The following is a 144,179-nucleotide window of genomic DNA, read 5'->3' on the forward strand; positions in this document are numbered from 1 at the left end:
AATCTGTCCGATCTATTTGCAAGCTGGAAACATTCTATGTCACCGATGTCCCACTCATGGACACCTTTCACATTGCCCCCGTTCGCCATTTTGTCACAGAGGGCGCTTCAGTCACCATCTTCTGTACAGAGAATCGTGACTATGAATCAGGAGGGCCAACCGTTGACTTTATTTTAAGCACAAATGCACCTATGGAGCGAGTATCTTTTCCCAATGCTCAAACCTTGGTTCTATCGAACATACGTTTTAGTGACAATAAAACAATCATTGGTTGTGGGCTATACTTCCAAGGAAAACTTTATCGGATGAAATACTCAACAGTCTACGTCATAGAGCCAACGACAACGACAGTAGGTTCTAGTGACACAACTTCAATGTTGATTGCAAACGATATTGGAGCCAATTTCAGTGACATTACAGGTATGACACCTAACACCTCAGAAACAGGAATTACCCGGTTTGGCACTGACACTGACACTTCGTGGAATACAACAACTAAATCTACCACACCGCTAACTGGACAAGTGTCACCCACATTGAATCAAAGTATAGAAAACAGAACAACGGGTGATATGTTTACGTCATCAACAACATTTCCAAGTGAGCTAGGAGCTACTTTGACGACGGACGTCAGTCTATCTGTTTCTAACGGCTCCGAAACCTCGGATTATCCCTCTCCTGACACCAACGCTCCGACCGTTAAACCACGCCGCGAACCCAACGTTGGTCCAAACCGAACCTTCATCGGGCTTATCGTCGGCTGCTCAACCGCCGCTCTCCTCCTTATCATTGTCCTTATTGTTGTGGGGAAAACGCTTGCTAAGAAAACCATGGGACACCAAAGTTCTTGGTCGCCGAAACACAACGGCAAACGAACATACTGGGACTACAGGGACGAGAAAAAACATCTCAGAGTGAGCACTCTCAGTGGCAGCATCGTCGGTCAAGATGTAAGTTTGATTTAGATGAGGCAAGATTGGGAAAATTGTAAGAGATAATTGATATTTCATATACCGGATGGACATTAGTGTGGTCTACTTGTCCATCTAACAAGAAATCAACTTAAATACCATAAGTTATTTCCCATAGAAATCATGTTCTGGATAACGAATCAAATTATTACAATTTCGGCGCGTTTTATGGCGTGATAAACAAGGAAGCCGAAACTGTATTAGGTTTAATTTTTTTAAGGATTTGCGATCGAGATATTTTAACATTATCATCAATTCAAACATTCGGTGCTCATGTTTTAAAGACCGTCAACACTACTGGGCCAGAAGGGATTAGACCCCACAGCGAGGTCACTGACAGGTGGCTATCTCATTAACTCAGCTCTCAACTAACATAAGAACAAGAGAATCATGGGGACCAACAGGCACCGGTTGGGGAAGTTTTCTATATAGAGGGAGCAAGTAGCTACCAGTAGGACAGTGGGGCTTTAATAAGGGGAATTATCTGAATACATAAAAACGAATTAAGGACATTTCCAAACCAATCCTAAATTGTATGCAGAATTGAAAGGTCTGTAAGTGTTCATGTATTCAGAGGAAAATGGAAATGTTATTATTTGAATACATATTGTCATTCCTGATTCCAGACTATTTTTTTTTTTTATCTCCAAGCTGTATACTCTTGTTGATTACAATGAGTGAGTAACGGTATGGCCATGCCTATGAGTAAATAACGGTATGGCCATGCCAACTATGTATATATTATACGCATATTGAGAACAAACTACAATGTACTATTGTTTCAATAATCTGCAGATATATTCCTTTCCCTTTCCCTTGTCTTTTGTATCGGTTCATTTATCCCTGTAATCTCCCTTTCCCTTTTTTAGCGTGTATTTGTATTTTATAAACCGAACTTTATATGCCATGTGTAGTTTAAGGAACCTATCCACAACAAACTCTGCTTTTCCATAGGATCCGCCACTATATCTCTTAAGTTCAACTGAAGGACAATATTCTGAATAGTGTTTACCGGTATTGTATGTACATGTATATTATAATCATTTTCAATATGTTGTTAGACTCTTTGTAAAATCTATATAGCCTATCTATATACGGAAATCTTAATAATTTCAAATTTTCAAATAGAGCTAGATGCAATGATATTTAAACACAAGTTTTGGAGGACTGCCATTACTTCTTATCCTATACCAGCGGGGTGTTTCACAAAGATCCTAAGTTGAACTTATCTCTATTTTGTTGGACTTAACAGTTATGGAAAGCCGTTAGCATCTATGACAATATTTTGTAAAAGTTATTTTAAAAGGCATCAATGTTGATTCAAAACATTCGTATTTTCTATTATCAAGGACATTTGATTTTCTTGATGTGGAATTTATAAAAAGTCTAAAATATTTGTTGGCTCAGTCAGTTGAGCGTCCGCCTCACATACGGGAGGGTCGTGGGTTCGAACCCCGGCCGCGTCATACCAAAAGAAGTTAAAAAACGGAGTTGCTGCTACATTGTTTAGCGTTCAACAATAAGGGATAGAGCAACGTCGATCTGGCGCTGCTCAGTGGCTGCCGGGCTCACGATCAATTGGGCAAGACAGATTTCAATTTTCGGTATAATTTGATAAAATTTGGAGTGGACTTTAAAAGATTATTATTATTTTGAATATACTTTATTTTAAGGCTACAAATGGCCCTCCATAAGTTTTAAATCCAACTTAGAGTTAAGTTCGACTTAGGATCTTTGTGAAACACCCCCAGGTATCACGCCAATGGGCAACAGGTACATCAGAAACATCATAGCCGCAAGCAATGTAATACATGTTTATCTGATTTACGAACTAAAATGTATTGTATTCTTTACGGTATACAAACAAGGGGTGTAAGGCTGAAACACAAGAGAGAATTGATAGATTTTAGAAAACTATTGTGAACTATTTGGAAATGATGATTTATGAGTTATGTTAGAGTTTTTATGTTGGTTCTGATTGTGTATATTCATATATGTGTGTGTTTCTTTTTTTCTATTTTAAATTTGGCTGTTGTTCATGAATTGGTGATTACCATTTATTGTACGAGTATAAAGAGATAAAGTATGATTGTCCACATTTTATTTTAAAAGATCTGGACTATTGGGGTATGGTGATGTCATTTCCATCATATTCCATCCTTGTAAGAATATTAGAAGCCTATGCAAATCAAATACCAGAGAACAGTTAAAATGTAAATCCAAACGATTTCGTAACAGTCCAGTTCCCTACCTAATTGATTTGCTAAATTCACAGTAGTGATCATGCACTTTGTACACATTTGTATAACATGTAAACTTATCCCCATAGTTAGTGAGTAGAGGTAGAGGTGCTGTAGAATTATTTTATTTTATGTGAAATAGTATATGTAACTTTTTAACTAAGACGATTGTACAACCTTGATAATTGATTAATGAAAATGATAATATAATACGGTAAATCAAGATTACCATTGTTAACTTTTGTAATGATTGAAACATACTTACCACATATTTATTACAAGAAAAATCTCAAAATTACCATATTTCATGTCTCTCATCTAATTGCATACCTACCTATCAATTTACAATTTACGTTATCCATAACTCACCAATGTAAATGTAAAATGTAATTTATTAGTTTTTACAACCAGTATTCTATCTGTCGAAATTGTACTTTTTACCTTATTTTCGATATGTCTGATACACACTCTCATCCTCAGCATTATCTTTTATATATATATATATATATATATATATATCTCGCTTTGTCTCTCTTTCTCTCTCTCTCTCTCTCTCTCTCTCTCCCTTCTCTCTTTCTCTCCCTCTGTCTGTCTCTATCTCACACTTTTCCTGGATATCCGGTGCTGTCTACACTATTATCTCTTCTATATTTCCCTCCAGCCATATGATGATTGTGGAATAGAATTAAGCAACTGTTAGATGTTCAGCGAATTTTATGAATTTTATTAATTTGTATATGTACACTGATTTATTTAGAAAATTCATTCACTGCTATGTCTTAATACGTTTTATGTTTGTATAAATATTTATGTTTTTACAATGTACAAAGTTCTGCAATGCAACCATCTGGCTGCAAATTAATTTTTAATAAAACCATTACCATTACCATATGCTGTATATGTACACGAAATGTATTTGATATATCATATACAGTTTGAGAAATGTTCAAGTATTATATGTTATGAATAACCTAAGCGTTGGATATCCAGGGTAGTAATAATTGAGCGCCAGTAGTGGTAATGTTTAAGACATGAGCGCTTTACAAGACTCTACTATCATTACTAATATTTCTCACTGTAATTATTATTATTATTATTATTATTATTACTATTATTATTATTATTATTATTATTATTATTATTATTATAGTGTGGATGATATACCGACGTTGCTTAAAAATGCATTTGTATGACTCTTTTTCACGACTTGTATTTTGAAGAGTTTAAATCATGGGATAATTGCTTTAAAAAGTCAATTGTATATATTTCTTCGATAGACAAAGACCAATTGATATCATAATCATTTACAGGTTCGGATCGTTAGCGCGTTTCAAACTCGCAGTTTAATGTACATTTATATGTGTTACAGATCATTGGCATCTACTGACATTTTTTGCCCTGGTCAGTGCTACTATTTTCATATCGAAAGTATCATCTATCTCAATGTCTGGATTAGGGTTTTGTGAAATCAGTTACATTGTTGTATTGTACAAGAAAGATATCGACCTGGGTCCCCTTCTCATAAAGTGTTGCGATCAATCGCAACGATATAAATAAGAGAAAGGAGACTGTTGTTGTTGTTGGTAATAGTTTAATGGCGTTCATTCAGTATTGAATATATACGCCATATTATCTTCAATTTTATAAGAAATTCAGTTATACATAAGAAAACCGAGAATAAAGATTTGTAATGATATAATTAATTAATCAGTAACGCAATCTATTAGGAGTCTCTGGATGGTTTGCAACTTCGTGTTTCTGCTTTTTTTTTAAAGTTTAAGTTTTATACAGAAACATTTTCACAGTAATACCAAAGTAGATATCGAACGAAACTTGAACTGTGTGGAACATCTGGTGTTATTTAAACTGAGCATATGATTATATGAGTCATTCATTGCCTGTATCGAAATATTTGCGTAGTAGAGATTTCCCTATATAAGTTTTAACAAAACCAATGGACTTACGTCGTTGGTATAGAATAATTGCTTTTTGTATAACATTGACCATTATAAACTACACATTTTGGCCGTGAGTGTGCAAAGTACGTAGGGAATTTAGTACATGTGGTAACAATTCGTTAAAAATGTAATCCAAGTTTGGAAGGAGATGCATAAAGACAAACTAACCAATAATTAAACAACAAAACTGATCTCGAACAGGTTATTTAATTTCAGTGTTTGATTCTTTCTTTTAACATTTGTAGTTGTAGTTCTCGTCTAAAACATCCATACAGATATCATATTGTTATAATTGAAGAAAATTAATAGATTTTAATAAAACAAGATCTGAAAATATATTTTCAGAAGTGTTTTTTTTAATAATTTCCAATCACATGTATTTTTCTTAAATTTGCAGTAGCTTCTAATTATTTGTCTGCATAATCATATTAACTGTAAAACAGATTTTGTAGTCCCATTCGAATGTTTCTATTCTTTCTATTTTCATTTTTATGAATTAATCTGTTTCTTTTGCTAACCTTTCTTCAGTTTCAGGACTGAGATTATAATGGTTTCTGTCTGGATACAATACCGAAATACTCTTGATCATGTGATAATGCTTGATTTTCTATACATTTCTATCTTAGAATTCGTCTTTTGTTTATGTACAGTGGCATTATCATTATAACTCAATAAATAGTCTAACATGAACCGTAACATTTTCTGAGTTTCCATCACCGATGCAAAGAAAAGAGTCAACAAGTCACCTTTATAATGCAGTACTTATTTGTTGTTCTGTGAACGTTAATGTAATTCCTTTATTTGTAATTCCTTGTGCATTTAACACTTGTGTCTATTTTCATAATTTGACTGTAAGCCTAATGATCGGGTGCTAAAAAAAGCTTTGTTTGATATAGCATAAATGAAGTGATGTGATCCTTGGTTTTTCATTAAAAGCTCCAATACCAGAATTCCTGAGCAATTTTATAAAGCACATATTAGGAGAAGCCAGGTCTGTCAAGTTAAAATAATGTTGAGGATTTTTTCTTCACCACGATGTGCGATCATGGTATGTTGTATTCTAAGGTATAATGGTACATGATTTGCTCATGGTTCTCATGTATGTTATTACTCAACATTAATTCAACATTTTATGTTTTGCCAATATTAAAATTATTTTTATTTGCCGTGAAAAACAATGAAATCATTTTTAAATATATCGATATATTGGCACCAAGTTTAGTGGATATATGAATATGCACTATTCCCTTCGTCACAGACATGCGTCGTGCGTTCTCTGTCATATACACATGTACTAGTACACGAGTACGTTCGTAAGCATTAGTACATGTACATTGCTTCGGAATAAAGAGAATCACTATACAGGACGAATTAATCCGTGAAGCCAAGTACAATACAAGAAACAAGATATTTAATTTGGTCTTAGTTGCAAACAAGTTACATAGAAATTTGGTTTCCACTGGCGTTACAGTAATATTCAAGAAAAAACATAGTTACAAGAAATAAGTACACCATGTTTATAGAAATAGATGAAATAATAGATCAAATACATGCAAAAGGTAATGAAGCGACAAGAATGGTCATTGGTACTTCGAATCATGAGTTTCAAAATTAAGCCTTGGTCATTGGTATTTCAAATCATAATAGTTTCAGTATTAATTAATTTCCGACGCAGAAGTTTAACGTTTAACCTGTGATTTGAATTTATGAACAGAGTCGGGCACAAATGAATATCTGAATCGTGAAAGGCGGGTTGGGGGTTGGGCGAAGTCGGATACCAGAACGATTAAATGAATATTAAATGAATGAAGTGGATGGGTATTGTCTTTCGTGATTGCACAGACCTTATCAACAATTTGCTTAGTACAATGAGATTCGACAAAAGCTAATTCTACCCCAATTATGCGCTGTGCTATTTTACGTGGCCTTTCCAATTTCTCCTTGTCCTATTTTGAGAGATGGCCAAATGAACACAATAATATATATATTGTTATAGCTCTCTTATACACCGATTGTGTGTTATCCCTCCATGATAATTTGTCATTTAAGATAGTTCCAAGATATTTATAGTTTCCACCCTGTTCAATCGCCTCATTCATTCATATCAATTTACGAGCCAGACAGTAAGGTGCAATAGTGTTATTACTAAAGTCCAAGAAAAGCGACCGAGCATAGTTCTTTGGTGTTTCCAAATGCTCATATATTTCATGCAAATACACAAGAACGGCATCCTCCACACTCCTGTTCGGTCAGGCTATACGCAAATTGAAAAGGATCCATGAATTTTTTAGTTTGTTTCAACAAATATGTCAACATCAATCTCTCAAAACACTTCATAATATTCGATGTCAAAGCTACAGGGCGAAAATCATTTGGTTCTTTTGCCTTTGTAATTTTTGGAACTGGAACGATTGAAGATTTTTTCCAAGTATTGGGTATCAAACCAGAATCGAAAATCATCAAAAACAATTGCCCTAGAACTGGAGCCAATTGCTGGCTACACACTTTTAATGTCCTATTTGATACACCATCGGGTCCTGTTGCTTTGTTGATTTTTTACCCGATTACAGGGCCTATGACATCGAAATACAAGTGTATTCCTGTTGGTGTGCAGTCATGCATACATCTCATATTTTGATATGTAAACTTCTGAATTTGTTTCATAGATTTTTAAATATTTTTTGAAATTTTTGTTTTTCAAGCTTGCTAAGCTCCACCCCCAAAACCTCCAAATCTCATTCCTCCTGTGACATCATCTGCCAGTCATCAATGAGCTAACTTGAGAAAGTGGCATGTAACTTTGCCAAAGTTGACCACCTGTTACAATACCACAAACAATAGCAACATATAAGTTGCTATGTCAGATATGTCAGACTAAACTAATATTCTAGAATAGACGATGGTATGTGATTTCCACCAGTTCAAAATCTATAATTACATGCTTCCATACATAATATGTACAATACATCATCATTGTCTTTGTCTTCCTGGTGATGGCTAAATGTGACACATTTTGGGGTCTAAAATCTTCTTCATATCAATTTTAGGTCCTAAAAGGGCACTAGAAATGTCATAGATAAGAATAAAAGCAATAACCATGCACTTTTAAGACATATGCGTTCTGAAAACAGAACTCAACTATCCCTTTAATGTCCATGCGGCAAATGAAATATCCAATGTCTTTTACAATTTTTCCAATTTTGCCTCATCTAAATCAAAACTTCCATCCTGACCGACGATGCCGCCACTGAGAGTGCTCACCCTGAGATGTTTTCTCTCGTCCCTGTAGTCCCAGTAGGTTCGTTTGCCGTTATGTTTCGGCGACCAAGAACTTTGGTGTCCCATGGTTTTCTTAGCAAGCGTTTTTGCCACGACAATAAGGACAATGATAAGGAGAAGAGCAGCGGTTGAGCAGCCGACGACAAGCCCGATGAAGGTTCGACTTGGACCAGCGTTGAATTCGCGGTGTGGTGTAATGGTCGAAGCGTTGGTGTCAGGGGTGAGGTAATCCGAGGTGCCGGAAGCGTTAGAAACAGATAGACTGACGTCCGTCGTCACAGTAGCTCCTAGCTCACTTGGAAATGTTGTTGATGACGTAAACATATCACCTGTTGTTCTGTTTTCTATATTTTGATTCAATGTGGAAGACACTTGACCAGTAAACGGTGTAGTAGATTTAGTTGTCGTGTTCCACGAAGTGTCGGTGCCAAACGTTGTAATTTCCGTGTCTGTGGTGTCAGGTATCATATCTGTAACATCACTGAAGTTAGCTCCACTATCGTTTGCATTGAACATTGAAGTTGTGTCACTAGAACCTACTGTCGTTGTCGTTGGCTCTACAACGTAGACTGTTGAGTATTTCATCCGATAGAGTTTTCCTTGGAAGTACAGTCCACAACCAATAGTTGTTTTATTGTCACTAAAACTTATGTTTGATATAACTAAGGCGTGACCATTCGGAATAGATACTCGCTCCACAGGTACATCTGTGCTTAAAATAAAGTCAACGGTTGGCCCTCCTGATTCATAGTCACGATTCGTTGTACAGAAGATGGTGACTGAAGCGCCCTCTGTGACAAAATGGCGAACGGGGGCAATGTGAAAGGTGTCCATGAGTGGGACATCGGTGACATAGAATGTTTTCAGCTTGCAAATAGATCTGACAGATTGCCCGCATAGGTCGGAATTAAGGGTGAGGAAGTACGGACAGTATGCAAAGCACTCAAGAACAGCCCCGTGATACTCGGCAGCACTGACGGACACGGATGCAGTTAAGACGTCAACACCATCATGGACGTCTTTGGTACCTTCGATTGAAGCAGTAGACATTGACAACGTCTTCTGCCACTGTAGGAGCCATTGTGGGTTGCTCACTGGTGCCTCACAATACAGTTCGATCACCTCATCTGGCCCCGCGAGTATATCTTGTCCACCATTAGCCGAACAAACAGGGTAGCTGAAGTTGAATGGAATCAAAACATCGATCTTGACAGGTTCACTAATGTTCATCACATTGCTGCACCAATATCTCCCAGAGTCTCGTGCATTAACGGAAGAGATGTACAAAGTGTGGTTGAAAAATCCCTCGCTTACCTCCTCGACCATTATGACAAGGCGCTCATCATCAAACTCATCTAATACAACCATCGTGCCATTGTCATCACTCTGGAATTGCCATGTCATGTTGGTCAGGATGCCTAACGCAGTTCCTACAGTACAAAACAGCGTTAGATTCTCACCCCGACTCGGAGAAAGTTGATCGGCACCGGAAACAAGACAATCTCTGCATGTTGTCTGGGACGAGACGTACAGACCCTGCAAGAGACATTCGATGATTACAAAAAAACCTACAGCATAAAAAGTGATTGATGCATTCATAATCGCCATCTTCATAAGAAGCAAGGTGAATGATATTTCCAACGTAAGGGAACCACGAAAGGCTACCTACGGTGAGTCTTTAAGATGGACCTCGTCTCAATCGCATACAAACAGGGGATCCGTGAAAGGGGTGTACAATAAGGTATATATCCTGGTTCATTGATTTTTTATGTCGTGCTAGGAGGATAATTTCATTGTCAATTGTGGAAACATAATTTGCTTGGAACTAATTCTGACTAATCTGTCACTCCTTCGTGACAAAACGTTTCTCTCACAGACAGAAATATTCCTAGTTGACGATGTCGCAGTGGTCATTCCATATCTAAAGTAGATGATGAACACGGACAACATCCTTATACATGGATGAAATGACAGAAGTACCTCTGGCTACAATGGTCATTGATGGACTCCGTTTTGCCACTCTAATGGATCCACACAAGCCGAAATCATTGTCCATCAGCAAACAACTCCTAAAAATGTCCACATTACAAGTCCTGTCCATAACATGATGATAATGGAATGCGTTGATGATGTAGAATGGAGATGAAAGAGATGTAGAGACGGCCTGGTAACGACTAACAACTAAAGGATAATAAACTGTGTATCAAGGTGTTTCGCATCTGTTGAACACCCTTTAAAAAACAGAATACGATTCTGAATATACTTAGAGAGAACTGAACTGATTTAAAACTACAATGGCAGTACCTTCACATCTGTAACCTAGACTTTGTTTACCGATTGTGTAGAAATTCAACAAGATTGATTGAAATTGATTATATTTTGCTCGTAAAATCCCTGTGCGACAATGGAATCTAATAGTCTAACATGCCATCTGGACTCTATTGATTACCGTCAATTTCGGAGTCTGTGAGAAGCAACATGTGTTTGATACGGTCCACGGGATAATCAAATGTAATAACAGTTCAATTGAATTCAATTTTGGTTCTATTGCAATAAAAAGACATGGCAAAAATCCGAAGACTAACAATGTCATATTTACATTAAAATGCAAGAAAACATGAAACAAAACCTTACAAGTGTATATTGACATTAGATTTGACGATCTCTAAGAAAAGAATGTGACATTATACATTAAAAGATAATGTTAAATAGCAATTATTAAATTGAGTAAAACTGAATAATTAAGCCTATCATAGCTACATCTGAAAAAGAATGTAGAATAACTTTTAAAAGAGTAGATAAGGTTTAATTTTGAATGTACCTTATTTGTAAGTTCTCATAAAAACTAAACTATTGACAATTGTAGTTATCCGGCGATACTATTTGCAGCCCCATACTTCAAGACTAGTCTCTTTGTATATTGGACATGGGCAGTAGGAGATATTGTATTGAATTTTAAGAGTAATCTTGGGATTTGGAGAATGGATTAAAGTGTAATGTACAAATAAATTCTGATCCCATTGATTTCGGCTTATAATGAGTTAATTGGAACTTCCTTTATTAGGGGATAAAATTAATTCGGTAATTCTGTTTCCTCAAAGTCTAAAAAACAATAAAGGATCTAAACATGTGACAAAACGCAGTTTGGTGTCCTTTTCAGATATTTATAAAATATAATGGTTGGAATACCAAAATATCTGGAACATGTATGTTTGAGACACTTAGAAAAAAGGAGAAGTAAGATTCAACATGTTCCACTCAAGTAATATTTCGTTACCTAAACTGAGAGCAAAAACGTTGCTAAGGAAGCGGAATTTAATATCTATTATATTCACTGCTATTGGAAATACTTATGGCAATTACAGTTTATATGTTGTTGTTTTTTAAAATCACTTGGGAAGAAGGTGCTCATTGCTGTTGTGATTCTCATGCAGGCAGGCCGCAGATGGGGGTGTTTGCATTAAATTTATTCGCTAATTGACGCATTGCTGTTACTCCTCCCAAAATAATATGGTTGTTTATTCGACCACGTTCATACTGTGCGTTAGTTTATATCTTACAATTCGAAATTGCCTGTTTACCTTAAAAACTAAGAAATCGGGTCGAAGGGGGGAGGGGGGATGGGAGGTCACATGCTGGACCTTAACTGTGCATTCAAAATATGGCACCAGGTAACATCGTTTCAGGTGAAGTTTCCTGTAAAAAGTCCTCAAAACTATATTGTCAAATTGCTTTCTAATAGATACACATCTAATGTTGCAATTAGTTAATTGTGTATATTTGTAAGCTCGTACCTCTCTTTTCGCTCGAAGCTTTAGTCCGTGTAACAGTCAAGTGGAGTTGGCGCCTTTCAGGTACTCCTATTACAATGATGTGGTACTGCAGGATATTACTGTCAGTAGCTTAGTGCTTGCTTGCTTGCTTCGTGTATTTCAGTCACGTAAGTTTGCTACAAAATTGTTGATTTGGTGCCCTTGCGTATTTTCCAGTGCAATTTGTATCTACGAACTGGATTAACGTATCAAGGCCCCGTTTCACAAAACCTTTTTATTAATAAGAAGTGTCATATTTCTATAAAACATTTGCTCTCATCCATTCAAAGGAATGATTTCAGTAGCTTTATAACAGCTATTAGTATTGCAGATCTATTATTAGGGACTTTTAGATTTACACGACGAGAGCGTGGACTGCCGCGTGTGACATTGTGTTTAGGCACTGGGCCGTGCCCGGCAGTGCCTTAAAAGGACGTCACACCAGTATATCTTAAAAGGATGTCACACGTGGCGGTCCACGTTCTCGTCGTGTAAATCTAAAAGTCCCTACTGATAACAAGGTTTTGTAAAACAGGGCACTGAGCCATGCATCCATTCACTCTAAACAAGTAACAAAGAACACGACATTGTCCCCTCTGCAGAGAAGCGAAAACCTCGCTATACATGCAAGGTCCATGAACGAGACTAGTTCGTTTGTCATCGAAACTTTGCTTTTTGATTTTGTTTCGGAAAATATGACACCGGCTTTTCATCTATACTGAGTCGTCGTGGGTCAGCAAACACAAACAAACTGAACTACTGAACTGACCTTTCTACAATAGTAATAATTGGGCTTACGAAATACGCTCTATTCGTGCCGCATTAGTGAATATTGTAATAGAGTCACTATATTGGCTCAAATACAGTCATGTAGTTATCAAATCCAGCGAATATAATATCACCGGCAAGACATACAAGCAGAACGTTAGGGGAAGTACGAAAGGTAGGACATCGATTAAGATAATGTTTGTTTATATTTCAAATCCTATATGGGGTGAATATCATGCAAAGCAGTGTCGAGTTTTGTTAAATGGGCCTAACTTGGTTTTGGACGAAGCATAACATAGAATGTGAAAATTTCGAATGCAATATCGGCCACTCTAAAGAATAGATGGTGGGGGGGGGGGGGGTTGGAGGGTGGGAGGGGGAGGGGAGAGGAAGAGTACGACAGTTGAACAGCCTGTAGATATGGTTAATTGAGGAGAGAGAGAGATAAAGAGAGATGAGTGAAGAAAGACCAGGGAGTGGGGCTAATGGTGAAGGCTAGACACAGAAAGTTGTGGAATAACATGATCGCCAATATCAACAGAGAGAGAGAAACAAAAAGTGAGAGACAAAGAGTAAGAGAGATAGAGAGAAAGAGAGAGAGAGAGAGAGAGAAAGGGCTAGTCATATTTATATATTTATATATATATAGAGAGAGAGAGAAAAAAAGAGGATAGAGAGAGAAAGACAGAGAGAAAGGAGGATAGAGAGAGAGAGAGAGAGAAAGAAGGATAGAGAGAGAGAGAGAGAGATAGATCGAGAGAAATAAGGAGAGAGAGAAAAGGGGAGGGGTGACCTCTGCAGTGCTCTTTTGAAGTGGCTAGATTTTTTCATCGTAATGCATTAATTTGGTGGTAGGGAATCGTATTGGAAAGGATCAGTAGACACGGCCTGCCATTCCCCTTGTAGGCCAGTGGAGCCTGCGTTTCACACAACCGTCATATAAGTAAAAGTTTAAGTACATCCCATTGAAACATAGGCTAAATTAAGTACATGCATTTCAATCGATTGTCGGATATAAATATATAAAAGACCCTCATGAGTCATGCATTCTGAAAAAATGACATTTTAGTCATTTTGTGTGTGTAAAATATGGAAAATTACTTCTGCATTAAGTCGCAACGACAGTAGCGATTCAGCCAATTTGAAGTTCCCAGACGTAAACTGATTACTATTTTCTTTTTTTGTGTGTGTGATGTCATTCAGAACTCAGATTTTCTGATTTTTCTGTTTTCTTTATAGGCTGGATGTTCCTTTATTGTTACTTGCTGATTGTGTCCTTATTCATAACGCTCAGTGCATTGGATTTTCTTACCGCTGACTGATCAACAAAAAACGCGCTGTATACTTACAATGACCCAAGGTTGAATGTAGTTTGAAAGATCTCTCAAACAGCATTTTCTTTGTAGCGCTCTTCACTACCATGCCCGAGTTGTATGTTTGGCCCCACACACTAAATATACATTCAAAATGTTGATACGGTCTAACCTGCTTAAGTGACTACCCATCTACAAAGACCACTTTATGTGTTTCCCTTGGGCGGTTGCTATAGACAGGTTAGACTTTAAAGGCAATATGCCTTGTTTGGCAGATGCAGCAAACAGACGAGGGGGACGGGTTAAGTTGAGGGGATCGTAGTCCAATATTTGGACTCCATATGGATGACCTAAAAATTCCCTTTTCTTGTTGCCTTGTTTGCTTGCTTGTCAGGCGATTGCCAATTACTATTGCAATTTACAAGATTCGTGAAATGTTTTGTTGCAAAATTATTTCTCTGCTTATTTTGACAGGATTCAAGTTCGACTTTGCTTGCCAAAAGATGTGGAGTTAAAGTTGGTCCGATGCTGATAAGCGTATCTTCAGAGCAACTCACAATTTTACAGGTGGGGAAATGCCTGAGCCTCTACATAAGACTACATAAGACATACGAGCTGTAAAAGAAATGGCGTCAAATAATAGCAGACAATTTCTCGCCAATTTGACGCGCACGAAGAAGATACCGACGAATGGGGAGATACGTGAGTCTCAATTGCGGCAGAAGCTGAACACCTTCGACCTAACACTTCTCGGGATAGGCGGCATGGTTGGTCCAGGACTGTACGTCGTCGCTGGCGTAGTCGCCAAGGACACAGCCGGTCCTGCCATACTGGTGTCCTATCTTCTTGCAGGGGTTGTAGCCCTTCTTGCGGCCATGTGCTATGCAGAATTTGCGGGAAAGATCCATCGGACGGGTTCCGCTTATACGTTCACGTACGTTGCTCTTGGCGAGGTGTGGGCTTTCTTCATCGGCTGGAACTTGGTGCTCGAATACGTTGTAGGTTCTGCTTCGGTTGGTCGCGGAATGAGTGGATACGTGGACAACATGTGCGACAATGCCATTTCCAATTTCACCATCGAGCACATTATGGGTGGACAACTGTGGCAAGCTCCGAATATTGCTCAGTACCCTGACCTCCTCGCAGTTGCAATTGAAATTTTTACTGGTGTTTTTGTACTACTAGGTGTGTCCGTTTCATCGTGGGTGAATATCATTTTTCTCTCTATCAACATGCTGGTTGTACTACTCATCTTTGGTTTAGGGATCCGCTTAGCAGACTTCTCGAATTGGACAGATGGCGGTGGCTTTGCTCCATTTGGAATAGAAGGTATCATAGCGGGCGCTGCAACTGTCTTTTACTCCTTTGTAGGTTTTGATACGATAGCCATCTGTAACGAGGAGGCAACAAACCCAAAGCGAAGCATTCCCGTGTCCACTTTCATTGCTGTGATGGTCACCATCATCATGAACGTCATGGCTACGGCATCACTGACCTTGATGGTTCCATATAGCGACATCGATGTCAATGCGGCGTTTCCAAGTGCTCTGGCCCACCATGGCATCGTTTGGGCCAGATGGGCAGTGGCCTTTGGCGCCATAAGCGGTATGTTCACAGCCCTCTTAGGCGCAATGTTACCTATGTCTCGCTGTGTATACGCTATTGCCAATGACGGCCTTCTCTTTCCTTCCCTAGCCAGAATAAACGAAAGAACCGGAGCACCCGTCAATGCAACTGTCGTCCCATTATTGCTCACAATTCTGCTGACATTATTCTTCTCAATGGATCAGCTGGTTCACTTTCTCTCTGTCGGGACGTTAAGTTCATTTGCATTCGTTTCAGGTGCTCTAATAGTTATACGTTACCAACCTACCGATCTTGAGACCACAGCCTCAGAGCTTACACGGTATGGCGCAACAGCAGACGAATCTCGGGACGAAACTGAGAAAACTGCAGAGGACATTCCCGATGGTGATCAAGACGTATACTCACATGATGATAGACAAAGGCTTACCCATCGCCCTAATTCTCAGATGGGTCGTCAAACAAGCAACATCGCGGGGACCCTGAAGGAACGATACCGAAACGTTCCTATCATCAAGAACTTCGCCGGTGTCCCTCCGGGTCGTTGTGTCCTTATCAGCTTGGTCATCTCCGTGACCTTCCAGGTGTGTGCTCTTGCGATTGTACAGTGTGGCACCAAGAACCTCGCGGCTGGGGACTGGTGGGCAATACTTTTACTAGTGTTCTTCACGGTAGCTGCTCTTCTCTCTTTTCTTGTGATCCCGATGCATCACCAAGCAACAACGTCGGAGGATTATTTTAGTGTAAGTTTCGTGTGGAGCCCATGAATCACCCAAACATGGTCCTTATTTATGGGGGCAGTTAACTCAAATGGAATAATATCTATTGAAATGAAACATGGCATATCAAACCAGTTAGAACATACTCTTTTCATGATATGGGTTGTCTTTATAAACTAAATTATTCTAGGCACATTCCAGTGTTTTACTTATTTCATTAATTTTTAAGAGCGCCAGTTATCAACCTCTTTATTTGATACAGATTACTGTAATTTCTAAAACAAAAAAAGTAAACAAAATGTTTCCATAAATGAAATGAAAATGAGATATTCATTTTATGTCGGCTCTACCATATTTTGTCTATTTGGTCTCAGAGTTTTGTTTATATTAAATGGACCGGTTTACTAAAACATTCAATTGTTGTGCGTACTGTTAAAAGAAAGGTTATTCTTGTCAACCCGAAAGCTAGCTTGCCCGAGGCTCACCATACATAGCATAATATATATGCAGATTGGATTTCAAGTATTGAAGTTCATTCATGAATAACAGGTTAATAACATACCTAGTCGCTATGTACTCGAGAAAGAAACGTCCATACAAACTTGAATAATTATGTTAGTAAACCGGTTTCTCCATTGCGTTCATTCATACCAATAAGGAGTATCGGGGGGGGGGGGTATTTTCTACTGCTTTCCAATAACGTAGTCATAGATTTAAGTTTTCTCGTTACCGACTGCTAATCGTCAGGTTGTGAACGTTTATGTTGTAACGACGATGTTCTTTCATCGAAGATGGCATTTCAGAATAATTTAAGATGCTGATCAAATGGGTATTTTTCCCCTTTTCCAATATTTGTAATTTTTGTTATTTTGAATAAAGTATTAATCACAGACACATCAAACTTTGAAAAAGATTTTTTTAAATCGACAGTGGGATTTCAGAGTAAATTATGACGCTGTTCAAATAGGTATTTCCCCCTTTTCTAGTATGTTCCCATTATTGTTATTTTAAACAAGATGTTTATCCCAGACACATCAAACTTTGGTGAATTTTTGTTCTTCTCTTATTAAGTTTATATTTCTGACGAAAATATCAAGCTCCTCAAAATATTTACACCTCAATAATTTCTCATTGTTACGTTTTGCTTATCAGATCAAGTGTGTTCCATTGGTGCCATATGTAAGCATCGTGGCAGACATCTTTCTTCTTTTGCGTCTGAGCACCGGGGCGTGGGTGCGATATCTAGTTTGGTTAGCTATAGGTGAGTCAGCACACGAGTCATCTTTTGCGATTGCGTTAATATCGGGCAACGCCAGGAACGTCACGACGTGGCGGACATGTGCGCTATGAAAGAAGCCATTATTATTATTATAATAATTATTATCTGAGCAAGTCAGGCCTACAGGATCTATAACACATGTTGTAATTATACGCCATCCTATAATGAAAATCAAACCATCCTCAGCAATTAAATTTAGAGTATTATTTTAACTGTAAGCCAAACATGTTTGTGGAACAGTAATTGAATTTCATAGCTAACTCGCTAATTCCAATATGCATTTTAATGTCAAATTTCGAAAAGTCATACATTTAAGAAATCATGACAACTAGTTTTGCGAGAATATTTAGCAATTCGCAAATATACTTGTGGTTGACTGTTTTTTTCCACTGGGAAAACAATATTTGTCTAACTGCTTTTATTCTATTCTAAACGAAGTTCTTTCCCACGTAATAAATGTGCACACAATTCTAACGAAGGAACTTGTGAGGGTTGAACATGTTTAACTAACCCAAATGAAATTTCTCATGAATAATGAATATTTTTAAATCTGAAATTCCCATTTCTGTTTATCGAGATACCAAGGTAATCATAATTACAAATGACTTCAAAATGATTTCAATATTAAGTTCTTATTATGAAGCGCGTTATTATGATACATGTATAATGATATAACATCCCCTTTAGCTTCCAAAGGGTTGATAATACTTAAAGAATGATACAACCAGGCACCCATTTACTTCACCCGAGTGCAGTGTGGCAAATATAGATTGTTTTCTTACAAAAGGACTTTGGTGCAGTCACATGGATTCGGACCCCGTACCTTGTAATTCACCGCGTGGTGACTTATCTGTCAGACCACAACATCTCTTAATGAGTGTGTGGGTGAGTCTGTGTGCGAGTACAAATCAATAATGATAATTATATTGATAATAATGATAAGGATGATGATGATGATGATGATAATGATAATGATGATAATGACCATGATATTAATGACAATGATGATGATGGTGACGATGATGATGATAATAATGATAATTATTATTAACAATAATACTAATTGAACTATCAACATTAATAGTGGGTTCTTAAAAAGTGCTTATGCTTGTCTCACTTGATACTCTTGGTGCTCAGTTTCTACTTTGTCATGTTGCTGTTTTGCTTCTATTTATTGCAGGTACTGCTGTCTATTTTGCCTATGGATACCGACATAGCCATTTAGCGAAGAAACAGAAGCAGGATGAAGTCAACGGGCCAGAATGTTCATATGGTAGCATATTATCGCATCATGATTAAAGGGATAGTTGAGTTCTGTTTTCAGACCGCAAATGCCTTCAAAGTGCATGGTTATTGCTCTTATTCTTATCTATGACATTTATAGTGCCCTTTTAGAACCTAAAATTGCCATGAAGGTAATTTTAGACCCCAAAATTTGTGAAATTTAGCCAATACGAGCATACCAATTCAGCTCCACTTTAAAACACGGTGACCGTTAATTAATTATTTAATTCAAAATAATAATACATGGGCCGGCTGGTTGTGCGTAATATAAGCAACTACAAAAAACATCATCGGCATTGGCTGAAATACGACGTAAAAGGCGTTATTTCATTTTTGTCAACGGTATTTTCAAATTTTTCAAAATATCTAATATTTGTGGTTGTACACAAGTATTAGAAATCATTATATTTCAGCCGTCTCTGAACCGATTTTGATCAAACAAAGATGATTTTGTCATTTAAATACTATGTTCTTTCAAATTTGAAACTCAGTTTGTCATTATCTCTTATTGTGTAGCGCCCTCTGCAACAGAACTCAACTATCCCTTTAACGATAGTTTCGTGACCATCCATATGGCAATGATAGATACGATGTTAGTTCAATCCTCATATTTCTCACATTTCATCTAAATCCAATACAATCACAAGAACTTTCGAGAACTCATATCAAGGACAATTTCATTACTCTATTGTATTGCTCATAGAACTTATTCATTAGTATATAAATACTTAGTTGTCATGTTTAAACATTTTCTAAGGTGACGTACCAGATTATTTAAATTAGGGACTTTTAGATTTGCGTGGGCTTATACGTGTAACGTCCATTCAAGGCAGTGCATTAAAAGGACGTCGGTCGTAGCAATCCACATCGTCGTTGTGCAAATCTAAAAGTCCCTATTGTCTGAAGCTCACCGCAAACGTACACGAGCGTCCTGCGATCCGATTTTCGAAGAAATGGCAATTGTTCAAAATAGAAAAATTTAAACAAACATCATCTTCCTGGTTTAGATTAGAAATAATAATTCGAATACTACCAATCAGGATTGTCGTGTTTTTAACTCTTCTAGTCAAAATAAATACCGAATCGGCTTCAAACTGTATACAATCACCCTACCGCAGTCTGACATTACTACTATTATGAGCCGGTTAAGCTTTTCCTCTTCCAAAGAAGCATGAGATCCCTTGAAATTGAAATTTGTTTAAAGGTAATTTAGGAAATTTTGAAAATTGGGTGGATAGTGATTCTTTACCATTTTGATATATTTGGATGCACTTGTGGATGTATCAAAAGTACTAGAAAATTTAGCCCCTAAAACACTTCTGCTTTCGAGAAAAATTGAATATTAAAATTTACAGGTGCTCCGGGTAAATTTTGATAAATTTGTAATAGCGCCTACGGCCGTACAATGGTAGCTGCAACCATACAAATCTCAGAATATGTATTTGTGATATATAATTTCCAAACGGGAATAGCTACTTGGTCGATTTTAGTCAAGAAACATTTTTTAAAAGATTAATTAATATATTGACCTTCAGAGGGAGCTATACATATTAAAGAGTTTACCATTTACAATTTCATAACTTAAGACTCGATTCCAACCGCGACAACGATCACTGAATATTGTAAAATCGCATATTCTTCGAATATGTTCATTTGAACCAAATTCATGAACCCATACCAACATTTTGTATTACCTGTACTCAAAAGATTATTCAGATCCTCGGTCTATAATATTTTACAAGTTTGAATGTCCGTATCAAATGCTACTGACAAAATCTTGTAAAATCGCATTGTGGTCGGATCGTATAGTGTGCGGTGGGTTTTAGGTTGATTTTTGTGAAGTCTGCAATGTGTTTTCAAGACCATTATCCATTTAATCTAATGTCCATTCGGTCTAATGCCCTTCAAGTTTCTTAACCATTCAGTCTAGAGTGAAATAGGTTCCACTAAAATATTGCGAAGGCTACAGGGGTTTATCACAACATATAAAGTAGACCATTGACTCATTGATCTATGCATTAAACGAAAAGATAGAAGAACTGGATGTACACAAAATTGAATGAAACTACATCAATAGAGAAATATGACTGGTTGAGTGGTCAAGGTTGCTGGTTCCAAACAATTTGGTGCTAAACAATATGGGAGGCGATCACAAAAGGCCATGCAAACACTGAATTTGCTCTGTTCCAGCCCGTTGCTTGAATGATTTAGCGGTGATCCCAATGAACCAGTAAGCTGGACGTTTGCACTACGGTATAGTCAAACTGGAAATGGACGAATTGGACTACATGAGGCATTAGCAATGGACCAACTTGCCATACACCTTTGCAGCATGTCTAGTCCCTTTGTTCTGTGTATCATTTAAAGCCTGTCTGGACTGGTTTGGTCAGGACGGGTTAGACCTCCCTGAATGGTCACTGACAGGTGGTTATCTCATCAAATAAGCTCTCAATTAACATAAGAAAAAAGGGGATGATGGGGAGCAACAGGTACCGCTTAGGCATTGTTTGCTATATAGAGGGTGCAAGTAGCTACAAGTAGTGCATTCCCGCCTTAAAGAATCTTTTGTTTACAAGTGAAAATTAAATATATTTGCAACATATTGACGTATATGTACATGTTTATAGATGATGGTAAATCTTAGCAATGATGATCTTCTTGGAAGAACTCTATATGCATATCTGTTATATTTATATCTTAATACTTAATCTACATATACCTTAAAATAAAAATAAGGAATATTTTAACTATAATAAATGTAAACGAGAGAGACTGTTGACCTATTTTTATATTCAAATGCTTCTTATCTGACAAAAGAAATATTGCTCCATTCTTCGATGGCATTTTTACATTAAATGTGCAAACACCATCCTCTAAACTTTTGGTCTGTTTTCTCCGTGTTCATCTCCCTATATTCCTCTCTATTTTTATAGTCTCACTCTCTCTCTCTCTCTCTCTCTCTCTCTCTATCTACCTCTCTCTCTTTCCCAAGATCGCCTCATTATCCGCCTCTGAAAGTAGAAATAATATCTCATTTTACTCGCAAATTAAAGGCTTCCGAAGTTATTCTATACTGACTTGCTAAAATGATGCTTTTTCAATTTTGTTAAGGGTAGAAAAATAAAACCAGTTGGATGCAATATGATAAATTAATTCATTGAATTAATGAAACAAAAAGGAAACTTACTTTGTCAAATGTGCCTTATTTTTCAGTACAGAGCTCTTTTGGGCAAGGGTAGTAAAAAAAAATTACTCACAAAATGACATAGAAAGTGTGATTTTCTTTAATAATTTTAATAAATATTTAAAATAAAGCTAAATTATTAAAATAATGGAGTCTTATTTACAGTATTGATACTGCTCTTCCAGCGGACATTGCATTGTATACTATTCCAACAAATGCAAGGTACGGAGACTGACACGTATAGATTAACGTTTCAGTAGACAAATGACGTTAAAGATAGTATGTCCCTTTTGCAGCCAACATCAAATTCTGTAGAACTTTGCAGGAATTATGAATATGTCATGTTTGTCCTATCTGTGAAATTTAAATATTAGCAGTATCCTATTATTTAGATTAGGCAACGAAACCAGTTTACATTCTAGACTTCACTGTCAGACACTATTGAGTGACTGACTAACATCGTATTTTCTTTGGTAATAACATACATAAAATGAGCTGTAACGGGTAGATGAACATTTGTCTACATCAATAACCCACTACTTGTAACGGCCAAAATTAAACTGATTGAATCTTCGCGCAGCACAAATCGTACAACCATTCGGTAAAAAGGTCTGAAAATCAGAATATTACTTAAGTGATTGCAATCACTTCAGTCGATTCGACAACTGATGGTCGTTATTTTCCCACTAAAAGTAATTTTCAAGCCATTTCGTTTTGAGGGAAATTCTAAATTAGTACTATTGTCTGTCAAATGCCGTTGGAATTTAATCTTTTTTATTTTTTGGCCTGCATATGGGACATAGTACCTTTAATGCCGGGCTAGGACTCGAACCATCAACACTTGGGATTGAGAGTCAAGAGAGCGAACCACTATGTCACGACACGTCCACATATTTGGTCTGATCCACACTCCAGTAATGCTATCATCTGGATAGGGTTATCAGAAATACTGAAATGGAAGATATAGTCTGTAACATATGGGACAAGCTATGCTTTTTATTTAGGCTCCCCACATTTTACATTGTTCTACCTTGTCCGTTATATCTACATATTTCGAAATTTCGTACTTATTTTCCGTACATTATATTTGATTTGAAATCTTTATTTTTTTATCATTTATCAATCTCATCGATTCCATAATCACTTTGGAACGTCACTAAGAAATATGGATGATCAGACCTTAGTTCCAAATCTGATACAAAGAAAATTTCATTTCTTTCATCTATACATTTTTATATAATTATGCTCAATTTGCATTTTTCTGATTCTACCTGTCCAAAGCTGTATATCTAATCATCTACACACTTCTAATGGAAGACACTCGTGACGTAACAAAGAAAAGGCTTTAAGTTTTACTGGAAGCCACTCGTGACCTCTCATGCAAAAAAAGGGCTTCAAGTTTTAAAGGCAGCTATTTGGCTCAATAATTTGAACTATAGGACTACAATTTAATACGTTAAAAAATCAGACTTAAATTTGTTTTTACACTCACGGAACACTATGAGCTCTTCGTTCATTTCTTAAGCCATTGTCACAATTCATCGAAGTTTACCTAGCAACAGGCTATTACATTCACCTGTTATATATCATTGTATTTGAATAGTCATAATAGTCAGAATGCGAATTACAAACGTTAGATGTTGATATATAGGAAAATAGTCCTTTTCATTTCATTTTTCGTTTTTAAATGTGGGATAAATTTATTGTTTATAGTGAAAAAGAAAGAAATATTGCAATCACCGCTAATGAATTATAATTCTAAATATAATATATGGATATATTTTATCCAAATTAATATCCTGCCTAAGAGTTAGAAAATAATTAACCCAATTTTCTCCTATTAACTCCCATGTTCCCTATAACAAATATAATATAATAATATCTTTCATTTCTCATATTTAGCTTTTAAACGGAGATCAAAAGCAGACAGTCTTTGGTTTCATTTCCTTTTTTCCTGTCCTTCTAATTGGTACTTCCATACGTCGCAGCATTCTCGGTTGATCCGTTGCCATGATTGCCAACATCCGTGCTTTCATTGTTAAGTCTCTCCCGCGAGATTCTCCCGGCCTTGCTGTGGCGATACCCGTATACCAAATAGATGAATAAACCTAGAAAATTAAGAAATGGGAATTCAAATGATCAATTCTTTTATCCCATCTAAATTTTGCTCTATTTCACCACCATGTTTTAATTCTATTTCCTGCAATCTCTCAAGTGGTGTATGTAAGAGGGAAGAATTTTATACTGCTCGTAAAACATAGGAATCATATTTTACTTTGCATTAGCCGTGTTCACACGATGGCGATTTTGGTCGGGTCTCGGCGTAAGTATGGTTAGCGGGTAAGGTCGGTGTAAAGGTCTGCGTAGTGACCATCTGATTTACCCCTGGATTTTTCCAGGAGTAACGCGTTAACACGCCAAGAGGGACGATTAAGTTGACCTTCACTTGGCACTCGAAGTAGCTGTTACCTTTCACAAGGGTTGTATGACCTAACATTTAAAACTTCCCGAGGTCAAACCTACACCACATGCGAGTTTTCGATGCCTTTAGAATGATTTATAGTATTACAGATATTTCGATTGAATTAATTTGCCAATGAATATTGTACTTCGTACGGTTTAGATGCGAAAGCTGTGTTTAGGTCGACTATGGCTATTATTGCTCAATGTATGCTGGTATTATGGTATATATGGGCTGTAAACTTTACCACGTCGACAGCTGCACATTCTCTGGAAGGTGTCATATTTCCCCGTTAAATTTGTTGTTTCTGCATGCATATTATGTGTATTAACGATGATGTGAGATCTGCAGCATAAATTTGTAACTCCATGATATTCAAATCAAATTTCTTTTCATTATATTATGATCTAATTGGTCTGTGTTGGAAACCATATTGAGGAGAAATCTGGATATGTACAGTACATTTTAAAAAAGTTGCTCTTTCAAAATACCCCTACTTAGAAATGTGTACAACAAAGCATAAAGCTATACATTTTCATTGATATCTGGTATTACTTGGATTAATATCCAAGCCTTGTTGACGGAAAACAAGACTAGGAAGATGATATGTGCATTGAGAATTTAAAAAATGCTGCATTATCCAGAAAAATAGCGCATCCGGAATGAATTAATCTATTTTTAGTTAAAATGTGATACATCTAGTCTCGAGCAAAGGAATGCTACCATTACTGCATTCGGCGAGGGGAGAAGGGGGTAGGAGAAGATGGTTAGTTATGTATTTGTAATATCCAGACAGGACGGCACGCAGGTTATATAATCCACACTAAAGACAACATGAAATCTGTTGGGAGGAAATGTTATTCCGACCATGATTGAAAAGACATTATGTAAGTAGTGGACTTTCATATGGGTCGAGCAAAACTGTAGGACCTACTTTTCATATTTCAAGTCTCTCAGCATCAAACGAGGACCAAGTATTTGGAAGATTCTGATTGGTCGATCTGGCATGATCCTCTCATTTGCATATGTAAATGACATGCAAATTGAACTTACCTACGGTGACCCAAATCAGGAAACGTAACCACGTGATCGGTCTGAGCTTCATCAGCAGTACTACATTGACAAAAATACTAAGCCATGGAAAAAGTGGAACAAATGGGACCTGTGATAAAGACAAACACAAAGAAAGATGAATCAATAATATATGCAAATTCAATTACTGATCATACCATAAAGGAGGAGACGGTTTAATGATAGGACAGTGGTATCGTAACTGAGAGGTCCCGGGTTCGAAACCAAGCAGACAGCAAGAAACCGTGCGAATCACTAGACTTGAGAGAGTCAACAGGAGTGGATGAAAACTTGCGTACTAAATTATAAGCTTAGTAGAAGGCTAAACTACATTCTAATGATTACCCCAAGCGATGAAAGTTTTCTGTATGAAATATATTTCTGCTTACCCTATAGTAGTCCTGTGTATCTACATTCTGGTAGTGAATAGTGATGACGAGAAAACTTAGAAGAGTGCAGACGCTGAAGAAGATGAGAAGTAGTATGGCCCACACCTTAGGCGCAGCTATGTCAGAGCTACCGTACTCCACGAGAGAAAGAGTACAGGACATGAAGAAAATAGAAACCCAGAGACCGATCTTGACTGCGACTCCTGGTCTAAGGCGAGCAAGAGCGCGCAGGAGTGGTGTTGAACGAAATTGGTGTTTGAGAGTTCCTGGGACGCCTGCGGACGTTGCGACCAGAAGTTTTGAGTTATCATCAAGGGGCTGCGCAGAGGGTTTCTGATCATCATGTCCATTGGGTGATGATGTCATCTCCAAGCTTGCATCGTTGCCCGTCGTTATATCATCGGGTCCGTAGCGAAGGGTAATGACCGCAGCTGACACGAAAGCATATCCGAGAAGAACACCAATGGAGAGGAATTCAACAAGCTGAGACAAGGTAAAGAACATGGCAGGTATGACCACAAGAACCATGGAGAAGAGAACTGCATAAACAGGCACTTTGGTGTATTGATTTACAGTTCCTAGGAAATCGAAGAGTAGTCCGTCAGAAGCCATTGCGTAGATCGACCTTGGGAGGCTGTAGAGAGACATGACGATCGTGGTAAACATTGCACATAGGGCTCCCACAGCCACCATCCACCTCGCCCACTCGATACCGCGTTGCTGGAAGGCAGCTGCGAATGCCGATTCTTCATCCAACTGTGGGTAAGGAACCAAGAGGGTCAGCACAGCGGATGCAAGGATGTAGCACACACTGGTTATCAGGATTGACATGAAGGTAGCTCTCGGGATGCTTTTCCTGGGGTTCAGCGTCTCTTCATTGGCAATGGCGATTGTATCGAAGCCAACGAACGAGTAGAAGAGGGTCGCCGCCCCCGCAATCACGCTCGCAGGTCCGTTAGGTACAAAACCACCGTAATCCTGCCAGTTTTTGATATCGGCTTTCATGAACCCCAACACAACGATAATGATGATGACCACGATGTTGACGCCCATGAGCACAACGGTGACCCCTACAGACACGTTGGCCCCTGCCGCTATAAATATCGATATTAAAATAATTAATAAAGAGGCGAGTAGATTCGGGTATGGCGCTATGTATGGAACGTCCCATAGCTCCCCACCCATGATGGTTTCAACGGTATAGTTTCTTATCTTGTACCCAGTCAAAGAATCCATGTAACCCACGAACGAGGAGGCTACCGAGGCGGCGGATATGGCGTATTCCAGGATCAAGTTCCATCCGATAAGGAAAGCCCATATTTCACCTATGGCGACGTAGGTAAAGGTGTACGCAGACCCTGTCTTGGGTATCCTACACGCGAACTCTACGTAGCACAGAGCTGACAGTATGGCGGCAACGGTCGCAATGGCATAGGAGACAACAATGGCAGGTCCTGTGACCTCCTTGGCTTCCACCCCAGAGAGCACGTAGAGACCGGCCCCGATCATGGCACCCATACCCATGACCGTCAGCTGGAATGTGGTTAAAGAACGGCGTAGGGAAGTCTCGTAAAGCTCCTCATGAGTGCCAAGGTGTTTCCTCCGGCTGATGTTGGAGCAAAGGTCCCTGCAGCAATCCATGGCTGGCGTCTCAGAGGTAACACAAACAAGAGAATCCTCTACCGAACTCGTTCGGTACGTCTTATATCAGTCTGGGATGGTAAAATATTCAGTGGTACATCTGCAAGAAAAATGGATGAAAATATTTCAATTATTTTAGATAAATATAGACAGTAATATAACAACAATACCAATAGTCGCGAATGTAATGTTCTACAGTATGACAGCCCTATGATTCGTGGCCAGCTAGGCCAACAACATCCTCATTTTTATATTACTTTCCGTAAGACAGTTCCGACCTCAATCAGGAAGGACTCAAGACTCAAAGCTTGGAGCAACTTCAGAATTCCCTACGACAAAGATTAACCAGACGTTCTTACATGTAGGTTAACTAACGCTTCACCAATGAAACTAAATCTTAAGACTTAGGTTTCTTGGGTAACACTGAACCTAATCCTAACCAGCACTAAAAATACACGTGGGCGGTGGGCGATTCGCCCCCGTGAGCTACATAATCGCCCCCGTCAGGTTGCTCACGGGGGCGATTGCAAAATTAAAAATCGCCCCCGTGGAATAATAAAATGAAGATTATCTTTTCTGTTATAACTTTTACACAATATTGAGTTTCAATTTTCAAATCTTAAACCAATGAAATTAAACTTAGATTAGCGTGCAAGATTTCTCGTTTCGTGAATAGGCCTATTATTACCGACTCAGCTCGCAGTGCAGTGCCGCCGTCAGCAGTGGTTATAGGCCTACTGCGCCGTTAGTAACGGTACGTGTGCCCGTTGCCGCGCCATGTCTGCTGGAGCTGGAGGCGATCGCGCAAGGACAGAAACATGGTCATGGAGAAGTTTTTCGTTGTGAAAGCGTAAACCCGCTGAAATCTGGTGATTTCAAATGACCAGCAAATGAACCTCGAACAGTAAATCAATATTAGGGACTTTTAGATTTGCACGATGAGAACGTGGACTGCAACGTATGACCGGCACTGCCAGTGCTTAAAAGGACGTCACATGTGACTGCCAGTTCCTTAAAAGGACGTAACACGTCCACGTCCACACAAATCTAAAAGTCCCTATCGAGAAGAAGAGGAAGACCAAGATGTCGTGGAATAATATGGTAACATGGGCAGATCTACGGGGGGGGGGGGGGTAGGGGGTTTAATCCCCTCCTCCCCCCGGCCCCCTTGGGCTGCCAAGTGAAAATGTGATATTAAAGCGGGGGGGGGATGCTGGAGAGAAGGACTACTAATCTATTTTATTTTTTTCAGGGGGTGGGGGGGGGGAGTGAAGCGCCGTTTTAGCATGACTTTCTTTTTAACTCTTACTTTCACCTATCTCAGATAACCCTAAGTTTTTGGTTGCTACTTTATATGTAGTTGATAATGCATGATTAAAATAGAGAGAGAGAGAGAGAGAGAACCACCATCATTTTGCAATGGTTCAGGGTTTGTGTAATGTACATTTGAAACCATTTCTTAGCGTCTCAACCCTAAAAAAATAGCAAAACTATTTTTGAGGAAAAGCATTATACTGAACTGAATAAAGAATAATAGCTTTATGTTGGATCATACTAATACTGATACGGGCTAAAGACAATGTGGTATTTGTATAGAGGTATTCCAAAATGACAATCTGATAATCAACATTTGTTCTGGTATCATAATGTATATACGCATAATACAACTGATCTTTATGATTTCTTAACGTGACATAGCTTCTTCTCCCCCTGCAAACAAAAAAGAAAACAATTATTTAATAAAAGGATCATGCGACAAATAATCATTGTGATTCAAATTGATGCAAGGATTTTTTTGAATAAGCAATGCTTTTCACCAGAATCTTCTTTGTAAAAACGACTTTTACAAATCACAGACATGCAAATCTGCCACTGTGTTGTAAGATCACTTTCAGATTAGGAGAAGTGTATTCTTTAATGAGTATTTTACATTGAATGGAACGTCTCAACTCAGTTTAGCATGGCTGAGATTTGTAAAAGTTGTTTTTACAAAGAAGATTCGGGTGAATAGCAGTGCTTATTCAAACAAATATTCGCATCAATTTGAATCACAATCATTATTTGTCGCTTAATCCCTTTTAGTGACCTTGTTTTCTTTCTCGTTTGCAAGGGGAGAAGAAGATATGTCACGTTAAAGACATCATAAAGATCAGTGTTGTATGCGTATATATTATATACACAGGCCCCGCGGAACTTTTATCAAAGTGGGGGGGGGGGGGGGGGGGGGGGGAAGCTAAAGTATTTACGATCAGGTAGAGGGTAGCGAGCGTAAATTGGTGTGTGGGGGGGGGGGGGGGGGGGGTTCAGAGGATTTAGGCATTTAATTACGGTCAGAGAAGCACAAATATTTTGATGCCGCATTTGTGTCACTGGCAGGTCAGGGGGGGGGCGTTTTTTATTTTATTTCCTAAGGTAAAATCTACGTTACTATCCTATTTTTTACCGGTTTGGGAGGCTAGGGGGGAGGGGGCGGGCCGGTAGAATCGGCCCGTGGATCCGCGCCTGTCCAAAATAGCACACACACAAAATCGCCTCGCCGCTACGCGGCTCAGTAAAGATTAGAATGTAAAGGTCGCTCCGAATAATGAGGAGGAAATAATGTGCAGAATGGGAAAAAATCGAGAGAATGTCATCAGGGGATGAAAGTCAGTAACAGCTATGTAGCTTGTAAATTTGCAAGAGGGAAAATGCTGATTAAAATAATAATGATGAAATAGCAAAAAATTGGGGAGTATCATAGGTACCAATTCAATGGATATTTGTATAAAAAAGAGCCCCCGTCAGTACTAAAAGAGCCCCCGTGAGAAGGCTCATGGGGGCTCTTTTTGGGGAAGAAGGGGGGGGGGCGGGGTAAGAGGACACTTTTTTTTTTTTGGTCTCCAAATTTGAAAATTTGACATTTTGCTCCGTTGGGGGGGGGGGGGGGTAAGGTAAGCTTTTGTAGGTCAGCCATGGGAATATATATATATATATATATATATATATATTTTTTTTTATTTTTTTTTTTATTAAAAACAAAAATCCAAAGGGGGGGGGGTTAACCCCCCAACCCCCCCCCCCTGTGTACGCGCCTGAATATGCACACCACACAATATTGCTTAGACTGCACACTATCATGCCGATGCGGCTGTAAGCAAAGTTTGATAGTAGACTTACAATTTGAATTTTTAAATTATTCTTATTAACATCAGTAAGTTGAAAAAAATGTATTTTACTGCTATTTAGGTGTCATCAATTGTCACTAAAGTATCGATGTTTTAGTGAAATCAGTTGAGTTTTGTACAGTGATGTTTGAAATGTTGAGAATCAAAAGCACAGCTTTTACTACACAGCCAGGATAGTGATGCTCCTATGTGGGATGTCCCAGCTTCCGGATCTTGTTTTTTGTTTCAATCGATGATCATATTTCATGACCATTCTTTACTTTGTAAGTATTGTGCGATTAGTCCCTAAAACCACTATACTTAGCAATTCTTCTTCTTTATCTTCATCTTCTCCTTCTTCTTCATCTTCTTCTTGTCCTTCTTCTCTTCCAAGTTCTTTTTCTTCTGCTTATCCTTCTTCTTCTTCTCCTTCTCCTTCTCCTTCTTCTTCTCCTTCTTCTTCTTCTTCTTCTTCTTCTTCTTCTTCTTCTTCTTCTTCTTCTTCTCTTCTCCTTCTTCTGTTGTCTCTGTCTGTTTCACTCTGGAAGATTCTCGAAGATGAAAGGTGTGTGTGGGTGTGTCACAAATGACGTGAAGTCCGGGGTCTCTTATTTCCACCCGGTTGTACCATAGTAAAAGATCATCGCCTTAAAGTGGACATCAATACTGAATGAACGCCATAAAACCACTACCAACAACAAGAACAACGGACATCACTGATATTATGCTAGATATTTACCTGGTTTTGATGCTAGGACAAGCTACTGCAGTGCATGTTCATGTTCACGTGGCTCTGCTGGAGTAGTATTCCATCAATTGCTTTTCACTCCTGTATCTCCCTAACTATGGACATTGTGCTTTATAGTTAAGAGTCCGTTCCTCTATCTACGTTGTGCAATAATGTAAAGCCAAGATTCACTCTACCCCGTCTTCTCTGTTACTGCTCGAATATTTCAATACAACCATAGACTTCTTCAACCATGATACAACGAAGCAGCGTTCACCCGTGCATATTATGCCCGTCGCTTTTGTTCAAATCCTTAGGCGTGTCCAGCACGTATTCCAATGGAATTCATTTCTGTATAAAGCACAGGTTAATCTCAGTAACCTACACCGACTAAACTGGACATGTTGGAGGTAATGGTATTTTTTGATCAGTCTGTAGTCGGTCTGGTGTCGGTTTGGCAGTGTAACTTGGGTATCATACCCGAGTCAAACCGCCAAACCGGTCTCGTTCTTGTAACTGCGGTATCATGCCCGAGTCATACCGCTTACACACACCAACTCTAGACCGACTACAGACCGATTCCACATCGATTCCAAACCGACCGATGTTTGACCATGCATGGGTTAATATGGAGGTAATGTTACATTTTATTCGGTCTGTAGTCGGTCTGGTTTCGGTCTCGTTCTTGTAACTGCTGTTTCACGCCTGAGTCAAACCGCTTACACTACTCCACACCGACTCTAGACCGACTGCACACCCACTCCACACCGACTCCATACCGACCGATGCTTGGCCATCGTACAGTATGGAGGTAATGTTACTTTTTATTTGGTCTGTAGCCGGTCTGGAATCGGTCTCGTTCTTGTAACTGCAAATGGATCTTGTTCTCGTTCTTGTAAATGTAAATGGATAACTCTTATTCTTAGTCAAATAATTGCTTCATTTTTTTTTCAGGGCTGTTGCCAGGTCAAATTTCCTTATGTTTGAGAAGTATTTAAGCTTCGAACTACATGCGTCTCAAGAATGTCATCTTTTTGTTTAAATTTTTTTATTTTTATATGCATGCAAATTCCAAGGGTCTGTAGTTATTATTGTGAGACTGTTGGTGAAATGCATCACTCCTTAATAAGAGAAGATAAGATGTAGCTTCGGAGAGTATTGGTTGTTCCCAGGTGTACTTACCAGCTGCATGTTTCTCATGTTGGTATTTACTTGGTAGTTAAGCTATTATATGGGAAGATACTGGTTTACAACCCTGTGATTATGAAGGATGTTCCCTTTTTATATGTTGATTATTGAAATGTAATTTACTCCTGAATACTTAATCAATTTGTGATTAATAGATTCAAGAGCCTTCAAAGATTTTCGTACATGACATGTTTTTTTTTTTTATAATTGCAAGGAAGCATTTATTTTGTGTATTCTGTAAGTCAGGCTATTATAGCACCTTCAATGTGGAGAGGGTACATAATCCTTTATAGCCTTATTTTCGGGAATGTTACCTTCAAATAGAAATGTTTAGAGTGGGAGGGGTGGGGCGGGGGAGCTGCAATATTGCATGCCTTACATGTATCAGTTTCTTTCCCAGATGACGGGGTTTCGTTCTTGCTTTTCGTGGGGTCCTTTAAGGTGGGGGATTGGCTCTGGGACTGGGTTAAATTTTCTTGTGTGTGATAGGTTATGGATGTTCTGATTAATTGTAAATTGTTCTCCCTCAACGTGAAAGGGATCAGGGACAGAGATAAAAGGGAACGCATATTTTTCTGGTGTAAAGATAAAGGGGCGGACATTGTTTTCCTACAAGAAACATTTAGTACTAGCGATTGTGAGGACAAGTGGGCTTCAATGTGGGAGGGTTCTACTTACTTTAGTCATGGTTCTAATCACAGTAAAGGAGTTCTCGTTTTGATTGCGCCGAGGATAGATATTGAGATATTGCAAGTCTTAAAAGACAGTGAGGGTAGATATATTTTTATAGACTGTAAGTTTCAAGGTGTTAGGTTGATTTTAGGCAATGTGTATTTTCCAACAAGAAATTTTGAGAGTGATCAATTGCAATTTCTTCGAAAATTACGCAATAATCTGGCTAAGTTAAATAAAGATAACTACCCGGTTATAATAGGTGGTGATTTTAACATGATTAGGGACATTGAATTTGATTATAACGGGAAATCTTTAAACAGGATTTCGAAAAGATTTAATCGAGAATTTGAAAAATTCATGGAAGATTTGCAGCTTTTGGATATTTGGAGATGTAGGCATTCTTTAAAAAGGCAATTCACTTATACGCAAAACAATCCCTTTATGCAAAGTAGACTAGATTACTGGATAATATCAGAATGTCTAGAGGAAATGGTTATGAAGTGCGATATAATTCCATCTGTTGCCCCTGATCATCATTCAATATTTTTACGTTTATTTGACAAAACAGTCAATAAAACGAATGGAAGAAAAGGGTCATATTGGAAATTCAATAATAGTTTATGTGAAAATGAAGATTATGTTAGAGAGTTAAAAAAGAAAATTTGTCAATTAAAAAACGAATTGCAAACTAAAATAAAAGACAAAAGGTTGTTATGGGATTTTTTAAAAATGAAAATTCGGAGCTTTACACAAAAATTTTCAAAAAAATTGGCTGATCAAAGAAGAACAATAAGAACAGATTTAGAAAAAGAAATACAATGTTTAGAACAACAATTGACGGAAAGCACTAATGCAGATACTTTAGAAAAATTGGAAAATACAAAAAAGAAATTAAAGGAAGTTTATAGCTATGTAAATGAAGGAATTAGGATTCGATCACGAGCCTCGTGGTACGAAAGCGGAGAAAGGGATTCGCGTTATTTCAATCAATTAATGCAAAATAACAAAAGAAAGAGTACTATTAAAAAAATTAAAACCTCAGATGGTGCTATTTGCTGCGATGAAAAAAGGATAACTGAAGAAATCCGGAAGTTTTACAGCATGTTGTACAGTAAAGTAGAGTACGAGTGCTCGGATAATTGTTATAATAGTTTCTTTCAAGGTTTACCGAAATTGACTGAAAAATCTCGAGAATACTGTGAAGGATCTATAAGTAATAAAGAATGCCTAGAAATCTTAAAAGAATTAAAACAGAACAAATCACCTGGAAATGACGGTTTTTCTTCAGAATTTTATCGTACCTTTTGGCCGAATATTGGAGATTTAGTTAAAGATGCCTTGAATGAAGCATATAGATTAGGAGAATTAGCATCGTCTCAAAAACAAGCTGTAATTACGTTAATCGCTAAAGATGGGAAAGATCCCTTTTCACTGAAAAATTATAGACCCATTTCCCTTCTTAATGTCGATTATAAAATCTTAACAAAAATTTTGGCTAAGCGAATCAAGAAAGTATTAAATGAGATCATTATGGGAGATCAGGTGGGCTACATGAAAGGGAGGAATATTGGTGAGGCCATTCGCATTATAGATGATATTATTTTTCATACATCCCGTTACAATTTATCTGGTTTTTTGTTAGCTGTAGACTTCGAAAAAGCTTTTGACTCAATTTCACATCAATTTCTTCAAAAAGTTCTGTCGTCATTTGGTTTCGGTCCGTCCTTTCAAAAGTGGGTTAAAGTTTTATACATGAACACTCTAAGTTGTGTATTAAATGAAGGAGGGTCCACTGGTTATTTCAAAGTAGAAAGGGGAGTAAGACAGGGAGACCCTCTTTCTCCGTACCTCTTTATCTTGTGTATTGAAGTAATGGCACACAAATTACGAATAGATAAATTGGTGGACGGAATTAATTTTGGAGATAAGGAAACTAAACTAGTACTTTATGCGGATGATATGACAATTTTTGTTCGCAATAAAAAATCAATTAATAGGTTAAAAGTATTATTTGCAGATTTCGAAAAAATTTCTGGACTGAAAATAAACAACGACAAGACTAAAATATTAAGGTTAGGTTCATGTCAACGTTTAGATTGTGATTTTGCTTTTGGCGAAATAGTTGACTTTCTTAAGGTTTTAGGGATTTTCTTTTCCCTCGATGAACACAAGAAAGAAGATCTAAATTATAAAGAAATCTTAAGTAAAATAAAAACACTTTTAAATTTTTGGAAGCAAAGGGATTTAACACTTATGGGTAAGATTCAACTATTGAAAGTGCACATTTATTCTAAAGTTCTTTATCGGGCGTCACTTACTCCTGTTCCAAAATGGGTTTATGATTCACTGGATGAATTAACTTTTGATTTCATATGGAAAGGAAAAACAGATAAAATCAATAGAAACACCATGTTCTTAGACTATAACCAAGGGGGGTTAAAGATGTTAAATTTTTCTGCACAAGTTAAATCGCAGCGAATTATGTGGATTCAAAAACTTCTAAACAAAGATGAAGACATGAAATGGAAACAATATTTTAACTTTGTCACTGAACACGTGGGTGGAGATTTGATATTTTCATGTGACTATATACCAAGTTTATTAAAAGTGACAGCTCCACAATTTTATAAGGATTTATTAGAAGATTGGGTGAATACGAGACATATAAGGAGTATAGACATTGGTGATGTGGTAATTTTTAATAATAAACTTATTCGATATAAAGGAAGTTGTATATACGATAAGAGGTTGTATGACAAAGGAATTTACAAATTAAAACATATTCTGGAAAACGATGGTAAACTAAAAAGTGACAGGCATTTTATCGATTTAGGTGTTGAAGTAAATGAAATTGAAAAGATCAAGCACTTTTATACCTGTTTACCAGTTTGTTGGAAAAATATTTTTGGAAAGGGAGAAAAAAAAAATAATTCTGGAACTGATTTCACTTTGGGGAAGAAAACAACTAATATAGCTGATTTAAAATCAAAACAAATTTATGTACAATTAATAAAGAAAGATGATTTTAAACCTTTGGTTTTTGAGAGAATTGGAAGGAACTATGGTTTTTCCTGTAAGGAAATAGAAAACATATTTTTAAGACTAAGACAGTGTACACTTAACAGTCGATTAAGAGAGTTTCAGTTCAAACTTATACATAATATATTATATACAAACCATCACCTCTTCCGTTTTGGTCTTGTCTCGACTAACTTATGCTCATTTTGCGAAAAAGATGAAGAAACATATAAACATTTATTCTATACTTGTGAATTTGCACAATCAGTGTGGGAAATGTGCACGAGATTTTTAGACTTTGAAATACATAACTGTAGTTTGGAGGAAATTCTGTATGGGAAAGAGGAGAGAAATAAAGGAAAATATCAATTAATGAATCATGTTTTAATTCTTGTTAAATATCTGATTTATAGAAATAGAGAACTTAAAAAACCACCCTCTTTTAATGAAATAAAGAATAGTATAATAGGGGATAAAGTAGAAGAAAGGAAATTGGCAGCAATGAGGGGAACTCTCACTATTCATTTTTCTAAATGGGAAAACCTGAGTATTAGACAAACAATTGGAACCCAGAGCCAGTCGTCCACCGGTTAAGAGGGGGGGGGGGGGGGGGAATGGGGATAAGGGAGAGGTCGGGTAGGGTAGGGTTAACAAAAAGAGAAAACTTTTCTCTCAGGACAACAGTATAAAAAGAAGTATAAGTTGCTACATTGTTAAAAAAAAAAAAAATTGGATTATACAACTGCATATGTTTTCTTTGAAAATATGAATTTTTGTTTCAAATATGATGTATAGGAACTAACTATGTAAGTTTCTTTTGAAGCCGTTTGTAAGACAAAAATTTATACTGATTTATAATGTCATCACATTTGCAGTGAGAGTTATGATGATTGTAATTTGTACTATGATTATAATTTGTTTCAAGAGAGAAAAGAAAAAAAAAAAAAAAAAAAAAAAAAAAAAAAAAAAACTGCGGTATCATGCCCGAGTCATACCGCTTACACACACCAACTCTAGACCGACTACAGACCGATTCCACATCGATTCCAAACCGACCGATGTTTGACCATGGGACAATATGGAGGTAATGTTACATTTTATTCGGTCTGTAGTCGATCTAGTTTCGGTCTCGTTCTTGTTACTGCGGTTTCATGCCCGAGTCATACCACTTACACGACTCCACATCGACTTTACACCGATTTCACACCGACTCCAAACCGACCGATGTTTGACCATCGGACAATATGGAGGTAATGTTACTTTTTATTCGGTCTGTCGTCGATCTAGTTTCGGTCTCGTTCTTGTAACTGCGGTATCATGCCCGAGTCATACCGCTTACACACACCAACTCTAGACCGACTACAGACCGATTCCACATCGATTCCAAACCGACCGATGTTTGACCATGGGACAATATGGAGGTAATGTTACATTTTATTCGGTCTGTAGTCGATCTAGTTTCGGTCTCGTTCTTGTTACTGCGGTTTCATGCCCGAGTCATACCACTTACACGACTCCACATCGACTTTACACCGATTTCACACCGACTCCAAACCGACCGATGTTTGACCATCGGACAATATGGAGGTAATGTTACTTTTTATTCGGTCTGTCGTCGATCTAGTTTCGGTCTCGTTCTTGTAACTGCGGTTTCATGCCCGAGTCATACCGCTTACACACACCAACTTTAGACCGACTACAGACCGATTCCACATCGATTTCAAACCGACCGATGTTTGACCATGGGACAATATGGAGGTAATGTTACTTTTTATTCGGTCTGTAGTTGGTCTGGTATCGGTCTCGTTCTTCTGACTAAGGTATTATGCCCGAGTCATACCGCTTACACACACCAACTCTAGACCGACTACAGACCGATTCCACATCGATTCCAAACCGACCGATGTTTGACCACCGGACAATATGGAGGTAATGTTACTTTTTATTCGGTCTGTCGTCGATCTAGTTTCGGTCTCGTTCTTGTAACTGCGGTTTCATGCCCGAGTCATACCGCTTACACGACTCCACATCGACTCTACACCGATTCCAAACCGCCTCCAACCGACCGATGTTTGGTCATCGGACAATATGGAGGTAATATTTCTTTTTATTCGTTCTGTAGTCGGTCTGGTATCGGTCTCGTTCTTCTGACTAAGGTAATATGCCCGAGTCATACCGCTTACTCCACACCGACTCTAGACCGACTTCACACCGATTCCAAACCGCCTCCAACCGACCGATGTACGGTCATCGGACAATATGGAGGTAATATTTCTTTTTATTCGTTCTGTAGTCGGTCTGGTATCGGTTTAGTTCTTGTGACTAAGATATCATGCCCGAGTCATACCGCTAAAAACGACTCCACACCGATTCCAAACCGACCGATGATTGACCATTGGACAATGTGGAGGTAATGTTACTTTTTATCCGGTCTGGTGTCAGTCCGCATATGTGACTAAGGTATTACATTTGCGTTATATACAGCAGAGACCTGGATTGTTCAGGCTATAATTAGTTGTTATCTATGGAGCAGGAAACCGTCCCACTTCTTTAACATTGATTTTCTCAAAGTAGCAATTTTGTTCAGGAGATTGTTTGTCGAGTACAATATTAAAAAAATAACATGTGTTTTTCTCCCAAGTGCATTCACCCTTGGGGTACTCCTCAAAATATATATATGTTGGAACAAAAGGGAAAGTTGTCCGGCACTACATCACAGTTACCTTACTGATTCAGCCAATTTAAAGTCCCTATGCGTGTAGTGATTACAACGCATTACTTTATTATTTTTTCTGCCAATTTAAAGTTTCCATACGTGTAGTAATTACAACTCATTACTTTCTTATGTTTTGTCAAGATTTCGTTTAAACCAGTCTGCTTCTCTGATTTTTCTGCAGCAGAAAAATCAGACAGCAGCTGTCTTTTAGAGTTACTTTCTGTTATAATTTGGATTTCTCTTTAAATTAAATGCTATTGGATATTTGCAACTTTATCTAGCTTTTGTACATGTACACTAAATAAATGAAGGTATACAGAAATGTACAGAGAAGGAGAGTAAGAGGGGGGGGGGTCATGAAAACGAAATATTAGCTCCTGCACAATTACTCAATCACCATTTTCTGAGCGTCGCACTCTTTCTCTTTCGCGTCACTTTGGTGAATGCAGTAGTGAAGGACAAATTATGATACAATAGAATTGTCTTTGGGAGTACAAAGTACATTTTCTATTGATAGGTAGGTCGTAGGTGTAGCTTCATGAAAAAAGCAGTCAATGACAAATTTGACTATTTCAAAATAACATTCATGTCTGATTTGTAGAAAAATTCATGCGTGCAAAAATAATCATTGTAAATCCGTGCGAAAATCTATAATCTATGATGTATGATGTTCTATGTCAGTTTAGTGCCCACACATGCCCAATCGAGTAATTTTGATTAATATTTTAGGAAATTTTGCTCCATTTCCTTTAGCTTGCCTCCTGTGAAGTTAAGCACTGTGTACTTCTCATATTATCAGGCGAGTGGTAGCGAAACGTAATTATCATTCAAAAGCATATTTCCATTTGAAAGTGGCCTGTTAGTTTAAGGCTAGACAGGAATATTTTGTCTACGTATCTGCAAGGAAGATCCAGTCAAGCACATGAATGACATACTGTCTCCTGGCGGCATCGAAGATGGTAAACTGAAGGAATGAGCTAGATATTGTCCGACACACTGATTTGGATAGCTGAACGTGCATTGAAATGCCAATTACCGCCATTACTGGGGGCATCGAGAGTGCTAAATACTACATAACTTTCGTAATATTATTAATTTGTTATGCATAATTCTATTTAATTCACCTTTTATGAATTCCTGCATTTCAATGGTCAGAATGCGAATACAATACATTAATTGTTATTACCGTAGGACAATCCATAAATTTGTCCTACCTAACAACAATCAATGCATGCAATTCGCTCTCTGGCTTATGAAATACAATTATTCGTAACAGGCAAATAAAATAATGTGTAACGAGGCACTTTTTAAAAAGATATGTGCATTACATTTGATAATAATATTATCACGACAATTGTATATTGGTAACAAATGTCAACTTTGCAGTCCTTGCGGATTTTCATGGCCTTTTCTGATTACATTAAACATTGACTCATTTCTTGTTATGCTCTTAGTTGCCTCTCCCCTCCCCCAGCTATGGCTGGCTAAGCAGGGCAACCGAATCGGTGTCTACGCCCCACTCTAAATACGAAATACGTCATCGGTGACGGGTATAAAGAAAGAAATATCATCTACAAATACTTATATTAGATATATAACAAATTATAATGAACCTTTTGCCATTGATATCAACATAATGAACCTGACGAATTCAACACTGCATGTACTAAAATAATGGCGGTCTTATACCATGGCGTAGCCGTAGACTATTGTTTGATTTCTGTTTCATCGATTTGGGTCGGTCGCATATTTATAACACGGATCATAAAATTCGGTTAAAGTACCAATCGGCACTAATGATTAGAAAGCAAGAAAATTAATCACCTATGTATCCAAGAACTTTCAACTTACCACAAGAAAACTAAACACATTCCAAACGCCCAGAAAATAGAAATTGAAAGGCCAGTACCTGCAGAAGTGTACACGATCAGTATAGCAGACATGAACAGCGAATACAGGCAATTGTAGTCCGCGTTCCTGCTAATATCTGTGCTAAAACAATGGCACATATCAATGACCCCTTGCCATATGTTGTTGAGCGAAGTTAGAACAGCTGTTGTATTATTCCTCATTTGTTTCGTCTCAACACATATATACATCTATAATACTGTCCATACGATGTTGGCTTAGTTTGGAAATCCGACATTCAAATGTCGTATGGACAAGATTTGCGTTTCTTGCCACGGTGTTCCCCCCATTTGCTGCGGCGACAATTCCTATAGCACATCGTTTCTTGAAACCCAGGAAAAAGTACAAGTTCACAGGTACCCCGTTGAAATGTGTGTATTACAATTTAAATGCATGTCAACGAGAACTCAGTGAACTTGTACTTTTTTGGCGTCTTTAAAAACAAAATTGTTTGTTGTTGTGTTTGCGGCGATGTACCGCATCATCTGAACGAGTCTTAAAAAAACAACGTGCAGCGTGTCTTTACAGCCAATACAAGAAGCTTTCTAGGGATTAAATGCCGGTATGAACACGACTCCCTAGTACCACACCTACGACAAAAGGAATATGATAGGTCGTTTTTCATTTCATTAACGATGATAATGGTGCGATATGCTGGTCCTATTGCACATATAGTTTGCTCTCTTGTTTCAGGTCGTCCTTCAAAGTGGCAAATAGTTAATATATTTGGGCTCTAATGACGTTGTATGGCATGTGTTTGTTGTATTATAAATGCATGTCAACCCTATTGAGGAATCGACATTATTGGAATCATAAGAATGATTTTATTATCTGCTTTAGTTTTGAAACAAAATCAAGCGGAAAAATTGTGTTCGGGTGAACTTAATGTATTGATTAATGTATTATTTTACACTTTCGTATTATGTGCATTTTTAATCTTGCTGGTACTGAATAACCAATTAATTATGTATTTTGAAACTTCTAAATGCTTGTTACCTTGCAACCTTGTAGAGGTTTATGCTATTTGTTATTTTTTACCTATATATATATATATATATATATATATATATCGGATATTTGTCCTTGTACTTTTGTTTCCTATCTATCATGTCTGTTTATGTAATTTTCATTATTATTACTATTATCATACCCACCACCTGTTGCAAACTAACGCGGTGTTTCCAAATTTATTCTCTCCCCCTCTCTCTCTCTCTCTCTCTCAGCTTTCTTCTTGTCTCCTATTCTTTGCTGGTCTTTTCTTTTTACTTGCCTATTCTCATTCTTCTTTTTTCTCTAATTTCAAGTTTCTTTTTTCTTTTTCCTCTCTGCTTTTTTCTCTTGTTTTTCTTTTCTGTCACATATTCTGTTCATCTCTGTTTTCCCTTCTTTATTGTCACCAGCCTATTGCTTTAACTGATTGCGTTTTATTATTTGTGATGTTTTTCCTACTTTAACTTATTACTGATTTTTTTTAATCCACTGGTTTTAATGCATTTTATATCATAAAATATGAATATAGTATTGTTAGTCTTCGGACTTTTTATTTTAATAAAACCTTTTTTTTCTTTAATAATTTTTTTAAAAAAGTGATTCAACCATTTAACTACGACACCTTAACTACAAATACCACACACCACATACATCTGTTGGGTATTCAATCTAAAGGCCATATCGGGCTTAAAAGGACACAGGTCACCTGTTCCCTCCCTACCTCCCTACCTCTCACCCCCCCCCCCCCCCCCCCCTCCCTAGCAAAAGCGTCAACAACAATAAATACAAAAGACCCCCCCCCCCCCCCCCCAAAAAAAAAAAAAAAAAAAAAAAAAAAAGAAGAAGAAGACACAAGTAGACACATAACGAACAAATTAATAGATCTTCTACCATATGCATTTTATTCATTCTAAGCTTTACATAGATATTGAGTCTTTTGTATTTGTTGTTGTTGATGCTTTTGCTAGGGAGGGGGGGGGGGGGGTGAGAAAAAAAAGAAGAAGACACAAGTAGACAAATAACGAACAAATTAATAGATCTTCTACCATATGCATTTTATTCATTCTAAGCTTTACATAGATATTTAGGCTCGTCTTTAAAGGGATGTGAAATATGTTATACATGTTCTATTATAATTCAAAGGAACGTTCAAATATGACGCGTTAAATATAAAAACAGAGTTGTTGATAAATGCAAATATACACCCATGTTTGTAATAAATGTTGATCACATTAATATTGTTTTTTTAATAAAATAAGCAAGACATTACTCATGTTTTCATACACAAAATAAAAGAGTAATATAATATATAAGAAATATAACAACATTACCAACATATTCTTGAATGTTCACAATATAGAGCAATACATGACATTTCCGGGGAAGTATGTACAGATCTGTATCTGAATGTATTTACCCCAAAACATTCACATGTAATGCTACAACTTGATAGAAGCTGCATCCCTGTCTAATAATATACAGTTATTGACTGGCAGGGGGTGTAATATAACATTATTTGGACGGCTGAAGGGAGTTATATTTCCCAAGTGGTTATATTTTCCCGAAGCGCGCAGCGCTGAGGGAAACTATGGTCACGAGGGAAAATATAACTCCCTTCGGGTCCAAAGAATGTTAAATACCCCCTGCCAGTCAATAACTGTTATATTAGATAGCCTTGATTTTTTTTGTGGGGGGGGGGGGGGGCTCCATATTTTTTTTGCCCGAATTTTTTTTTTTCTTTTACGCGGAAAATCAAAATTTCGGAAAAATAATCTGTTGAGATAGTTCAAGAAAAAAAAAATCCTTACACCAAAAAAAAAATCAAAATCAAAATTTTTTGGGAAAAAAAAAAAAAAAAAAAAAAAAAATTCTTACCCCAAAAAGCCTTTTTGGGAAAAAAAGAAAAAGGGGAAAAAAAAATTTCAAGGGAAAACAAAATTCATGAATTTTTTTTTTCACCAGCCGGTAAAATATAACCAACCAGGAAAATATAACCAACCAGGAAAATATAACAATTTGGATCCTCGCAATTGATATCACGTGACGAGCTCTGGACCAATCACATCTCGGTATCTGTCTAAGCTATCTAATATATCTAAATATGATATTTTAATACCAACACGATCAAACAGACTTTCAAGAAATCAGGAGAAGGTAATTCCAATAGCTTGCGCGTCACCTATTATAATGAACGAACAAGACAATGACGTATTACATAAAGGGATAGTTGAGTTTTGTTGCAGAGGGCGCTACACAAAATATTGATATTGTGTAAGTTAATGAAAAACTGAGTGTCAAATTTGAAAGAACATACAATTTAAATGACAAAATCATATTCTACCATATGCATTTTATTTATTCAAAGCTTTACATAAATATTGAGACTCGTCCTTAAAGTGATGTGTGACTTGATTCCTATAAGCGTAGAGAAAATAAATAGGTCGAGATGGTTCAAAAAATTATTAAAAGCACCTGAAACGTAATGATTGTAATACTATTAAGTTGTTTTAAAAAGTCTGAAAAGATATACTAATGACATTTTGATTATACTGACAAATTGATAGATAAACAAGAAATATACAACATTTTCCCCTGTCTTAACGAAGTTAAATAGGTGTAGAAACCAACAATGTCCTTCATACAAAAATAGAGGTTTAGGTTAACCTGTAAAATTTCAAAAAATGGAAGATACTCTGGAACAAGAAAAATACATGTTTACCCTCTTAATGACGTTATAATACACGTAGCACCAACAATATCCTTCATAAAAATAGAGGTCCATGGAAACCTGTACGATTTAAAAAAATGCTAGAAAAGTATAACATTTCTCGGAAGAAATTATTATTGCACGAAATAAAACTTATGTGTAAAATTGTTCATGTTGGGGGTGCTTCAATTCCAAATGCTGAACAGTTTTAATACAATATAGACACTATAAACTGATGAATAACATTTACATGTATAACATAACTAGAGAATTTGTTTTTAATCATAGTAATTTGGCTAGAAGACACCCATGAACGATTCCAAATATATAAAGAATTTATACTTTTAAGAATCTGCTGTATTAAGATCAAGAAAAACTATTATTTAGCACTTTCAACCTATTACATTTCGACATCATTATTTCAGATGTTGACTAAATCCGTTTGCTAAAAGTAAGGGAGCATAGTCTCGAGAGTGACTTTGTCCCCATTACAATAAAAACAAATGGCAAACAATCTTTTAAAAGATTGGTTTATTCTGCTTTACTTTCGCAGGAATTCTTATCCAGAAAAACTATTATTTAGCACTTTCCATCAATTACATTTCGACATAGTCACAACAGTGTTTTTTCGGACATATTTACTTTCTATGTTTTATTGATGAAAATTATGTGACGGACAACCTCGAATCTAGTTAACATGCTATCTTGTTTGTGAACCTCTTAACCTTTCCCCTATTACACACTAGTATTGCGGTTTGGTGGCGTTCAAAATGGTTATAACATATAACAAAAATAAAACCATCACCACGGGAATTTGTTATGCTGGTTATTGTCATTATAATCATCATCATCATTATTATTACGTTACTGATATATAGTGTACATATACAGGTGAAGAGCTTATTTCCCAAAGTGGCTAAATCCATGCAAAAAAAAAGAAGATATATTTCTGAATTTGCTTAAAGATGATAACATTTGATGTAAAGCAATATTCCTACCTTTACAAACAAAGAAGTGATAACCAACGAGAGAAAGTGGTAAATTAAACATTCTTGATTTACACATAAACACTAAAAGTGGATTTAGCACCTTTTTGGAAAGAAAATCGTCGTTTTTGTGTAAGTGATTATATGATAATAATAATATATATATATATTCTTCTATACATTCTTAAAATTATACCGGAATCCGTCATACGGTTTGACAATGTTCAAGACTCCAGTGTTCCTCAAAATAAAAGAAAGAAATAACCGATTATTAAACTGCTAGGAGGTTGAACAGGCTGTGGAGCAATTAACCTATCTCCGCGATATCATGATTCACGCAATTGGCGTACACAGGCAATGACCTGGGTTCGATTCCCGGTGAACAGATTTTGCTCTCCTTGCAGCTATTATCTCAAAAATGGAAGACAGACTTGATCATTATTCCTTAAATAAGGGAAATCCAACATCATTACTTATGTGTAGTCCCATACGTTACCACTCCTGCTGGCGTTATGAAGTTCGTCTTTGTCTTATATTTCAAAGTTTCTGAATTTTTGACGGAAGCATGTATTTATATCTTCTACTTCTTCTATTTTCCGATGTATTCCAAAGCAATTAATCAATATATAGATATATAAATATATATATATCTATCAAATATGTGTGTGTATACACGCGGATGTATATATGTACTACATTTATCTTGATTATTTTACTTATCTCCATACTTTCAAGTTTTCAATATTATATATATATATATATATATATATATATATATATATATATATATATATATATATTGTGTGTGCGTGTGTGTATTTAGGTTGTCACTCTTTATTTAAATCAATTATATTATATACTATTATTGTTATTTGAATGTTTTATATTTGATTTATCAATAAATGCAGAAACATCTGCTTTAAAACAAATAACAATATCTATGTTTATCAGCTTGGTGTCATGAGACCGTTTCCGTCGTTCGGTAGACTACCGTAAGAGGGCGTTGGACTTGTCTGTGTGACGAATTGCTCTTCCTCTGCCTCCCGTCTCTCCTGCAATCCCACCTTGCTGTGTTTGTAGCCATAGAAGCCATAGATCAGCAAACCTGCAAACATACCAGTCATTGAAAACCGATTATTGTCATGCAAATTACTACGTAATGTACTGCCATAATGGAGTTGAATGTTACGTGCTGCATGATTGCCCATCTATAGAATTTCCCCCAAGATGTTTCAAAGGGGAATGTTATCAATTGTTATGCACTAAACAGAACATTTCGAGCAGGGACTGCACAGATTTCCGTTGGCATGACATGAATCTACATTTGCAACTTTCAACCAAAGTGAGGAAAAAATGCGTGCCTGCAGCAATTTTTTTCTTCAAATGCCAGAGCCCCATAATAGCGACTGTGCAAATACCCAGGTAGTATAATAACAATGGGTCGCTATAGAAGTGTCAACACTGACAAACAAGAGCGCTATACAAGAACCTACTATTGTCATTATTATAAATCATGAACAGAACGCAACGATCTTCATGCATTATCCTTGGATTATTAGAAAAATAAGTGTCTTTTGTTTTGTAATGTTCTGATGGATATATCATGGTTGGAATTCACTGAGTGGATTGCGGGAAAATTCTGATTTCGCCCATAGAGAGTTAAAACCACATTGAGTGTACCCAACCTGTACAGTCACACTGCACTACTTATAGCTACTTGCGCCCTTTATATAGCAAACAACGTCTAAGCGGTGACCATTGCTCCCCATGATCCTCTTTTTCATATTTTTATTGAGAAATGATTTGATGAGATAACCACCTGTCTGTGACCATGGTCTAATCCCTCGTGGCTAAACTATTGCAGTGGGGCTTTAAAGGTGGAACTGGAATCATTGTGGGAGGGGATTGTAGCGTCTCTCTCTTCGTTTTACTTTTACTCTTCGGGATATAATATATAAAGCAATTCATAAATAGTGAGGCAATGACGTCACAAACTGATAACCAAATAGGCAATTTGTGTAGTGATTTTCTAAGTTCGTTAGTTTTTCTTACTTTAAAAAAAATCATAACAGTTACTTCTTAATTAGCTATTCGATTTTACTCAAATTTGTTTTCTTCTGTTTCTCTTTTTTTCTGCATCTATTAAAAGCAAGTTATTTTCGGAGTGGACTTTACCTTTATTGAGACACATCTGGCTCTAAAAGGTATAGACCAGTTTTGGAAACGCCCCCCCCCCCCCCTCTCAAAAAATGAAATGGGAGCTCTTATTACCAATCATGTAAAAGAATATGTTTTGACTAATACGTGATGATATAATTTTGCCGGGAAACCGCCTATTAATTGATATATTTGGTAAATTATCATATCTACCTGGAATGGATAGATATCTTTCTGTGTACAGTGCTTGTAACTTTACAAAAACTGGGCCAAATTTATCATATTGATGATTCCACAACCTTGCAGTACACGCTAATACTTATAAGCTAGATGATCAACCTTTTCTGATCGATTCCACGACGTTTTTTTCACAATGCATTCGCATGACCAGAACTCAGTGGTCTATACCTTTAACAGGCAACAATGTGTTGCACGGTATTCATCAACATACCTAATGCCATCCATACAGCAAAACGGATCCATGTGATCCACGTGAGCATGAGCATCAACCCGCAGTTTAAAAGGACGCTTAGAATAGGGATCAGTGGTACGAAAGGAACCTGTGGAAAATAGTAAAAAGAAATGTATTCAAATGTATGGATGCTTCCTTCCCAGGTGTGTGTGTGTGGTAACGAAGCCTCTTATTCACCTGCTATTATCCTTCGTACTAAAATCGCCGGAACGCAGCTGCTATATTTTAGTAATTTAAAATGATTTAGTTACAATTGTTCCCCTGTTATATATCTTCTCTGCTATGATTTTCCCTCATTTAATTGTAAAGGTTTTGTTATTGATTAATAAGGCTTTCCAACCAAAGCTTGGTGCAAGATACATGTACAACTTCAACGTTACATTGTCAAGAAAGTGGCTACGCCCATGTTATGCTAAAAGGCATCACATCATGCCAAGAATACTTCATTTATATATCTCTTATACATGTTGGTAATGAATGTTATACATCAAAGGGAATGAATACATCTAACTTTTCAGAATTCCTACACTCGTTCTTTGGAGGTGATGTTTCCTTTAACGTTCTTGGTATTGCCTTATTGCTCCAAACTTATGAAATGATTGAAGATCATACCGTTTATTTTATTAGTAACGCATAAGGCAAGACTACCTGTTTGTCTAGTCATATGAAAAGAAATGCAAGAGCATGCACTTTTCGTAAAACAGATTTGAATGGAAAGAAGTATTTGTCAGAATATCAAACCATATTTCCAGATATGCCAACAAAAAGGGGAAAGAAAAAGGCAAAATTTCAGCATTTTAAAATTCGCCAAATGGGGGAACAAAGGCTTCGTTTGAAATTTCGCCCGTGACAATTTTGTATTGGCAAACAGTGACACATCTTGTCTTAATGATGCTTCTGGGAATAGAGTTAGTCCATTTGATGGAGGGCTCTCAGAGACAGAGAGTCAACAAGCCCAACATGTTAGACTGGCAGGCCATCTGATTAACCTTTCTAGGAGTTCACTAAATCGACGGCCCCGAAACCGGCAGTCCACAAGACTCATATGTCAATCTCGGGGGACTATCTGACTACTTTTGTGAGGGATCTCAAGTCTTATGGTTGTTGTGGGCTTGTGGGCTGTCACTTCCGGTGGCCGACCCTCAACTGGACCATCCCCTTGAACTACGTCGAATGTTTTTTTTAACATCATTTGACTGTTAAAAGGAGTTAAAGCCATGCTTTTTATTCAGAGAACCATCGTAACAAAAGCCTCTAAGGGATAAAGGTTTAATGGGTCAGTACTTTTAAGTCTGAAGCAGAGGTATAGGGATACGGCTTGTACTATTTATATGTTTATTTATTTCAACAAAAAATGGACTCTGTAGGTCGTTCTCTCCTTTTAGGTCTCAAATAAAGCATCTAATTTAACTTGTATAACGTTTCTTGAAACAACGAGTATCGTAAATAACCTAGAGTTAACGTAGCCCATAGAATTAAAGTTATTGTTAAAGGAATGAGGCGAACTTACGCTAAACTGCTCTCCGGGGTCGTTCTGATAATGCAGAGGTATTACACTAAAGCAAACAAGGCTCGCAGTTAACAGTACGATCATTAGAAGGATAGCCCACCACTCCAAAGCGAACAAGTACTCGTAGCCGTGGAGCCCCAGGGACATGGCCCCTACGCCTAAAAGGATCCCGATTAGAAGAGCCACTAGGACAACCTTTCCTGGTGGGTAACCATAGAGCCGCCACAAGATTGGCCATCCTCTGTATTTTTCCTTGAGTGCCCCTGCAAGATGAAGATCGTGCGCACTGTCCGAGTGACTCAAGATGGGTTCAGTTGATGTTGAGGAGCGCAGAGGTATCAAGGTATGGATTTCTCCTTTCGTACCATCCTGATCTGATAAAAAAGAGTCCTGAATGCTTAAGTTGATGTTATAGCCTCCGGGCCTGTATCGCAAGATCACAATTGAAGCTGCTACAATGCCATACGCGCATAGAACACCGATTGATAGAAATGCCACAAGGTCTACCAATGTGAAGAAAATGTCGAGGAGGGCAACAAAGAATCCAAATATGATCCCGGCGGTAACAGGTACTTGTGTCCTGCTGTTGACTGTAGCAAAGCATTCAAAAAGAAGTCCGTCCGATGCCATTGCGTACAAGGACCGGGGTAAACAAAAGAGGGATGTTAAAATACAAGTAAAAGTGGCACATATCGCTCCAACTCCAACAGCCCACTTGGCCCACAAGACACCGTTGTAAGCGAACGCCTGCGAAAAGGCCGAAGCGGCGTTGATTTCCTGGTACGGTATCATGAGTGTCAATATTGCTGATGGGATCATGTATACCACTGTTATGATAACAATGGACGAAACCATAGCGATGGGTATACTTTTACGTGGGTTCAGAGTCTCCTCACTTGATATTGCAATGACGTCGAAACCAACAAAAGAATAAAAACATGTCGCTGCTCCTGTTATTATCCCCTGGAAACCATATGGAGCGAACCCACCATCCTCTTGCCAGTTACTAATATCGGCGTACTTTGCCCCCAACCCGATGATGATCCCCACAGCAACAACGTTTATTAGTAGGAAGATATTGTTCAGAATGGAAGATGTTCCTACCCCAAGCAGAACAAAGATCATGACGAACAGACAATATCCTGCTCCTAGGATATCGGGGTAGGGAGCTATGAAAGGCACATCCCATGTTTTATTGCCCATCACATAGGTTATAGTGAAATTAGAGTATGCTCCGTTGGACAGTTCATCGATGTAACCACTGAAGGAACGTCCGACCGAAGCTGCAGAAGCAGTGTACTCCAGAATCATGTTCCATCCGATGAGGAACGCCCAAAGCTCACCGATGGTGACGTAGGTGAAGAGGTAAGCAGAACCAGTCCTGGGGATGCGACACGAGAACTCTGCGTAGCATAACGAAGCGAACAAGGAGGCGAGGCCGGCGATGAAGTACGAGACGAACACGGCAGGTCCAGCATACTCCTTGGCAACAGTTCCAGTTAGGACATACAACCCTGCTCCGAACATGGAACCAATGCCCAGGAAGGTCAGGTCAAGCGTGCTCAGGTAACGTCGCAAAGGTGTGGAATACGTGTCTTCATCGCCGAACTGCTTCTTCCGGCTAAGGGTCTTCAGGAAGCTGATGCAAGCGTTTGAACCCATTGTGGTTGACTTAAAGGCTTTGTGTTATCAATGATGCAATCTTTAGGAAACACCCAAGGATGGTACCAGCTAGCTCGTCTTGGACATTTCTGCAGAAATTAGGGAAACAAAAACATTAAAACTGATGCTGCCAAAAGACATCTCAATATATTTGTAAGTGCTCATAGTACAGTATGGATTTAAATTGCATTAATCACCGAGGAAATGAGGAAAGAAAGTAAAGGAATAAAGAGATAAAACCTAGAACTTCCAAGAATTGAATAAATATGGAGGGAAGAACAGGAAAGGGGAATGCAAAGAGCATGAGCCTCGGTACTTAAAATGTAATATTTATAAAAAGGTATCACAATAAAAAAAAAATGTTAAAAAGGAGGACTGATACACTAGAAGTCTCCAAACTCATATCGTCAAACCTTATTCTATATGTTTGACGACAACAGGCGAACGTCGGAGGAATAAATACCAAGTGACAAGTTTCGAGCCCGTACTACGCTAAAAAAGAAGGTGCACGTACGGTGATTCTGACCTTCCAGGAAAGTACATACAGGTGTGCATGTTTTTACAGAACAATTAAAAAGGCAGTCAACTGTCTCTTGTATTTATAGAACATCAAGACAGGCGCACATCGTGTTATACAGTTAGACACAAACATCTGCCTTTCACCCGCATTTATAACAAGTACTACGGAGGATGAGTCAATGATATACTTAAAGTCAATTAAAAATTGAAATTGTAATACATGATAGGCTTATCCTTTTATAGTGATAATTAAAGGTCATTAGATAGAAATGGGGGCCTTTAGCAGAAAACAATCAACTGTCTGCCTTAAACTGCCCTTTACATATTTACCGCGGAGATTGTTTATGATTGTAGTTTAGGTTTACACCGTTACAAAGCACATGATATCCATACATTGATACTTGTTGGCACTTTCGGAAAATCAACCTTATACAATCTCAATAGCCTTGTGTGCCACTTTTTGAAAATAATGTCATGTTACATAAACACCCCATGAAAAGTGTATCGAAATTGCCGTTAAGTTGAAATATAACTCGTGTTAGACACAAACATCGGCCTTTCACCCGCACTTTACAAGTACTACAGAGGATAAGTCAATGGTTTACTTACAACCCATTTAATATACAATTGAAATCATAACATAATTATGATATCCTTCTATAGTGATAATTAAAGGCCACTAATTAAAAATGGGGGCATTAAGCAGAAAAACAATCAACTGTCTGCCTTGAACTGCACCTGACATAATTTACCGCAGATGTTTGTATGACTGTAGTTTAGGTTTACACCGTTACAAAGCACATGATATCCATTTTGATGCTGGTTGACACCTCGATTTCGAGGATATTACTACAGTTGTTCTTGGAGATGACCTACCATCCTACATGGGAACGGCCGCTTGGACTAGGACAGCTAGAGACAGAAGAGAATGGAAATGTAATGAGGAGCGCTTTTCCCAACGTCTGGATGAATTATAGCCTGATATATAGATAGATATTCCTAATATTCATAAATGACATTGCAAATGTGGTGAAACATTCATCAATATCATTATTTGCAGATGATACGTGTATATATTATTCCTCCAATAGTGCCAATGATGTATCAAACAAGGTTAATGATGATTTAAATAATGTAACTTTATGGCTGAATGCTAACAGGCTGATACTTAATATGAGCAAAACTGAATATATGCTTATTGGATCCCATAAACGAGTAAAGCAGTTTCATAATGTAAATATTAATATACACATCGGTAACAATGCACTGAAAGAAGTTTATAGTTGTAAATATCTTGGCGTAATTCTTGATCCTAGTTTGAATTGGAAACTGCACATAGACCATGTACGCAAAAAAGTTGTCCGAGGCTTATTTCTCTTTCGTAAAGTCAGACCTATTGTTGACTTGTGTACTGCTAGAATGCTATACTTTAGTATTATTCAAACACACTTTGATTACTGCTCTATAATTTGGAATAATGCTACTCAAGTCGTATTAAATAAGCTACGTGTTCTACAGAATAGAGCTGTACGGATTATGGTTAAGGCACCTTTTGAGCAAAGAACTCGAGAAATCTACCAACAAGCAAAGATAATCCCAATCGTTGATAGATGGACAAGAGGAAATTTAATCATGCTATTCAAGATAATGCATGACTTAACTCCAACGTACTTATCTTCACGAGTTGAATTACGACATAATCCACACAATTTAAGAAATGGCGATCATAAAATTCAGCTTCCAAAGCCTAAGACCGAGTTTTTGAGAAGAAGTTTCTTTTATCATAGCTCCAAATTATTCAATTGCCTCTCTTTTGAAACGCGAACCTTAGACACACTGGCTACCTTTGTTCGCACCATTGATTTGAATGAACTCATATAGACGAACATTATCTTGCCCTTTTTACAATTTTTACCTTCAATTTGATATTCTATTGGTTATGTTTTAAATATATATATATATATATATATATATATATATATATATATATATATATATATATATATATATTTTTTTTTTTGATTTTTTTTTTTGATTAATTTTTTTTTTTTTTTTTAATTTTTATTGTTTTTTTTTTAAATAGTTTTTTAAACACGATAAATATTATACCCATCCTCTTATTCCTGTCTTGTGTTTTTTTTTTCTTCTTATGTTTACCTTGATGTTTTTTGTGTTATGTTATCGGTTTTACAGTTTTACTCGTATGCTTGTTGTCGTCCTAGTTGAATATCTGCAATCAACTGTCTTATTGCTTGTTTGTTTTGTACTTTAATCTGTTAGATATTTATTTGTTTGACTATACATGTACATATTCATTGCCTTACTTCTTGCATTTGCAACGTTTTACATATTATTGTATAATTCACTGTATATTCATTGTTATTTTTATGTTTGTGGACCCCTTTGAAAATCAGCTGTGCTGAAAGGGCCATCCACCCTATGAGAGGAAATGAAAAAATAAATAGATGTGTTCTCTAATGGATGAAAAGGCCAATTTAAGACTGGCAGAGACGTTAACACAAGTTAGGCAGGGACAATTTTTATTTTTTATTATTTTTTTAAATTTATTTATTCGTACGGGGTAGCCCATTTAACATCAGTTGGTCTCCCATGGGGCCCCTAAAAACATACATACATGAATGCAACACAATATGTTCAAATAAAATCATTCAAAGTACATACGCAATAATGCCAAGTAAATAGTTTAAAAAGAGAATGTAAAAACATTGAAATATATCAAGGTGAATGTTTGCAATATAGAATAATCAAATATTTAAAGTACAATAACGAGTAACAGAAAATAAAGATATTTAAACAAATATGAAACAGACTATTGGTGAGTAACTAGGTGCCATAGAATCCCTTGTACGTCCAATGACTTAAGATATTGTTTAAGATTAAATTTGAAAGATACCAAAGAGGGCAACTCCCGAATAATTACCGGCAAATTATTCCACAAATTTGGACATATAAAGAGTGTTTACAGTACTCAGTGCGGCATTTGGGAACGACAAGATCGTGTCTGGCGGCTTGCCTCGTATTTTTATCATGTTTTCTACTTAACTCTTGGAAATAATTTGAGTAGTAATCAGGAGAGAGGCCTTGATAGTATTTATAAACAAATAATGGAAATAAGTTATTAGATATCTGAAAGGTATTCAGTTCAGACTTGAGAACATTTCCTTAGATGGGCTATAAATATTACACCGAAAGATCAGACGAGCTGCCATCTTTTGTAGTTTAGTACTTCGATCTACATGTATATTAAAACAATCTCCCCATATCTCACAGCAGTAATCCATCTGTGATTGAATGAGGCATGTATATACTAATTTTAGAGTATCATTTTCTACAAAAGGTCCAATTCTTTTTAACATCGCAAGACCGGCAAATATTTTTTTACATACAGAATCAACTTGTTCATGCCATAATAAATGTTTATCTATTATTATCCCGAGACATTTAAAACTTGCACATTGATTGATTTCAACCCCATCGTAAGGGATGCGGATGCTGTCATTACTACAGGTACTAAGTTTTTGTTTACTCCCTATAATCATAAACTTTTACCTGTATTTAAATGCAACCTGTTGTTGCTTATCCATGTACCTATTGCATTCATTTCGTGTTGCAATTTATTTTCCAATTCACTGATCAAAGTTCCAGTGACATACAAAGTGGTGTCATCTGCATACATTATGACTTTACCTTCCCTAAAGACATTGACCATATCTTCAATATAAATTAAAAATAGAAGGGGGCCCAGTATCGAGCCTTGAGGAACTCCTATAGATAGGGAACGTTCCTTTGACAAAGTTTGTCTAATTGAGACTTGTTGTTTTCTATTTGTAAGGTAGGATTGAAACCATAATAAAGTATCATTAGTTAATCCAATTTTGTGTAATTTGGCTAACATAATAGATGAGTCAACAGTATCGAACGCTCGTTTTAAATCTACAAAAAGAGCACCAATAATTTTACCACTGTCAATAGCACGTACCCAAGTATCGGTTAGAGCACTTAGTGCTGAGGAGGTAGAGTGACCGGGTCTAAATCCAAATTGTGTATTGGAAAGCACATTATTGGAGACGAGATGATCATAGAGCTGCCGATGAATCAATTTCTCTAAAATTTTACTAAGAGTTGGGAGAATGGAGATTGGGCGGTAATTTGGTATTGCATTAATGTCACCTTTTTTGTACAATGGAAGTACTGTCGCGTGTTTCCATTCATCCGGGTATGTGCCAGACGATAATGACAAATGTATTAGTTGGGTGATGCTAGGGAATTATCGCGTCATCAGCATTTTTTATTAGTTTTACATTGATTTCATCAACACCAGTTGACTTAGAGGTATCCAAATTTGCTATGATTTTCTTAACAGAATCAGAGTCAACCTCATCGAATACAAATAAATTAGCAGAACTGCCAAGACCTTCATTATCGGTCTGAACAATGGGAGGAAGATCAGTATCACTAAGAGAGTCACTATTACATTCCAAGTCATTGATATTAATTTGAATTAGGTAGTCGTTAAATGCCTCAGCAATACTGATATCAGTGTCATAAGATTGAGTATTCAAATAAAGAGTTCTTGGTAATTCCTCCTTCATTTTAGGCATAAGTGAACGCAGACATTTCCACATACCTTTAGGATCCCCTTGATTATTTCTTATTTCTGATTTGAAATACTCGATTTTACTTCGTTTAAGAGAATCGTTTACTTTATTTCTCGAGGATTTGTACTCAGACCAAAGTTTATCACATTCATCCCTTGTTTGGAAATTGTCACGATTGGCATTCCGTCTGAAACATAAAAATCTTTTGTGAACTTTATCACGCTTGGCCATTAATGCACGGAGATCAGCATTTATCCAGGAAACAGATTCTATTCGAACCCTTAACTGTTTTTTCGGGGCAATAACATTAACAATGTCCATAAACAACCGTTTCCATTCATACAAACATTTATTGACATTTATATTCGGTCCGTCAGCAACATTCGATCGGTTCAAATGGGCTTTGGATAATAATAATTTGAACTCTTTATTATCAAAGTGTTTGAATGATCTAAACTGGATTATTTTATGATCACAATTTGATTTGTACTTTGGGTGTAATTTACGTATTGCGTAAACCAAGTAATGATCACTAAGTGAAGTGTGAACACATCCATGCTCGGCAATATTTTCAACTCTTGACGTAAATACCGTATCAATCAATGTTTCAGATCTGTTCGTCACACGAGTAGGCGATGTGATAATTTGAGTCAAATTGAAAGACTTCATGATAAAGTCAAGTTTACAAGAGGTACTTGAATTATGGAAATTGAGATAATCGCAATTTAAGTCACCTAAAATAAGTAATTCATTGATAGCAGTAAGTGAACAATTTATCCTCTCTAGTATGTTTTCCAATCTATCATAAAATGAAGCATCGCAAGAGGGTGGTCTATAAATACAAACTATAGTAAAACTTTTTTGATAAGGTAGGTGAACTTGTAAGCATATCATTTCAATTAAGGAATCTTCAAATTCATGTCTTCTAAAATAAGTAATTTTAGGTTCGTGCTGTTGTTGTGCATCTGTTTTTTTTTCTTTCCAACTGCTCGTTTTTCACGTTGAGCTTCATTAGGATTTTATTAGATTATGAGAATTACCAGTTTAAAATGCAGTCTCATTCAAATAACTACCAGTACATTATACCTCGGGAATTATTATGCAAATTAAAGCACGCTCTGTACACTATTATGTTACAGATTATATATATATTTACAGCGCGTGCTACTGCACGAGGTTATTTCATGTGCATATTACATATGTGGTAACATGGCAATTAATATTAACGAGGCAAAGTATGGGCATTTGGATATACTGGATACAGTTTATGTATCGAAACGGACTGAGAGAATAAAGTTGTCAATTGTAATCAATTAATATGACACAATTTCAGACCGGATTCTAAAATGCGTGGGGTGCCTTTATCCATCAATAAGCACTATGAATATGACAGACAAAGAAAGCGGACAAAATATACAGTTCCTCAGGTAGACAAAGGAACATCCCTTCACTGCTATTACGTAAAAAGGTGAATATGCATGTGACACCTGTTCTACACATTTTTACATAATGGCAGTGAAGGGATGTTCCTTTGTCTATTTGAGGAGCTGTATATTTTGTCCGCTTTCTTTGTCAGTCTTATTCATAGTGAAGGTTATGATATTCCCAGTGCTGCGATTTGCCTCTATTTACATCAAATTTGGAAGGGAATAAGGATATATTTGGCTTGATAGGAGTATGCCGGTCGTTATGTTTCTAGACACTGCAATCATGTTAAAGACGAACATAGCTCTGTCATTCGAAAGAAACTATAAATCTGGAAGCAATAGACCGGTGTACTTTTACATATTAAGATTTTATGAATACTTTGCTCGACATTTCAACACGTAATGTATACAGACTGGATTCTAAGTGTTGTAGTTCATTTATTAAAACAAGTTGATGTGATAACTCATCTCTACGTCCCAAGGAAAAAAAAACATCCACAATTTTGAATATGTTAGTAAACTGGTCTATTGGGAAAAAACGACTATACATTTATAGCACATACTAGGACAGGCGTATATCGTGATATGCTAGAACTCACATGCACTGCATTATAATTGGGTATATAGGACTACGATTATAAGGCGTGGTGCTTAGTTCAAAACTTCCCAGTTATTTCTTGTCAGATTATAGATATGAAGGAATTTTCGATATGAGGTAATACGGAGAGACATACTAACATTTCTTCTATGACTTATTCTTTCAACCTGACATAAAAAAGAATGAAAAACCTCACAAGATTTTCCCCTGTTGCCAGAACTCAATCTTCTCTTTGAAATAATCACGAACATGGCGTAAACGTGAAAGCCATAAAGATGAACATTTGCACATAATTATTACGCATGACTGGCATCAATTCATATTATACTGAGCCAGATATTAAATGGGAATGTTTCATGTATTTCCGTTAATACGTCAAAATTGTTCGATGCATGGAGTTCCATTTCGGGAGATTTCCATTGGAGAAAAAAATACGTATCATATCTAGTCTGCAGACCTAGACTCGAATTTTACAAGTTACCGCAATTTATAAAGCCTTGAGCAGAGCCTAGTCCTTACAGTCCATGGCTGAGCTCCCTCGATAGGTGTGTCTGGAGTAGCTAATACAGAGCCTATGCAGTATGGGTCAGCCTAGTCTCAAAGAGCAGACACTGTTTCGCAAAGCGAAGGACAAGGGTCTGTACCTACAGACTAGGTTCACATCGGGGATTGAATTGAAATGATCAGGGTCACTGAACTCTTTGGATCATTTTTCAATGGATAAAAGTTTATTGCTTGGGGGAGATGGTATCTATTAACGGTTATGAAAGCATCGCAAAGTTGTCAATTCAATGGATTTTGGACGGAATTGGGTAGGTCTTGCCCTGAGGGCTAGAAAAAACCTTACACGCGTATACCGGCGAACCATGTTTGTTTGGAGCCATTTTGAAAAAGTACCCTTTTCCTTCAAGTTGAAAATGATGATCCACAAAGTACTGAATGCGGCAACTTTTTGGCATCTGATCGTAATGATCAGATAATGGATTCTATTATACGATTGGTAATGCTTTAAAAAAGACAAAACAGAAGTAAAAGTTCTTAAACTAGTCAGAATAGCCGCAGAAAAGCTCCTCAAGAAAAGACTAAATGACGCACAAGTTTATGGCTGGAGCGAGTTATGTAATTAGTGCTTTCCATAACAAACTGCAGTTGATGAACACACAAGGCCTATCCGCACACGGACAAGAACTCATACAATTTCTCGACTCTAATGGTAGTGGCATGATTTAATTCTGCGAGAAACTTAACCGATTTGTGCCGGAATAAAACATCTGGTCTTGCATCAAAAGGTTAAATGGTTTACATACCAAAAACAAAGATAATACCACTATTGAAAGAGAAAGAATGGTTATATAGACCAAGAAAAGGTAGGGATGCTTGGGAAGTTTGGACTGACGGAATTTAATAGAACTATAGTTGATAAAACAATCCAGCTCCCGGGAAAGATTAAAAAAATACCTTATACTGTATATAAAAAACGTACAGAATAATGCAAAAGAGTATATCCTACAAAGACCAAATTCCAAGAGAGGGAAAGACAGGCATGGTGTACAAGATTACTTTCACAGATTGTAATAATTCTTATGTTGGGGAAACTGGCAGAAGTCTTAATGAGCAATTAAAAGAACACAAAAAACCCTCAGATTGAGTAACCCATTCCATTCAGCTTTAGCTGGACACGCTCTCAGCACAGGCGCGTAGCAAGGAGGCGGTGGGGGCGGTCGCCCCACAAAAACGCTTGCCAAAAAAGAAAAAGGAGCACAGAAACATTTTTGAAAATTCAGACAAGGATTAAGAGTCGAGAACAGTACAACGAATCGTCTTCTTTCTCTAATATTTTAATGAAACGTCAAAACTTCCGCGCTTCGAGCGGTAGGGGGTAGCTGAATTCAGACAAGGATTAAGAGTTGAGAACGGTACAACGAATCGTCTTCTTTCTGTAATAATATCTTGAAACGTCAAAGCGAGGGGAAGGGGGGGGGGCTGATTTCGGACAAGGATTATGAGTCGGGAATGGTACAACGAATCGTCTTTTTTTCTCTTATAATTTAATGAAACGTCAAAGCTTCCGCGCCCGGCCCGGGCGGGGGTAACACCCTCCCCCCCCCTCCCTGCACCTATCCCCGTAGGGAGCGCGCTTCCCGTGCTCACGACTGTGTCTCATGGATCTCTGGCAGCAATATCCCTTTACCCACAACAAATGCAAATGTATACAGATGTCCTACAAAGTTGGTTTACCACCTGGGGTTTTCAACTCTAAAGAAAAAGACCGTTCCTGTGCTTTTCACTAAAAATACAAAAACACATGAGGTAAACCTTACCCTAAACAAAGTACCTTTACAATCTGAAAATACTGATCGCTTTTCAGGTATGATATTTGATTAAAATATTCACTTGGAACCAGCAAATAGAAAATAAAGCCGCTAGATGCAAAAGCAAAAATAATATTTTAAGATGCTTAACCCTAATAAGGCCGGGGGCCATTATGCCCCCCCCCCCACCCCTCCACGAATTTTTCTGATTGTTCGGGAACGCACATGGATGGCGCCCCGCCGCTCTCTGATTTTTTTCTTGTGAGTCTTGCGCATCTTTTAAAATATTTTTTTTGAAAATCGGACCTACAGTTCCTAGGTCACGTGGTCACGTAATTTGTGTACAAAACATATGGAAATGTCATTTTTCCTAAAAATAGATCAAACATTGGTTATTGGGTTTTGTTTCAAGTTTAGGTGGTTGTTTTAGGAGTCAAAATAGTTGAATTGTAGTAAGAAATGAAATAAAACATCAAAAACATTAAATACATAAGTTAAAAAAACAATGAAATACATAAGAAATTATCAAAACAAGAGATAACATAAGGAATAAGCTGGCTCTTCCAATTTTTTTGTCGTATTATTATGTCAAATGGTCTAATGAATATAATGTAGTGAAAAAAGAAAGCTTAAATATGAATAATATATGATTCATGGGTAAAAATGTCATTTATGACCTTATTTGCATAAATTACCATAAATATGCAAATGAGTGAATTTTTCCAAAAATTGGAATTATAATATTCTTCTATACACTTCACATGACATGCGTGCAAATTTTCGCGGAGATCAGCCGTTTCACGGCCGAGATCGTAAGGGGAGCCATAATGCCCCCCCCTCCTCCGGCCGTACTAAGACCTCAAATAGCCAGGCTTTTTTAGGCACCTCATGGGGGAAGACCGTCTAAATCTCGAATTATGTTAAATATAAAGCCTACATAAGACCGATCATAGACTGTGGATGTGAGGCCTACGGCAGTGCTTCAGAAAATGAAAATAAAATGTAAGATTCTATACAATACCAAATTGTTTAAGGATTAGTGCAGGTGCTCTGCCCTTGACATCTCTGGCTTCTCTCCTCGATCTTAGGAGACAATGGTTAGCTTTCAAGTATAAGCATAGCATAGAAATGCAACCTAAACATCCAGTGCTGCCAAATATACAACCTTGTTGGCAATATCAGTATATGAAAGTATTGAAATATTAGAAGTATGTTGAGGATGTTACTGTTGTTGACACGAGATTCGCTGGAGATCAATCAATTCTAATGGAAGCGACACCTCAACACCTTTTTGGCCGAATGTTCCACGTCAGGTAGAATGTCCCTTAACCAGGGCTCAAATTATTTTTTTTTGTCCGAGGGGGCTCTTCCCCCCCAAAAAGAGCCCCCGTGAACCTTCTCACGGGGGCTCTTTTAGTACTGACGAGGGTTCTTTTTTATACAAATTTCCATTCAATTGGTACCTATGATACTCCTCATTTGTTTGCTATTTCATCATTATCATTTTAATCAGCATTTTCCCTCTTACAAATTTACAAGCTACATAGCTGTTACTGACTTTCATCCCCTGATGACATTCTCTTGATTTTTTCCCGTTCTGCACATTATTTCCTCCTCATTATTCGGAGCGACCTTTACATTCTTTCTTTAATGAGCCGCGTAGCGGCGAGGCGATTTTGTGTGTGTACTTTTTTGTACAGGTGCGGATTCACGGGCCGATTCTAACGCCCCCCCCCCCCTAGCCTCCCAAACCTTTAAAAAATAGGATAATAACGTAAATTTAACCTTAACAACCCCCCCCCCCCTGACCAGCCAGTGACATAAATGCGGCATCAAAATATTTGTGCTTCTCTGACCATAATTAACTGCCTAAAACCCCTGAGCTTCCAGGGCTCCACCCCCTGAACCCCCCACACCAATTTACGCTCGCTACTCTCTACCTGATCGTAAATACCTAACCAAAATTCCTACGGGAGCTGTTTCAGTGACATACCGCTCCCCTTGCAAACGAGAAAGAAAACAAGGTCATTCAAAGGGATTAAGCGACAAATAATGATTGTGATTCAAATTGATGCGAATATTTGTTTGAATAAGCACTGCTATTCACCAGAATCTTCTTTGTAAAAACCACTTTTACAAATCTTAGCCATGCTTACTGAGTTGAGACGTTTCATTCAATTTAAAATACTCATCAAAGAATACACTTCTCCTAATGTGAAAGTGATCTTACAACACAGTAGCAGAATTGCATGGCTGAGATTTTTAAAAGTCCTTTTTACAAAGAAGATTCTGGTGAAAAGCATTGTTTGATATTTAAAAAAATCCTTGCATCAATTTGAATCACAATGATCATTTTGTCCCATGATCCTTTTATTACATAACCTTGTTTTCTTTTTTGTTTGCAGGGGGAGAAGAAGCTATGTCACGTTAAGAAATCACAAAGATCAGTTGTATTATGCGTATATACATATGATAACAGAACAAAATGTTGATTATCAGAATGTCATTTTGGAATACCTCTATACAAATACCCGATCTTACTGTGCCGATACCACATTGTATTTAGCCCGTATCAGTATTAGTATGAGCCAATATAAAGTTATTATTCTTTATTCAGATCAGTATAATGCTTTTCCTCAAAAATAGTTTCGCTATTTTTTTAGGGTTGAGACGATAAGAAATGGTTTCAAACGTACATTACATAAACCCTGAACCATTGCATAATGATAGTGGTTCTCTCTCTCTCTCTAGCTCTCTCTATTTATTGTAATCATGCATTATCATCTACATATAAAGCAGCAACACAAAAAATAGGGTTATATGGGATAGGTTAAAGTGAGAGTTAAAAAAAAAAATTAAAAAATTAGTGGTCCTCCTCTCCATCATCCCCCCGCTTTAATATTCACCGGCCGCCTGAGTCGGCGCAAAAATGTTAAACCCCCTAACCCCCCCCCCCCCCCGTAGATCTGCCCATGTTACCATATCATTCAACGACATCTTGGTCTTCCACTTCTTCCCAATAGGGACTTTTAGATTTGCGTGGACGTGTCACGTCCTTTTAAGGCAATGGCAGTCACAATCATGTGACGTCCTTTTAAGCACTGACAGTGCCTTAAAAGGAGGTCACACGTTGCAGTCCACGTTCTCGTCGTGCAAATCTAAAAGTCCCTAATTTTGATTTACTGGTCGATGTTCACTATTTGCTGGTCATTTAAAATCACCAGATTTCAGCGGGTTTGCGCTTTTCACGACGAAAAACTTCTCCATGACCATGTTTCTGCCCTTGAGCGATCGCCTCCAGCTCCAGCAGATATGGGGCGGCAGCGTGAACACGTACCGTTACTAACGGCGCAGTAGGCCTATAACTACTGCTGATGGCGGCACTGCACTGCGAGCTGAATCGGTAATAATACTCATAGAACGAGAAATCTTGCACGCTAATCTAAGTTTCATTTCATTGGTTTAAGGTTTGAAAATTGAAACTCAATATTGTGTTAAAGTTATATAACAGAAAAGATAATCTTTATTTTATAATTCCACGGGGGCGATTTTTAATTTTTCAATCGCCGGCCCCGTGAGCAACCTGACGGGGGCGATTATGTAGCTCACGGGGGCGAATCGCCCATCGCCCCGTGTATTTTGAGCGCTGCCCGGGCCTTAACCCTGCTACAAAGTCATGTGAGGGTATGCAGGTGTGATTTTTTTTAAAGCCCCAAAACCATGTCACTGGAAATAGATCAACACCCTCTAAAGCAATCAACGTCTGTCAAATTGTTAGGAGTTTATATCAGCTGTGATTTAGAGTGGAGTGATCATATGCATATTGATTTCATGATAAAACGTGCCAATGGAAGGATACATCTTAGTAGGACCGTGAAATGTCACGAACTGCCAATCGAAGATATCCGCACCACTAATATCAATGTACAGTTCATCCAGTTTTGCTATGAAGAATATGTACAATTTTGTTATGAAGAATTATGTACAATTTTGTTTAATATGAATGACTTGTACAATATGTATTTGATTTAGTGAGAGAAAATAATAACAAAATATAATTTTACCAAAAAAGAACATCTAGACCGGTTTCCTCGAACCTCTCCTAGGGTATGTGGAACGGGGGCCTAATTAAAGAACAATGAGATCGTCGAGAAAGGATGAAAAAACGAACCTGAGAATAATCTTAGAACATAATTACCAGTCATATGAGACCGTCCTGAATCTATGAATCTGTCCTCTTTGGCTGACAGAAAGAGGGAACTGTGTATGAATTTTGCTGAGAAACTGATTTTAAATGAGAAAGAATCTTATCTCAGGCCTCCTTGTATAGAACATTATAAACCTACGCAAATCAAATACTAGAGAGCAGTTAAAATGTAAAACCAAACGATTTCGTAACAATCCAGTTCCCTACTTAATTGACTTGCTGATTTCACAGTACTGATCTTGCATTTTGTACACACTAACATGTCAACTTATGATGAAGAGAAATTGTAGAGTTATTTTATTTTATGTGAAAGAGTATATAACTTTAGTATGTTTATGGTTAATTTTTGTATTGATGGAAAACATACTTATCACATAATTATTACCCCAAAACCTCTAAATTACCAAGTTTCATGTTTTTTTTAAATTTTATTGCATATTATTAGTACCTATCAATTTACAAATATGGCCATAGCTCATTAATAAAAAATGTAAAATTTACTTGTAACTAATGGATCTACAACCAGTATTCTCTCAAATGTCAGGAAAGTTGTAGATATTACTTTTATGCATTTTCATCCTTAGCATTGTCTTACATGTATATCTCTCTCTATCTCTCACTTTGTCTCTCTTTCTTTCTCCCTAAATATCTCCCTTTCTCTATCTCTCACACTTTTCCTGGATCTCCTGTGCTGTCTGTACTTTCCCTCCTTACTTTAATTTTGATCTCTCTTCTCTCTTATTTAGAACAATCTTGTCATATATGATTGTGGAAAAGATTAAGCAATTGCCACCTGTTTGGCAACTCTATTAATTTATATGTAGGTGTATAACTGATTTATTTAGATAATCCAATCAATGTGCGTTATCTCTTAATACGATTTGCTGGATAGTTTTACTGTAGTTAAATTATGTTTGTATAATTATGTATGTTTTTACGCAATGTACACAATTTTGCAATTCAGCCATCTGGCTGCCAATTAATTTTTAATAAAAACATTACCACCACCATTACCACCATCACCAGGCGCGTACGCAGGATTTTTTCAAGGGGGGGGGGGGGTTTAACATTTATAAATCGGGCCGAAAATTTCGCAACGACTCAGCCAGCCGCTGAATAAGCGGGGGGGGGGGGGGGGGGGGGGGGGGGGGGTCACCTTTTTTTTTTTTTTTTGGTCCCAAAAAAAATCGCAACGACTCAGCCGACCGCTGAATAAGTGGGGGGGGGGGGGGGGGGGGGGGGGGGGGTGAGAGGACACTTTTTTTTTTTTTGGTCTCGAAATTCGAAAATTTGATAATTTGCTCCGTTGGGGGGGGGGGGGGTAAGGTCAGCTTTTTTAGGTCAACCATGGGAATATATATAAAAAAATGTTTTAAAAAATCCAAAAGGGGGGGGGGGGGTTTTAGAGAAATTTAGGGGGGTTTACACACAAACAATTACCAAAGGGGGGGTTTTAACCCCCACCCCCCCCCCCCCCCCCCCCCCCTGTGTACGCGCCTGACCATCACCACCAGTGTTGAAGCTTAGCTGTTTACTAGATTCCTCCTATGTTTCACCACAATAATATTTGTCTAATTTCAGTTAAAATACCGTGCAATTGCATTTCATATCTCCTTATGTTTATTCGACTGTATTTTTTTTGCTTTCACGGCCTGATACAAGTGTATGTATTTTTACACCAATTCAATACACAATTCTTGTAATTCTTATTGTTTATTGCATTTGGTTTATGCAATGAATGTAAATGAAAAAAATGAAGAAAAAAAAATTAATGAAAAAATTGAAACTGAACTAAGACGGGGCCATGGTGTCCGATGTTCGGTAAACTTTGCTTTGTCCTCTGATTTCTTTGTTTTATTTATATTGTATTTATCCATTTCGTTTATCCATTTCAGCCTTATGGATGCCAGGTGGCCCTTCAATAATGAGTATTGCTATTCCACGGGATATTCAAAATCAAAACAAAAACAAAAAACTTTACGTTTTCTTTATTTTTAAGTCTATATAAGTATATTTAGCATGTTTTAAAGATACAAAATATACGAAAGTAAAAAGGAGGTAATGATTTTTTAAAAATACAGAATAAGAATGTTTACGAATGAAAATCAACTTCTTGTGGTCGCTGGGTCTCTCTTTGTCAAGCCTTTTTTTCAAAAGTATTACTTTAGCCAACTTTAGGAATAAATTACAAGAGTTTCACCTCCTTTCTTTCACCTCCCTGCTTGTACGTATCGCCAGAGAGGCAGGTAGGATTCTTGACATGTTTGAGGTCACCTGAATAGTGTTCCTATAAAAGTTAAAGATAAACTTGAGTACTGGTAAAAAAAGAAAATGAATTCTCACAGAATCTAACGAAACTTACACTAAATGTTCAAGATTACAAATAAATGTCATGTGCCAAACAATTTTGGAAGAAAATGTATACTGGCTGAGTAATGAGCATAGAAAGATAAGGAAATCAGGGTAGTACTAGCCCCGACACCATATGTGTTGCCCCATATACATCTATCTGTGTGATTGTTACTTTACCAAGACTCTGCCACATTTATGATGATTTTGATGACTCTAGAACCTTGCATTACACACCATTACTTACATGCTATATGATCAACTTTTCTGATCCATTCCACACCTTTTCTTTCACAATGCAATCGCATTATCAGTACTCAAGTTTATCTTTAAACTGAAATATTGAACAAAGCAATGTTACTTTAATACTTACCCTTGTACATGCGAGGTCCTTAAAACATTTCGTATCTTCCGATAGCAGCGGGAAAGAACGGATTTGGGAAAACTAGTCGTTTATCAGAGAGAGACAACGCATCAAAAATACATGGATAAGTTCATTGGGCTGACTGCATGCTAACGGAAGCAACGCCACATTGCAGAGAACCGGTGAAAGTAGTAGTTGGAAAGCCTAAATAGCCAATGCTGGAATGGGCAACGAGCAAGGCATATTTTACACCAACTGTGTAGTTCGTTGACTAATACAGTAATAATAGGGACTTTTAGATTTGCACGAAGACAAATGTTGATTGCTACGATCGACGTCCATTTAATGCAATGCACTTTTAGTCCACACACATCTAAAAGTCCCTATTGAATAATACGCGTCGGTCGACTTTATAAATTCGCAGCCGATTGATTGTTCTACTCGACCCAACAATAATGAGCAAAACACCGACCTCGCTCTGAGCTCGGTGTACCTGTTGAAACGTGGATTTTAATGGCGTGACGTTTTAAAGCGCTCTCTATGGTGGATCCGGCCCACTCCCCCCATGGGCCACTCTGGGGTTGGAGCATGGTTGGAGGGACTGCATTTCGTGTTCCCAAAATCTCCGGTAAAGGGGTACTTTTCGCGCGACAAAGTCCGGCCCGAGAATGTTTTGCTTCTTAAAGTGGTGTATTTGACAATTCATCGGAGATTTCTTTTAAAAGGGGTGTGTTTTTTTTTCTCTCTCTCTATTTGGATTCCTGAGAAATTTAAAAGAGGGGTTATAAAATATTTAAAAGGGGGTGTTTTTTCTCTCTCTCTTTGGACTCCTGAGAAATTTTAAAAGGGGGTATAAAATATCTTGAATATCATAGATAGGGGGTGCATTGAGCAGTGTGCCGGACACCAAGATAGGAAAGCCCGCGAAGGGGGGGGGGGGGTTCAAAAATGTTGGCAGTCGTGAGATAGGGGGTTCTTTCAAAGGAAGGAAACAAGCATATAGGTATCCTAAATATCACTGAGTGAGGGTGGGGGGGGGTATGGGGGTGGGGGCGGTATGGTGGAATGCTCGAGAATCTCCTCAGATTTCAAAAGCATCAGCTATGTGTGTAACTGAACACGATAGTCACCACACTGCTGGTATTCTTGATAATTTGCAGGGTAGGTTCACATTTCCTCTATAACGTTCCAATGGTTTTGATGTTGATTGACTTTCGTTCGGTTCATTTTTAAAGGCAATCCAACCTTTGGAATACGTGTATTTGCATGTAGGCAGAAATGAAATTCGAAATAGATCAGACTAATGATAAGAGAGTTATGAATGTTATAAATATGAGATCACTGAGTGTGTAAATCTCAAATTGAAATAATTTTCTCCTACAGAGCCTTCTCACTTAGGACACTGCTCAAAATAAATTATGGAACGGAAGGCATAATTGCAGGTCTTCTAAAAAGACATGGTCCTGAGTCATAACATTTGAAAAATTGCCATTTTAGCCATTCTGTGTGTTGGAAAAAATGTGAAAGTAGTCCTCCACTACATCACAGTGACAATACCGATCCAGCCAATATGAAGTTATCATACTTAAAGTGATTACAATTTTGGGGGGGATTCGATTTTGTTTTCTTCAAACTGTCATTCGTCTGCTTTTCCCATTTGTCGGCCTTCTTTTAGATTTTTGACAATATAAAAATGCAAAATATTGGAAAGCACAGGATTGAATGAATTGCCAATCATCAACTTATCAATTATGAGTCATCTTAAATTTGTCTGAAAACTTCGCCATAACTTCTTTTCTTGCTACTTTTCGAACATTCAACATACATACTTCAATAAAAAAAAAAAAAAACGTTATTTCTTTTGTTTCTTACCTTTTTTGTGTTGGGGGGGGGGGGGGAAGGACTCAATAAAATCATTAAGTGCCAGATTTGAATATATCCTGTGGGACGCAGTTTGATACTGAAGGCCCTAAGGGGGTAATATTCCTAGGAAGGGGATGATTGTTCGGGGGGGGGGCAATCATCCAGGGGGTAATTGTCATGATACGGAGGATTGCTCTTAATTGCCAGATAGCCTTTTTCCAGTAAGCGTGAATCAATCTCCTAAATATCATTTCGCTGATATCAGAAAACCTCATAAAATCTATATCTTTTTCAATTTGTAAAGAGATTTCAGCTTGCAACTAGGATATAAAGATGCCGTCCTCGATGTTGTAATTTAAGACAAGTCAATTTACAAGGTTGACAACGCGATGTTTATTTACTGGGTGCCAGCCTGAATTTCTTTAGAAATTAAAATTAAAATTACTTTCAGGAAGCCAAACATTCACGACCAAACAATTAGTTTTATGTACCGCACATTCAGTATGTAACAATAACATCTAAACATATTGCTTTTACATTTTTTGCATAACCCTGCAGTTTTAGACTTTACCTTTTATGCAAACAGAGTATATTTTCAAAGAATTATATATCTTGCCATATAAAGCGGACTTAACATTGAATGCATACAAGTACAAATTATCTTGCCCCCTTCAGCCTTGCGTCAAGCTCTCTTTCATTTCACCTTTTTTCCTGTTCTGCCTTCAGTTTAATTTTAGTTTAGTTTCTTTTATATCGCATGAAAAAATACAATACATTAACAAAACATAGCATATTTACACAATTGATATTCGTGAACAATAAAGATACAATACACAGCATAAGTTTGTATGGCATTTACACTAAATAATTTCTAAATTACATGTGGAAAAAGGAACTAAAAAAAAAACATATAGCTTGTAGAATTTAAGTTCCTCAAAATAATGTTGACACTGTATCATTTATAATAAGGTAGAAGTATAATAATTAAAATGTATAAGATAAATGATATGGATGATTGATGTAAGAAAGAAGAAAAATAGGAAGAGAAGGTAAATAATAGACGTCAGAAGAAGAATAAGAAGAGAGAAAAGAAGGTTTTAGAATAGAATGTTCTAGGTCGGGAGTCACAGTCAGGAAAAAAATAGTGTAGTTGTGCATTACACGTACGAATTCAATAATAACTTTTTGATATGTTTTTTGAAGCTGCCACAGTTTTTAAGCTGCTTGAGATTCGGATCAATAGTGCTCCAGTAGTTTGGTCCTGTGTATCAAATAGTTTTTTCGGCGAAAATCGTCCTGGTTAGAGGTAGATGATAGTTTGCACGTGTTGCATGTCGTGTTTGGTGTGTGTGTATAGCGTCATTTTTTGTAAAGAGTTCAATTATGGCTGATGGGAGTTCTTGGCGAGACAACTGAAACATGAATATGCTGAGATTTGAAAGGTGTAAATCATTAACCTTTCAAAAAGATATGATTATTTACGTCTTGGACCAACCTTTAATTTCACCATCTGAAAGACGAAGACAGAGATGCTAACCGTGCCACGGACATTACCGCTATACCAACCCACATTTCCCAATAGGTCCGTTTATTAGGTAGGACAAGCCATACAACTTGCCCTACCTAGCAACAATTAAAGTATGCAGTTCGCATCCTGACCTTTCAACTAAAAATAATTTTAACAGGTTAACAGGTGAAAGAAAAAAAGATCTGTTCACTTAAATGTGCATGTACTATGTACAGTGCGTATTCAACAAAGTGTACCCATATTTGGTGGCTTCTAATTAAAAAGTCATAACCTATGTGACCTTAAATCATATTTTACGGTAAAGATGAACTAGTAACCAATCTCATGATACCATGTTCATAGCTATGCTGCTAAGGATGACTGAACAACAGACTTTTCAAAAAGTATTGTCAAAATCCTCTTGTGTCAAGATTGGGCTTAAGTTATACATGTGGGTCAAAGGCAGGGCTCAATTTTTTTTTTGTCCACGGGGGCTCTTCCCCCCCCCCCCCAAAAAAAAAAGAGAGCCCCCGTGAGCCTTCTCACGGGGGCTCTTTTAGTACTGACGGGGGCTCTTTTTTATACAAATTTCCATTGAATTGGTACCTATGATACTACTCAATTATTTGCTATTTCATCAGGGTAATAATCGGGGCAGCGCCAGGAGCGTCACAACGTGACGGACATGTGCGCTATATTAGAAGCCACCATTATTATTATTATTATTATTATCATTTTAATCAGCATTTTCTCTCTTACAAATTTACAAGCTACATAGCTGTTACTGACTTTCATCCCGTGATGACATTCTCTCGATTTCTTCCCGTTCTGCACATTATTTCCTCCTCATTATTAGGAGCAACCTTTACATTATTTCTTTACTGAGCGATTCTGTTTTTGGTGCTTTTTTTGTACAGGCGCGGATCCACTCTTTTTTTTTGGGGGGGGGGGGGGAAGAGCCCCGGTGGACACAAAATTAATTTGAGCCATGATACATACGTATATATATATATATATATATATATATATATATATATATATATAGTTATCCTATGCAAACTTCCTCTGTGAAATGCATAATAAATTCGTTTTCGAGGATTGGCAATGAAAATACATAAACAATAGAAACAGACCATGAATAAAGAAATAAACAGATTGTTCGATTTGTTTTGAAGCATTATCTTTAAAAACCCGGACAGCTTTATCTTTATTATCCTTAAAAAATAACGTCTATAATCAATCTGAGAGATGGCATCCTGGGGCTCCGCCCCGGAACTCCCGATGGGGGCTCTTCCAGGCGCCTAAAGCTGTGCCATATTGTACGGATCCATTAGAAAGCAAAATAAGCCCAATAAATAATTTGTATATATATATATATATATATATATATATATATATATATATGTATACATACATATATACAGAACTATATATATAAATATATATATATATATATAGTTCTCCTATGCAATCTTCCTCTGTGAAATGCATAATAAATTCGTTTTCGAGGGTTGGCAATAAAAATAGATAAACAGTAGAAACAGACCATGAATAAAAAAATAAAACAGCTTGCTCGATTTGTTTTGAAGCATTATCTTTAAAAACCCGGACAACTTTTTCTTTATTATCCTTAAAAAATAACGTCTATAATCACTCTGAGATGGAATAAAATATCAATACGATTTGCATTTTCAACGTCTAGACATAAAGGTTAAATCTCAACTTTATTTTTCTTATTCTTCTTTTAAATTTCGAAGCGTTGCATGGGATCTTAATCATGTTTTTTTCTACATACATCAATGCCCCCATTTAAGCATACTTTGAATCCAGTCACGCTTCGAAAAGTTCGTGGCCTAGCATTTCGCTTCTATTGATGATCAAATAAAGAAAGCACCCTTTTATAGATCAGGGAGAGTGTGAAAAAAGCACACAGTAGGAGCAGTGCAATTTAGATATATCAAGGGATGGATTAGAGTTTATTTATAAAATGAAATTAAACTGAAAGGGCTATTTAATTTTCAAGAGTCCTTTCACTTCATTTAAGAAATAACCCCTCTCTATGTATTAGAAACACTTTCTCTTGAAAGTCATGAATAAAGAAATAAACAGCTTGTTCGATTGGTTTTGAAGCATTATCTTTAAAAACCCGGACGGCTTTATCTTTATTATCCTTAAAAAATAAAGTCTATAATCACTCTGAGATGGAATAAAATACCAATACGAATTGCATTATGCAACGTCTAGATATAAAGGTCGAGTCCCCGGGGACTTGGATCACGATAATGCCGATAATACTTTACAGATGACCAGATTCCAAGTAGAGTTTACTATAAAGAACCAATTCAGAAATGATTTTTGGTGACTGATGTGTCAGATGTGATCATTCACAAAGGAAAGGCCAGCACACAAACAAATTACAATTCCTCTCTCAGCTCTCTTTATGTTCTTGTGACCTTTGTAAAAGTTCGTTCCCGATTTTGGCGCATGCGGAGTGTGCAATTACGAACTCGCTTATTGATAAAAGAACATTTTTCTGGTTGAATCGATTTGTTTTAGTATAAATGCACTGTTTTCGAGAAAGCTTGTGGTGTTGGAGCTGGACCTCTGTACCAACATCCCTGCTGGAAAGAACACACTCATTCACACCCATTCACAGTGTGAACACAGTGTGAACACACAGTTCACATTGCGAACAGAGTGTTTTCACAGTGTGGACACCGCCACAATGTGGTGAACCACATACAATTCCTTTAAAATTCGACTTTTTTTATGACATCCTCATAATCCTAAGTGCTTTGATTACTTACCGATATATAATATTACAAATATTAAAAATTTTGTTTTTATCTTCTATGTCATATTGCCAAGGTCATTTGAAATTTATTTAATGTTAGCATTGCTTTCATGTTTTGATTGAGTTATGGAAATATAATTATTTGAATTGAAATTGAATTGAATCGAATTGACTGGTAGATCTTCAATAGTGAGGTGTTGTAGGTTAAATGCCGGCAGGGGGCGACACACATACATGACGGGATTCCGAGCTACAAAATGATATTCTCTGTAAATCCTTGAAAAAAAGTCAAATTGAGAAGAATTAATAATAACTCTTTGTATGTATTTATTTCTTAAATTGAACAATATTGGTACTTGATTATCCAACAAATAAGATCAAAGATTATATAAGTATACATAAACATGAATTGTATACAAGCTACTCTCCTACAAATATCTAGACTTATATTACAGTGTATACGTCCGGAAGAAACAAAATACGATCACGAAGACTTTCAAGAAATCATTTTCACGCAATTTCAAAACCCCATAGCACTGCCTTAGATATCATGTCCCGAAAACGTATTACGTCATTGCAATGTTCGCATATACACTGTATAAACAGATGATGCACAGGGCTATTGGAATAGACTTTGGTTTATTTTTTTTAGAGTCTTGGTAATCTTGTTAACTTGACAACTAACAGCATTGCCAACAAAGGATTTATATTCCATCATTCTTGTATCACTCTTGTAAAATCACAAATGTGTAGGCTATATTCCTTTCTAACTTGGAATGTCGCATATGTTTCGCTACGGAGTGTTTACACCATTTGGTTTACACTGTCAATTATATGCGTGTGCTATGCAACTCTTCTGTGAGTACACTGCATTTGTACCAACCTCCGAAAACATTTTGGTGAGGAGTCAGGATCGAGTGGTTAAGTCCAGTGACTTTGTCTTTGAAACACAAGTTACAGGGTTCGAATCATACACGAACGGAATTTTCTTATTGTTGATTATACATTTACAAAAACGCACTATCATTTTCGCAGTACAAGGAAAATGTCGATAAAAAATATATTCACAAAAATACTGTTATAGATTTTTATATTTCAATATGTACATTCTGTTTTCCCACATTGTCAGAATACGTGGTAAGCTATCAAAATGGATAAAATGCATTCCATCTTTATTTTACCTTTAATAAATTCTTTGTTGCTTTTATCAAAAGTAATCATGTAAATTAAAGCAGGCTCTGGCTTTCGTCAGCTACATTGCTACAACAGTTACACAACATACACATTCATATCATTAACATCGAGAGTAATCTTTTCGTGAACCTCTTATATAAATCCGCTCAAACAATTACTGCAAGTCCATAATTTTTTTTCTTTGGAGCAGTCCGCTTCCTTCAATCTTGAAGATTCTTGCAGTTCTTTGGTGGAGTGTGTGTCATAAAGATAGGGTGCATGTGCCAATAATCAACGAGGTACGAGTAAAAAACAACATTGGATCTTGCTACTGTAGCCTCTCCTCAAGTGGTGACAAAAGGCTTCAACAGATGAGGCTGTCACGACATTGACTGGGAGGATGTTCAATGTCTTCACATTTCTGGGGAAGAAGGAGTTTCTATGTCCTGGATTGAGGTATGAGATATACTAGTGTGTGAATAGCTTTTTGGTCTGATGGATTTGGTGATGTACATGTATGCCTCTAGTTTTATTTGACCGTATCGGTTGACCACCTCATGTGTAAACGCGCCTTTAACTACGTAATCATTTCACCAGCACAAGTTTCATCCACTCCCGGCCCCCCCCCCCCCCCACTCAGGGGTCGGAATGACCGCATGCGTGTTGCCAAAATGTCCGGTAAAGGGGTACTTTTCGTGCGACAAAGTCCGGCCCGAGAATTGTAAAAAAAGGGGTGTATTTGACTTTCACCCGGAGATTTCTTCAAAAAAGGGGTGTTTTTTCTTCTTTTTTCTCATCTCTTTGGACTCCTGAGAAATTATTCCGAATTTAGGGGGGTACATTGAGCATTTTTCCTGATTTAGGGGGGTCTCCAAAGCAGGAAAAGGCCGCGAAAAGCCCGCGAAAGGGGGGTTCGAAAATGTTGGCAGTCCTCAGATAGGGGGTGCTTTAAAAAATAGGGAACGAGCATATGCGTACCCTAAATAACACTGAGTGGGGGGGGGGGGGGCCGGGCATCCACTGCCATTGTTAATGTTGTGTCTGACATCGTTCTGGTGCTCATGCTCGGCTCATCATCCACGGATTCATTCACACGAGATGGTTTCCGACTCGGAAAGGATGTCCATGAGCGGTTTCTTAAGCACAGTTAGTTCGACTCCGTGGTATTTCGGCGCCTTTTTCTTGCGAAAACACCGACACGTAATGAGGTTCATCAATCGCTTAGAGGGCGCCAGAACATACTGCAAATGAATAATACAATTTCTTTGTCAAAATGTTTAAAAAACTGCTTGTCTTACGAGTTGATGACTTTTATATTACCGGTTTCTTGTCTGACTACCATTCTCATAATTTCTGTATTTACTCCTTTTCTTAACTTCATATAAATTTAATAATTTCACTACCTTCTGCATTACTGATTATGGGTACATTGTGCCGAAACTGTGATTCGGCCTATCACCATTATTTGTGTGTACTCTGACGAGTCCTCATATTAAGAATCAAGTAAGTGACTGTCATGGATAAATAAAGATTGTCTGATTTTGTGAAGCAATTATTTGCAAAGCACCTTGAAGTTAACAACTGCATACACAACTGTTAATGTTGTCCTTGTTAAATTAATCGGCGTGACATTTGAGGGTACTGTTTTTTGTTGAACAATGTAATCAATATTCATTGCTACATGCCCTTGGAATATGTTTTCATAAACAACGCTGGGATTGTCATTCGATCATAACGCAGCTCAATATCTCTTTGACTTCAGAAGAAGCACACATACCTCGACAGATAACGCAATGATGAAATGCACTGCTGCGAGAAAAAGGATGAGCGCCTTGAAAGTGTAGGATGGGATATGCTTCAACTGCAATGGGATAAAACGGATGAAAAGGTGGGAAAAGGTTTATCAGTATTGTACATATAACTTTCCTAACCACGTATCCAGTATTTTTGCAATATTTAGTACAAAATAATTACCGTCATCAGCTCATATCATTCGTAGAATTTTATTGATCTGGACCATGATATACTCTAGTTCAAAAGATACACATTTCATCACGATATTCAAAGAGGCATAACAGTGCGCTCCCATTTGGAATTCGACACCAATTGGGTGTTTATTTAATAACGGGTGTTTAAAATCACCATAATAAGCCTTCAGTTTTATGACCAATTAACAGGCCTCATGTGACACTTTACAGTTTCCACCAATCGCACCACATAGAAAAGTCAATATCTTCATTTCCCTCACCCGAACACTCTCAGAGAGACTAGGGGTCATTTCTTAATGGGACTACGGGTTTACTCTGTGCCAAACTTGTACAACCGTTAGACGTTAAAAAAAAAGATGTCGTATTGCCCTTTGCGACCGACCCCCCCAAAAAATGAAATCTACGGTTGGCTCTTTACCGTTTTTTAGAAGAAAAAAATATTTAATGAATATTATTAAAGCATACAAAATGAGAAATATTAGCCAAAATAGGAAGGAAAAAATAAAAATAAATAAATACACAAAAAAATTCAGACCGACCGACCCATGTTTTGGCACCCAAAGGGCAATACAATTTTTTTCTTAAAGTCTAGTGTCAGTGAATTATCATCTACTGCACATTGAAACTGACCACCGTCTCGATCCCTTTAATTGAGGGATTAATATGTTTTAAGAAATAAATATTTCTCACAGCAATAATTGAGCGTCGAACCGAGCTTTTTAGAATTGATCATTCTTATACCAATTAGTTAGTTAGGGTTATATGGAGAGTTAAATGGAGCTTTGGACCAATAGGTAGTCCAGCCTGTGGACCGTTTCCGCCAAATCGGCTGATACAATAACACGGCCTCAACGTTGACAGTAGACTTTGCCATTCTGCACCCGTTCTTGTATATATTTTTAATTGTTAGCAGAGCTAACTGATTAGCATAAGAATGTTGAACAGGTGCCGTTTTGCAGTATTCAGATTCGATGAGCTTACAAAGCTCATTGACCTAGTTCGACACGCTGTAGAACGGACGTCTGACATGGGGGAGCTATATGGTATAGCATTGTCTGGACGTCTGACATGGGGGAGCTATATGGTATAGCATTGTCTTGCCGTCGAAGCTTGGTGCTCCCCAGGATACAGGTATAGTATGTATTATGAAAATTGTACATGTATTGTTTTACAGATTATGCTATAGGGAAGGGAGGCGAAATTGAAAATTACGGTTAATTTGGGGTATCGCAGGATGATTGGATCGAGACACCACGCTGTGTGTGGGGATCGATGCTTGTGCCGTAGGAGAATTAAAAAACGGACAGGATCTGGACCCGGATCTGGACTAACCAATGGGCCGCAGCATTATTTACATGTCAGTAGAGGGTCTTACCTTAAATGCTTTGATGATTCTGGCAGGTGGATAGAAAAGAAAGCCGAGGCAGATGAGAAAATCGACTATGAAGACGATCAAAAGAGGAACTGAAAATAAAGGAAAATAGAGGTCAGTAGTGAGTTTTGCTAATAACAATAATAATGGAAATTTTAAAAGAAATCATCATTTAATAATATAGGCCTAATGATTCACAACTAATGTAGGCCTATATGACTCCCCTTCCCTCCTCCCCCCCAGAAAAAAAACCCGGTATATTATTTGTAAGTGAACTGTTACGGACTATATGTGAAGTAAAAGATACGGGGAATATTAAACCACTCCAAAGGCACAATTTAAGATGAAAGGGAAGACAGATAGACAAAAGTAATTTATGATGTCTATCTTCTCTGTTTAATTGTAAATGATTTTCTCACTTGGTACCTACTGTTTTTGTAAAATCGGTTGCTGTACGGAGGCCCCGGCGTGTTAACGAAAGCTAGGGTAAGGTACTGAAAATTTGCAAGTAGCCAAACTGCCATGTTTTCGTACGACACTACGTTCCTGTGTGCGCCGTCTAGCTCCGAGGGCTCATACCTATAGTTGAATCAGAAATTGAGGAGTTAGACTTATATGCAAATTGCACAAATAAATGCTGACTCTTATTGTTCCTTCTTTTATTCCAGCAATGTTTAATATACCCCCGAAACACTTAAGTGTGACAACCGCTTCTTGTTTCTTTTGTGCCCCTTTACCTTTGTCTTATCGTTTTCCTTTTCTTTTTTCCTTTTTGGTTTTTGTATGTACTAACATCTTTGATTTTCCCTTTCAGAGATTTTGGTAATTGAGAAAAGGATTGAAACATTTCCTTTTAATTCTAACATTGATTTCTGTCTTAATTTATATTCTTGAGCTGCTTGTGTGAAACGAGGTCTTTTGGTAGGCCTACATAGACCTACATAGAAAGTGAGTGAAATATTTATAGCTTACGTAGGCTGGACTAAGGCTACGCCATTGATTGTAACAATAATGAGAATAGGGACTTTTAGATTTGCGTGGACTGAAACATGTGACGTCCATTCAAGGCAGTGCATTAAAAGGACGTCGATCGTAGCAATCCTCATTGTCTTCGTGCGAATCTAAAAGTCCGTATTATATTATGATCCATGGGCCTAATGATAAATGATGTCAATACCTTACATGGATCCGAATAGAGCTAGGGACAAATAGGGCATATGGACCAGGACTTACCATGGTTGATTGAGGACCAGGACCAACACTAGGACTTGGAACCCGATTAGGATCACTACGTGTGCAATGAGGGAGAACACGATAGGAGGGGTGACCAGCTTGGTAATGGGGCGTTTGGTTGATATCTGATGATAGGCCTTGTTGTAACCAACTAGATAGGAAGAATCCAAATACATATTGCATGATAGAGCATTGAAGGAGTGAAGAAAAAAGAAAGAACTGTGACCCTTATTTCCTTTGCTGACGTGCATGGACCTATTACTCATGCTCGAATAACGAACCTTATTTCGTTTGTGGGAGCACTGTGATATAATTGATGAAAGCTCTTGAATATTTTTACGCCAGATATCTTAAAGGAGTCCCAAATGGAGGATGGATGTAATTTCTGTCTCCACCGATCGAAGTTCACCGCATTGCAATCTTACAGTATAGATCGTACAAATCCGCGCACCTACCATGCTTACAGCTGCCCTGGGGCTCGTTTCACAAAGCCTTTTTTTAATGACAAATTAAAAAAAAAAATCAGTGACGAATCTGCTGATAACCAATCGGAAGCAAGGATTTTAGTAGCTTATAACAAAAACTGTCATTTGTCACCAATGACCAGTTTTGTGAAATGCCCCCTGGTATAACACATTCCTGTCGCACTGGCGAGTGGGAATTTAGATCCGTGGTTGCGATATAATTCATCTTCCTGCTTCGATTTATTTATCATTTTATTCAAGAAGAAGTAAGAAAAGTATTGAAGAAAAAACTCTTAGCAGATAGAAATTGCTTTTATTTTGATATTTAATTGAACTAATAGTCTAAGGAATCTGATGGAATTTCCGAGGCCCTGGCCAAAATCATGAAATTCTTAGCTTACCTGCTAGTACGAATGAAGTGCAGAGCACGATGTCAATAATGAAGAACTGCATATCGCCAATGTAGTATTGAACCTACACCCCAAAGTGCAAAATATATAAGCACAATAACATATTAACTAGAATGAATTCGAAACGAGGTGGATAAGGTGGAAGAAGAACACGTGTAATGGTGGCGTAATCTGTTAGAATACAATGATACCTAAAAATACGAGGTTAAAGTGACCTAATTCAATTCAATTTAGTATTTAAGTCAATTTAACTTAACTAAATTTAACAAACTAAACTTTACTACGTATATACAACCTAAACTGTAACATATAACCTGTATCTGTAAGATTGGTGAAATTATTGCAATTCTAACTCTAAGCTGTAACTGTAACTGTAAGATTAAAATAAGAACATGTGTACAAATCTATCGAAAAAATAACTTGTAACAATCTCGGATCAACTAACCTGGGGGGGGGGGGGGTGTTTCACAAAGATCCTAAGTCGAACTTATCTCTAAGTTGGACTTAGAAATTATGGAAAGCCATTAGCATCTTTGAAAATATTTTGTAAAAGTTATTTTGAAAGGCATAAAATGTTGATTCAAAATTTATCATAAAGGAGATCTCATTTTCTTGATGTAGAATTTATAAAAAAAGTATAAAATACTTGAATTTCTGCTTTTGAATATATTTCATTTTAAGGCTCCAATGGCTGTCCATAAATTTTAAGTCCAACTTAGTGTTAAGTTCTACTTTGTGAAACACCCCCCAGGACAGTATAATGTATATCATAACAAACAACAAGAACAGACTATTTGGAACCAAAGGTGAGGGCGTTTTGGTCAGAGGAACCTTAAGCAATTTGAACTTCCTCCGACCGGTGTATTTGTGACATAGAGTATATCCTTATATAGTTACAAATTAATTTATACACATTAATATATTGCTACTGCGACGAGAAGTATACGCATTGTAATATTCTCTATTGCAAGAGATGAACATACCGAAGTGAGTACTGTTACAGAGGTGAACATGATGAGACTATACAGAGCCATGAACTTAAACAGACCAAATGACGTCACCATGGCACAACGACCCTCCCTACAAAATGGAACATAGAGAGTGTGAGAGAGAGAGAGAGAGAGAGAAAGAGAAAGAGAGAGTGAGAGACTGAATCAAATATAATTAACGTAAAGTTTATTTTGGTCAAAACTGCAGGATTGTGAGGGTTCTAGTTATTTTTTTCCCTTTCATTCCTTGACATAAAATAATAATTCACCAATTTTTTTAACCAAAGTTATAAATGATACAAAGACTATTTCGATGAGTGTGTGTGCATACGAGCGTGTGTTGTGTGTGTGTGGGTGTTTGTGTGACTGTGTGTGCGTTTGTATACTTGTACTGTGAATGTCTACCCAGTTATTAAACCTGAGCTATGTCTTTTCTTATGACGATCGTATCCATATGCATGTGTTAACTGATCAAAAAGGCTAACATGAAAAGGCTCTTTTTGACGAAAAAATGACCTTCTATTTTTCTTAAGATTGTATTGGGTTCAAATTTCATTTTTTTTTAAACATAAATAATTAAACTTCAAACTTTAAGAAGTTATTGGACGTAAACACGGACTTGCTGAAAAGCAGTCTTTTTAGATGTAAGTTTTTACCGTAAATGAATAAATTCAATTCTAATTCAATTCTAAACATTGTTAAAAAAATTACAATCGACTGAAGTTAGCAACTTACTTTATGACTGTCGGGATACATATGCATGTATTTACTGATCAAAAAGGCATTTTTTTGACGAAAATTTGACCCTCTATTTTTCTCAAAATTGTATTGAATTCAAATTCCATTTTTTTTCTTTTATACGTAAATGATTCAACTTCAAACTTTAAGAACTTATTGAACATAAACATTGTGTTAACAAAACGTCCAATCAACTGAAGTTAGCAACTTACTTTATGACTGTCGGGATACAGCTGATTGTTGCCGTCTTAGATGTGAACGGAGCCGCTACGGATGCCTCGGCTTCTGAGAGAGCTATGCCGACATGGCTTGTTTGAGAGCACCGCAATCATTTGCACCATCTCCACACATGCCAACAGATAGACCCAGTGACTGGAGCGTTTCGACCAGCTGTGACTTTTGGTCAGGGGACATCCTGGCGAATATTACACCCTGCGCTGCGATCTGTGTGAATTAAAAAATTTTGGAAAATAAAATCTTTAAATAAAGGTTGAAGTACCGTGATAAAATTCTTCACAATTCTTGAGTCCATATTCAAGAACGACAAGCATGTCTATGTCCAAACAATATTGATGACATAATAAGATTTGAGAGGTTACGACCGCGCACACGGCACGCTAAATCGGTTGATCAGATATGTCATTCGCAAAATGTAGTTTAATAGTTTGAACTCTTTTCAACTTGGGGAAACTTTTGTCATCCTCTTTGTGAACATCTATCAAATTGACATATTAACATGTACATTGATTGGACGCTCAGATGATACGGGTGGTAATGATGTATCTCTGACGCATTTCTTGGAATTCAATGCTATATTTTGGGGGTTTAATTTTAAATGGATGGAAAAACATTATGAGGAGTTTTCAGCATAACGATTAGCTTTAGATTGTCAAAAAGAAATGCACATTATTGTTAATTTTATTTTCGTTTCTAATTAAATATTTTATACAGATACTTTGATTTGTTTTTCTTTCTGTCCGACCGGTTTGATTGGCTTCACGTCAATTTATGTGTATCTTCAATGAAAGTCTATTCCTAGTATATGAAGACCAATTTACCTCAACAACGACTTAAAACTTTTTTTAAATGAAACTTTAAATTTCACTAGTGACTTCAAGAAGTATGGTGAGCGTGTCCCACTCTCTTCTAGTTTTTTCTTTCCCTTTCCTTCTCTCTATTACAGCGCATAGCGACATATTATCTGTGATATGTGCTTTATAAGTATAGTATATTATTATTATCACTACAAGTAATATCATTATTATTGTATTATCATCATTATTGATATAATTATGATCATAATGATTATTATTACCTTTGGCATTATTTGGGGGTAATGATCTCGAATGATGCCGAAGGTTGTACCGTCACAGGCTATCAATGGGCTCTCTTCTCCCTGCTGGGAAATGAGCACTTTATCTTCTTTCATCGTCTAGAATTATAGGAAAACGATAAGAAGAGGTGGTGGATTTGTTCGTAGTAATGATAGTAATAGCAATTGTAGTAGCAACAGTATAGTAATAGTAGTAGTAGTAGTAATAGTAGTAGAAGTATGGGTAGTAGAAGAAGTGGTGGTGGTGGTGGTGGCAGTAGTGTTAGTAGTAGTCGTCGTCGTAGTAGAAGTAGTAGTAGTGGTGGTGGTGGTAGTAGTAGTAATAGTAGTAGTAGTAGAAGTAGTAGTAGTGGTGATGGTGGTGGTTGTAGTGGTAGTAGTAGTGGTAGTAGTAGTCGTAGTAGAAGTAGTAGTAGTGGTGGTGGTGGTAGTAGTAGTAATAGTAGTAGTTGTAGAAGTAGTAGTAGTGGTGGTGGTGGTGGTAGTAGTGGTAGTAGTAGTAGTAGTAGTAGTAGTAGTATTGGTGGTGGTGGTAGTAATAGTAGTAGTAGTGGTGGTAGTAGTAGTAGTAGTGGTGGTGGTGGTGGTAGTAGTGGTAGTAGTAGTAGTAGTAGTAGTAGTAGTAGAAGTAGTAGTATTGGTGGTGGTGGTAGTAATAGTAGTAGTAGTAGTAGTAGTCGTAGTAGTAGTAGTAGTAGTAGTGGTGGTGGTGGTGGTAGTAGTGGTAGTAGTAGTCGTCGTAGTAGAAGTAGTAGTAGTGGTGGTGGTGGTAGTAGTAGTAATAGTAGTAGTAGTAGAAGTAGTAGTAGTGGTGGTGGTGGTGGTAGTAGTAGTGGTGGTGGTGGTGGTAGTAGTGGTAGTAGTAGTAGTAGTAGTAGTAGTAGAAGTAGTAGTATTGGTGGTGGGGGTAGTAGTAGTAGTAGTAGTAGTAGTAGTAGTAGTAGTAGTAGAAGCAGTGGTGGTGATGGTGGTGGTGGTAGAGGTGGTGGTAGTAGTAGTAGTAGTAGTAGTAGTAGTAGTAGTAGTGGTAGAAGAAGTAGTCGTGCATGAAGCAGTAAATAATAGAAGTCATTACTGCAAAGAAATGCGTCACAAATATTTCATGCAGTGGTTTTACTTTCAGTAGAATGAAAAAGTTATTTGTGAAAACACATTGTTTATTGAAGAAGGCTTTAAAATGTATTAAAATAACATCAAACATATTTATTAATAACATTAAAACATACAATAATAACTATTCCAAAATAATAAAAAAAAACCTACTGAGAAGGTGAATTGTATCAAGTACCATCACTTTTTAAGATTACACAAGAGGCAGACTAAAACAAAATCAAAACAATTCCTGAATTATTCTCACCCCATTTGTATCGCAATTATTATCGACGTCTCTCTGCACGTCATCGACCAGAGGTGTAATGACGAGTTTGGCCTTTAAGTGGTCGTGGGGAGGCCCGGCTTCGACGCGCATGATGGTTGCCCCTGGTCGAACCATGCCGCATTCCCGCCCCACGTTGATCGCTGTGAAGATGTTGTCTCCTATAGCAGAAAGTATGCCCCAAAGGATGGAAAGTCATGGACAGTCATTATCACATTCAAAACCAAGCAGACAAACAATATATAATAATATAAATAATATACAAGATCGAATAGAAGGAGAAAGATATTGTGAGGAGAGACAGAGAGGGAGACAGGGACAGAGAGACAGATAGAGGGACAGACCGAGAAAGAGACAGAAAGAGGGAGAGAGTGAGAGACAAAGACGAAAGAGAACAAGAAGAAGGAGATGCAAAACTGACAGTAGGCACAATTACCATCATGATGATATTCGGTTTAAAAAAAAGAGTAAAATAATGGTAAGGGTCGGTTTTAAAAAAAAAGGGGAGGGGGAATAAAGTAATATTTGATTGAAATTACCTGTCACCATGATGGTTCTAATATTGGCTTCATTGAGTTCAGTAATGGCGGGAGTCGTAGCAGGTTTCAGTTTGTTTTGCATTATCAGGAGACCAGCGAATTCCAGATCGCACTCCACTATATCTCTACATACATGCCAGACGATAAAATACAAATGGAATTTAGATATAGAAAATTCTGTTCAAAACAGCTTCTGACATAGTCGAACAGAAACAGTTGTAACTCCATCGACATCCCATAAACAAACGGCATTACAACATTGATATCAGCTGACCTTACACTTCGAGATGATAATGACGAAAGTCATAAGAAAGAAGTACTTATAAGATGATGATGTGGATCCAAATTAAATGATTGGTTGAGAGCGTACACGTGACCAGGCATTTATTTCGCTTAACACGTATTTTTTATAATGACCGGTCGTTAGTAAAATCATGTTATAAAACAAATAAAACATAATCTTATAAAACAAATAATACACATCATTTTGTTCGGGCATTAGTTAAATTACCCAGACTCGGTTAGCAATTTGCCAAAGTATATACATTTGAGGACCACATACTGATGATGATGATGATGATGATGATGATCGGGAGGAACGGTGGAGGGTTTAAGGAGGTGTAGGGTGAGAAGGAGGAGGAGAAGCAGGTGAAGAAGGAGGAGGAAAAGGAAGAACGCACCACATCATGATGATGATGATGATGAGAAAAAGTATGGTGTTTTTTTATTAAGATAATGACCGTGATGATGCCGATGCCAAGGATGATGACAATGGGGATGATAATGAAACAATGATTATAAAAATAATAATGATAGTGGTACTAAATTCGGTTACGAACCTAACGACGAAAATAATGATGATAATTTTATAGTTTTACTTACCTTTGGATCCTTGAAAGTTCATTGGGATCGTCTGGGTTGATATCGATGGGTTTCCATGCCAATGCAATTAACCTCAAGCCCTGTTTTGTGAATCCATCTAAAACGTCTTGGAAGTCGAGTGGCACTATTCAAAAATAAGAAGAAGATACGAGATATTGCATTTAATGGAACACTTCTTTGATAATTCAGCAAAATTTCCTTTTTTTCAGAAATCCTTCTCATTAAGATAAATTTACATTCACAAACTGTGACGACATTGTGATTTGTTTTGTTACAGTGTATGTTTGACCAAGTCTGCGTCCTCAATAAATAGGGATGATGGGCTAACAATTTAACAGCTCCAATCCTACATATCCCCCATAAACAGTTGTTCCGGGTTTTAATTCGTCCAAAGAATATGTTTAGTGTTAGGGTTTCAATTGTGTTTTAGGTTATGTTTAGGGTTACATTTAAGGTTGGCTATACTGTAAGACGTCATTTACATTGTTTTCCAGAACTCAACTTAACCTTTACTGTAGGCGTATTTTCGATCTTGTTGGACCTCCTAGTAAACGTGAAGGGAGTGCGGGTGGGAGGGTCATGTTATTCTCGTTACCTGTGTCTTTTTGTGAGAGCTTGGAAATCTTTTCTGGTGACCCCTTCGCAAGGGCATATGTCTTCCGGGTCACTGTATCCATGGCAATGACACACATGGTCTGAAGAGCCGACGCGAAAGGAAATATCTTTAACGTCGCAATTTCGGTTAACTCCTGTGAAAAGACGAAAAGACAAAGTTTAATGTACGTATTGTGGGGCTACTACTCCTAGTGAAGCTTAGATCAATCTTCCTGCCATACCAATAGTCATATTTGTAACATGCATGCTGTTTAACTAGTTTGATTAATGTTATCTGACGTGTAAAGGGTATATAAACATAACGGTAATAATAGCAACGTAAAGATTGTAACGCTATGCAATTTGCACCTTTTTAGGTTGCCCTATTAATAATAATTCTGAGATTATGGTGGCCCAGAAGGGACATAGCGTATCATGAACTTTGTTCTGAAATATGCGAAAAAATATGCAACTTGTCGCATATTTTGTCGCGAATTTCACAGCAAAGTTTATAATACGCGACGACCCGTCTGGGCCACCATATGAGATGCATTAATGAAGACAAGGGAAAATTGACTGTTATTGTGTTAACATACGTATGAAAAGAAAGATTTCGCGGTCGTAACATCTGTGTACCTCTTTTTCATGATTTTCTTTTTAAATTAGCTCTAGCCTCGAGTCAACTAACGCATTTCCCAGTGTACTATATTGCTGTTTTAAAATGCATGGAATAAGAAGAATGAGAACATTCACAACTGACCATGCTGACACCTATGTCTCCTACCAAAACTCTAGCACCTTAATCAAATAGTCAAATAGAAGCAACAGCCGGAGATTTAAGTAATTTAAAGAAAAAACATCTTCTGACCTGTTTTTCATCAAGAGTGCCCTTTGCTCCGATGTGGTCCGATGAACCGGTCTTCGCAATCGCCATCGCACCTGGTAGCCGGCTACTCGCCTTCTCACCGAGATCCAGGGTCTGTTGTAGGGATGAAAATATATATAAACATGTATAGGAACAGGACCATGACTGACATGATATGAGAATATGGGTTACATTACGAATACGTATTCTATAAATATTCATTGATATGCTAATTATGTACGCACGCAGGATTGGTCGCCAATTTCAAGGGCCCGCCAAACCTAGGTTTGTCGACAAACCTCCTTTGTGAAATCGGGCCAAGGGGTTTTACTTTAAAAAATCAAGATCAAGAGAAACCAACCGCTGAAACGTTGGTGAAATTCTTGTTAGAAATTGTTATATTTGTTGTCTTCAATGTGTGCGTTCCTTTGTCCGTGTGTGTATTGGGTTTTTACAGACGTGTATCAATTAGATTTGATTATTTACGTCTGGGGACCGACCTTTAAACGTCACCATCCGAAAGACGTGACTCAGCTTCGAGCCTGCGTCCTTGGCTGAATCAGTTTGTAACTTCCACTGTTAGCTGGATTACGTTTACAACTCTTTTAAAAGAACGGTTCTGGTTCGAGAAAATAGTTATTAAAAAAAGGGGCTGGGGGGGGGGGGCTGCTTAATTTGCAAAAGCAATCGTTTGCGTTTATGAAAAAACGCACTTTGCATTCTAACATGACCTTTCATCAGGGGCTTCTCTTTTGACTTCATGAAACTTTTCTAAACGGGGTCAATGGTTCTGCCCCTTATTAAAGAAAGTCTTCTTTTACTTGTCACTTTTACAGGGTTAAAGTCCCTTTAAAGTGTTAGGAGTTCCACAAATTTGATGGCAAAATTCACTTAAATTTTATCATAATGTTAAAGAGGGTGTCATTTAGGACACATTTTTGCAAGGATTTTCTAAACAAATGTGTCTGAAGTCGGATATTGATGAAAGAATTCAAAATGTAGGCTTACCGCGTACAACAGAAAACCCAAATCATCTTAGCAGATGAAAAGAATCGTCTGCGATGGAGAAAATGTTCATAAAATGCTGGTCAATAAAGTTTAAAACGAATCGGCATGAATCTCAAATGCTACCTACCCAACTTGTCGCGTCAAACATTTTGATATCAAGGGGATCCCCCGTTATTTCTCCATCCACCTCCATTAGCTCGTGACAGGTTGCCATAGCAACGGAGACGGGCTCGGAGAAGAGCGACTTGGCATCGGCTACCATCGGGCTGAAGCTATAGAGAGTAAAAATATATAGTCGCTAAGCCTGTCGATTTTTTTTAGCAACATTTACTTCTTGAAACTTGATTTTCAGTCTACAGGCAACATAACCCTAACAAGTCAATAACAAAGACATATGCTTTAACGTAAACTATATAACATATATACTACATTTTATCTAGACAACAAGTACAGACAAACCGGTCTTCACGACCACCTGCCTACAATGACCACATTCTTGCTTTCCTATGAGAAGAGTTTCCCATTGGTAACTGTATTCATAGTTCAACCTGTACAAAAAAATACTTTTCTTGCCTCTGTCGCACATTAATTCACTTTATAAAAACGTGTACAAGTTTTTCTCTGCATTTGAAATTCTTGGAAATAAACCGCACACACAAAACCACACAAAATAATAAATTAAATTTGAACCGCATGATTTTAATACCTTCCTTTTGAAGCAGCTTGCACTCCTAAAAGATCAAGCCCATCTTCAGTAAGTGTTCCCGTCTGGAAAAAGGATGAGAGGGAGGAAGAGAGATTGTGACAAGAGGGTTTGTGATGAGATGGGAACCGGAAGAGGGTGGGGATTACGGAGAGAATGAGAATGAAAGAGAAAAGGAGAGAGAGATAGAAAAATAGTGGCGACTTCGGAGAATATATTACACCCACTTCTATGAAAGATTAAGATTATATACAAGGAAATTCCGATATTGTCTTTATAAAAATCTCTAACAGACATTTTACTGATGGTACACTTTAAACAATGATAGTCTGATGTGGGGGGAGGGGGGTACAATATAACATATTCTAACCACCACCCCCCCCCCCCCCAACAAAAAGAGACAAAAGAGCGAGGGTTTCTTTAGTCTGAAATAAGAGGGGTGCAGATGTACAATTATTTTGTACTTCTGGTTGTATGAACTTAGTGCATGTATGGCACATTGAGTTTTAACATGGGGACAAAGGCGGGATGTGCCACCTCCCCCCCCCCCCCCCCAAAAAAAAAATAATAATAATAATAAATAAATAAATAAATAAATAAATAAATAAAATAATAATAATAATGATAATAATAATAATGATAATAATAAAATAAATAAATAAATAAAAATTTAAATAAAATGATAATAATGATTATTATAATAATAAAAGCAAACCTTGTCGAAGCAAACAACATCTACAGTCCCACATAAGTTGATTCGCTGAGGGCTGATGCAGTAGATGCCTTCTTTTTTTAGCCGAAATTGGGCGAACACCATACCGATGGTTAAGACAGCGGGGAGTGCTGGGGGCACGGCGATCGACAGTATGTCGATAGCGTGGATAATCGTTTTGGAGGCACTTGCCTTAGAAGAAGGAAATGTATAAGACAAATGAATTATATAAGAATGAATACATATTTAGCATAGTCCGAGGTGAGTAACCCTTCATAAACCATGACTCCTACCATGCAGATTTCCAGTTTTAAAGATTGTTATTTTCTGCAAATGTCATGAAAAGAGTAGTCTAAAAGCCCTTATTTTCATGTAGCTATTAAACACTTTTTAAAGCTCTTACCATATGAAGCCTACATATTCATATCACAAGGTTTGACTGGTTGCTTTGCACATTCGACATTCTGTAGGCATTATCCCCCCCCCCCCACACTCCCCCTCCCCCCCCCCCCCAAAAAAAAAAAAAAGACACACATAAAAAAAGGCCTTGTCCTAAGTACACTTCTTTATTTTCCCCTGCTCACAAAACAATAACTGTATCGGATAAGGTCCGAAACTTCTAAAAAATCTTTTCACCAGATATCATTTATATTTTTAACATGTGTAACCTTTACCATTTATCAAATATTACCCCCTTTCTTTATCTTCTTCTCCGCTGCTGGAATCAATGATTATTTTGGTTGGGTAGGGGAGTAAAGAAAGATAATGACGATTTTGGTTCGGGGGTACGAGAAGTCCCGGTTTCAACTCTCAGACTCCCTTCCTATAAATCTAAGTATTTATTGTAAGTTCTTACCCCCTGAAGCGTCATTATGACCGCCGTGTAGATAAACCCGATGATAGCTTTGAAATTGAGCAAAGGGAAGAAAATTTTAAAAAGATAATCACTGACAAAAATCCATGTTAAATTAAAATAATAAAATCCAAATTTGTATTCATGGTATATGGGTATTCAGGAATTTAAAGCAGATGTTCATATAGATACTTTAAAAAAGTTAAGCATATCAAATCAAATCAAATAGAATAAATTTACTGAAATACAATAATAAGGATATATTGACTGCTTTGAGAGGCATAGTGGTTTCTATAGGGTCAAGGGAAACTCACAACCTGCTATGACCCCAAGGCGCTTGCGCCGCGGGGTCATAGCAGGTTGTGAGTTTCCCGAGACCCTATAGAAACAACTATGCCTCGAATATTAAAAGCAGTCAATATATATTTTATATACCGAAAAAAAGGAAAATGTTGACTCACCCATTTAGGTTTCCATCTCTTTGAAGTCATGAATATTAACACCAACAATAACTTGTGTACAGTATGAAATCCAACAAGCTGTGCTCCAGTAGAACAGGGAATACCAAACACGTTTACACGAACAGTAACTTTTGTACAGGATGATATCACCAACAAGCTGTGCTCCAGTAGAACAGTAGAACATGAACAGTAACTTTATAAATTCACAAATTCGCAACATATTTACACAGACTGTGCTGCGTGGATTGGTAGATTCGTCGCCTGAATGCAGCGACCAAAATCGAATTGCACTCAAACACCGTTAACGGTATTGCGCATCGGTCATCGCACAAAAGAAACTTATACGGTAACACGTAAACCAAAATGGGGATCGCAGCAAAATGACGCGTTTCACAGCCATGGAAAAAGTGCTATGAAAAATGGATATAAACCGGTAGAGCCGGGAAAAATGACTATGAATTTCAATTAGCGGGCATGGTTAAGAACATGACTCTCATTTTCAACCAATCAGAAGACAGGATTAGTAAAGAATCTTAAAATGAGGTATATAACCAATATAAAAGCAATATTACAAAAGAGGAATTTAAATAGGTAACAAACGTATGGTTGGATAAATCACTAGTAAACAATATATAATCACAATGCACATCGCTATTTATTCGTGGGAAATTTGGCAGGCTCTCTCAAAAAATCTAAAAAGAAACAAAATGAAAACAAAGGTATAAAAAAAAAAAAGCCAAGCAATGCGTGACAAAGCAGAAGTTGCGGAAGTAAATATTGCACTATGGCGACAAGTTTAGAACTTTGATTTGATTTGATTTATTCGTGAACGGTAAAGAAAAAGAAACCAAGCATGAATAGTGGCAAGATTTATTTCTCACTGGGGCAATTAATGGTCAAGATGGGAAATATTTTTATGTGCTGAATGTCTGAAAAAATATAGCATGCTTTCCAATAAACACAGAGTAAAAACAAGTATACTAAACTAACGGCATCTTGGGGGTTGATGTATATCATGTACAACATGTCCCAGGGGAACATGAAAGTTATTACAGGAGAATCACCCGTGTTCAACCTGTTCAGCCACAAGATCGTGGTTTTAGAAGAAATCAGAATGGCATAAAATCAATTCTTATGTGAGTTGTGGTATCCACTACTCTGTTTATATTACTTTGTGTACTTTCAGTAGCATTTACGTATTACGTAAATGCTACTGAAAGTACACTAAGTAATAAATGCAGAGTGGTGTATACCACAACTCACATAAGAATTGATTATATGCCAGACTGATTCAAATTTTAGAAAGCTAAACTTCCTTTAATTTGGAGGTTGTTGTTCTTAAGACCAGCAACCTCCAAATGCAAGGAAGTACAGCAACCTCCAAATGCAAGGAAGTTAAACTTTCTAAAGTTTGCACCAAGTGTACTTTACTAAAGAACCGAACTAAAAATAGCGGTATTAACGCTCGAGCTGTCATGGGTAACTAATATATATTTTTTTTTAATCTTTTTTTTTTTTCTCTCTTTCTCATCTCTCCGTTTCATTTCCTCTCTTATCCTCACTTTCTGTCTTATCTTTGCGAAAAAAATTCTCTCTGTCTCTCTGTCTCTCGCTCTTGAAAACAAAAAATTGGTACATCAATATTATAGCGCACATATTCATCCCAGGGTATACTCAAGGCGCCTAAAATGTACTTTTGTAGCCAATTTACTACACTTCAACGTTAACTTGTATAAACATCGAGGAGAGAAATATGAACGAATTTTGTTTTATTGGAGTTAAAGAAAGACTTAATTTCATTGAATTGTAAAAGGTTTCGTTTGACGCAATAAAAAAGCCAATGGAGGGCTAAAATATTATTTAAAAAATCACTTCACCTGTGTTGAGAGTGGCTAATATAGATTAACTTTATACTAAAGGACAATAATTAGTGCCGTGACGAGACTCGAACCGCAAATGATGTAACCATCACACCAAGTCACCTGAACCCTATTTGCCAGTTTTATTCTAACGCTTTCTTTCATGGCCAATATTTTGTATCAAATTTTCTTTCACCAAAATAAAACCCAGATAATTTTATTTTCTCTCTCTCTCTCTCTCTCTCTCTGTACCTATTATTGTGAGTATTCCAACGAAGAGTAGTGCATCCCTGTATAGTTTGATCTCGGTAGGCTTCGGGTAGAGAATAGACTTAACCAGTTGTCCCTTGGCAGTTGAAAAACCTAGGTAAATTGTTTGGCAAAAAACGTGAGTTTAGTTTTCAAAACATACTCCCTGTAAACTATTTTTAAAACTAAGAATATTTTGATGTTATCAAATGTTAAGTGAACTGCCCCATTTCATATTAAAAAGCAAGATGCCATTGAGTGAGACACACTGAAAGCGTATAGTTTCGAGGCGTTAAGAGTATAACAAAATCATTGTGCATTCTTGGCAGGGTTTAAAACCTAAGTCGAAGGAAAATATTTCTTTACTTCATGATAAGTTTTCAATAAATTGAAAAGAAAATTTACAACGGTACTTGAAGAAGAGTTGTCTATAATTCCACTATTCGTGATCAAAATGAGATTTGTTTCATATTTTGTGCTTCGAACATGCCATCTGTGTGTCAAATGAAACAAATTAAAGAATAAAAAACAATTAAAACATACCCCCCCCCCCCCCCCCCCCCCCCCAAAAAAAAATATATATATACCTGTTTGAGTAACAACGCATTTCACAACCTCATCCCCATGAGTTCGCACCTGGATCACTCTCGTGCCGCAGAAGAGAGTGTGTCTTTTATGTGTGTCCATGGAATATATCATTTTAACACCCTGGGGATTAGGTAGGGGCGTCTTTGTCACGGGTACGCTCTCTCCTGTGTTACGAAAATGATATAGGAATAAAAATGATTAACAAGTCTCAAGATGGGATCCAAACAGGGTCGGATGCTTTCCCGTCTTTTTTTAATATAATAAATTGGAACTTGGTATGAAAATCATGCAAACACGTATTTGTGGTCATCAGTCATCTCAAATGTAAAACAAAATAACCGCCGATTTTCAGTCGAGCTTTAATAAACCAACTCCAAGTCCTTAGAGAAAAAACAAGTTAGTGCAGTTTCTCTCGACTGATTTAACCCTTAAGTTTGTTAGAAAAATGAAATGAAGAAAAAAACAAATGATTGAAGAAGATATAAAGAGCGTAGTAACTATCAAAAAGCGTTAGAGCGTATCCACATATTGAAAGAAAATGGCTGGTTTGGTCTGAATGTAACAAGGGAATTAAAAAAAGGAGAATCACGTAGGGGACGAAGAAGAAAAAGAGGAGAGGGAGAGAGGGTGGAAGAGAGAGAGAGAGAGAGAGAGAGAGAGAAGAGGATGGGAGACTGATTATTTCTTACCTCGTGTTATACCATTGCGTTTAATTTTAATGTAAAAGGGTGATCGTCCAATCTTGTATGGCGCCATTTTATGCGAAAAACTTAGTACATGTACGTTAACCGATTCTCCTTATCCGACATTATGGAGTTATTCAATCATTAAATTTGAACCCATAACAGGCCAATTTCGAAATATGATTATGGTGGCTAAAATGGCCTAACATAAATTGATAGTGCCAGGCTAACTTTGTGTTCGATCTTAAAGATAAACTTGAGTTCTGGTTAAAAAAAGAAAATGAATTCTCACATATTCAAACGAAACTTACACTAAATGTTCAAGATTACAAATCAATGTCATGTGCCAAACCATTTTGGAAGAAAATGAATACTGGCTGAGTAATGAGCATAGAAAGATAAGGAAATCAAGGTAAGCTAGCCCCGACACCATTTGTGTAGTCCCATATACATCTTTCTGTGTACAGTGGTTGATACTTTACCAAGACTGGGCCAAATTTACTATGATTTTGATGACTCCAGAACCTTGCAGTGCATGATCAACTTTTTCTGATCAATTCCACACCTTTTCTTTCACAATACAATCGCATTACCAGAACTCACCTTTATCTTTAACATTCATTAAAATTGTGGCCAATATAATGCTTCACACTTACCTGTGAGCATACTTTCATTGACGATGCAGTTGCCCGAGAGAAGTACTGCGTCACAGGTTAGACTACAGCCATTGGTCGGGATGATGATGACGTCACCAGGTACAAGCTCCGAGTTAGGCACTGTTTCACGATCTGGAGTTATCAAGAGGTTGCTGGTACTATTCAATATCAAATATTCAAGGGCGTCTATACATCTTGAGGATGATGGAAGGAGAGGGGGTCATGCATATTCAGAATGGGAGAAGAGAGCTAGGGGGCATGGCAATGGGCCATCGCTTTTCATTGGAGTTGTACAATCGATTGGATTCTGAAATTACGAGGAAAAAAAACTAACCCATCCCTGTCTTCGGCCTGACAAAACCACCCCTTACCAAAATCTAAACCGACGCCCCAACATAAAATGAAAAAACAAACAAAAGACCATTGAGACGAAAAAAAAGTCGTGATTGTTTTCTGATCTTATGGGATGTACTCAACATTGTACATACTTAACATCCACCTATTTGTTTATTTGTTTTAATATATCCCAAACGAGTTACACACTTTGGTCGTTTTTCATAGACTGCACCCACGTTTTCACAGGTGGGGGCACCATAGCTGAATATGTGTCAATTATGGGGGGGGGGGATAAAGAGACTTTGGGATATTACCCAAGTAAATATCGTGTTATGTACATTTTATTTTAATTTAGTAACAGATTAAATTATTAGAAAAAATATTCATATGGACACTTGGCATTCCATAATGAGTTGGTGGATTAAACCATGGACTAAAGTTAGTCCGCTTTCGAGAATACCACCCATATTATTTAATATAACATACCTCCGTTTCTGCGTAAAACTTCCACCGTTTCATGAACCTCTGCCATCGTCCGAAGTCGAGTGCTTTCCTGTCACCGAAGAAATGTTTTATTTTCAATTAACAAAATATGATACCTTTGTAAAATAACGTAGGAACTTTAAATACAATTACAGTAGTTGATGTCTTCCTAAATTGTGCTATTAACCTTGTTTTAACCATCGATAAAATGGAATCTGTCATCGAAAGATATTTAATTACTTGCGTAGATATTTTAGTTAGTTTAATTTCAACATGTTGTTTGCAACTATAATGATCTCGTAAATGTCTATTAAATAGGTCAGCGCAGCATTTTAATGGACGATGCACAAGGAGCTACGTAACTATGTAACCGTGGTATTTCATGACACGCCTTCAACGGAACTATAATTCTTAAAATATGGAAACAAAATATATTATATCATCACAGGAAATCGTAATAGACAGCACATTGTTACTTCATATCTACATTCCCTCGCTATTTGTAGCTGTCGTTTGGTGTTGCAGTGATGTGTAGCCAAATTGAAATTGTATTAACTACCAGAAAATAATATTCCCACCCTCACCCTAAATTGAAATTCTGGCTCCACCACTGACCAGCAAGAGTGTATTGAATGGGTAGAATGAGAGGTTATGTTTTACATTTTTATTTTCATTTTCATTTGGCCAGGTGCCTGCTCTCTGTTTTACTGTTTTGCTTTCTGATAAGCTTAGTTTACTGTTTGTCTCTTGTTATGTTATGTACTTTTGTTGACATTAGTAATAATAATAATAGTTTTTTGACAATTGATTGATTTTTCTAATGTATGTAGACACGTGTACATTTCATGTCATTTATGTTTTTATAGTATAATCCACCATGGTTTATGAACTTATTATGTGATATTTCATTTTAAATGAAAATTATCGATTAAACATGAAAGAAAATAAAAGATGAGTAAACTAAATTTAAAAATGTGAGGAATGACATTTATGGGGAAGATCAATAAAACCTGATCTTAATAAGCCCCTAACTGAGAATTAGATTACAAGCACATGCACTGAGGAATTGGAATGATGAATACTGATCAAATAAGACGATAAATATATCCTGACGTATATGTCCGTGATATGATAGGCAAACATGTTCATTATTATGAACTTTACTCTTGCGATGTTTGCTTCGGGCTATATTTCATCAAAGATAATGGATTCGGGCAATAATTGTGATTGGGTAGCACGCTTAGGCTTAGCATTTGGATAAGGCCTAATGTACATCCTCTCTATATAAAATTTCCGTTTCAGAGTCAACAGCCGTGAAAATAGAAATGTGTGGAACTTTCTGTAGGAATCAAATGGGAGGGATACACAGGTGCGTCACAGAGTTGCCGTTTTGCAAATTATCAATTTGAACTTATTAAGTTCACAAGTTCATATTCTCTATCCTTTTTCTAAATGTTCACTAATCTAGCTGGTTCTCTCATTTTCTACTCTCAATAGAACAAACATATTTTCAGGGTAAAATTAGTTTTTTTTTTTTTACTTATTTAATATTCAAAATAACAATGCAGTCTCATACACATTATATTTAACAAGACAGTGTAAACTAAAAAACAATGATAGGCAAATAACACATAGAAATAATAATGTGAAATATAGGAAACTAGCAAGCAAGCTTTTATAATTATAGGTTCCCGATTAAAATACAAAACACTGTAACTGAATTCGATAGCATTGAAGAAAGACGTGATAACAGTTTAAGTCACTGACACATTAGCAATATGTATAAGATGTTTACAAAGAAGTAGTAGATAAAGAAGACGTGCATGTAGCCGTAACATTTATGTGTATTTGATTTATTGTCTTGTTTCTTTTGTAAAAACATGGGTGTTCCGCCCGTATGCAGAAATAAATAAATAAAAAAAATAAAAAAAAAATCTTTAAAATGAAATATCTGGAAGCTCACCGTTCTCGTTGTATAGAGTGAGACGGAGATAGAAACAGCTGACATCACCACGATACAAAGCGTGTAGTAGATGTAGTTGATACAAAACCAGAAGATGACGACGAAGAGTTGAAAGATGTAAAAAGGGTTCATCACCTACACCAACATTAATTTTAAAAAAATAGTAGACATAGATGAGTTTTACATCAAATTCAAATAGATCTATTGAAATAAATTCAACAGTTTTTGCTTTCATTTAAAATTTAGAGGGTTTTTTTAATGAGAAGAACCAGTAATCATGGACTAAAAAGAAAAGTACCATTAAAAGAAAAACGAAGGCAAGAAACAATGCAAAATCAAAACAGAATGACTAATTCATTTGATTTAAAAAAAAAAAGGATATCGTAAGAATTGTTTGAAATACAAGATAAGCAAGTATATACATCCAGCAGAGATTTGTCTCCTCAGAGCATCACTATAACATTTTCCCGATTGACAGGAAGAAAGGCAACCCACATTTTTATCCCCCAAAAAAAATGTTTAAAAAAAAAAAAAAATAATAATAATAATAATATGAATACGACTATGAATATGTTGAATTTCACCATTAGAAAAAATGAGAGTGCGTGGTACCAAAACAAGCTTCGAGGCCAATAGACAGAAATAATAAGATTTTGTCATTTATATTCGCACACAAATTCAGAGATATGAATATAGACTTTAAACAATCCTGGAATAAAAGGTTATACATGATGCACATCTGTGATTACGTACCTCTTGTAAAAGAAGTACCAGGATTGGCCGGACGCGTACCTGTATCTCATTGAGACCATAAAGCTGCTGTCTAGGAAGCGGACATACATAAAAGTAAGTATTTGTTGCAAGGGTTTGTGGAAACTAGATGCAAAGTTTAATGAATTCCCTGCTGGAAAGAACACACTCATTCACACTCATTCACAGTGTGAATCACACTGTGAATCACAGTGTGCTCCACGATGTTAAATTGGGCCGTTTTCACATTGTGGTCGATTCGTTTCACACTGTGGTTCACAGTGTAGATAACCGGAAAAGGAAAAAACACACTCATTCACACTCATTCACAGTGTGAATCACACTGTGCTTCACACTGTGAATCACAGTGTGCTCCACAATGTTAAATTGAACCGTTTTCACATTGTGGTCCATTCGTTTCACACTGTGGTTCACAGTGTGGATAACCAGAAAAGGAAAAAAACACACTCATTCACACTCATTTACAGTGTGAATCACAATGTGTTTCACACTGTGCTCCACAATGTTAAATTGAGCCGTTTTCACATTGTGGTCCATTCGTTTCACACTGTGGTTCACAGTGTGGATAACCGGAAAAGGAAAGAACACATGCATTCACACTAATTCACAGTGTGAATCACACTATGTTTCACACTGTGAATCACAGTGTGCTCCACAATGTTAAATTGGGCCGTTTTCACATTGTGGTCGATTCGTTTCACACTGTGGTTCACAGTGTGGATAACCGGAAAAGGAAAGAACACACGCATTCACACTCATTCACAGTGTGAATCACACTGTGTTTCTCAATGTGTTCACAGTGTGAACTGTGATTTCACACTGTGAATGAGTATGTTCTTTCCAGCAGGGTTTATCGATTTAATTGCGGGAATCCATAACAAATCATCCAGTAAATTTGTTTCTAGAATGTTAGCTCTGTTCAGGACCACGTCGAGGCAATGACCCTAAAATAATCTCAAGTCTATTACATTGACTGAAACAAAATAAATATTTACATACCGCAATGAATGTGTGGTAAAACACAGAGATGTTTTCTCCAGGTTAGTAGCAGCGGTTAAGAATCAACCCATTCTAAATCATGTGAGTAGATATTATGGATGTGGGTATGCGTGCGTGTGGGGGTGTGTGAGAATGACATCCATTCTAAATCATGTGAGTAGGTATTATGGATGTGGGTTTGTGTGCGTGTGGGGGAGTTTGTGAGAACGACCTCCATTCTAAATCATGTGAGTAGATATTATGGATGTGGTTTGTGTGCGTGTGTGTGAGGGAGAGTGTGAGAATGACCTCGGTTCTAAATCATGATATTATGGATATAGGTTTGTGTGCGTGTGGGGGAGGAGCAGTGTGGGAGAACGAACCCCACTTTAAATGATGAGAGTAGATATTATGGATGTGGGTATGTGTGCGTGTGTGTGTGTGAGAACGACTCCCATTCTAAATGATGAAAGTAGATATTATGGCTATGGGTATGTGTGCGTGTGGGGGAGGGGAAGTGTGTGAGAACAACCTCCATTCTAAATCATGAGAGTAGACCTTATGGATGTGGGTATGTGTGCGTGTGTGTGTGAGAATGACCCCCAATCTAAATGATGAGAGTAGATATTATGGCTATGGGTATGTGTGCGTGTGGGGGAGTTTGTGAGAACGACCTCCATTCTAAATCATGAGAGTAGACATTATGCATGTGGGTATGTGTGCGTGTGTGTGTGAGAACGACCTCCATTCTTAATCATGGGAGTACATATTAAAGGTACTATGTCCCTTTTGCAGCCAACCTCAAATTATGTAGAACTTTGCAGGAATTATGAATATATATGTCCTATCTGTGAAATTTAAAAGTTAGCAGTGTCCTCATATTCAAATTATGCAAGGAAACCCTTTTACTTGCTAGACTTCACTGTCAGACACTATTGAGTGACTGACTGGCCTTTTTTCTTCTTTGGTAATAACATACATGAAAAGAGTTGTAAAGGGTACATGAGCATTTGTCTACATCAATAACCCACATCTTGTGACATTTTCAAGCCCTACCTTTTTTAGGGAAGTTCTAAATTAGTATTATCTTTCAAGTGCAGTTGGAATTTACCTTTTTCATTTTTTGGCCTGCAAATGGGACATAGTACCTTTAAGGTGTTGGTATGTGTGGGGGAGGGGCAGTGAGTGAGAACGACCCCCATTCTAAATCATGAGACTAGACATTATGGATGTGGGTATGTGTGCGTGTGTGGGGGAGTGTGTGAGAATGACATCCAATCTAAATGATAAAAGTAGATATTATGGATGTGGGTATGTGTGCGTGTGTAGGGAAAGCCAGTGTCTGAGAACTGCCCCCATTCTAAATGATGAGAGTAGATATTATGGATGTGGGTATATGTGCGTGTGTGTGTGAGAACGACCCCCATTCTAAATGATGAAAGTAGATATGGTGTGTGTGCGTGTGGGGGAGTTTGTGAGAACGACATCCATTCTAAATCATGAGACTAGACATTATGGATGTGGGTATGTGTGCGTGTGTTGGGGCAGTGTGTATGAGAACGGCCCCCATTCTAAATCATGAGAGAATTCATTATGGATGTGGGTTTTAGCGTGGGGGGGGGGGGGGTATGTGAGAATGACATCCGTTCTAAATCATGGGCGTAGACATTATAGTGGGGGCTGTTAGGGATATTTTGGTGCAGATTCTTCTAAAAGCACCAAATTTGGCCCAGAGGTAGATACCATACTATTACGATTTCTGCCGGACGCCAAGAAGGGCGCTCTCTGGGACTGCCATATTGGGCAAATCCAAAATGGCCGCCATCTGAGTTAAAGGTCAAGCGTAGTTCCAAAAGGAAAAGCGTTTGTATGATAATAGTTTATATATTTATAGGGTTTTGGGGGTCAGAGAATCTGATTATGATGTTCTTTCATTGAGTTTAGGTCTCTTGGGGCTGCCATACTGGTCATATTGGTCAAATCCAAAATAGCCGCCATCTGATAGTTACAGGTCATGTGTAGTTTCGAAAGGAAATGGGCTAGTATGATAAAAGTTGATGAATTTATGGGGTTTCCGGGGTCGTATAATCTGATTATGATGTTCTTTCATCAATAAGCGAGTTCGTAATTAGATACTCCGCATGCGCCAAAATCGGGAACGAATTTTTACAAAGGTCACATGTCTCGACGTTGCATAGTGCAATTCGTATTGGTTTTTATTCCATCTCAGAGTGATTATAGACGTTATTTTGTATGGATAATAGGGTAAGACCACGAACTTTTCGAAGCGTGAACAGATTCAAAGTATGCTTAAATGGGGGCATTGATGTATGTAGGAAAAACAGGATTAAGATCCCATGCAAAGCTTCGAATTGTAGAGTATGAGAAAAATAAAGTTGAGATTCCACCTTTATGTCTAGACGTTGCTTAATACATTTCGTATTGGTATTATCTCCCATCTGAGAGTGATTATAGACGTTATTTATATGGATAATACAGATAAAGCTGTCCGGGTCTTTGAATATAATGCTTCAAAACAAATCGAACAATCTGTTTATTTCTTTATCCATGGTCTGTTTCTACTGTTTATCTACTTTCCCTGCCAATCCTCGAAAACGAATTTATTATGCATTTCACAGAGGAAAGTTTGCCTATTGATGAAACATATGGGCGCAGGCCAAGATTTATACCCACTCAGGTATGAATTTGGCGCATCTTCCCTCATCTTCTTCAACCAGGAAATGGACTTCATTGTAGCCTTAGGACAGGATGGGGACATAAAATTGATAAAAGCACATCATAATCAGATTATCCGACCCCGGAAACCCCATGAATTCATCAACTATTATCATACTGGTCCTTTTCCTTTTAAAACTACGCTTGACCTTTAACTCGGATGGCGGCCATTTTTTATTTGGCCAATATGGCCAGCATGATAGCCCCAAGGAGCCCTGTACTTGATACAAGCAACATCATAATCAGATTCTCTGACCAGGAAAACCCCTTACTATATAAATTGTTATCATACTAGCCCTTTTCCTTTTGGAACTACACTTGACCCTTTACTCAAAGGTGGCAGCCATTTTAGATTTGACCAATATGACCAGCATGACAGCCCCAAGTAAACCTCAAATTGGTAAAAGAACATGATTCCAGATTCTCTGACCCCGAAAACTCCATAAATACATAAACTGTTATCATTTTAGCTCTTTCCTTTTGGAACTACTATTGACCTGTAACTATCACATGGCGGCCATTTTGGATTTGACCAATATGACCAGTATGGCAGCCCCTAGGAGACCTCAAATCGATGAAAGAACATCAACATCAGATTCTCTGACCCCCAAAACCCCATCAATATATAAATTATTATCATACAAGCGATTTTTCTTTTGGAACTACGCTTGACCTTTAACTCAGATGGCGGCCATTTCGGATTTGCCCAATATGGCATACCCAGAGGGTGCCCTTCTTAGCGTCCGGCAGAAATTGTAAAAGTGTGGTATAATCTACCTCTGGGCCAAATTTGGTGCTTTTAGAAGAATCTGCACCAAACAACCCCTATTTAGCCCTAACAGCCCCCACTATATGTATGCGCGTGTGGGGCTTAGGGGGAGTGTGTAAGAACGACCCCCATTCTAAATCATGAGAGTAGACATTATGGACGTGGGTATCTACGTGTGTGTGTGTGTGTGGGGGGGTGTAGTGAGTATACAGTGGATAAGTCCACTGCAGTTAAAACGCATTTCAGGCAGCAATATGCAAGTGGACAATAATGAAATCCTTTATCGCACGGAAATATTCATATAACTGCAAAGGCCTTGAAGAAACGATAGCCCATTTTACAATGCTGTTAAGCCAGCTTATTACCAAATATTTGTCTCTAGTTTACTGAATAAAACTTATACTGATTTCGAATGTGTTGCCTCCATCTAACGCAGATTCATTGGGGGGAAAAGATATTACATAATACAAGGTTTCGTATCTATAACTGCAAATTGAATGCAAACATTGAGTTTTCACTCCTGTTATTTCAGTCTTTATAGTTTACTAGATAAAGTTCCCCTATACCGAACGTAATCGAATGGAGATGATTATTTGATGATCTTTATTTTGAGGGAAGGTATATTAGTGCTTAAGGCAAGCGTTATCATTTTTTTATTATAAATCTTACGATCCGAAATGAGAATCTGTCTACCTTTCTTGAGTTGTTTCTTCGTCGAGTCCTTTGCTGTAGATATCATAGAAATCTGAACAGGGGACGTTGTGTGCAAGGCCTCTGTAAGAAGAAAAAACGATAGAAGAAGTGGGTATATTTCCAAGGAGAGCGGTCAAAATGATATTTTGATAGATAATTATATTTCAACCCTCCCATATGGAAATATGACTGAAGAAGAAATATAAGAATCCATGCGTTATTCAGCTCTAACACCCAAGGTAGCTATGATAATGGATCATGTATGTAGCTTCCTTCTTTGATTATCAAACATTGTCAAACTTCTCGTGCTAAACCCAAATATTCTTCAGTCCGAATGTCTGTCATTACATTCAAAGATTCGGCAATCCGATTAGCCCCATGAAAAAAAAACGAATTATCAATTCAGAGTGTGTTGTTATCAAGTGTTTCTTTAATCAAAATGTTAAATGTTTAATCAAAGGTTCGTTATTAAAAATGTTCATTGTTCCAAAATGTCGTAGATCGAAATGTTTATTTATCCAAAGTTCGTCAAATAAATCAAAATGTTCATTAGTCCAAAGGTTATTCAATCAAAATGTCACTAATTGTCACATTGTCAAACTTCTTGTGCTAAACCCCCAAGTATTCTTCAGTCCGAATGTCTGTCATTACATTCAAAGATTCGGCAATCCGATTAACCTCATGAAAAAAAAACGAATTATCAATTCAGAGTGTGTTGTTATCAAGTGTTTCTTTAATCAAAATGTTAAATGTTTAATCAAAGGTTCGTTATTAAAAATGTTCATTATTCCAAAATGTCGTAGATCGAAATGTTTATTTATCCAAACTTCGTCAAATTAATCAAAATGTTCATTAGTCCAAAGGTTATTCAATCAAAATGTCACTAGTTCAAAGGTTCGTCAAATTAATCAAAATGTTCACTGATCCAAAGGTTCGTCAAATTAATGAAAATGTTGATTAGTCCAAAGGTTCGTCAATCAAAAATGTTTATTAATAAAGTGGTTCTTCAATCATGCTTAATAACCTAGAGGTGCGACAATCAAACTGTGCTTTTATCCAAATGTTAGGCAATCAAAATGATCATTATTCCGCGAGACTTGTTACCCTACAGAAATCCAAAGCCTCTTTGATCATACAAGTTACTAAAAGAAAAAAGAGTGTTTCTGCTGAATATAATTTTCCTTTTGTTTTGCTATAAACACTGCATTGTAAATTGATTTATACGCTATATATGTTTACAGAATATTGATATGTTACATAACATTGTAATCTGACTTATATGATGTATATGTTCCCAAACAGAATATTGATTGTTACATTACATTGTAAAGTTATTATAATTATGTTTATAAACAGAATATTGATGTACATCAATAAGTTTAATAAATACAATACAATACAACTTTATGTTTGAATCTTAATGCTCGTTGACTGATAGTTTCAAACTGGCAACTGTTTAATGAACGAACCTTCGAAATAACTAACCTCCAGAATGACCAAACACACTTAGGAAAAACGGATTCTGGAAAAATACATCTTTACTAATTTAAATATTTTGAAAAATACCTGAGCTTAAAGTAAAGCTGTCCATCTGAATCCCAAATATAAACCGCTTTCTGAAATTTGAAGTATCTCATGTGCCCCTTGTCTAGTTTCGTCTCTCGCTGTGTTACTGTGTTGATCAATGGCAGTGAGAGAGTCGGCCCATCGCTGTGGGGGGGGGGGGGGAGACATATTTTGATTTTATTTTATTTCATTTCTGCATTTTTCAAAATATAACTGAATAACAAAGAAGATATAAATGTAAGGTATAATACAACATATACAAACATTAATTTCTTCATGTTAACATTTTCTTTCTTACATATGTACATATAATAACGAAACATAACATATTATCATTAATTTAAAGTATTATCCGAACTATCTGTTGAAAAAGTGCAGGAGACCACAATCTTAAGCGATGCTTGACTAGGATGGCGGCCTAAAAATGATTTAAGGGGGCGAAACCCAATTTTGTATTACGATGCACACATATTTTGGTCTCCTAATAGATTCGGACTTGTGTTTTTGTCCTTCAATATGTATAATGGAGATGTATTTTCAATGTCTGAGCAGTAGTGAAGTAATTTGGTTGGCCGATTAAAGGCAATCCTATACAAATATTGCTGGCGTAATTAATTGTCAACAATTTCATTTTGATTCTTAAGTGAAGTGCGCGATATTGGAAAATAAGAGAGAATGTTACCTGATGTCCGAGTCTCCGATGACACGTTCTCTAATGATTTTACATTTATGGTCCCTTGCATAGATATCCTGGGAATTAATGAATTAAGAGCAAGAGAGAGGGGGAGGGGGCAGGAGGGAGAGTGAGAGAGAAAGAGAGAGGGGTGCCGTGAGAGCCAGAGAGTGACACAGAGAGAAAGAGAGAGAGAGAGAGAGAGAGACAGGGAGGAGGAGATAAAGAGATAGAGAGGGGGAATCGAAGACAGATTTTAAAAATATATGAAAAGATGAAAGGAAGTAGAAAATGAATAGCAAAATTAAAAGACAAATAGAAGGAAAAAGAGAAAGTAACAAGGGAATAAGAAAAGGAAAATCACGTCGGAGACGCAGAAGAAGAGAGAGAAAGAGAGAGAGAGAAAGGGAGGGAGGGAGAGGGAGGGGAGAGAGGGGGAGAGGTGTTAAATTGAAAGATATAGAAACAATAATTATTATATGCCATTACCAGAATAGATTATCTATACTTATACTTATACTTATAATCAAACTTAACGGAATGGACAGTACGTCATTGTATGATGTTCTTGCATTGCGAAATACTTGTGTTTTTAGGTTCCAAACAAATGCAAGTACTCCCTAACAGAAATTCTCTTGACGTTATTTTGAATCTCATTTCAATGGATTAGATTCAGAATGAAACGACAATGAGACAAAAACAGTACTCTAGAAAATAATAATAAAAAAAAATAAAAAACATGTCTTCAAACTTTGAAAATTTACCTTCACTATCAGGCTGTCGGCGTGTTCATTTGGACATTTGGCATGGGTAAGACGCAGTCCCCAGTCGGGTTTCCAATAAAATATGATCAGGAATAGTACACCGCAGGTCAGGATGCCCGCACCGTATACTGCAACAGTGCGAATGTTACTCTTTCTGTACCCCCAACACTCCTACAAGTAAAAATAAATTGTTATGCGTACTTTTCATTCTACCGAACTTCAATGACGACAGTTCAAGTTCAGCGCGTAATTCTTATATTTGTACTAACAATTCAACCTTTGTAATAAGTTCATATGTGTAAAATCGAACGAGAGAAACAGAATGGCGAACGGTTTGAAATAAATCGAACCGATATTAAATGAACACAAAAGAAAAAAGAGAAAGATACACGTAGGGAAAGGTAAAGAGGTATAGATTTGATTTGTTTTATTGTCCACATTAAGTGGAAATTCTTTTTTTCACATGGTTACAACTATATACAGTACATAAAGCATAGGTCATTTGAACACATGTTAAGTTACACATTGCTCATTAATCAGTGTGTGGGTCATATTAATAATTTAAGCTTAATCTTTAAATGCGGTATACTAGCACATCCAACTAATACGCACTTCGTTTACTGCTACAAATACACATTCTGCGTTGAATAACATGGCTTTCAAACTTTATAAACTAGGTATTGTCCTTTAGGGAAATACAATTTTGTTTGAATTTACTATGGAAAGGAAAGAATACGCGCACTTTTTCGACAAAACACAAACGCAATCTACTTGTACTCAAAGCCAAACGGAATTTGAAATGTTACAAAGGAAATGGTTATGACATTACATCAGGGTTGCTGTTAAACGGTATGGGCACCACGGGTCACTCGCCCCGTCACTCGCGAAGTATTTTACTGGACCACTTAATTGTTGTTGGTCTTGTTGACTCAACCTAAATAAATATTTAACGAATCCGGGTCGAGTTCATGGCCGATACAGTTATTGAATGGGGCAGTTGACCTTTTTAGGGCAGGGCGTAGGCGGGGGGAACGGAGCGCTTACCACCTTAACCTCAAAATGGCAAAAAAAAGGGGGAAATGATGGTGCGAACCCTTGCTACACCCTACCATGACCCATTACCCTTGTTATCTACCTGTCATCGACTAAGAAAGACCGGTGCCTTCCCCACACCCCCCTTTTTTGTGCTGCCGGTGCCCCCTCGTCGGTGCCTTGGCCCACGTTACCGCCCCAGTTTAAAATCATGCGTGATAACTTTTCTACCACCAAACGTTCATTACAGAATCACTGAAGGTCAACGAAACAATGATATTGCGTGATAAAAAAACGCTTAGAATTAATCGCAGCAATTAAAAGTCTGTTCCGTACTTACAATTTTCTCCCCTCGTTCTTCTTCGATAACCACGTGATGAGGGTATATCCCTGTTGAGAGCTTTGTGTGGGACGTCATCTTGCCTCGAAAACTTTAGAATCATGATAAATAAGAAGCAAAAATAGAGAGAAAGATAGACAGAGACAGACAGGCAGGCAGACAGAGAAAGAGAGACAGACAGACAGACAGAGTCAGAGAAAGAGAGAGAGAGAGAGGGGGGGGGGGAGAGAGAGAGGGTCAAAGGGAGAAAATAATTATTAAGACTTATTATTGTGTCTAGTTACACAAAGCCGAAACCTCAGAGTCCGCAATCATAATCAGTCAATAATTGCACTCATCCAAAATAGGAACAAACAGAGTACAAAGGTCTCATTATTAAACACGGCAAAGTAAAATATACGAAATCAAATGACTTGCTTGTAGTTGTACTAGTCAATTCTAAATCAAGGATTAATGAGTTACAGTGGGGGCAGGCAAAGGCATGTATAAAGTGGCAGTAAATGCTACAAATTTGTTGGAAGGTTCCTAAGAGAATAAAATCATACATGAAACAAAGTTGGTGGAATCAACATAGCACAATGTAAAGCAAATATAAATAAGTATTCGTCATTGAAGAGTGCGGAAATAACTATGTAGAATTAAACGAACAGTCATAATGTAAATCGATAAAGTTGGGACTTAATCTACATAGAAAGCAACCACATAGAATATTGTCAGAATAATGAATCGCACACTCGATCGCTCTCATGCTGATGTGACTTGGCCGTGTGTCTATGCAGAATATGTCCTGAATTTGAAAGCACAAACGCAATCCAAAGAGAGGTCAAGTAACAAGTGCCGCAATGAAACGAATCAAGTCGGACTTACCAAGACATTTTTCTGTCTCAGGACGGATCCTTCCCCAAGGGTTCTTTACCAATAGAAAAACAATGCAGAAGCAAAATAACGAGAGTACGTTCACAAGTAAGAAAATCCAAGCATCGTACGATCATACACACTAAAGGCTGCTCAAATAATGGACCAAACAAACATTGCGTGGGATGGCTGTTGTGTATTGGTGCAAACTTCCTGTAATCATGGTTGAAGAAAGTTAGTAGTTAATGGTAGAGGACAGACTTGTTGATGCTGTGTGACGGTAGCCCAGGTACTAAGTATGAAATGTAGGCACCAACGCGTTTGGTTCAGCATTCAGTGAACTTCACTGAATCAGACAGTGGCGTATCCCGAGTCCAGCCAATGAGGGAGCACGAGAATCATGGAATTGGGGGGGGGGGGGGGGGGTCACGGGGAGGGGAGGGTACACCGATTTCACTCTGGAAATGAAATGCTAACTTTCAAGGTCTCTGATAAATGGGAAAGCATGCTACTGTCTTTTGTGTCACCCTTCCCATTTTCCCTTTCCTTTTTTCTCTTGTTATTTGCTCCAATTTTTCCAATTTTATATTTGTTATTCGATTGGAGGGGCGCGTCCCCCATTTACCCCCCCCGTAGCCACCCCACAGGGACAATAAACATACACCTAGTGCTAAGGTCGAATCTCTCGAGGCATAATGTAATATCAAGGAGCTTCGCTGGAAAGGGCAACTGGTACGGTTGCAAGCGTTTTTTTTTTTTTTTTTTTTTTTTTGGTGGTATTGATTTATTTATTGCTTGCTTTATTCATTTCCATTAAAGATTAAGAATGCATAATTTATTTTGCAAAACATTGACATCTTCTGTAGGTGTAAATAGCAATTAATGACATGACAGAATGTTCCGATCAGGTTGGGTCCGTAGAAATCACATATGGATTGCCTGGTATAGATCACTCCGACATGCTTACTGAGTGATTATGCCGTATTTGAACATTACTTCGAAGGCAAACAGATCTTTGCTCGAACACCCGTCAAGCAGTGATCGCAAGTTGACATATAATTTGTTTTCATTTGTACGACAATTCTTAGGCTAACATTAGATAAATAATGACCCCGTGCTCCCCGTGTCGTGTTCGCGACGAGCGATCCATCGATAAAAGCGCCCAGCCTGCAACGGTTCGTTTGCCGTCTTGCCCAAACCCAAACAAGCAATTCTAAGATCATTATTGGCAATAACTGAGCGAAAGAATTCCTGGGCAATATTCCCTTTTTCGCTATTTCTTTCAAAAGAGCTTCGGAGTAAGACACAATGGTCTTAGAATTTGACTGGCATCAAGCAGCAATCTCAACAGGGTTTGATTGAAGACTTTGACATGACATCATAAAGCGACCATGGATCACTGCACGCAAGCTGTGCTGAAATTGTCTAAAGTGCATGTACTTCAAACTGAAAGTTATCATTATTTTGTTCATGTCTGTAACCAATTAGGACGACCGTGATCTTGATCCAGTTTTTTTTTTGTATTAAATAGAATATCGATGCAATATGAACAGGAAGGCCGATAGTAGACACAGAGAGATAGCGGAGAGAGGTAGAGAGAGATAGATAGAGAGAGAGAGAGAGAGAGAGAGAGAGAGAGAGAGAGGGGGGGGGGGAGAACATGGAAAAAGGAGAAATCGATAGATAATATGCCTTCCGTGTAGATTGTCAAAATATAATAGTGCGTTTACAAAATGATAAAAAAGAAGTTTGTGACCCTCTACATGTGCCGACCTTGTATGCACTATCTGGGCACATTGTATTCGTAAAAATGAATCCACATTGTAGAATTCCAAGGATGACCTGACATATTCCTTGGTGAAATTCGCTCCCGGCCAAAACATGCTAAATGTATTAAAGGCATGTGGTTATAATGGGGTTCTTATGTTGCATTCAGGGTTTTGCATTTTTACATTATTTTTTTTCATTTCAAGTGGAGACTTTTTTACAACTAAAGAACTGATACACTTGAAAACGCTTTGAGATGAGTTCACAAAAATTATCCACAGTGTGGTCAATTCAATTTTCATATTGTGAAATAAATTTGTCCTTGTGACTTCGAAAACCAATGTCATCCAAATTATTCGCAATAATTGAGGGTCCCCTTGAGTCAAAACTTTTCTTTTTTGTTAACTATCACAGTGTCTGTAAAGATTTTTTATTTTCATTCTGCAAGGGTTACTGGTAATCAAAAGTTTGTCTCTGAATCTACCAAGAGTTAGAAGTTTCTCAGAAAGTGCACTTTCTTTAAAGCTACACATCCTTCAAGGGAAATCCAACCTTGATAGCAAACTATACTAAGCAGAAAGGATCAATGAAAACGGATGAAGGAAAAAAAATGTTTTGTTGTAATTATTATAAGTGTATGCTCTTTAAATTGGCTGAATTGGTAGATTCACTCTCTTATGTAATGGCGGACAACTTCCCTATTTGTTGCAACACACAAATTACTAAAATAATTTTTCAAAAATTTAAGACCAAGGGGTGGGGTTTTTTTCTCATTGATCTCTCAGTGACCTCATATTTTTAACATTCATAACTTTTGTATTATTTGTCCGATTTATTTAAAACTTCGCCATTCTGTTTATTTTACGTTTCTGTTTTCATATAAATAAAATTATTACAAGGGTAAGATTGCCCTTTACAGATCAAATCATGACATGTACCGGATATGAATATAGGAGACAAATGTACAGTGATCTGTGTAGTCAGGCTATCATACAATATGTATATACATATATGTACCTCGAACCTTTCCACGAACCGTAGATAAATAATTATAGTTAAAGGTAATACAAAGTTTTGGTAATATTTCAACAGGATTGAATTATGAAATTAAAAATTTGCATAGCCATTTTGAAATCTAGTGTTAGAATAAGCAACTTTTAAAAAAAAATGGGCTCAAAAACGAGAAATTTAGAAGAGTTTCAAGAAATAAAAAATGTCAAATTTATCGGTGCTTTAAATAAATTTCAAGGCCATACAATAATGGTAGCTGCGACCTTGAACATCTCGGAATATGCAGTTCTGATATATAATTTCCAAACGGGAATAGAAAAAACCGGTCGATTTTAATCAAGAAATATCGAAGTAATACCGATTTTGAGAGGGAGCTATACAAAATAAAGAGTTTATCATTCACAATTACATCACTTTTTACTCGATTTCAACGGCGACAACGATCATTGACAAGTGTAAGATCGCATATGCTTCCAATATGTTCATTTGAACCAAATTCATGGTCCCATACCAAAACTTTGTATTACCTTTAATGCTGATGTGGACTTTCATCATACTATAGATATAAACTTTTATGCAAACATTTCATAAAGCTTCTTTACGTATGTGCATCATTTCTCTTAAGTGTTTATTTAAGCCTTCAAGCGACAAAATAACTCAATAATCTGCCGTGTAGAGATATCAACGGATGAACTATAAAATGATGTGCATGTCTCACGTAAAAAAAAATTGTTAATTATTTATGAAATGAGGACTTGAATGGACATACATGTAGTACTGCTGTTAAATAGTAGCTGTAGGCCTACTGCGGCAGGGCAGTCCTTTCGTGTACAAGATAATTTCAAGACTAATCAAACTTTGACAACTTTATCAAACAAACTAATTCTGCAGAGCAAATTACTTTTTATTCGTACCTGTGCCATTATTCATAATGTTACTGAATCAATTAAAAATCGCGTAGTAATATATGATGATGATGATGATGATGATGAACAGCATTTGTATAGCGCCATTTATCTGCAAAAGCATTCAAAGGCGCCTGGCTCCCTCAATATATCGTAAAATAGGCTTGTACAGTGTATATGTCATACATTGAAACATCTCGTATGGTAATGCCTCAGTCAGATGTTCTGCCAAAGGCAGGTCCACAAACCGAATCCCTCTTTAGTTCTTTCTCCATGCATCCACTCTTTCTTTAGCCTACTTCCTCATTATGTCTTAATCATGATCTATCACCTATCAAGTCTGACATCATTCCATTTCTTGGTCTTCCTCTTCCCCATTTACTAAGGAGTTAGAAATTCTCACTTCTTGTCTTTACCATCCATCCAGATGTCACTGAGGATTTTATCCCCCATATGATGTGTCTTATCCAATTTTTTCTTCGAAATATTTGGATTCGATCAAAAGACACAAATGAACCATCAATGTGCGAAATATCCTTAACATATATCATATCAGAATCAAAACGTCTAATATTGACAGGTTTTCGGCGGCCTTCCAGTATATGAGAATTCAGGCAAAGTGTCTGGTAAATAATTTCTTTAATTTAACTGTGTTGTAGTACTTGTAGTGATTCCATGCAATCAATAGATCTTTCCAGACAGGATCTGCGTATTTATTGAACATTAAATGATCCATTATCATTCTTGGAGAAATACACCAGTCATCATGCAGCATTGGTTGTCACTGTCTTACTATACGAGTATAATCTCAGGTTTCATGCATTGCAGACTTTTATGAATTATTTAATTTTGAATTGTTGCCAATGTAGTACATTATCTATGTTAGCACTGGGCTGTAATTTTTAAAGCCAACGCTTGATATTCACGGAGTAACTCTATACTTCTTAGAGGTGTAGAGATGTCGTGGTCGAGTCATCGGACTGTGGATCACAAGGTCCGCGGTTCGAGTCCCGCCGCAGCACTAATGTCCTTTGGCAAGACATTAATCTACATTTGCCACACTCGACCCAGTTGATTTCCTTGAAATGCTACAGCGCCGTGATGGCAGCCATGCTAAAGCATCTTTGGTCCTTCAATGTTGAAATATTCCTGAGATCGGACGTAAAGCTACCATCTATCTTGCCAAAGAACTTAGGGCAAGACAGAGAAAGGAAACCGCACCTTTTGATTAAAATTAAGTGAATGAACAACAATACCACTTTAATTCGATATGCTGAGATACTTTCCTTTCAAAATTGTGTTTTTCCAAATTGTTCTAAATACTTCAATATTTAGGCTGTTCTATTATTTGATCATAAAGGTATTATATTTTAGGGTCCATCTATTCCGGCACTCAGATATCATTTTCAAAGCATTTAAAAACAGAATAGAAAGCTTATAGTCATGCACATAAATATTCTTTATAATTATACTCACACAACTTTGCAGCACGTTCGTATGGCAACCGTGTTAGTTCACAAATAGACCGCAAGTACTATATTCTTTTCTAAAACTTTATCTTGCTGCGTCAGAATTGACTTTAAAATAGGTTTGCAAACGAACTTGGCTCCATCATGTTCCTATTGCAAACATTTAACGGAGCAAAGTGCAAAGCGCTCTTCGCCCCCTGACTAGGCCTAAGGCTCTCAAACCTAATTGGAATCTTGACAAAGGTCTCCGACTTGTAAGGAGTCCTTAACGATAAGCTGCAAATTTCTTTGAGTTGTCTGATATATGTCATGATTTTATCTAGAGAGCTCTTCATAAAAAAGCAATAAACGGATGTAGAACACAATACAAGAGGTGTATCAAATTTTGTATCAGAGGAAAATGTCTGGGACAGAATTACATTGACAATACTTATATAGTTGGTGAATAAAAAGTGGCATTATCTAATAATTCATGCCATACAAAATGCCGAATATAATCTTTTCAAACGTATTATTGGACTCTTTTTTTTGGGGGGGGGGGATGTAAGAGAGGTAATGTACAAAAGGGCCGGGTCGTTAGTCAGTTGTGATGTAAAGTAAAATATGTTTGTGTCTGTCAGAACGGTTGGTGAACTTTTGGTCAACTAAGCCCCTTGATACAAAACTCATTGTTATTGCAATAGTGCTCAAGCATTACTTGATAGATTGGGTTGTAAATCGAATGGATCCAATAACTGAAATACTTTCTCATGTATGAACTCCAAAAGCTCCCAGGGTTTAACGACATGTAAGGACATGTTGTGCTATTTAGAGAGAGAGAGAGATAGGACGAGAGGGGAGAGAGAGAGAATCACCAACAACATCACCGTTACAACAACTAGAAACCTATTAATCCTGACGATAATCAATTCGGTTCGTCTGTTTGTTTCCAATGACTATACATGTTGACATCAAATAGGAAACCCAGTACTTTTAACCATCATTCAACCATCAATATCTCAAGATACCATTAAGATTCCTTAAATCCATAATCCAAGTTGTCGGTACAGATTTTTTATCCATCGCTATCTTTTTTATTTTACCTTAAATGGGGTAAAAGTTGAAACTATCGTGCCGTAATTATAGTGGATCTAAGCAATATAATTGGCTACAAAGATATATCCTGACATTGTTTCCCCTTTTATTGACGCACATTTTAAACATGAAAGTAATATAATTGGTTACGAAGATATATTCTGATATTGTTTCCCCTTTTATTGACGAACATTTTAAGCGTGACAGCTGCTCTCCCGGGTAATAATATATATGTCGTTACGATCACGAGATGTTGGAGACGTAGACAATTGTGATTTATAGGCTAATAATGAAAATATGGGTTACTGTGTCAGCATTGAGATATTTTAATATCGGGGATTGAGTAAAGGGTTTCTTTTTTTATTGACCCACGCTGTAATCATACCCACTACAAAAACCACCCGGCTGATAATATCTATGTCATAACGATCAAGATATATTGGAAAAGTAGACGATGGTGATTTATAGGTGTTTGATATTGCTTTTTCGTCTTCGATGACGAATTTGACTAGGTATTACCTGAGATCAGTGGTGTAGCTACAAGGAGGCGGGGCATTGCGGGAGGTGCCCCATTCCCTTAAAAACAAAATCAAATGGCAAAAAAGGCTAAAAATGAGCAAGAAAAAGAGGGGGACTGAGATAAAGTGAAAATGGGGTTGGGAACATGGGAAGAAGATGTGATACGACCCATTCCATATCCTATTATCGATGGCATCTCCCATTTTAGCCACCGGGTAAAACTGTACCACCCCCTCCTCATATGATACAAGTAAACTTATGATGACCCCCCCACTAAATGAGATGGACAAAAGGCTCAGAATTGGGAGATTTGAAACCCGACAGGAGATGGTTTTATGGTTTTATGGTACAAAAGTTGTTAAATTGCTCCAAGGAATTGCATTGCTGCTTCTTAATTGCTCTTGAACAATCAAGGACATTTTCATATACTACTACGTACCACTTTCATTTCATTGTCAAAGATTTTGTCAATAATATGAGGAATACCTCGTGGAGTGCTCCGAGGATGGTTTTATTATGTAACCGTTGTTAGATCTCTTCAAGGACTTGCTCATTGTTTTTTTTTTAACATTCAAGGAGGTTCTCATGCAGGATCAGTGGTTTCATTTCATTGACGGTGTTTGAGAATTTGCGGAACAACTCGTGGAACACTCCGAAGATGGTTTCTAGATCGCTTCAAGGGCTTACTCATTTTTCATCAACATTCAAGGAGATGCTCAGATCATACACCACTATCGATTGCATTCAATTGACCATGTTTTATGGGGAAACAAACAGAGTACTTCATATGGTTTTATGGTGCAAATCAATTACATTACTCCAAAGATTTTCTTCGTGATCTTCAACAATCTGGGAGATGATCTTGCTGCACTACCACCGTCATTCCATTGAGGGTGGCCTAAAGTATAAGGAACCTCTGGTGATAGGACAAATCACTTGGCTTGTAATGCACGAAACCACTCATTCCTGACGCCAGTCCATTACCAACAATTCAAGCACCAGCTCAGGCATCGATCAGCGTCAAATTAAAAATGGAGAGCGTGATTTCTGCCGTTGCTTTGGTTTTCCTGGCTTTACTTTCTACAGTGGGCATACTCGGAAATTGGCTGATAATCAGAGTCTTTGTAAGAAAGTCAGGGAAGACATCAACGGATATATTCATTCGAGCTTTGGCTGCGACGGACCTCGTATATTGCATCCTTTTGATAGGGCTCATTGTGTGGACTGCAGATGTCAGATTTCATGTCGTCAGTTTTTGCCGGGCCCTCTACTTCTGCAGACGTAGTATGGCTGCGGCATCTGTCATCCAGACAACCATCATCGCTTGTGATAGATACACCCACGTTTGTAATCCCTGGAGGTTCAAATTCTCGAGGCGGAATAGTAAACTGGTCGTTGCTTTAGGACTCGCGTGCGGCTTCCTCTCACAGGTACATTTCCTGGTTTATGGGGACGTCATTTCAACCGGTGAGTCCTCTATTTGTGTTTACAATGGACCTAACTGGTTGGCTGGACTGTCAGGATGTGTGGTAGATGTCCTATTTGTATGCGCTATAATGTGTTCCTCAATTGCATATGGAAGTATCTATTGGAAGATAAAGAGACAGAGAGAAAGGCTGTCGCAAAGGGCGATCAACCACTATTCAGATAAAAGTGACAAGCCTGTAGTGGGTCGTTTGGTGTCACAAGCATCAGAGACACACAATTGCATGAATCCACCGTTTCCAAATACGGGGAGTCTATTTACTTCTCGCTCTACATCAAGCCCTGATGGGTCGTCTGATTCCGATATGAACGAAACAAGTGAATCTACTTCCTCTGCCATGGTTTTCACGAAAACTTTGCCAACGAAGGGAGTTACAATGAAACCGTCTCGCACAATCCCTGACATTACTCTAGACGATGTTTTCAATGACGCATGCGATAATGATGTAGGCCTGGAATCTCACTCTGGTTCACAAGTTAGGCAGAACCTTCCAAAACGCACAACTGGAATAAATTCTGTTTCAGCGGTCGTAGGTCGTATCGGAAATAACAGCGAGCCGGGTTCTTCGAGAGGCAAAGGAGGAAGTTCTAGAATGACCAGATCACCATTGAACCCAAGTGTTGAACCAAATGACAAACATCATCTATGTGTGTCTGATACACTACTGCAAGCGATACACGAGAGGCCCAGTGGATCGGTCTTCCTTTCTGATGAGATAAATGCTCCGGCTAGCGCTTGGAGGGAAGGTAGACATGCCACCTCTAAAGGGAAAGTCGCACTAAGCATGCTGAGGAAAGAAAGACCATCAGCTCGTGGAAGCAAGCGCCACAAAGGCCAATGTCGAGCACAGGGGGATGCAATGACTAAGATGCTTCTGATCTACACCATCATCTTCTTCATCACCTCTCTCCCAGTGGCAGTCTTAGAGAACTTTTCTCCTAGTCAAATGATATCCTTACAGGGGACAGAACTCGGACAGTGGACGGTGTTTCTCCTGTATCAACTGCAAAGTGTTAACCATCTCATTAACGGGTTTGTGTACTTTTTCGTCAACCGTCGATTCAGAAGAGATGCGTATCAAATATTTTGCCATCAGTGATTTTTTTTCCTTCCTTGCAGGCATCACGAGCAAGAGCTTGAGTTAGTACTACGACATAATCCATGTTTGGAGATTTTTTTGTTTGTAATGACGATGTTTATATATATATATATGTAAAGCTTTGTTTTCTCTTTTATCGTCTTTATACTTAGTTATACCGACCAACCGTCTGTGTATTATTGACATGTTGTGGCATATTGCTGTACCGGCGGTATACGAATACCAATGCAATTCACAAATTTCCCGATTTTTTTTTCCGACGAATGCAGTCGAATTAGGGAAATGGGGTATAGGAATCTTCTATCCATGGTAACTTTACGTCCGATCTCAGGAATATTTCTACATTGAAGAACCAAAGCCTGCTTTAGAAATAGCGGGGACGCACGCTAACGAAAATATGACAAAACATTGCATTAATTGATAATTAAAGATAAACTCCAGTTCTGGTAAAAAAAAAGAAAATTAATTCTCACAGAATCAAACAAAACTTACATTGAATGTTCAAGATTACAAAAAAAATGACATGTGCCAAACAATTTTACTGGCTGAGTAATGAGCATAGAAAGACAAGGAAATCAAGGTTTTTTAATGATTTTAATGACTCCAGAACCTTGCAGTGCACACCAATACTTACATACTACATGATAAACTGTTTCTGATCCATTCCACACCTTTTCTTTCACAATGCAATCGCATTACGAGAACTCATTTTTATCTTTAAGTTTATTAATTTACCACTTTTGGGATAGACCACCCTTTTCAGCACGAGTGCTTTTTCTTCTTCTTCATAGGGGTCCACTTACTTTAAACAATTAATGAAACAATACAATCATACAAAATGAAATATACAAACCAAAACTAATTTAAAATTCAATGAACATAAAATCAACAACAACAACAAAATAATAATAATAGGCATTTCTATAGCGCCATCTATCTAGATAATTCTATTCCGAGGCACATTTATTATTACCCCGGCTTTAGCCTAGCAGCCGTTTATACAGTGCTTTAGCATTTCAAGGAATTAATTCCTGCCAGGTACCCATTTACATCACCTGGGTTGAGTGTGGCAAATGTAGATCAATGTCTTGCTAAAAGACATTAGTGCCGCGGCGGGACTCGAACCGCGGACCTTGCGATCGACAGTCAAAATCAAAGAGAAATACACATGAGACCATAATAAATACGCAAACAATACTATACACACCAGTGGCGTGAACGCTCGAGTGGTGGCGGAGGGGCAGGGACGAGAAGGGGGAAGGGGGTACGAAGAAAAAGAAGAAAATAAACAGGGTCATTTACTCGATTTTGAAGTTATTAATATCATCTGATCGACAGGCGCAGGGGCCGAACCCACGAACACTACAGTACACGCCGAAAATCTCCGCAACACGATTACACGATTTATTTTTAGGATTACACGGTTTACACGATTCACCTGAATCGTGTAACTGTGTAATCGTGTAAATTTACACGATTGAAGAATGTCGCTCTGAATCGTGTAATCGTGTAAATAGTTAAGTGCATTGGTCGGATGATTCGACCAGATGTAACAATCGTGTAACTGTGTAATCGTGTAAATTTACACGATTGAAGAATGTCGCTCTGAATCGTGTAATCGTGTAAATAGTTATTAGGGTTATAAGGGCATTGGTAGAACGATGCGACAAGCTGCAACAATCGTTAAATCTTATCCTGCTGACACCAATTGCTGTATACACAACTTACCTTCAGTGTACATCAGTTTATAATTACTGTACTTTATATTCGTGTATAAACCTCAGCACTTTCCACTAACATGTGTCGTATACTAATCCGTGAGACAAGGTAGGAAAACGTCAGAAACAGGAAGACATGATAGATGAAATAGTAAAGGAAAAAAGATAGCTACGAGGAGAAGGGAACATATAAAAGGAAAATGAGGGTTGAAAGGCACGATAAAGATAAACAGAAAAAAAGAGAGAAAAGAGGGAAAACTAAAAAGTTGACCGGAAGAAAAGAAAGAGTGAAATAGAGTGATAAAAAAAGAAGGGCGAAACCTAGTAAAATTAACAGAAATGAGAAGGCTATGAAACAGAGAGGAAAAGAGACAAATAAATAAAGTAAGAGGGGAACATAATGAGGGAAAGAGAGGCGAGAAAGATATGGGGGAATGGAAAGATATTGAAAGAAAGAGTGAGAGAGAGAGAGAGAGATAAAAAAAAGAAGCTTTAGTTGAAAGAAAAGGGGCACCGATCAGATTTTAATAAGGGCATTTATCGGAGTTGATGGGGGCATTTATCAAAAGTGAAGAGGGGCACTTCTCGTACTTAAAGAGGGATACTTACTAGAGATTAAAAGGACACTAATGAAAATGGAAAATGGACACTTATTGTAAAGGAAAATAGGAACTCGTCGAAGGAAAAGGGGTGTGTGTCAAAAGAAAAGGAGCACTTATCAGAGTTGAAAAGGGGAAGGGGCACTTTTACAAATTAATAGGGACACTTGTCAAAGTAAAATAGGTACTTTTCCTACATACAAAGGGGCACTTTGGGGGAACCTGAAAAAGTGGGGGGGGGGGGGACACTGTGCCGCTAGCTAAACGTAACTCAAAGACAGTTGGCCATTCACTTATTCTATTCATTCTCGGCTTGCAACTGTTCCCTACACTCTGTAGCCAGTGGCTTACATACTTACGTACATGTAATACCTATTGTTCAGGGGGATCCTATGTTCAAGGGGAACCCCCTGAACAATAGGTATTATGTAAGGATCTCTGCCTGTAGCTAGGGCAACGGCCTTTGTCCCCGGCGAGGGTCAATGGCAGGCCACATTCAGAGTAAGCTTCTTTTGTATGTGACAGGAAGTGTGCCCTTAAGCCTTGACCGTAGCTCTTTATACATATAGCTGAATAATGCAATGTTGTAAAAGGTAATTTACGAAAATGAGGAACGCTAAAAAAGCAATAAGTGATCAAAGTCTAAGGCCCGAATTCACAAAGGAGGTTTGTCGACAAACCTTGGTTTTCGTGCGTCATATGACGCTTTTTACAAACCAGGTTTGTAAAATGGATAATGATTGAATAAAAAAAAGTATAACGATATTCATAGTAACGAATGAGCTGGTGAACCGTAATTCTAATTGGTACAGCCTTGTAATGTAAGAGTATCACAACATACTTAATTATGTTAGCCCTCCTTTACATTTTGTAATCATTTTTACTTATTTACAACTTAGGAATAACAAAATTCCCCCCTTCCTTCGTCGTTCATCGCTTTTTTCTTTTTTCTCACCGAGGATTAAATCCGAGAGTGCTTTTCGGGAAGTGGACTGATTTTTTTAACTTTCAAACATTCTATAATAAAACTAGAGACAAGACACTGCAATTAAACATATATACAAGAGAAAGAAAGCGTAATCTTCGCTATCCCCTCGTATCGTCCACGTTGTCCTCGTTCAACCAAGAAGTAACTTCTTACTTTTACTGAACTAGACGTCCTTAACCTGCTCACCATCACCACTGAAAATAAATTGTAACACAATTCCAGCGAGCAATCGAATCGTGTAAATTTTGAATCGTGTAATCGTGTTGCGGAGATTTTCGGCGGGCAGATTACACGATTACACGATTCGACCTGAATTGAGGAATCGTGTAATTTTACACGATTACACGTTTACACGATTCAAATTTCGCTTCAGTGGCAAAAAACGAATCGTGTAAAAATAAATGGTTACACGATTCCCGCGAGCAGTCGAATCGTGTAAATTTTGAATCGTGTAAATCGTGTTGCGGAGATTTTCGGCGTGTACTGTACGTACGGTTATTCCCCAAAACAGATAGTGTAGGTTTCAGGATGTTATTCATCTAACGAGCTATGAGCCTCGCGGGATGTTGATTAGTTAGGTTTTAGCAGTGATAGGTAACTCATGATCATTACCGTGACCGATTTCCCATTCTTACCCATAAAATAAAGCAGCTCATCACCATTTCAGGGCAATATTCTGACCCGTTTTCGATTACCATGAATCTAGGATGTTCACATTTCCAAACAAAATTAACCAGCCCGGACAATTACGACCCAACACAATTACTCCTTTCATCAATGGGTAAAGACTTGACTCCACGCATCACATTATTCGATTCATAAGCAGGCAACGATTTCTTGTCGAAGAGAAGTTATAGCTATTATTGAATCCGGGCCAACTCGGCTCAAAGACAACTCGGCCCAGCTGCAAAAGCGGTCAGTTTTTGTCATTTTACCCTGACCCTAACTCAAACTCTAGCTCTAACCCTAACCCTAACCCTAAACCCAACCCTAAACCTGCACAAACTAACCGTTTTTTGCAGCTGGACCGAGTTGTCTTTGAGCCGAGTTAGCCCGACTCCCTATTGTAGTATAGATATGCCGGTGGCGTATATCCAGAAATTGAGAAACTATGATTGAACCATATAAAGGCTGCCCCGTGTACCAGCCGAGGACGCAGGTTAGAAACTGAGTCACGTATTTTGGATGGTGACGTTAAAGGTCGGTCCCCAGACGTAAATAATCATATATGATTGATACACGTCTGTAAAAACCCAATTACACACACACATAGATCCAAATAAAATGTGATTGACCAGGCTCTAATATAATTACACTCTAAATGCGCCTCGGGGTGTAATTAGAGGTATGAAAACATTGTTATGATTATTGTGAATTCAATGTCCTATTAAAAAAGTAACCTCAATTCTTTTCTTCAAAAGCATCACTTAACGAGCTTGAGAATTGCACGAAAATATTGCCCGATGGCTATACCTCTCTTTACATTTTGGGGTACGTTCACTGTATAGAAAAAGTACAGTGACTCTATACGCACACGCTCACGTGCACCCCATACGCACATATAATATACACACACAATCGCGCACACAACTCGCCCACACCTCCCTTGAAGTTACTGAACTGAAAGAAACCCACAACAAATTAAATTGGGTTTTGAATAATGATATTATTGTGCCTTTTTTAATAGACTGTGCAACCAATAATGTCGTTGTACTATCCGGCAAAATATTGCGATGATAACGATCAGAAAGAACTTTAAAAATACAAATTTGGCTATTCCGTGCAATCCGACGCAAGACACTTATCCATATATTTCACCCACCAATGAAATTTCTCTGATATGAACATGACAACCGATAGTAACACCTGAAAGCACCATTATTCACTTGTTAAATCAAGAGATTCTACATGTTTGGATGAAGAATGAGCGGGAAAGACATATGTCGTACGGGACATGTTGTATATAATAAATCGTTTAATGCTATAGCGATAAAACGCTCATTTATCTTCTTTGTGGGAACATTAGGGGGTTTCTATCTTTGTATGCATGTCTGAACGCATTTAGTGCTACTAGAGTTATTATAGTCACAGACAGACTTGACAGTCCGCATAGAACGATCGACATCACAATGTGCAAAGTGATGGCAGGACGATGAGAAAAGGCGAAGTAGGGGTGTCATACGTGGTATGGTGGTTCATTCACTCGACTTTTAATCCGAGGGTTGAGGGTTCAAATCCTAGCTCGGCACTATTGCGTCCATCGGCAATGACATTAATTCTCTTTTGCCTTTCTCACATTTGTGTAAATGGGTACCAGGCAGTTACTGGGGAAATAATATTTGCCTAGCCCTCATGTAACGTTGCATTGAAGCTGATAAAGCTTCTCTGGGTTAAACACAATTATAACTACGATTAAGAAGGGTTCAGATACATTTACTTCAGGGTGATTTGTTCTAGTATCTTACCATCAGTGAAGAAAATAATAAATTATACAAGAAAATGTCCATAGCCTAATTGAGATAATGATGAAGGGTATTCTTTTCAAGGCCGAGCAACCACAGAAATCGTTTGCAAGTGGACGGTCCTCAATAAAAGTATTTATGTATATTAACAATCCCTACTGGTAGATGATAATGAATGAAAATTATGACATTTTCATAGTCGGATGGACACAGGAAGACATAAAAGATGAATGAGAATGGTGTGGAAAGACATGAATGAGAATAGTTTACTTTCCATTGCGAATGACAGAACCGTTTTTTTTTCTTCAGCTAGGAAATCAAGTGCTCATGAATTCAGCCCGTTAGGGTACAAAATGTGGTGAGACCACTAATAACTTTTTCTACATAAATGGAAAGCTGACGGTAGGGTCGTTAGTGCCTGCAACTATAAGCAATCTGTGTTCAGGTGAAGCACGAAAAGATATTTGTAAAAGATGAAAAACCCTTCTCCAAGTCTTGGGGAATGCACCGTTTCTTTGCTTCGATTAAATGAATTTTAGGCTATGAGAAACGCAAATCGCCATTTGTTGTTATGGTGGACATACATTTGTATATTTGTTTGTGAATATCGTCATTCCGGTTTTCAAACCGCCAACTCCATTTAGGACGAATTGATGCATGCTTCGAGTCGATGAAGCAGACAAACCACATGTTAGGGTTGAAAACCATTGGTTGATGCCATCATCAAATGTTCAAACGAATCTTAAACCAAGCAACGTTAGCTTCTCTGACGCGTTTTATATTTCTATTGGCTTGGATAATCCCTTCCTGTTACATATTCATGAATGAATTGAACAGAAGGGATGCAATGCCAATGTCTGATATCTATGCCGTCTTCCTCTTTTCATGATATATATCGAGGCATGTTCTTTGGAGGTTATATTTTCTAAAACCGGGTTTGCAAGATGGAATTGTTGGTTGCCTTCAACATCAGTTACCTAGTAATTTCCTGTGTATTGGGCATCCTTGGAAATGCCATCATCATACGAGTTTTCAGAAAAAGAAAAACAAACCTGGCCACAGACATACTGATCATCGCCTTGGCTGTTGACGATCTTCTGAGCAGCGTCCTGTTTATTGTACCCGTCACATGGGCCGTCGCTAAAGGGTTTAGAATTCGTTTTAACTGTGCTTTCTTCTGGCTCTTTCGTCGAGCGTTTGCTTATGCATCTTCACTTATTGGAAGCTTCGTTGCTTTTGATAGATACGTCTTGGTATGCAGTCCATGCAATTTGAAGACATCGAAAAGGGTTGCAAATATCTCTATTGTAGTGAGTTACGTATTCGCTTTCGCGGCTAGCTTATATTTTGGTGTATACGGCAATGCAGTCGGGGTTGGCGACTCAAAGGTTTGCGCGTACACTGGACCAACTTGGCTTCAGTTCGCATCTTCAATGGTCCCAATCTTTCTTTATTTCCAGGCACTCATTAGCTGCTTCTTTTGCTACGGTATGATTTACCTTAAGATCAGAAAGCACAACGAGGACACTGCATATGTAACGCAATCTGGTATAAATTCCGGCACCGTGTCCGCGATAAATAAATGTTTTACAGCTCCACAACACATGAACGAAACACAAGAACCAGGACATTCATTTGGCATTTCCGGTCAATTTGATTTGCAAGAGCGCCATACGAGGCCAGAAGACAGGGAGGACGCGCTGCGCACGCAAATGGTTTTGGATGATGATAGAATGACAGACGAAGTGTTCTCCCCGACTGAAAACTTGGACTCGAAGAAGATGCATACCGGCAGGGTTCATGTCGGTATAAAGAATAAAGTTTCACCAGCGGTACAAGCAGCACATGGAGCTACGTCGGGCCAGGTTGCTACATCCAAACCTCGGAAGAAGAAGGACGCGATGACCAAAATGATGTTCATCGCTACCGTAATTTATGTTTTCTCCTCTATACCTGTGCTAACACTGGAGAATATCCCAACTAGACAACTCATCAGGATGCAGAGTTCTTCTCTTGGGGAAGCGACAGTCAATTTTCTATATCAACTGCGTCTCATTAACCACATCATCAATATATTTGTCTACTACGGCGTCAATAACAACTTCAGAAGAGAAACCAATGCATTATTTGGCTTCGGAACTGCTGGAAACTAAACGGTGATTAAGTTAGAATTAATTAGTATTTATTTATTTTAACAGTACATTCCTATGGTATAATAAAAGTTGAATATAATGATAAACCTTCGTGACTTAAGCTATGGTCACATCACCTAAAGTAGCCTGCTCGGCGGCCGAGCGGCGAGTTTTGAGCCAATTTGGCCCAGGCTCATCAACGGTGGGAGACCGCTCGGGGATCGGTGGGTCATCGGTCGGTCACTGCCGGGATGCCCCCCCCCCCCCCCGAAGGAGCTCTCCGATGTCGCTTATTTCTTACCTAAATTTGACCGGCGACTGACGGGAAATCGACAGGACATCGCCCAGGAATCGCTGGGGCCCTACAGGCTGCTCGACTTCTCAAAAAATGGTTGGGCGATGCCTACATTCCAGCGGCGACCGAGCAGGCTACTAATCGGTCGGTCGCTGCTCTGATTTGTGACCATAGCTTTATGCTTGTATAATGATCTGTAGTTGATACTTGAATGATGGACTGTGAATTTGTTTTTCTGACTCACGATTATTTCTAAAACAATATTTACCACTTTAAAATAGTTCTAGAACATTTTTAGTCCATTAAAGATAAAGTTGAGTTCTGGTCATGCGATTGCATTGTGAAAGAAACGTTGTGGAATCATTCAGAAAAGGTTGATCATCTAGCGTATAAGTATTGGTGTGTACTGCAAGGGTCGGAAATCATCAAGATGAGAAATTTCGCCCAGTCTTAGTAAAGTTACAAAAACTGTACACCGAAATATGTATATGGGACTACACGAACATGTTGGATAAAAATCCGTCTCGATTTGTATGATGTTACATGCCATATTTAGAATATTAAGGCATTTGAAGAGCCGTGCTTTTCAGTGAACATAGTTTTCTCTGATATTCTTCCACACTTACATAAAACAATGATAACGCAAACAAATTATTGTTCACCTCTTCCCAAAACCCAACGTTATCTTTAAGTTAAATCGTCGAAAACCCAATTTACAACATTAACGTGATCTCTGCTAAGGATCAGGTGGAAGAACATGTTTCAAGCGCCTCGATTGAGGTGTTATTTTTCATTTCAATATTTAGAAGACAGGTTGAAAATTCTATACAGTACATGCAGTTTTGACAATAGGCGAAACGTCTGTTCTTGACAGATGAGTACATTGATAGTCGGTATAGTGCATCTTACAGTATCTTTCGTGAAAGGGGAAAAAATACCATTTAACGTGGCATTTTGTCATGTAATTTATTGGGAAGTTTAATAGCCAGAGTGTGAAATGAGATCATCACTACTACATTGACAAAAATGTGCACAAAAAAAAACTTATTTTACAAAAATATGTCATTGAATTCGGTAGCACTCGGTTTTGAATCCTCAATAACCCCCATAGTAAATGTGATTTTAATGTGATGTGGGTAGTTGCCCGGAGGTATTTCTCAGGTAAAGTAGCATTGAAGCTGATGTAGCTTCCCTGGGCAACACAATTATTACTACTATTATCAAGGGTGGATCAGATGAATTTACTTCAGTGTGATTTTTCTCTAGTATTTGATCACCAGTTTAGATAATATATAATATATATATATATTATTTAAGTTTTATATAGCGCTTAATATAAATGTCTCTAAGCGCTTTACAAATATACTATTACATGGAAATATAAATAGGCTTTGATATGTTGAAAAAAGGGTTTAGCTTTAAGACCGTGCAGCCACGGAAATCGTTTGCAAGTGGACGGTCTTTAAGAAAAGTACTAATGTGTAAAAAAAGATATTTAAAAAAAAATCCTACTGGTAGAAGAAAATAAATGAATGTTATGAAATGTTAAAAGTCAGATAAACAAAGGAAGACTTAAAAGACGAATGAGCATGGTTTGGAAAGACATGAATGAGAATGGTTTATTTTCGATTGGAAATGACAGATTCCTTACAGGTACTATGTCCTATTGCAGCCAACATCAAATTCTGTAAAAAAATTGCAGGAATCATGAATATTTTACGTATTTGTGAAATGTTACCATTAGCAGTGTTCTAGTATTCAAATTATGCAAGGAAACCCGTTCACTTTCTTGACTTAACTGCCAGACACTATTGAGTGACTGACTGACTTTCATTTTCTTTGGTAATAACACATAAAATGAGTTGTAAACGGTACATGCGCATTAGTCTACTTCAATAACCCACTTCTCGTGATGGCCCAAAATCCAAAATTAAACTGATTGAATCTTTGTGCAGCACAACACGTACAGCCATTCGGTACAATGGTCTGAAAACCATACTATATTTTACTTAAATGATTGCAATCACTAAAGTCGATTCGAAAACTAACTGGTGTTATTTTCCAACAAAAAGACATTGTTCGAGCCAGTTCGTCTTGAGGGAAGTTCTAAATTAGTATTATCTTTCGAATGCCGGTGGAATTTAACCTTTTCATTTTGTTGTGCCTGCAAATGGGACATAGTACCTTTAATAGGAGATAAAATGTAGTGAGACTTTATCTCTTTCTACTTAAATGTAAAGCTGACGGTATGGTAGAAAGTAAACCTGCAACAATAATTAATCTGTGTTCAGGAACCCGAAAATCTTACTTATCTATCTATTTTATTTCATGTTTATGGAAATCATCATTGTTTAATGAGCGCTAACTCCATAGGGAGAAAGTACCTTGAATAGTGCAAACAAATTGGTCCAAAATCATTTGTTAAATTTGTATTCCATTTAATTCAGTGACATTTACTCAAGCTAAATCCTGAGTTTGGGGCGAAAAAATGCACTAAAAAATATCTGAAATAGTTGTTCAAAGACATTTAAATTGTCTAAATGAATGACCTTTATTAAAGTGCCTGACATGGATCTAGCTGTGAGGGGCCAGTCTTGGAATTTGGGGCTTCAGGGAAGTAATTTAGTTTCAGCTTTCTTTCAAAGGCTGTCTGCTCTGGAGGGCTTATAGTTCTTCATCAATCCTGGATTTTTTTAAGTGAGCCCATCTGATTCCATGAAATACATTCCCTTTTTTGTCGTATTTTGGACCTGTTCGACCCATTTTAGCAAATACAAAATTGGGTGTAGAAAGTCAACATTAGCTTACTCAGTGAAGGAAAGAATTTTGTGCAGGCCCTCACCTACAGATGACAGCAAACACTGTTACATTGAGCGATTCTTGTGGAGCAGGGAAGTGAGCTTTAGATTGATATCTTACTCTAAAAAGATTGATAGGAAAATTAAGAAATTACGCCATTTTTAAGATATATTTCAGATTGTCGGCAACATATTGTGTAAATATGTAAAATGGAAAGCTTTGTATTTCTTTGTTTTATCAAAAATAAGATTTTCAGTTGCATAGTGTGATTGAGATACAGATCTTTTAAGTATGCAATGGTCGATTGAGTCCTAACTTGGTCCTCTGCTTGTTGAATGACTTTTCTTGTCAGTGGATTACTTACTTTAAAAAAATGAGCAAATCTTTCCTCATAGTTAGCTTATTAATGCATAATTAAGTAATCTGAAAAATGATTGGTCCAGCAAAAAGTCATTGAAAAAATCATAAATAAAAGAATTATTTTTTCACCAAATGGGTAATTCATTGACTTAACAAAGCAACATTAAACAACTCAAAAAAGTTTCAAGATGATCCAGCTAGTAGTCATTGAATGAGAATTGGTAAGAATATTTTTAATTTATTTCTTTATATCCTAATTAACCACACCTGGGGGGTGTATCACAAAGACTAAGATCGACTTTAAAATTGGACTTAACTATGGCAAGCTGTTCATGCCACTGTTTTCTCTCACCATTTACTGGCATCGGTCTCTCAAGGGACGTACAAATCATGGTCACATATCTAGCCGGTAGGATGCGAACGTTCATGTGGTTGGACGAACAAGTGTGCACTTTTAAATGGCGACTGGCTGGAATGCTACCCAGGGAGTGGAAAAGTGCATACTTTGTGTGCGGGTAAGCCTGAATCCGATGACCGGGGTAATAATTTATCTGTAAAGCGCTTATCGTCGGATCGATGTACTGAGCGCTATATAAACACGGAATATTATTACTATATTACAAAATTTATATTTTTTGATAGTTCACTGTTGAAGGAAAAAATGTTATCTAAAGATCATAATTTAGAGACCAATGATGAGAGCGACCAGTGGCATTAATATCCTGCCAAAGTTAAGTCCAACTTAAAGTCGATTTTAGTCTTTGTGAAACATTTCCCTCATATTGCTCCGTTTAGTCTCATTTCACAACGCCCCTATCGTCAGAGTCAGCAGCCTAACATGTTAGCCTATGGACGTTTTTTTTAAAAATCGTTAAAAATTCATTTTTTGTTCAAACGAAAAGCACATCCACCCCGACGTACGTTATCCCTACCTCTTTCATTGGAGCCCTCATGTCTCATTGATTTTTGAAAGTTCACCCACCGTAATTTTTCAGAATAGGTTGCAAGCTCGCCATTGCCTATAATACAAATGTAAAACAAGTCGAACTTTGGACTCAGTCTGCCAAGCGATTGTAAGATTATAGGTCAAGCACACGAAGGATAAGAAGCATGAATTATCAATTATCACTTCTGCTATGTTCATTATCTCCATTTCATCCAACCCCCCACCGTAATTTTTCCATTTGGTAAAAGCAAACATTTAGCCGAGGTAAGCAAAAACATGAATATTCATGACACACCATGGACTATTCGGTTATTAACAGAGGGGTGCAATCGGTCATCACGTCAAACTCCCCTAATTGCCACCAAGTATTTCACATCATTATATAGCTTGGTATGTTTCTTTTACTCACTCATGAATTATCAAATATCAATGATGGTTTAAAGATATGTAAAAGAAATTTTAGTTGATATTTATTAACAAGGTAATTTATATTCAACAAAGCAATCTCACATACAAAATTACTATTAAGTGTCGTCTGCTACGCCGATTGTCACCTGCTTCGTTTAAGGCACATATTTATCGTTTGGACTGTAAGGTATACCAGGGAGATTTGCATTTTCCTGCGGTACGTCGTATAGCAGGTAAATGTTTTATATGCGGATCCTTTTAATGGTTACGACATGGAAGTGGCGAGGCGGTATGGTTTGAATAACTTAGGCAGGTGAAAGTTATTGTATTGAGAAGGAAAGGAATGTTCACACCCGACGGCGCGGTGGCCTGTACTTATAGCGAAGAAGAAGAAGAATGTATAATTCGCCCCATTGCGCGCGAACACATCACACCCAATGGCATACACCCGGTACCCTGCAACACAGTGAAACATTCTAAGAAATTGAAAATTTATCTACAAAATAGACCTCTTGAATCATCTAAGACGTAACTTACCCTATTCTGATGACTTCAATGAATTTCAAGATAACAATGGCTGCGTTTCCATCCAAAAATAAAACTAGTTTGCAATTAGAAATAGAGATAATTTCACAAAAATATATTTGCCGCCGCATTCAATATGACGTCATTGACAGCTGATTGGCTAGTTTGGTAGTGACGTCGAACGAGCTATGTTTGTGCTGCAGTGATCCAGCAAGCGAAAATGAGACAGTCGGAGCAATATGGCTGTCAAATTTCAAGCACGCAAACATATTTCTCATTTGATGGCTTAACCAAGTAAAAACTTTTATATAATTGAAATCATGGGAAAACAAAAATTACACATTAATGATATTCAAATATTAGAATGCATGCTTCGAGTCAATGAAGTAGACAAACCACATGTTGGGGTTGAAACTTCTCTAAAGCATTTTATATTTCTCTAAGCTTGGATAAACCCTTCCCATTACGTATCCATCAATGAATTGAACAGGGGGGGGGTGCAATGCCAATGACTGATATCTTTGCAGTCTTCCCCTTTTCGTGATATATATCGAAGCATGTTCTTTGGAAGTTACATTTCTAAAAGCGGTTTGCGACATGGAATTGTTGGTTGCCTTCAACATCAGTTACCTCGTAATTTCCTGTGTCTTGGGCATTCTTGGAAATGCCATCATCATACGAGTGTTCAAAAAAAGACAAACGAAACTGTCCACAGACATACTGGTCATCGCCTTGGCTGTTGTCGATCTTCTGAGCAGTGTCCTGTTAATTGCACCCGTTACTTGGGCCGTCGCTAAAGGGTTTAGAATTCGTTTTAACTGTGCTTTCTTCTGGCTCTTTCGTCGAGCATTTGCTTATGAATCTGCATTTCTTGGAAGCGTCATTGCTATCGATAGATACGTCTTGGTATGCAGTCCATGCAAATTGAAGACATCAAAAAGAGTTGCAAATATCTCAGTTGTAGTGACTTACATATTGTGTTTCGCGACAAATTTACATTTTGCTGTATACGGCAATGCAGTCGGGGTTGGTGACACAAAGGTATGCGCCTACACTGGACCAACATGGCTACAGCTCGCAATTTCAAAATTCCCACTCTTCCTATATTTCCTGGCACTTATTAGCTGCTTCTTTTGCTACGGTATGATTTACCTTAAAATCAGAAAGCACAACGAGGACACTGCATATGTAACGCAATCTGGTATAAATTCCGGCACCGTGTCCACGATAAATAAATGCCTAACAGCTCCTCAACACATGCAAGAAACACAAGAACTAGGACATTCATCGGGCATTCCTGGTCAATTTGATTTGCAAGACCGCCATACGAGGCTAGAAGACAGGGAGGACGCGCTGCGCTCGCAAATGGTTTTGGATGATGATGATAGAATGACAGGCGAAGTGTCCTCCCCGACTGAAAACTTGGACTCGAAAAAGATGCATACAGGCAGGGGTCATGTCGGTGTAAAGAATAAAGTTTCACCAGCGGTACAAGCAACACATGGAGCTACGTCGGGCCAGGTTGCTACAGCTAAACCTCGGCAGAAGAAGGACGCGATGACCAAAATGATGTTCATCGTTACCGTTATTTATGTATTCTCCTGCATACCTGTGCTAACACTTGAGAATATCCCAACCAGACAACTCAACAGAATGCAAAGTTCTTCTCTAGGGGAAGCGACAGTCAACTTTCTATATCAACTGCGTCTCATTAACCACATCATCAATATATTTGTCTACTACGGCATCAATAACAACTTCAGAAGAGAAACCAATGCATTATTTGGCTTCGGAACTGCTCGAAACTAAACGGTGATTATTTTAGAATATATTTTTTTTTTTAATAGTACATTCCTATGATATGATAAGTTAAAGATCATGATAATCCTCCGTGACCTATGCTCGTATAATGATCTGTAGTTGATACTTTAATGATGAACTGTGGATTTTAGTTTTTCCGACTCACGATTGATTCTAAAACAATATTAACCTCAAACAATATTAACCTCTTGTAGTATTTCTAGAACTTTTTCAAACCTTTAAGTTTAAGTGTCGAATATCCCATTTACAACAGTAACGTGGTAGCTTCTAAGGATCAAGTGGAAGGAATTCTTTTTTTAAGTGCCTAGATTGAGGTGTTAATTTTCATTTTAATATTCAAAAGCATACAGTTTTGACAATGGGCGAAACGTCTTGACAGATAAGTACATTGAAAGTGGGCATCTAAAACGCACTTTATCTTTCTGAAAGTAAGAAATAAAACATTTATTGTGGATCTTTGCCATGTAATTTATTTGGAAGATTTAAAACCAAAGTGTGAATCGAAGTAATGATTATTATAAATTATAAAACGCTTAAATACAGCCCCGGCATAGCACCTGAAGAGCTCTCCGAACGCTGCTGAGATGTGTGAGATCACAGTATGGACACGATTTGCACAAGCAGACGATGTCCCATGACATCTCACACATTTTCAGTGCCTGTGTTTTCATCTTCTCTTGAGTTCTTTCTCTTACTTCACTACCGCAGGCCAAAATGTATAATCTATTGCCTACTCTAAACCCCGCGCATGGTTTTATTTTGATGACAAATGCAGCGATACAAAAATAAAGGAATCTGTCGCTTGTAAACAAAATAAGACGCCATTGAATATTCAGCTGCAAACACCGTGGTATGTCCGGCGTTTAAAGAGGGAACAAATGCCGTCCTTAATATCATTCCGGGGGGTTTAATTTGAAAGTCTGGTTTCTTTGATTGTTATTTAACCCCTATACTGTGTATTTACAAGCAAAAGATTTTAGTTATCGGAATCGGGTCATATCCCCTTTTGAATGGTTTGACATGCCATTACATTTATATACACTAAACTCATTATAATTTGACAAATAAGAGCTTCGCAATTATGTTCATTCTTTATGGGATGTCGTCTGCTTGTGCAGTAGTGGTCCATATAGTGACGTCATTAAAACATCGTTATTTTTCTGGCGAATCTCTCGTATATCCCAGCTGCTATGGAGGTGGTTGTATTTGTATTTTGATAAACGACCCGATACGTAGTTGACCTAAAACTTGTACAATGGCCATCTGTTAGCTTACCAGTTTTTAGTGATACATTAGTTGACATATTTGTGATTTTCTTTGAATTTCACCTTTAAATGATTCCAATCACTCAAGTCGATTCGACAACTAACTGTCGTTATTTTCCTGCAAAAAAAAACATTTTCAAGCGATTTCGTTTGGAGGGAAGTTCTAAAATAGTATTTTATTTCAAATGGCCGGTGGAACTTAACCTTTTCATTTGTTGGGCCTGCAAATGGGACATAGTACCTTAAATAGGAGTCAAAATGTAGTGTTCAGCTAGGGACACGATGATATATATTTAAAGCATAACAAAATCTTACTCTAAGTCTTGCGGAATGTACCGTTTCTCCTTTTCGATTGAATGAATCTTAGGTTATTAGAAATGCAAATCGCCATTTTGTTAATCGTGGAGACGCAAGTGTACCATGAGTCCATTTTATTTATTTATCTTTTTTAGTTCATGTTTATGGAAATCATCACCAACTCCATACGGATAAAGTACCTTGTATAATGCGAACAAATTGGTTCAAAATCATTTAATTTAATTCCATTTGATTCGGTGATTTTCAGTCAAGCTCAATCCTGAGTTTGGGGCGAAAAAATGCACTAAAAATATCTTAAAGGTAATACAAAGTTTTGGTATGGGGTCATAAATTTGGTTCAAATGAACATATTGGAAGCATATGCGATCCTACAATATTCAGTGATCGTTGTCGCGGTTGAAATCGAGTCTACTGAGTTATGAAATTGTAATAATAAACTCTTTATGTTGTATAGCTCCCTCTCAAGGTCAAGATATTAATTATGCTCTAAAACACCGATTAGCTATTCCCGTTTGGAAATTATATATTACAACTACATATTCTGAGATTTTCATGGTCGCAGATACGATTGTACGACCGTAGGCGCTATTTTAAATTAATCAAAATTAACCGGGAGCACCGGTAAATTTTTATATTCAACTCTTCTGGAAGGCAAAAGTGTTTTAGGGGCTAAATTTTCTAGTGCTTTTAATACATCCACAGGGACATCCAAATATATCAAAATTGTAAAGAGTCACTATCCACCCAATTTTCAAAATTTGCCAAAACTTTGTATTGCCTTTAAATAGTTGTTAAAAGGTATTTAATTTGTCTAAATTGATGACCTTTAAGCGTCTGACATGGATCTAGCTGTAAGGGACCAGTCTTGGAATTTGGGGCTAGGGGGAGGGGAATACTTATTTAGTTTCCGCTTTCTTTCAGAGGCTGTCTGCTCTGGAGGGCTAAGTTCTCCATCAATCCTGGCTTTTTTCAAGTCACCCATCTGGTTCCATGAAAACTATTCCTATTTTTGTTGTATTTTGGAACTTTTCGAACCATTTTAGCGAATACAAAATTGTGTGTAGAAAGACTACATGAGCTTACTCAGTGGAGGAATGAATTTTGTACAGGCCCTCACCTACAGATGACAGCAAACACTGTTACATTGAGTGATTCTCGTGGAGCAGGAAGTGAGCTTTAGATTGATATCTTACTCTAAAAATATTGATTGGAATATTAAGAAACTACGCCATTTTGAAGAATTTACTTCAGATTGTTGGCAACATGTGTATATATGTAAAATGGAAAGCTGATTATTTTCCTTGTTTTATCAAAAGTAAGATTTTCAGTTGCATGCATGGTGTGATAGAGATATGGATTGTTTGAGTATAAAACGACTGTTCTTGTCAGGAAATTACTGCTTTTAAAAATAACAGCAATGTATTCCTCATAATTAGCTTATAAATACATAATTTGGTAATCTGAAAAATGATTGGTCCAGAAAAAAGTCATTAAAAAAAATCATAAAAATAAAGAGAATTATTTTTTTCACCAAATGGGTAATTCATTGACTTAAAGTGACTTGGTAACATTGTTGAAGGTTGATGAAAAAGTTGCTTAATTTTTGTATAAAATGTTACTTACTATATTCCTTCCACTGTACTAACCCTCTGACATGCAAACAATTCTCAAACCACGAAGATATCTATGGTTTTGTTTGAAGGAGTCGATGTATGACACCCTCTAACAGTGATTAACAGTAAATTCTCCTACCCATTTTTGAATTTTCCCAACCGTTTTTTCATGAAAAAAAGACATAACAGGCTATAAAAAATCTGTCAACACTTAAATGTCTGGAATGGAATGTAGAGCCATTTTATTGCTTTGCGACGATTTCCATTCACCTAAAATGTAATTAAATTGTAATAATATAGTTTGGAGAATTAAGGAATCGATCAGATCACTTTTTTCCAATTTGTACCATGAATAATGGTTCGTTTTCACTCAAATTTTCAGATTATCTTTTATTGTACATCTAGCATTGAAGTCACTACCTTAGCACCACTATCTCTCATCTGAACAATGTTACTAAGTCCCTTTAACAAAGCAACATTAAAACAACTCCAAAAAGTTTCAAGATGCTCCAGCTAGTAGTTATTGAATGAGAATTGGTAAGATTAATTTTAATGTATTTCTTTATATGCTAATTAGCCACACCTGATGTCGAAATTCGAGCACGCAAAAATATTTCTCATTTGATTACCTACCCAAGTAAAAACTTTTATTTTATTGAAACCATGGAGAAATAAGAAAATCAACACAATCTACTCTTTACTAATATAAGAATATATTAGAAAGCATGCTTCGAGTCAATGAAGCAGACAAACCACATGTTGGGGTGGAAACTTCTCTGAAGCGTTTTTTATTTCTGTAAGCTTGGATAATCCTCTCCCGTTACGCATCCATGACTGACTTGAAGGATGCAATGCCAATGTCTGAAATCTATGCCGTTCTCCCCTTTTCGTGATATATATCGAAGCATGTTCTTTGGAAGTTACATTTCTAAAACCGAGTTTGCAAGATGGAATCGTTGGTTGCCTTCAACATTAGTTACCTAGTAATTTCCTGCGTCTTCGGCGTCCTTGGTAACGCCATCATCATACGAGTTTTCAAAAAAAGACAAACGAAACTGTCTACAGATATACTGATCATCGCCTTAGCCGCCGTCGATCTTCTCATCAGTGTCCTGTTTATGGTACCCGTTACATGGGCCGTCAATGAAGGATTTAGAATTCGTTTTAACTGTGCTTTCTTCTGGTTCTTTCGTCGAATGTTTGCTTATGAATCTAGGTTTCTTGAAATCGCCATTGCTTTCGATAGATATGTCTTTGTATGCGGTCCATGTAAATTGAAGACATCGAAAAGAGTGGCAAAAATCTCAGTTGTAGTGACTTTCGTATTATCTTTCGCGACGAATATATATTTTGGTTTATACGGCAATGCAGTCGGGGTTGGCGACACGAAAGTATGCGCCTATTTTGGACCAAATTGGCTCAAGTTCGTATCTTCAAAGGTCCCACTCTGTATATTGTTCGTGGCAGTCATTAGCTGCTTCTTTTGCTACGGTATGATTTACCTTAAGATCAGAAAGCACAACAAGGACACTGCATATGTAACGCAATCTGGTATAAATTCCGGCACCGTGTCCACGATAAATAAATGCCTAACAGCTCCTCAACACATGCACGAAACACAAGAACTAGGACATTCATCGGGCATTCCTGGTCAATTTGATTTGCAAGACCGCCATACGAGGCTAGAAGACAGGGAGGACGCGCTGCGCTCGCAAATGGTTTTGGACGATGATGGAATAACAGACGAAGTGTCCTCCCCGACTGAAAAGATGCATACCGACAGGGGTCATGTCGGTGTGAAGAATAAAGTATCACCAGCGATACAAGCAACACATGGAGCTACGTCGGGCAAGGTTGCTACATCCAAACCTCGGAAGAAGAAGGACAAGATGACCAAAATGATGTTCATCATTTTTGTTATTTATATCTTTACCACTATACCTGTGCTAACACTGGAGAATATCCCAACTAGACAACTCATCAGGATGCAGAGTTCTTCTCTTGGGGAAGCGACAGTCAATTTTCTATATCAACTGCGTCTCTTCAACCACATCAACAATATATTCGTCTACTACGGCGTCAATAACAACTTCAGAAGAGAAACCAATGCATTGTTTGGCTTCGGAACTGCTCGAAACTAAACGGTGATAGATTTTGCCCACTCCTGCCAGAGCCATGCACCCAAGATGATCTGGAAGCCGTGAATTGCCGTGCCAAAGCCTGTGTGGACCACTGGACGGGACTTGTGTAGCGACTCGATAAGAAGAATAAATTAGTATTTATTTATTTTAACAGTACATTCTTATGGTATAATAAAAGTTGAGGATAATGATAATCCTTCATGACCTATGCTCGTTTAATGATCTGTAGATGATACTTTAATGATGAACTGTGAGTTTGTTTTTCTGACTCAACACAATATTAATCACTTGAAATATCCTTAATGTTAAAGTGTCGAATATCCCATTCACAAGGATCACGAAAAAGCAAATGTTTTTAGTGCCTCGATTAAAATGTTAATTTTCATTTTGATATTCAGAAGCATACAGTTTTGACAATAGGCGAAACGTTTTGACAGATGAGTACATTGAAAGTGGGCATCTAAAATGCACTTTATCTTTCTGAAAGTAAAAAAAAAAACATTTAACGTGGCCTTTTGTCATGTAATTTGTTTGGAAGTTTTATAACCAGAGTGTGAACTGAGATCATTACTACTACATTGACAAAAATGTGCAAAAAAATTCCGGTGGCACTTTTGAATGCTCGATAACCTCTGATTTAGAAATCAGTTTCAACGTCAAACGTTTCGATGATTTAGGCGCATCACAGGCTGATGGCAGTCTTCAAATGCTGTCAATACATGTTGAGATACTGAGACTTTTCAAACCCTAATATGCACAGGTCACATGTTTAAATGAAGACGTTATTGCATTTTAGAGGTGCTTGTCAACCAAAACTAAACAAACATGGAATCGAAGAAATTTTTGTTTCACCTTTCCTGAAAATGCCCCCCTACCAGTGGTAAAACGTTATTTGACGACTCCTTAACATTTGTTGGCAACCACCGCATTTTAACGTGAAGTTCCCGTGACTTCGGTGTTATACTGTTAAATATAAACTGTTTAATAATGTTTTTCTTTATATTTCCTTAAAAAATTAAAGATACTGGTATAATTTTTTTTTTTTTTGGGGGGGGGGGGGGTGGGGTATATATATATAATACAGGAGTAGTTATGGCAATCAGGTGTACTTTAGATATTAAAAAATTACCCAATGGACTGTCAGCGTTATCCATCGTAATTGTACTGTTAATGTGACGTGGGTAGTTGCCCCAAAGTAATTCTACTATTCTACACCATTATATATTTTTTTAAAGAATAATTTCCCATGGCGTAGTAGCCGTTGGGTAGACGCCATTTAGATAACTGATTATTGACCAATTCAGCCATTGGGCTGCGACACATGTTTTTAATAAACCTTGAATTGAATTGAATTGAATTACACCAGAAATTATTATTATATATTTGACTTTCCCTTGAGGAAGAAGACTGATTTGATAATCTAACTGTAATTAATTATAGGAGAGCGAATAACTGGAATAGTGTTGACATAGCATTGTACTTTCCACTGACGAATTCTATACACTAAGGGTTAGAGAATGGCGAGATAAGAGTATTCTAGGGACATAGAACTACTGATGCAAACAGTTTTACCTCTACTCTTTTGCAACAAACTTAGTCGCAACTTCTTTCGAAAAATCAACTGAAGGTTTATTTCAATACTGAGTGTCTCATAAAAAATCATGTCGAGGAGGCGCGATAGCTCAGTCGGTAGAGCAGTGGTCTCGTAATCCGGTGACCCGGGTTCGAAACCAAGGCGATGCGCTATCGTCCTTTGGTAAGGCATTAATACTCATTACCAGGTCTCACGGAGAGGACCTAAAGCTGTCAGCCGTCTGGTTGCTTACTTACAAGCATTTATGCTTTCTTAGCAGTCAGGTAAAATAAAAACCACCATGTTCAGATTGCGTAATACGTCTTTTTAATGTTCGCACATTTAAATAAGTGACGCACGTGACACTGCTCTAGGTCGATTTATCGAAAGTAGTTTAGTTCGTGTTAATAGATTAGTGATGCAATGCAAAGGCAATATGTTATTATCATGCACGCAAAAGGGATATTCACTATGAATATGACGGACAAAGAAAGAGGACAAAATATACAGCTCCTCATTCCACCCTCAACAATTGCTGTGGTAGACAAAGAACATCCCTTCACTGCTGTGTAGAACTGGTGTCACATGCATATTCACCTGTTCTACACATTTTTACATAATAGCAGTCCTTTGTCTACCACAGCAATTGTTTCCTTTGTCTACCACAGCAATTGTTGAGGGTATGAAGAGGAACTGTATATTTTGCCCTCTTTCTTTGTCCGTCATATTCATAGTGATTATGGATTGCTCAATAATGGAATCACGTTTACTTCTAGAAAAGGCGCATTCGAAATTTCTCATAGCGTTCAGTCACAAATGATGTCATTATATTATACATTAAGAATGTATCTACAATATGTCACAAAGTCAGAGTGTACATCAATGTGGCCCATAAAGCACAGCTTGTAAATTCGGTCACCTTTAAACTAGGATTTTAAAAAACAATATCAAGCAAGTAGGAACTTATGTACCATACCTACATAAACACACATCGACAACCCGGAGTACAATCGGTTTATATTTTCTATGCAAAATATAACCAGGGATGATCACCATTGTTATTTGTCTGTACCCACCCTACCACTTATGCAGGAAGATGTGCCTTTATGGGGTAAAATGGAATGACTCTGTATTTTTTTTTATTTTTTTTTTTTTTTTTTTTTGGGGGGTGAGGAATCTGAAAGGAAACAAAGTTTCAATGTGCTCATCATCACCACATCTGGCAACTTTTCGCCAATCGCCAATCGCACATTTCTTCGTTAGCCCGTTCCCGGTTCTGTCAATATAATAAGAAAGTGCATTAATATCTCATCGATGAAGATGTACCTTGGGGCCCATCGATTTACCACAGATTCATCCGTGCATCCTATTCGTTTAGTCATTATGCTCTTTAGCATGCCTGATTTGCCTTTCTCATTTCTGACCGCAGTCCGTTGAGAATTGTGCCAAGTTATCAACGATTCGTTGAAAATTGGTGAGAAAATCCCGGAGGTACTGATTGCCATTTAAAACCGCCCTCTGCATGAAGCAGAAAGAAATAAACATCGATCGCCTTCAGCTCCTACGAATTATAATGGCTTATGATTTGTTGGGGCCTTGGGAGTGTATTTCTATATATGTAATGCGCTAATGGCATTACTGATTCGTCGATGCGTTCGTCTAGACTAATGAAGCAGCTAAACCATAATAATAATAGACATGTCTATAGCACCGTCTATCTAGATAAACATTTGTCAAGATAAGACCAACCAGGACACATCATCATTAGCTTTAAAAGTGAATCTAAATCTACACGCCCTTTAAGTTTTAAGTGGAGCACTTGAAGGGCATTATACTTTAAAGTAATTTCATTTGTATGAAAGAGGAAAAATAAGCCGAGAAACAGAATGATAAAAGTGTGAAATAAATCGAACCAATGGTGAGAGAGTTAGGGGAGTAACATGATTCTTAAATGTTCTCTAAATAGGAAAAAAAAGATAATTATCCTGACACATAGATTTTGAAATAAATAATATTTAGGTTATAACGTGTGTTGATCGTGTGTTCAACAAATAAAAAAAGTTGTCTGGCACTTCGTCATACAGTGACATAACCGACACAGTCAATCTGAGGGGCCCATACATTTAATGATTACTAGTTTCAAAATTTCATATCTGTCCTATTTGTAGTTAAAACTGTCACCAGTCTGATTCTCTGATTTTTCGATTTTTTTTTAGAATGGTTTGCTTAATGGTTTTCTATTTATATAAACTCTAGCATGCCCTTGTGGGAGGCAAGTGTGTTTGCTTTCATCTTGCGGTATCATTTTCACGACTGAAACGAGTGACAGTGAATACTGCTGGAGATTCATACCTGGGTTTTTGTCTAGTTATATAAACTCTATCATGTTCTTGTGGGAGGCACTCTTGAAAGCGAATCAGCGAAATGGAGTTGCTGGTAGCATGTTATGTAGCCTATCTTGTCGTCTGCGGAGTTTTAGGCATCATTGGAAACGCCATCATCATTCGCGTGTTTCAGAAAAGACTCCAGAAACTGTCCACCGACATCCTTATCATCACTCTTGCCGTCGTCGATCTCCTGAGCAGTGCCCTGCTCATCGCCGCCATCATTTGGGCTGTCAACCTCAGTTTCAGAACGCGGTTTAACTGCGTCCTCTTCTGGTTCTTTCGTCGAGCTTTTGCTTGCGAATCTGCTCTGTTGGCAAGCGTTATTGCCATTGATAGGTATGTCATGGTGTGCAGTCCTTTCAAACTGAAAACGTCAAGAAAGAAAGGCACATTTTGGGTTGTCGCCAGCAATGCTTTCTGTTTGATAATTTGCATACCGTTC

The 144,179-nt window shown here is 37.4% G+C and overlaps 6 protein-coding genes across 7 annotated transcripts in view; 3 read left to right on the forward strand and 3 right to left on the reverse strand.

Annotated features, from left to right (window-relative positions):
- The first annotated feature begins 13,153 nt into the window (after positions 1-13,153).
- On the forward strand, positions 13,154-15,943 carry LOC115921518 (cationic amino acid transporter 4-like). Its single transcript, XM_030979015.1, has 3 exons — positions 13,154-13,203; positions 14,816-15,891; positions 15,926-15,943. The coding sequence occupies exons 2-3, from the start codon at positions 14,968-14,970 to the stop codon at positions 15,941-15,943; spliced, it is 942 nt and encodes a 313-aa protein (XP_030834875.1). The 5' UTR covers positions 13,154-13,203; positions 14,816-14,967.
- LOC581489 (cationic amino acid transporter 4) lies at positions 15,913-19,287 on the forward strand. Its single transcript, XM_030979251.1, has 3 exons — positions 15,913-16,668; positions 17,797-17,905; positions 19,104-19,287. The coding sequence occupies exons 1-3, from the start codon at positions 15,949-15,951 to the stop codon at positions 19,220-19,222; spliced, it is 948 nt and encodes a 315-aa protein (XP_030835111.1). The 5' UTR covers positions 15,913-15,948; the 3' UTR covers positions 19,223-19,287.
- A 4,784-nt stretch (positions 19,288-24,071) lies between these two features.
- Positions 24,072-32,289, reverse strand: LOC753069 (cationic amino acid transporter 4). Its single transcript, XM_030979261.1, has 4 exons — positions 31,836-32,289; positions 26,313-28,053; positions 25,906-26,014; positions 24,072-24,499 (listed from the first exon to the last, which is right to left on the reverse strand). The coding sequence occupies exons 2-4, from the start codon at positions 27,951-27,953 to the stop codon at positions 24,354-24,356; spliced, it is 1,896 nt and encodes a 631-aa protein (XP_030835121.1). The 5' UTR covers positions 27,954-28,053; positions 31,836-32,289; the 3' UTR covers positions 24,072-24,353.
- Positions 32,290-46,871: 14,582 nt separating this feature from the next.
- LOC576809 (cationic amino acid transporter 4) lies at positions 46,872-68,657 on the reverse strand. Of its 2 annotated transcripts, none has more exons than XM_777078.5 (4): positions 68,217-68,657; positions 50,151-51,901; positions 48,620-48,728; positions 46,872-47,116 (listed from the first exon to the last, which is right to left on the reverse strand). In XM_777078.5, the coding sequence occupies exons 2-4, from the start codon at positions 51,810-51,812 to the stop codon at positions 46,959-46,961; spliced, it is 1,929 nt and encodes a 642-aa protein (XP_782171.3). In that variant the 5' UTR covers positions 51,813-51,901; positions 68,217-68,657; the 3' UTR covers positions 46,872-46,958. The 2 variants fall into 2 exon arrangements, with proteins under 2 accessions (XP_782171.3, XP_003730531.1); XM_003730483.3 differs by lacking the exon at positions 68,217-68,657 and adding an exon at positions 52,226-52,299.
- A 6,017-nt stretch (positions 68,658-74,674) lies between these two features.
- On the reverse strand, positions 74,675-115,282 carry LOC754229 (probable cation-transporting ATPase 13A3). The gene is given in 32 exon segments (XM_030979274.1): positions 74,675-76,158; positions 76,567-76,785; positions 77,322-77,405; positions 78,908-78,996; positions 79,335-79,483; positions 80,138-80,288; positions 81,003-81,075; positions 81,995-82,091; positions 82,951-83,050; positions 83,053-83,182; positions 84,054-84,170; positions 85,429-85,607; positions 85,986-86,110; positions 86,868-86,991; positions 87,463-87,616; positions 88,330-88,440; positions 89,462-89,606; positions 90,041-90,102; positions 90,753-90,941; positions 91,606-91,652; positions 94,175-94,285; positions 94,759-94,923; positions 96,099-96,230; positions 96,921-96,987; positions 98,881-99,015; positions 99,634-99,703; positions 104,828-104,908; positions 106,394-106,537; positions 107,076-107,143; positions 107,831-108,001; positions 109,203-109,293; positions 115,217-115,282. Coding segments are annotated over 30 exon segments (3,504 nt in total). The 5' UTR covers positions 109,281-109,293; positions 115,217-115,282; the 3' UTR covers positions 74,675-76,158; positions 76,567-76,629.
- A 28,492-nt stretch (positions 115,283-143,774) lies between these two features.
- LOC100888779 (opsin Rh1-like) overlaps positions 143,775-144,179 on the forward strand; it is a 1,194-nt gene continuing 789 nt past the window's right edge. The window contains exon 1 of the mRNA XM_003729198.2: positions 143,775-144,179. This exon is cut by the window's right edge and continues 789 nt beyond it. Coding sequence (XP_003729246.2) covers positions 143,775-144,179 — 405 coding nt within the window.

The sequence above is a fragment of the Strongylocentrotus purpuratus genome, unplaced genomic scaffold (genome assembly GCF_000002235.5).
Source record: "Strongylocentrotus purpuratus isolate Spur 01 unplaced genomic scaffold, Spur_5.0 spur5_contig_816, whole genome shotgun sequence".
Classification (NCBI taxonomy): Eukaryota; Metazoa; Echinodermata; class Echinoidea; order Camarodonta; family Strongylocentrotidae; genus Strongylocentrotus; species Strongylocentrotus purpuratus.

What these genes read in the sequence shown, in the direction of transcription:
- LOC576809 (XM_777078.5), bottom strand. Translation starts at nt 51,812, where the DNA reads ATGGGTTCAAACGCTTGCATCAGCTTCCTGAAGACCCTTAGCCGGAAG. An exon ending in ACCCCGGAGAGCAGTTTAGC is followed by an intron (nt 48,729 to 50,150) that starts GTAAGTTCGCCT and finishes TATTTTCCACAG; the next exon opens with GTTCCTTTCGTACCACTGAT. An exon ending in TGCTGTATGGATGGCATTAG is followed by an intron (nt 47,117 to 48,619) that starts GTATGTTGATGA and finishes GTATGTTTGCAG; the next exon opens with GTTTGCTGATCTATGGCTTC.
- LOC753069 (XM_030979261.1), bottom strand. Translation starts at nt 27,953, where the DNA reads ATGGATTGCTGCAGGGACCTTTGCTCCAACATCAGCCGGAGGAAACAC. An exon ending in ATACACAGGACTACTATAGG is followed by an intron (nt 26,015 to 26,312) that starts GTAAGCAGAAAT and finishes TCTTTATCACAG; the next exon opens with GTCCCATTTGTTCCACTTTT. An exon ending in CCTGATTTGGGTCACCGTAG is followed by an intron (nt 24,500 to 25,905) that starts GTAAGTTCAATT and finishes TTAATTTTCTAG; the next exon opens with GTTTATTCATCTATTTGGTA.
- LOC115921518 (XM_030979015.1), top strand. Translation starts at nt 14,968, where the DNA reads ATGGCGTCAAATAATAGCAGACAATTTCTCGCCAATTTGACGCGCACG.
- LOC581489 (XM_030979251.1), top strand. Translation starts at nt 15,949, where the DNA reads ATGTTCACAGCCCTCTTAGGCGCAATGTTACCTATGTCTCGCTGTGTA. An exon ending in CGTCGGAGGATTATTTTAGT is followed by an intron (nt 16,669 to 17,796) that starts GTAAGTTTCGTG and finishes TTTGCTTATCAG; the next exon opens with ATCAAGTGTGTTCCATTGGT. An exon ending in TCTAGTTTGGTTAGCTATAG is followed by an intron (nt 17,906 to 19,103) that starts GTGAGTCAGCAC and finishes TATTTATTGCAG; the next exon opens with GTACTGCTGTCTATTTTGCC.